Here is a 144179-nt window from a genome sequence, read left to right as displayed (position 1 = left end):
CTCAACAACATTGTCAATTTTCCATAGGTATGTTATCTGACATCACAACAATATTCAATTGCCAACACATACTTTAATTTTATTTTCATCACAAGAATTTTTAGCTTTATGGTATTACGTTCACACAATCACATAATCAAGTTTGGGAAAATTCAATGGTTCCTTATCAGTTTTTTGCTTATACAACTCGTACAACTCTTTCCGTTTCAAGTGAAACTATATGCCAACTTAATTATTTTTTTTAAGGCATTATGCCGATCTTTCTACGAGAAATTTTCCGAGCGAAAATTTTCGTCAGCTTCATTATATTTTCTATGGCATTGTGCTGATCTTTCTACAAAAAAAATTTCGAGCAAAAATTTTCTTCAGTTTCATTATTTTTTCTAAGGCATTGTTCCGATCTTTCTACGAGAAATTTTCTGAACAAAAAATTTCAACAGCTTCATGCCAGTCTTTCCGAGCGAACAATTTTCGACAGTTTCATTATTTTTTTTAAGGCAACGAGATGATCTTTTTGAGTAAATCTTCCGACAGCTTCATCGAGCCAATCTTTCTGAGAAAAATTTCGAGCGAAACTTTCCGAGTGAAACCTTCCGTCAACTTCATTCTTTTTTCTAAGGCATTAAGCCAATCTTTCTGAGCACAACTTTCGGAGTTAAACTTTCCGACAACTTCATTATTTTTTCTAAGGCATTGAGCCGATCTTTCTCAACGAAATTTTTGTCAGCTTCTTTAATTATTCTACGACATTAATTGACATCTGCGCGAAACCTTTTTCCGTCGACTATTTGTGAATATATTTTGCTCGTAATACCGCCGTTTCTTCGTGCGGCGAAAATTCACATTACGTCAACTTTCTGTGCGTAAACTTTCTCTAGCTTCTTTATTTTTTACAAGGCATTGAGATCTTTCCATTCCAAACTTTTTTCGCATACTTTTCGTCAATATCCATCTTCTTGGTCGGCTTCGGCAACTCAAATTCAATTTTGATCGAAACCCAACAATTTGAACTTAATATCCTAGCAGATCCAATTTGAAACTAATCGATCCTGAGCTAGATTATGTCGGTCAATCTTAATTGTCAAACCACCTTATTCCAATCCTCTCGGCTGCTGTAGCTAAAAGAACACTAGTTGATCTTCAAGATATCCTTCAACCCTTTGCCTTTGACAATATTTGCAAGATCGCCTTCGGGTTTGATCCTGGATATCTTTCCAAGTGATTCCCAAAAACAGAGTTTGCCCTTGCTTTCGATAATATATGCTGTGTGGATAAGCGGTGAGCGGTTCACTTATGCTTTTCCAACAATCTAGAAGCTGCAACGGGTACTTGACATTGGATCAGAAAAGAAACTAAAATAAGCAATTTCACAAGTTCAAGAGTTTGCAGAAAACATTGTAAGCGAGAATATTGTTAAATATTGTTTAAGACATTGTTAAACAATATTGTTATAAGCTTCATTGTAGCGACATACTACATCAGTAGCCTTGACATGGTTTTTCTGGTTAATCTCTTTGAATCCCCTTGTGGAAAAAGAGATACTAACAGACATTCTGGCGATGAACCATGATGTATTAATTTATGACGAAGTAGGTTTACACTCATGCATCGCTCTGTGAAAGCATGATCTTCTGAATTCTTTCTCTCCACAAAATCATTATTCTTACTAACAAGTCCTTCAGGAGTAGAACTGACAGACAATTTTGTGGGAGAAGATTGCTCTACTGATTTGTCATCGGTCCGACTCCCATGCCTTCCCTCTCTCCGTTCTCTTTCCTTTCCACCACTTTTTTCCCTATCACCATCACAAACTCTTAATTCATACGCTGGGTCAATCTTACCAAAAGGCTGAAATCGAGGAAAACGCATAAATCAATGTGAGTATTGAAGGCAGTTGCATGTGTGCAACCATGTTTGGTTTTTCGGTTTTAGTTTGCGTTTTGAGTTAAGGCAGGAGACCATAATCCTTTTATTTATGGTTTCACCAACCTACAATTAAGCATGCCCAACCAACAATTCAGTAGGCCCAATGTATTTTGGATGGATTAAACAGAAAAACATTTGTCTAATCCGAATTCTTATCTACTCCACATTCTTATCTAATCCGAATTCTTATCTAATCCGAAGTTGGCATCCATCGCTAATCTCTTCACCTTCGAATCAAATTCGTATTTAACTTCATTTTCTTCCTATTATTACTAAACTGCCCCTACATTTAATTTTAACTGTCTACTCCTAATATAAATTTTTCACTGGCATGAGTAATCAAAATCAATTTTATTACGTAATTATTTCGGTACGGTTTTTGCCATCAGTCTCTTTCGCAATTTTTTATGTGCCACCCATTTCAATTCTCACTTCAGCCATCTTTCATTTGACTAAATTGCATCCCATATAAGTTAGTTTGACATTATTTCGTTCCCAATAATTCACGAATTTTTTCCGACAATCCATTTTCCTATCGTTTACATTCACATGACACTTTGTTATACATTCCACTTACTCTTTTCTTATTCCATTTTTTCCTTGATTTTTCTTCTCTTCTTTGCCATATGAACTTTGTTCGCATGCCAAAGAGGGGGCGGTGTTTCGACCCCCACCTACATGGCAAACGTCTATTAGTAGGGGTCTCCATTTTTATTCATTTAATCGACAGAGCTAAAGCCCAATTTGCAATACCATGGATTGATGTACCCTAGCCACATGGCTTGCCACTTACGTACATTAATTTATGTCCAGATTCATTTATTATTAAAAATATAATTATCAATTAAAAGTCATGTTCAATTACGATTACTTGAGCTATAAGAAATCTTTACTCTACACATATAAATACCAAACTATTTTTCATACAGAACTAAGTTCTTGAGACTTGATCTCATCGATAATTTGGGTACGTAGGCAACCGAAAGGTACAGTCTCATCATTCTCCCGATCACCATCACTTTTCTAACTACTTTTCTACATTCTTCATTTCTTTCGTCACCACTTAGTGTTTTAATCATATTTGGTCGAAACAGTATCTCTAGCCAACTAATTATTAGCATGAGAGAAAGTTGAAACCCATTCTCATGGTAAATGAACTACCCTCTAGCCTAGGTTTATTTTACTTATTGCTAAATAGAAAACCCTAGACTTAAAGCTCTTAAATACAACTATTATATACTAACACATCAAGTCTTCATCGAAGCTTCAATCAAACCCCTATAATGGAAGTTTAGCTATGGCTTATTAGATTATCAAAGAATAAATAATGAAAAGAAGAAGACATAATTAAAGGAATACTTGTATTAAAAATAGCTTGAATAATATTAATGGTGGCTAGGCTAATAAATCATAAACTTTTAAAACTATATTAAACTAAAGAGAAGAGGTAAGAGAGAGTTAGAGTTTTACCTTAGTCCTCTTTATATAGGAAAGGGCTAGGTTTACAATTTTGTGCATAGATTTTGGAGCTATATTTTGGGCCACTAAATCAAGCCCAAAACCTAATTACTAAAGTTCAAAAAGGGTTTCTTTGTTGGAAATTACTACAATAACCCTTTCATCCACTTGTACTATTTTGATTGGATCAAGGCCTAGACCATTAGAAAGCTCTTTCCGAGCCAGTCGTTTTGACATATAATAGGTCCAATTACAAGGTCTGAGGCCAAAGATACGGCCTGCAGAAGTTTTGTTGACTTTTATGCTATATTTCTACCCGTGTTGACTTTGACTTTTTTGACTGGGCTTTAAAAATGATTTTTCTCCTTGGAACTTGGGCTTTAACCATAGAACTTCTTAGCAACCAATTTTTGCTCTTTTCTCTTGCAAAAGTGATATATTTCTTCACATAGTTGACTCCAAGACCTGAAATATACAAAAGTACGTAAACAATACTAACTCTTATTTATTATAAACATAATTGGTCTAAATGTAATAATATTAAGGGATTAAGACTACAGTTTTGGGCTTTTATCACCTGTAATCCAGTGTGCAGGCTACTGGGATATAGTTCGAATAGTTGCTCGTTTGTATGAGATTATGATGGGCTTGATTATGTTTTCCCCTGTTGCTGTTCTAGTGTGGCTTCCATTTGTCTCTGACATACAAACTCGTATGTTATTTAACCAAGCATTTAGTAGAGGTTTATAGATCTCTCGTCTCATAGGGAAGAACTATTAACTTAACAATAAGATGTAATTTCTACTTTCAATTTACAATAAGTAGGCAGTTGATTTAGATAGCATCATTACTATCAAGTTGCTAGTTGATTTAGTTTTGTACTTTAGTTTGTTTCTCTAGTTATTATCTTATAATCCTACTTTCTGCCCAAAATCATAAATGTAAACTCTCTCTCTCTCTCCATAGTTCCTAATAAGAGTTTCATGGGTTGGAATCTATTATAACCTGGTTGGAATCTGTGATAAAGGTATTGGTTATCAAAGTGAAACGGATTCCTAGTTTTTTGGAGAATACAGATCGAGGCCTTGGAAACTTCGGAATTTTGTTTATATAGGAAGGCCTTTGTTGGAACTCTTCAACAACTTATATACACTTCATTTTCTGCTTAAAATCTACATTCTATTTATTTCGAATTTCTATTTCTTCCTTATCTCAAATTTATTACATTCTATTTACATGTTTCATTCTATTTACACTCATCATGTTATAGTGTGCTTTTCAATTGCAATTTGGGAGAAGCGTAAGGTGCAGTGGTAATATTGTGTTGCCATTTTACAGAGTTATAGCAGTGAGTGTTCCATTCTTTGCTAGAGCATTGATGGGTATCAATGAACCCTTTTAATTTTTTCTTCTTTTCAAATTTATTTCGGTTGAAAATGGAGGCATGAGTTTCTCCATTTATCCATTTCCTTTCAATTTGTGGTTTTGTACCTCTTTCCTTAGAATTTGCACATTATTCACTCCAAAGAAGAAAGTGATATCAGTATATCTTACAGAGATCCATCTAGAAAAACTTTCGTCGGAATGGAAGATTTCGCTTATATATTGTAGGCATATTTTGCATCGGGCTTTTTTCCAGGAAGGCAAAGATATTTTGTCAAATGTTGAACTACTATTAAAACTCTGTATTGATTGGATGGTGATAAGTAGGATGAATATGTAGTGCACAAATAGTGTTTGGTAGAGTGTCTATATACTTTTTCAAGAATGGCCAAGATTATAAAAATTCTTGACTATGTACTGACTGGATGTTTACAAGTAGGATGGTTATATACTAATGTAATGGTGTTGAGTTAAAAGTGGGCGGATTGTGACTATAGATCATCTTGAAGAATTGATTCAAGTTGGGATTAATCCATCATTGAAAGGAAGTGAAGGAATTTAGACGTTTCCGTATGTTATCTTCTCTGCTCCACCGCCGCGAAGTGCATGATATCCAGGTGATGTCAGGTATTGTTGAGAACCAATTGTGTAATGGTTAGATATTACTCTTTTCATGCTATTTTTTTGGTTTCATTATTAGCGTTAAGAGAAACCAACAAGTAGTAGCAGTAGTGTGAACCTGGCGACACGCTAGCAATCTAGCATAGGATCTTATTTGATCATCACACTAAGATTTTTGGTCGATAAGAATTGCTAGAGAGGGGTTTACAAATAAGAAAAATAAATTCTAATAGAATTTCTTAAAATGATAGGTTTGCAGCTTATAAAGAAGGTTCAGCAAGTTAAAAAATATCCTTTTGATTTTATTCATTTCCATAATGTTTCAAGAACGATAATATGCATTAGATAGATAATGATTTCAAGAAAGCAAGTTAATAAAAATAGTATAATAATTAGTTTATAATTCCTTACTACTTTGTACTTACTCACTTTTTTTTTGTTTTCGCATGGTACCACAAATTATCTTGAGCCACCCACCCACCCCTAATCACAAGCATGGTAAAAGAAAATTATGCACAAAACACTACACCAAAACAGTATATTACTAACGCCCAGATATTTTAGTTCCTAACGTTTTCCCAGCGTAACTAGGTTCCTAACGGTTTTTGGGCGTTTAAATGGTTCAGAAAGTGTTGCTTTAATTTTATCTTATTTGAGAATTAATTGGTAACGTATTTTGAAAGTTTTGCTTCGACTACAAACCGTAAAGGTTAAAATAATATTAGAAAATAAATAAATTAATTAAAAGTTTTAGTGAGGGGGAATTAAAAACAATTGAAACATCGCGCTCGTCTCTCTTCTCCCTCTTAAACTAATTCTCTTCTTTTATAGTTTTCATCGCCTCTATCTTTGTTCTTCTCCTCTCTCTCTCTCTAGCCACGACCGCCTTTTTACAACACTGCTACCGCCACCACCCTTCATCAACACTGCTGACGCCACCCGTCATCAACACTGCCGCCGCCACCCTTCATCAACACTGCTGACACCGCCCTTTGCCTTCTTTTTCTTGGGTTTGTGTTTAGTTCACAACTAAACTTTGGTGTTAGTTGCTTCAATTGTAACCAAAGGTGCGATTTTTATTTTGATATCTTGTGTTCCTTCAATGAAAAATTCAATTTGATTGCAGTATATGTATGCTTGTTTGCTTAGTAGGTTGAAGAAAGTACTAACCCATTTTTAACTCCGCCTGTGCAAATCAATATAATTGGTTTGCACTGCCGGTCCCGGAGGGTGTAGCCTTGAACTGTTTTTCCATCTTTAACTCGTTGTGGTGTTGCCGGACTGTCTTGCTGACCATATTGGTTCACTTGTTTTTGGTATTGAAAAAGCCTTAAATGTAAGTATCACCTTTTGTTCTGTTTTTAAGTGATTGGCTCGTTTACTGAGTTTTTTTACTCATCCGTGCATTCACCTTTCTTTTCTAGGACAAATCTTCTACCTCAAATCTAAAGATTGAGGCTCTTATTTTTACGAGATTGGTTATGGCTTCATATTCACCTTCGGTTTTCCACCCTTACATAAAGGTACCAATAGAAATTATGTCATACTGCCATCAAACGTTTTTCATTATTTTTGATTGTTTGGAAATGAGCAGCAGTTTTAAATCTTTTAGCTTATAAGAGTTTCCTTTGAATAGTCTCATCCTAGACTCTAAGTGTTATTTGTTGCGGGTAGATCTCTCATTTGTAACATGTATGTAGTTATGTACGACCTCAATTTAGTATTCCAATTCAAAGCGATGGAATGCTTCATAGGTGTATGATGATGTGATACATTATTTGAGTATTTTTCACTGATGTTCTTTTCACTCAGGTCCTATCTAGTCCTATCTAGTCCTATCTAGTCCTATATTGTATGTTGTTAGTGAGCGGTATTACAAAGTTACTGTTGAGGCCTTAAGAGTATGTGGGGAGCTTGTCCGAGTTGTACGCCCAAATTTTCAGGTGATTGTAGTTGCAGTTGATGGTGACAGAAATTTTCAAATGATATATTTCTTGCAATAATAATAATAATAATAATAACGATTGTTATTATAATATATATTTGACAAGTAAAGATATATATGTTTTGCAGGCTTGTGATTTTGACTCTAAACCTTATGTCCATCCAATTTATAATGCCATCTTGAAACGTCTAGCAAACTAAGATCAAGATTAGGTTTGATAAATATCAATAGATGTTCTTTTGTCTATTTTGTTTTTTTAGATTCTTTTCTGGGGGAATGGAAGAAGCATGCATTATTTCTGAATTTTTGTGACATAACTTTTGGGAGCTCTAATTTCAGGAAGTTAAATAGTGTGCTATTTCTTGCGTGGGCCTTGTCATCTCAACCTTTGGTGATAATCTTCAAACAGAATTGCCTACATGCCTCCTTGTACTCGTTGACCGGATGGGTAATGAGATAACTCGTCTTACTGCTGTAAAGGTTAGTTTGAGCATATCTTACCTACCTATTGACGAAAGACATTCACATCTAATTTGTATGTTTAGTTCGACTTTTTTTATGGCAAAAACACATTGGGCCGGGACATGGGACGTAACACTGGAACGTCAACTCCTATGTGGTACACCCTCGGGAGAGTCTATTCAGGTCTTTTATGGGTAGAAATTAATGACAAAGTGAAGTAGAAACTATGATATCACTACTTTCTTATTTTTTTTCTGTTATATTCGTAAGTATCTTGTGCACTTAAAGATCTCCACATACTACACATTAGTTGAAGTGGGAAATGAATGAGATGAAGTCTTCCTTAGCTAATGTCATGGGTGTGTTAAAGGTGAGTTTGCACTTGTGTTTTCTTGCATATGATATTGTAGAGAAAATATAATATCATTCGAGCCAAGGAAGGGCGACCAGCTCATGGCTTTAACCCATGAATAGAAGCGCGCCGCTTCGGAGCTTTTTCTCGGTGGGCTTATTTAAAGAACCGCGAAATTTTGGTTTTTGGTATAAAAACAAAATTAGTCTTTTGGAAAACCTAACTTTTCCAAAAACAAGAAAGAGAGTGATTACAAGAGAACAATTCTTTGTGAGTTGAGTGTTCATTCTTTGTGAGTGAATTGAGAGACTTGTAATCTGTTACTCCGGACTTGTAGTAAAGCTTGGATCTCGCCAGTGTGGATGTAGGCAAATTGCCGAACCACGATATATCCTTGTCTTGTGGTTGGTTCTCTTTTGCATTATTATATTTACTTTATATGCTTGTTAAATTGTTAATGAGAAGCGTTGGGATATTACTTGGAGGGTGTTGAAGTCTTATCTATTGAGAAAGATCAATCTTTGTGTAGGATTGATCCGTTTGGTGTGGGTAACGTTGTTTTCGCAGTTAATTATTCACAACAATTGGTATCGGTTTGAGGTATACGACCTAGGATTTTGAGTTTTGGTAAAGAACCATAGTGCTCGAAATTTATGTAGACAAGGTGTTCGATAAAATTCCTGAGTGAGATAATTTTTTTTGGGTTATTGTGTGTGACTTGAAAAAGGGGCTCCCAAGATGTCAAATGCTAGATTTAAAGTAGAGAAGTTTGATAAAGAAGCAAAAGAAAAGATGGCGAGGGTGATGTCGATGAGATGACTTCCACAAGCAAGTGGAAGGGTAGTTCGAAGAAGCCTTTAAAACATGTATGTGCTACAATTGCAAAGAAAAGGGGCATTATCTATGTGATTGCTCTAGCCAAAAAAGAGTAACAAGATGAGTGGTAAGTTTGAGAATGAGGATGTTAGTGAAGCAAGTCTTGCTTCCGGCCGATGGGGATGATGTAAGTCTTTTGGGGTGTCTACACAAGAGGCGACCACATGACCCGATCACGTGGATTCTTGATTCGGGTGTTCCTACCACATGTGTCCAAATAGGAAGTGGTTTGCTACCTATGAGAACTTGAGTGGAGGTTCCGTTTTGATGGGCAATGACGTTGCTTGTAAAGACGGTTGGGATTGGAACTATAATGGGTCAAGATGCATGATGGTGTAGTGAGGATTTTAACCGATGTGAGGCATGTTCCGGAGTTAAAGAAGAACCTTATTTCTCTTGGTACCTTGGATTCCAAAGGCCACAATTTTGTGGGAAATGGTGGAGTCCTAAAATCCTTAGTGGCTCTCTAGTCATTATGAAAGGGTCAAAGACATGGAAACTTGTATACTTTGTTGGGTAGTACGTTGATAGGTGATGTTGGGTTGTAGTGATGATTCCGAGTGCACAAAACTTGGGCATATAAAAAGCGGATTGTCCGGAGTTGTGCAAGCGAGAATCTTGAAAGACTTGGAGAAACCAAGTATGGAATTTCTCTTGAAGTATTGTGTCTATGGCAAGCAAAGCAGAGTCAAGTTCGGTACAAGCAAGCACAAGGCGAGAGGCATCCCGGATTATGTGCATACGGATGTTTGGGGACCTTCTAGAGTGGCTTCTAAGGGAGGTAACCGGTATTATGTCTCTTTCATCGATGATTATACATATGTGTGGGTATATATCTTGAAGTTCAAAGATGAAATTTTGAGACATTTAAGAGAACTATTCAACAAGAAGTAGAAGTTACAACAACTGAGAGCAAACTTTGGCTAGATCAAAGCCAAAGAGAAGTGTGAAACAAGTTATGAAATACGGGCATTGATAAGCCAGTGAAGCATTATGGTCAACCGGACTCGGTTATGTGAATATTGCGGATGATGAACCAGATAGCATCAAGGAAGCTGTTAGAGATGTTCATTACAGAGATTGGTCGGTGGATATGCAGAAAATGGTGGAGGCTCGTGACAAGTTTTGTACTTGGGAATTTGTTTCATTTTAAGGGCAAAAGGGTTTTGGGTTGTAGAAGGTTCTCTATGGAGTTGAGTTTCAACATTGGTTGGGGGTACTCCACATATGGTGGAGGCTCATGCATTGTTGATTGATGCCTTTCAGAGGCATGGGCGTGATTGCTCTTTGTGAGCATGACTTTGTGAAGATAGCTCTTTGTGAAGCAAGACTCTTTGTGGGTGGAGTGAATGACACTCTTTTGTGGGTGGCTCTTTGTGAGCATGAAAAAGAGCATAAGCATGACACTCTTTTGTGGGTGGCTCTTGGTGAGCATGACACTCTTTGTGGGTGGCTCTTTTGTGAGCATGACACTCTTTGTGGGTAAATGGCTTTTGTGAGCATGACACTCTTTGTGGGTGGCTCTTGGTGAGCATGACACTCTTTGTGGGTGGCTCTTTGTGAGCATGACACTCTTTGTGGGTGGCCCTTTGTGGGCATAAGGCGGTTGGCGAAGTTACGGATGGATGTGCTCTTCTTTGGATGTGTTCGCCCGGTTTTATGTGTTAAAACCTCAAAATTTTTAGCGACCAGCGCTTCAAGGAAGGGGCGACCCGCGCTCATGGCTTTAACCCCATGGCGCTATAAAGCCAGTAGTAGGCGGCGCCAGCGTTCGAGGTAAATTCTGATAACGCGAAATTTTGGTTTTTGGTATAAAAACAAAATTAGTCTTTTGGAAAACCTAACTTTTCCAAAAAGAGTGATTACAAGAGAACAATTCTTTGTGAGTTGAGTGTTCATTCTTTGTGAGTGAATTGAGAGACTTGTAATACTATTCTCGGACTTGTAGTAAAGCTTGGATCTCGCCGGTGTGGATGTAGGCAAATTGCGAACCACGATATATCCTTGTCTTGTGGTTGGTTCTCTTTGCATTATTATATTTACTTTATATGCTTGTTAAATTGTTAATGAGAAGCGTTGGGATATTACTTGGAGGGTGTTGAAGTCTTATCTATTGAGAAAGATCAATCTTTGTGTAGGATTGATCCGTTTGCGTCAATGGAGTAACGTTGTTTTTCGCAGTTAATTATTCACCGGAGATATCAATATAATATCATTTTGGTGTGAATGTATGATCTAAAACTTATATTCTCTTATCATTTTGGTCTTCCGTACTTGGGAGTTGATTCTTTATTGTTACCGTGGTTACTAGGTGTTACGGCATTCTTTGCACAAATTAAATCCGCGGTTTTGTTAACCGCCATAATGAAAATCGAAAGGAGGTCAATCAATAAATTTTTGGATAAGTCTACGAATAAGTTGTAAATTTCAAAATCCGCATACTCATTCATTATGTATGACTTTTTGGTAGTAATAAAAATTAGTATTTGATCAGATGTACTTGTGAGGTTTTATGTTTATTGATAGCTTTTGTGGAATTCATTAAAAATAAAAAGGGAGGCAAGTAAATGTGGTAAATGGGTGGCAGGGCGAAAATAATTTTTTTTTAAATACAAAATTGTTTAGTAACGGCAAGAAACCGTTACTAATCTCTTCATTGAGTAACACTTGCGTGGAAGTAAAAGCGTTAGCAATGGGTGAAAAAACCGTTAGTAAATGCTTCAATTAGTAACACATATTCTACGTTTAACAAACGTTACCAACTTATACAAACCATTACTAATAGCTAAAGGAACTTACATTTTATAACTATTAGAATCTAAAGGAAACCGTTAGTATTGTTAGAAATAAGTAACACGTGCTGGTGAAAAACCGTTAGTAATTAATTTCAGTTACCCTAAATAACCGTTACTATAAATAATTTGTAACGGTGAAAAACCGTAACTAAGTAAATTAACACATTAATAACGCCCAAACAGTTACGCATATAAAAGCGTTCTTGACCCGAAACCGTTAAGGATATCTTGTTTTGGTATAGTGAAATGTCTGTTTGAATATTGCTTTTGAAATGTGTCTCAAGTTCTAAACCTAAAAATGTGTCCAGGTAAATGTGAGGACAACCACTGTAAAGCTTACTCGTGCATGTTGGAAAAGTAAGAGTTTTCCTTCTCTAAGGTGCACTGGTTTCCGTGTGTCTTGTTCGGTAAATAATTTACTTTGCAATTTTTCTTACTTCTTTTTCTTCCTTTGATATTTACAAGGAACTGTTTGTCTAATAAAGCCGCATATGCCTATATTCGGTTGATTGGCATGCCAAACCTAATACCGTGTAGAACATTTGTGAGATTGTTAGGAATAAACTTCATTCATTTCATCTGTACAATTGGACACTGCTCGCTCACAAGCAAACTAGGAAAGATATTCTAGCTTCCTTGCTTGAAAACTACAGGCAAGTAGCAAGTTTTATGTAACTTTGTGTATTTAGTGTATTTAGTGTGTCGTTGAATATGAAAGTACCTACATTATGCTCGAGGTTTTTATTTGTGGTGATAAATTCTATGCAGGTTGGTTGCATCAAACTGGAATGGAGAAGACTATTTTTATCATTTGAACTTCTTTTTAAGTCTTGGGTTATTAAAGTGAACATTGAAAGATTATATGTATTCATTGAAACTTTCTTATAGAACACCCCGGGAGCCAAAAAAATTTAATGAATTGGGTTTGAGCTTAATTAGTTGCTTTATCGGTTGATTATATTTCCTTTTTTCACAACATTTTATATTCTGATGCCTGGAAAGATATGTTAGGTCTGCATGCTGGGAAAGTAGCTGGACAATTAAACATTTTCACCCTGATATTTTAACCTTTTGGTCTGCTTCATCTTCCTATCTACCTAACCTGCGTAAGCTTAAGGCTCAGTACAAACTAAAAAGTGGATATTCTTAACAGAAAGGCACAAGTCTAGTGACTTGATCTTCTACAGTTACCTTTACTACGCTTACCTTTACAAAATCAAAATTGTTCACTATGCAAATGAGTTATTCCACGAAAAAGAAGTGCAAGCAAAAACATTGTATCTTGAGTACCGGCTGGCGCGGGCATCAACTAGTTTACAATAAGTAGGCAACTGATTTAGATAGCATTTTTACTATCAAGTTGTTAGTTGATTTAGTTTTGAACTTTAATTAGTTTGTTTCTCTAGTTGTTATCTTATAATCTAACTTTCTGCCCAATATCGTAAATGTGAACTCTCTCTCTCTCTAGTTCCTAATAGGAGTTTCATGGGTTGGAATCTATTATAACCTAGTTGGAATCCATGATAAAGGTATTGGTTATCAAACTGAAACTGATTCCTAGTTTTTTGGAGAATACAGAGGCCTTGGAAACTTCAGAATTTAGCTTATATTTTAGACTTGGTATATAAAAGTAGGACATAATAAATAGAAGTTTCCCTATTAGAAAGTAACCGCTCCTTATTTATTATTCTCTCTTCGTAAGATTATGGCTACTTGAATTAGAAGGAATCAACTTAATTAGAAGGTTTTTTAATTAGAAAGCCTAAATCAACGCAAGAGTCCTAACAACACTCTTTTATTGAATCTACCTATACATCTGCACAACTCTAGGAACTCTACACTGCATCAACAAAAAGTTTTGATTGCAGACTAGCATTGTTTTGGTGACATAATGGAGATGCATACTAGATGTTCTATGATGAAAGTGTTTAATCAAGACAATATAGTAGAAGAAATCTTATTACATACGTTTGCCTCCGTACTCTGTTCTAGAATCAAAATCCGTTTGCAAGCTTTGGCTAAAAATAATATCCAATCCTTCTTTTCTTCAATGCCATGCCGTCTATTTCCACAAACTAGTAAGTTTTACAAATAACTTGTTTCCCAGTGCACTTTTGCAGTATCGTCGTCACCCCTCTAAAATGAATCGATTATTCCTCATCCGTAATCTTGATGATCTTCCACGTCGTCTTTATGAATTTCTTCCGAGTCAATATTTTTCTTTCATAAAAAACGGGCCAAGTCGTCTAACCTCAATCAAAATTATACATTCTTGTAATGGCCTTTGGCTTATTTCCGATAGAATTAATGATAGCGATATGATTCTATTTTTGTCTTGAATCCCTTAACCGAAGACTACACCAAACTTCCAGATTTAGACAAGGGTGATCTACGTCGACCATGCAGAATCCTTTTAGCAGTCTCTGGAATGATGAACCTAGTTTTTGATCCCTCCAAATCTCTTCACTACAAAGTTGTCAGTATTAACTCGATAACATATGAGAAGCTACCCGGACGCATAACCCAAGTCTATTCACCAACATTCACATATGGGAACGTGTGACCCAAAGTCGGTTATATGATACCCAAGTCTACTCATCCAAGAGTTAGTCATGGGGTGTTGCTCAATTTTACGATTTTGAGCAAACATATCCTGATATCTATCCAAACATTCATAGCGTTTCCGAGGGCATCCTATTCCACGGTGCACTATATTGGCCTCCAGATCCAGATGGGAATTTTTTGCATAGCTGCAATGTGGAATTGGGGGTTTACTCGACAGACAATTGCCTCTAAAGTCTGAAATATCCAGGTTCAATCCATGGTGTTATTTGGGAGGAGGATCCAGCGACCACCTTTACTTGATTTCAAAAGATATTCCTTTTGATGTTCCAAAGTATGGTTATTATTACATAGTGTATGATAAGAGCCCAAAACTGTAGTTTTAACCCCTTAATAATATTACATTTAGACCAATTAGGTGTATAATAAATAAGAGTCAGTACTGTTTTCGTGCTTTTGTGTATTTCAGGTATTGGAGTCAAATATGTGAAGAAATATGTCACTTTTGCAAGAGAAAGGAACAAAGGTTGGTTGTTGAAAAGTTCTACAATTAAAGCCCAATTTTTAAGGAGAAAAAACCTTTTTAAAGCCCAGTTAAAGCTGAAAAGTCAATGTCAACACGGGCAGAAATATAGCATAAAAGTCAACAGAACTTCCATAGGCTGTAAGTTTGGACTCAAACCTCGGAATTTGGCATATTATATGTCAAAACAACCGGCTCGGAAAGAGCTTTCTAATGGTCTAAGCCTTGATCCAATCAAAAGAGTAAAAGTGGATAAAAAGTTTGTTTCAGTAATTTCCAATAGAGAAACCCTTTTTGGACTTAAGTAATTAGGTTTTAGGCTTGATTTAATGGCCCAAAACATAGCTCCAAAGCCCATGCATGAAATTATAAACCTAGCCCTCTCCTATATAAAGAGGACTAAGGCAAAACTCTAAGTCTCTCCTCCCTATTACTTAGAATAAGAACCCCTTAGTTAATTAAGCTTTCTATTATTAGTTTTCTTTAGTTTAAACCCTAGTTATTGTTTTATTAGCCTAGCCATCATTAATTCAATTCAAGTTATCTTTAATAAAGTAGCTCTTCATTATGTCTTATTCTTATTCTTTTAATTATAATAATCTAATGAATCTTAGCTAAACCTCCATTAGAGGGGTTTGATTAAAGCTTTGATGAAGACTTGATGTGTTAGTATAGAATAGTTGTAGTAAGATATTCCACTCTAGAAGGTAGTTAATTCACCATGAGAATGAGTTTAAATTGCCTCACATGTTAATTATTAGTTGGTAGAGATGCCATGAAGAATTAGGGATAAAAATACATAATCTTTATGTGAAAACATAAAGATTAGAAATACTACAAAATCTACACTAGCATATTAAGAATTACTCAAGGTGGAATCAAATCCCCATTAATCTCTTCTTCTTATTTACATCTTCTAATTAAATTGTCATAGTATAAGTTAGAATATCTAAATTAGTTAATTTCACCATATTAGTATAATTAAACCATTGCTCTCATTGAAATTGTAGAATTGTTTAAGTCAGAGAAATTATTACGTCTAAGAAACTAGGATTGGAACTAATTTTGACTCCCGTTATTGCATGACAATTGATAGTAGAACTTTGATAACAACTAGAGTATAATTCATGCGTTTACTTCTTATTTGCCATTCTATAATTTTAGAATAAATAAAGTGTTTTTACAAATATCAGTGTATGAAATAAAACCAAATGATTTCGTCTTTAAACACTCAATTCATATAGATTCTAAGCTTCCAATACTTGCATCGCCTTTCGAGCTTTGAGAGTGTAACGCACGTATTTAAAATACGTATTTATTTATTTTATTAATTAATTTAATTAGTTATTTAAAATTCGCTGGATTGGATTTGGGATACGCGGGCCTGATTTCTGGGCCCGAGTCTGTATTGGGTTTGGGTTTCAAACCCAAGTATATAATCACATTGTTCTAGAGAATAGGGTTTTTAGAGAATAAAATATAATAAAAATGGAAGCAAAGATAGAAGCTGGATTGCTAGAGCGTTGGAACGTGACGATTCGGACTAGAAGGAATTCGTCGAGCTTTTAATACAAGTGAATAGAGTTTATCTCTCACCACTACTAAAACTATAATTTTTGTCTGTTTATAATCTATAAATTTCATAAACTATGGTTCGCCAAATCATTTAGTATTTCTGAATTCTTGTCAGTGTGTTTCCGACCAGTTTTTATAATTATTTATTTCTGTCGATATCCTTTAGTTTTTATTGGAATTGTTGAAACTCGAGAGAGCGTCAATGGCGGCTAAAGCCCAAGGTAATGAATCCTCCTTTGTCCGTATGCGTTACTGTGATACTGAGCCTTTAGACTATCGAACTGGGAACTGTGGATTTGGGGTATTTTGTTGGTTGAAATTGCTTGATGGAGGTCGGGGGTTAAGTACTGGAGGTTGGTTGTCGGTGATGGGATGAGTTGTTCAAGCTCTGTAGAAGGTCGTTAATGGCAGCGCCATCTAGTGTGGAGGAAGGGTTCGATCAAATGTGTATGGTAGTTGTTTTGGGTTGTATGCGAATTGATTGTCGCGAGGGATTGAGTGCTGGAGAGTGGGGAGGTGTTGTTGAAGCTCGAAGGTCCATTAATGGCGGCACGCCCAGACCTCCTCCAGTAAACTAATACGAACTATTTTTGGTTGATTTTGGTTGGTTGATTGATAATGGGTTGAAGGGGGGTGTGTTTGAGTGGGTGAGGGCGGTCAAATAGGGGCTGTTGGAAGCTTCGAGAGGCATTAATGGCGGTGGGAATTTATCTAGATCTAGTTTGGAGGTAAGAGATGGAGTTAATAAATCGAGTTGGGGCTTTAATTAAAGTTTAAAGGGTTTTTATGGGGATTAAAACCAGTGGGTTAAGGGGGGAGGACGAGTGGTGGTCGCAATTCAAGCCGGTGGTGGCTGGTGGGGTGAAGGAGAAGACAACCTGATGGTGTGGTCGGGCTTGGGCTTGGGCCAAAGCCAATGGGTTTTGTTTTGCTGGGCCTTAGTTGGTTTTGTTTGGGCCAAAAATCTATTTTAGTTTTGGGCCGATTTTTATGTTAGTTGTGGGCCAAGCTAATTAGTTGTGTTGGGGCCGGACCTTAGTTTGTTTTTGATGGGGCCAGTTCTAATTTTTGGTATACATGGGCCGGTTTTCTTTTATTTTTGTGGGCTGGGTCATTTTGGTTTTAAGTGGATCTGTTCCCTTTAGACCTTTCTAGTTGGGTCCGAACCATAACCTTAGCCATGAGCCCATGAACCATGCACCTTTGACCTTAGTCATGAACCATAGCTATGACCCTGAACCTGTTGAACATGGAAACGACAGTTTGACTTTGACCGTTGACTTTGACAGTTGACCGTTGACTGGAAAATGTTGACTTTTTCCAGATTTTCACATATTTGATTTTATGGACAATTGTAATAATAAAATATTGTCGAATATTGTATAACCTTGTTTGTCATTATCTAATTAAGATTTGATGTAAGTAGTGCGTAAAGCATATAAATATTAGCACGTAACCAGAGGGGAATTCTGATAACAAGACTTAGATATATATGTTTTTATGAGTATTCAATTATATACGGACTTAGATTCATGGACTTTAGATTTTTGGGATTTGATTGTGGAGTGTGGACTGTTTAATTGTGCTACGTTTTATGTTGTAAATTATATGGACAAATCAAATGCTAAAATGCTGTGGAAGCTTATATAAATTTGGTTGTCATTATCTAGGTAAGATTTGACGTTGATATTGTGTATATTTTGACACGCGTGACGAGATAGAAATTTTAGGAGATATAATATCCCTAAAACGCTATAAAAATGTATGCGATACGTTTAAAGCAATTGTGACATTATATAATATGTTGGGATATATATATTAAAGGCAATAGTTTTGGAGAAATAAATGTATAAACCCTCCATTATTTTATCTGTGAGATGCTAATAGAGTATTTATGGATATTTCCCACGGGAGTGTGGCGTAATGCAATAATACATTGGCACGTGAAAGAATGAAAGTGGTTACGAGATATAATTAAGATATTTCTAAATATTGTGGCTTAGTGCAATAAGGTATTTGACCTGCACGTGATATAGTGGAATTATTATGAGTCATAAATGTATGACACATGAATAAATTACGTAACGAAAATCCTAGAACCTAGCTACCACAACTCATGTGATTTGCCCTGTGTGGGCATGTGCAATTTGATTGGCCCTTATATAGGGTGTATATATAAGATGTTGATTAACCCATGTGTTGGGCAATCGTAGCCGAATGGTGGCTTGATTATTCCGTTCGCAAAATTAGAACGAGACGCGCAATATTTTATGCCGAATAGTGGCAGTACTTACATAATGGCTTTCGTGTGAGGGTTACCTGGTGTGCGACATCCCGCTCAGGGTAGTTACGCACGGAGTTGTTCATTATGTAAGGGGAGGCATGTGGATGTACATGTTCGGTGTTGGGAAGCGATTGTGGTAGCCAGGGAAACTAGGTAAGACATAGATATGACGTGAATTTTAGGGACACCCAAAGAAAGCTTTAATTAATATAATTATGGTAATATGTTGGTTAATGATATATCTTTAGATAGATAATTGTATATAGTTTGGCAAAAGGGTGGGGTCAAACTAATTACTTGTGCAGAGACGACCCACTCTGTAATTGAGCATGAAATGCGGTAAGTATGGAATATGCTTAGCTGGTTATAGTTTAGTTAGAACCTAAGGGGTCTCGTGGAGGAACTAAATGCCTTTTTATTATGCGTATGGTTTGTGGTGTGGTTAGTTGGAAGTTAAGGCGCCTCAGTGGAGGAACTACCTGCCTTAATTATTATACTTAAGGATGTTGTATTAGTCGTTGAAAGTTAAGGTGCCTCGGGAAGGAACTAACTGCCTTATGGATTGTGTATGTATGTGTATAAGTATATGTTGTATTTTAGAGCTACTCACACCAACATTTTTATAATGCTGACCCGATTTGCATGTTTGCTTATCGGGTGTGTTCATTAAATGAACATAGTTGATAAGTCTTGATGGAGGGTTTCATGTTGAAGAAGGTTGGTTCTTTGCTTGTGGTTGCATTAGCATCGCATTCAGGATATGTTTTGTTTTCCCTTAAGGTGTAATAGATTTTTAGTTGAGACAAATATTGTTTTATATTTTTCAGTTGTATTTAAATAAAGAGTTATTGAAAAGAGATTTGTAACCTAATATTATTTGTAAATTTTTGTAATGAAGAGGACTTTGGTTTAAGTTAAAAAATTTATTGGTTTTTAATTATCCACATATTTAAACTGTTTATGAGTTTTTAGAAGTTGAGAGTGCGTCACACCTCGAAAATCGAAGAGTCTGGGACAAATATTGTTTTTCCGAATTCTGTCGAAATTCGGGGTGTGACAGAGAGTTTAAAGCCCTGTGCATCCATAGCAAAGGTGATGAAGATGTGTTGTTCTTCATATTAAACGATATGATCTACTCGGTCTGCATCAGTGGTAATTCCTCCAAGGATAAAAAGATGAAAATTGGTGGCAAAAAAAAAAGTTTGTCCTTTCTCTACATCATCCAGAACGTGGGACGTCATTCCATACACCAACACTTTGTTTCCTCTTACATGATGATTTTTGTTTTTTCACATCGTTTTACCATCATTCATGTAATCATGTATTGATCGTAATGAAATTTTATTTGATGCAAGTATGAAATTGATTATTTGTCCTTCCTATTAAGTGTATATATATTAATCGTACCATTAACAAGATGAAATCAAATGATTACTTCATATTCAAGCAATACCAAACTATCTCCTGATACATAGGTACGTGCTTTTTGGTCATAAACTCTAGTACAATATAAAGAAACTCAAAGAAAAAAAAACATAAAAAAACAAAATATAAAACCATAAAATATAAAATATAAAAGAAAACCAACTACCACCAAAACGGTATTTGTGTGAGAAATTGAACGTATAGTGAATAGTATTAATTTTGAAGATATATTAAAATGAGGAAACCACATGAATGCGAACAACCTACTTGTTCACATTGTATGTTTGGCAATATAGCCACAAATGTTGTTAGATAGTGCCTAGAATTATAATCTTTTTCAACTTCTTTTATATTTGTTAGTTTTTTTTTTTTTTTTTTTTTTTTTTGGAATTTTGTTTATCTATACTTAATGGCGATTTTTTTTGTTTGGCAAGATGTATAGATTGGTGCATTTGGAATTTTCTGTAGATGTAAACAATCAAGACTAAACCTCAAATTTATTGGTTTGTTCGTCAATTTTTCCAATTGACACTATTTTCAACCAAACATTTGTAAGATTTTTGGAGACTATCAGTTTATAAATGATTTGGGTTGTAGTTTGGGGTTAGTTGAGTATGTTGGTTTTGATTCCATTTGGGATTGTTTTCTCTACAATTATGATGGTGTATGTATTTTCATTTTCTTAAAGTGTTTTCAAATTAAGATATCGTTTTGACCCCCACCTATGAGGAAAGCGTATATTGGTAGAGATCTCAATTTTATTCGTTTAATCGATAGAGCTAACGTCCAAATTTACAATATTACATTGATTAATGTACATGCCCATCCCATTAACTCATGTGTCTAGGGCTGAACTCTATCCATATGGTTTGCTACTTAAGTATATTAATTTATGTCAAGATTGATTAATTAGCAAAGAGATAATCATCAATGAGTCATATTCAATTACAGTTATTTGAGCTACAAGAAATCTCTACTGTACACATATATATATGAAATTATTTTTCACAAAGAACTACGTTCTTGGGACTTGATCTCATCGATAATTTGGGTACGTAGGCAACCGAAAGGTACAGTCTCATCATTCTCTCGATCACCATCATTTTTCCCACTACTTTTCTACAGAATTCATCTCTTTCGTCACAACTTAGTGTTTTGATTATATTTGGTCGAAACAGATATCATTTGTCTCCCCAACATAGTTGTATGATTTCAATGTAGGCTAACTCTAGACTAGACTATTTTCAGATCATTAAGGGGAAAAATCATTTTTAGATAACACTAGACTAACACTTTACACAAGCCGACATGACTGTGCCATATTATACTCAATGTGACAAAAGGCATGTCATGCCATTACCTCGTTGCAAATCTTTTAGCATGTTTGCAATCTTGCACTAAAAATTAACTATTGTTTACAATATTCTTGCAGTTAGGCAATTTTTTTGTAGCTACGAGTTGACAACTTTTTGTGTAGCTAAAAGATATATGAAATGTATGTATATATGCACTACAAAAGAAACATTTCTTCAGTTGAATTCACGAAAAACATAATAATATCCCAGCTTTAATTTTAATATTAGAATGGGCGTTATAGTTTTCTCTCACATTGTTTAAATCTTGATATAATTTGGTACCATTTACAATCTTTCCTACCAAAATTATAGTGTTAACAAGTCAACAACCCCTACAAAACCTGTTAAAATGGATGTTTGATTGCTACTAATCACTTGTTACTTTGACATAAATGCTCTATTGAAAAATTGTCTGAATTTTGGTCCTTCAATTGCCATGGCATTAGTTGAAAACCTTTTAGTATGTTTGCAATCCAGATGAATTGCACGCGGATTCTAGCATATATTTTACCTGCAATGGTGGTATTCAATAAACTGGTTAGATGGGTTGAAGTTTTAGCGCACCATTAGAGCATGATTTCAATCATGTTTATATTGGGCGCCACCAGAATTGGATTGGGCAGCCTCCAGCCCAAGCCCAAATTGCGAAGCCCAACAAAAAGCCTAGTACACCTCCCACTTCCATCGCAAAATCGGAAAAACCTTCCCTAGCTAGTCATCTCTCTCGCGCACCCGGCCAAAAAACCCTTCGAACATTAACCAAAAACGAATTAGAATCGCCCAATCCAAAAACCATTCCAATTCTCGCCCAATCCAATTAGAATCGGCTTAACTACAATTGTAATTAAGAATCGCCCAATCAAATTGAGAATCACCCAATCCAATTGAGAATCACCCAATCTAATTGTAAGTTTTCTTTCTTCTTTTACTGTCTTTAACAACCAACTTCATATATTATTTTCTTGATATCTAAATTTTCTTGTTTCTTGAATCCATGGCCAGTGAAGCTACTACAGCTACTACTGTTGTTGTTCCTAATCAAACTACTACTATTGAGGTGAATGATCCCACCCCCATCTTCTTTCTTTTTAATATAATCATGTTTGTTTTTGTGTTTTGTGTGTTTCTTTTTTAGATTAGTATGTTTAAAACTGAAAGTTAATTATCTGTTAGTTCTTGGTATACTAATTAGCTGTTTATTTCTGAGGGTCTAGCTTTTTTACTCGTAACTCGAGCTAAACTATATTATTGGTTCAAAGGGTGTATATCTTTGTTTATGTACTGCGCAGACCAAATTAGAGGGCACTATAATAAATTCAAATTCTACCAAGGCGAGTACAGTCTGTGACTGTAATAGTTACATTGTAGGCATATGGTCTGATACATAGAATCTTACTAATCTTTCAGGCAGTCTTTTGGGCTTTTTGTCTTGGTCATATCCTTCACGCCTTTATCATGTTGCTGGAACTTGCATTCTTGACACTAATTTTTCCAAATGAACCTAATTATTGTTAGCTTTGTCTCCCTCACTTATATCTTTATCATGCCTAAAGTTGCAATGAGAATAAGCACAAGCTTTGATTCAAGTTCCATTGTCACACCCCGAATTTCGACAGAATTCGGAAAAACAAAATTTGTTCCCGACTCTTCGATCTTCGAGGTGTGACACACTCTCAACTCCCAAAAACCCATAAACAGTTTAAATATGCGGATAATTAAAAACCAATAAAAATATTAACTTAAACAAAAGTCCTCTTCATTACAAAAATTTACAAATAAGATTAGGTTACAAATCTCTTTTCAATAACTCTTTATTTAAAATTACAAATGAAAATACAAATGACATTGTCTCAACTGAAAATCTATATCACCTCAAGGGAAAACAAAACCTATCTTGAAATGCAACGCTAACGTAAACCACCAGCAGCAACCAACCTTCTTCAACACTAAACCTGTCAAGACTTATCAACTATGTTCATTTAATGAACATACCCGATAAGCAAACATGCAAATCGGGTCAGCATTATAAAATACTGGTGTGAGTAGCTCTAAAATACAACATATACTTATACATATACATACACAATCCATAAGGCAGTTAGTTCCTCCACCGAAGCGCTTTAACTTCCAACAACTAATACGACATTTTAACTACAATAAGTAAGGCAGGTAGTTCCTCCACTGGGGCGCCTTAACTTTCCACTAACCACACAACAAACTATACGCATAATAAAAAGGCATTTAGTTCCTCCACGAGGCTCCTTAGGTTCTAACTAAACTAATAACCAACCAAGCATATTCTATACTTACCGTATTTTATGCTCAATTACAGAGTGGGTCGTCTCTGCCCAAGTAATTAGTTTGACCCACACTTCTGCAAAACCATATACAATCATCTATCTAAAGATACATCATTAACCCACATATTACCACAATTATATTATTTAAAACTTTCTTTGCGTGTCCCAAAAGTCACATTGTATCTATGTCTGACCTAGTTTCCCTGGCTACCACAATCGCTTCCCAACGCCGAACATGTACATCCATATGCTTCCCCTTACATAATGAACCACTCCGTGCGTAACTACCCTGAGCGGGATGCCGCACACCAGGTAACCCTCACACGAAAGTCATTATGTAAGTACTGCCATTATTCGGAATAAAATATCGCACATCTCGTTCTAATTTTGTGAACGGAATAATCAAGCCACCATTCGGCTATGCCAGAGGGGCCATTCAGATTTACTGAAATGCCAGAAGGGCCAATCAAATTACTTTCGCCCAAAGGGTCATTCAGATTCACTGAAACGCCAGATGGGGCAATCATATCACATACGCCCATCACTAGGGCCAAATCACATGAGTTGTGGTAGCTAGGTTCTAGGATTTTCGTTACGTAATTTATTCAAGTGTCATATATTTATGACTCATAATAATTCCACTATATCACGTGCAGGTCAAATACCTTATTCCACTAAGCCACAATATTTAAAAATATCTCAATTATATCTCATAACCACTTTCATTCTTTCACGTGCCAATATATTATTGCACTACGCCACATTCCCGTGGGAAATATCCACAAATACTCTACTACCTCTTAGTAGCATCTCACAGATAAAATAATGGAGCGTTTATATATTTATTTCTCCAAAACTATTACATTTAATATATATATATATATATATATATATATATATATATATATATATATATAAGATATTATATAATGTCACAATTGTTTCAAACGTATCGCATACATTTTTATAGCGCTTTAGGAATATTATGTCTCCTAAAGTTTCTATCTCGTCACGTGTCAAAATATACATAATATCAACGTCAAATCTTTCCTAGATAATGACAACCAAATTTATACAAGCTTCCACAACATTTTAGCATTTGATTTGTCCATACAATTTACAACATAAAACGTGAAATTAAATTAAAAGCGAGTCCACGATCCACAATCAAATCCCAAAAATCTAAAGTCCATGAATCTAAGTCTGTATGTAGTTTAATTCTCATAAAACGTATATTTCTAAGTCTTATAAAAATTCCCAGATTGTTACGTGCCCACATATACTTTACACACTACTCACGTCAAATCTTAATTAGATAATAACAAACAAAATTATACAATATCGACAATATTTTATTACTACATTTGTACATATTCTTAATTATGTGAAAATCTAGAAAAAGTCAACATTCCACAGTGAATGGTCAACGATCAAAGTCAAAGTCAACACGTCATAGTCAAAGTCAAACTGTCATTTCCATGTTCAACAAGTTCAGGGTCATAGCCATGGTTCATGGCTAAGGTCAAAGGTGCATGGCTCATGGGCTCATGACTAAGGAAACGGTTCGGACCCAACAATAGATTTAGCCCAACTAGAAATTTCTAGAGGGAACAGATCCACTTAAAACAATAATGGCCCAGCCCACAAAAAATAAAAGAGAGTCGGTCCATGTACACAAAAAATTAGAACAGGCCCAACCAAAAATAGAACCGGCCCAACTCAAAAGATTAATATTCGGCCCAAAATAGAAAATAGAAATGAATCTGGCCCAACAACCACCTAAGGCCCAAGCCCCAGCCCATGAACCAAACAGTCCTCTTCCTCATATCCCTCAGCTCCAGCAGCCACCAAAATCGACCACCACTTCTCCACTCGTCCGCCCATTTCAACCCAGCGATTGGACTCCAAATGAAAAACCCAACATCTTTAATACATGAAAAAGTCAAGTTCCTCTCCCTCTCACCAACACGACTTCCAGCCAAATTGTGCCGCCATTGACAGAAATACAAAGCTTTCAATAGCCCCCACCAATCCCCTATCAACCAATCACATACCAGAACCTAAACAACAAAATTTAATTACACATTGGGCGATTTCTGGTCACCGCCATTAACGACCTCTTCGATCTTTGGCAGCCCCTTTCCAGCACCCATTCCATTGACAATAACCAAACTTCAATCCCTTACTACCACCAATCTTCAATCAACAAATTATAACACAATAACAGTTCAAGCATAAATTTTTACTGGCAATTTCTTACTGTTGGACTCGCGACGCTGCCATTGACGCTCTGTAGAGCTTCAACAGTTCAAATAAACATACCAACACAACCCCATAGCAATTCAGAATAACTATATAGGACCGATTTCTAATGGGGCTGGTGCCTACATTCCAACAATTAATTTTTTTTAGAGTTTCCGTGATTACGTAATAACGATACCAACATCCACCCAGTCCAGTAATTCCACATGATGAGAAAAACAACGCAAAATAGACAAACTGAGCGAGAACAAAAAACTTTGACAGTAAAGCTTTTGTGGAAAAGAGTAAAAATATAACTACTCACCTGTATTAAAACTCGACGAATCCCTCATCGTCCGAACCGTCGCGCTCCCACGCTCTAGCAATCCAGCTTTTATCTCTGCCTCCATTTTTATTTTATTTTATTCTCTAAAAAACCCTATTCTCTAGAACAATGTGATTATATACTTGGGTTTGAAACCCAAGCCCAACACAGACTCGGGCCCAGAAACCAGGCCCACATATTCCAAATCCAATCCAGCGAATCTTAAATAAATAAATAAATTAATAAATTAATAACTAAATACGTATTTTAAATTCGGGCGTTACATTCATTTTCCTGCTTACTTTAAGAGATCTCTCGTTGGTAACCCATTAATTGAGTTTGGCCTGGTCCATGAATGTGCCTGAATTGGGCAATCAAAATTCTATTGACATATAAGTTCAGGGAGGAAAGTGATGGAGAGAGTTTGGTGCATTGACTAATTTGTTGCTACCACAACCTTTTATATGTGCATGCGGCTTTTCTTAGGATCATGCCATTTGGTACCCTAGTTTGTCTATTGGTGTTCCTAAGACAAACACAAGAAGTTGAATTTGTTGAAGTAAAATGAAGTGTTAGCAGGAAAACCTTGGAAAGGATGGGAGGCTTGTCCATAAGCAGAGATGTATAATTTGTTACCCTGCTATGTATATTTTGTTGTTCGATCCATTGTCAGTTTAAAGAAGAGATTTTTCTGGCTTCCTTCCCGTTTATTGGCTCATGACTTTGGATTACAGTCTCACTTTCTAGGTCGTCAATTGTTCGTAGTTCATTAACCTAATTTAGTAAATATATTAACAAGGACTTATGTTGGGTGCAACACTGATATAAGTAGCAATGTAGCCAAATCTTAGTTCTGGAAACCCACCGCAGTGTTATGTTTACCTCTACATACTATGTACATTTTTATTTTTATTTTTTATTTCTTTTAATTATTTGTTGTTATTCATATCTTTGCATATATTAATTGGTGTTAAGGATGCAACAGATTGAATGGACTTCGATAATTTGATACACATTACAATCATAATGAAAGTCTAATAGAGGAACTGTTAATTTATGAAGACATTAAGGTCCTGTATTTACGTTAAGTTTTCGTAACAATTCTTTTGCGAATGAAAATATTGGTCTATTTCTTTGTAACGTCTCTTCTTTTTGCATGCCTTTTTGAGTATCTTTTCTTTGTAACTGAAAAACTTGAACTCTCTTGAATCCTACACCTTGACATAATACTGGAATGGCATCTCCAAATTAAACTTAACTATTTATAATACATAAATATGAACCAAAAGTGCCTTTAATAATTCCTTCTTCTTTTTTCCTAATCCCTTTAGCTAGGTTACCAAATGGTGAGCAGCGCGTAATTGTTCCCATAATTGCTTGTATCTTCTATTAGAAAATAGTTATGCATGCTTGGGGCGATCTTTGGCTTTATTTTCAGTTTGAATTATGGGATTTTACATCCCCACATTTCTTGTACTATGTACTCATTTTCCTATCAATAGAAATTATACTTACCAAGCAATGCAAATTAAACAAAAAAAAAAAAAAAAAATACTGGTGCTAAACAAAGGGTTGATTATTTTGAACTAAAAAACATTTTGTTCTTAGTTAGGACTTGGGATGAAAAAAGGTAAAAAATAGCAAGAAACTGGTGCTAAACTGTGAAGGCACAAACCTTGTATTCAGTCCCTACTTGAAACAAATCTATGGATCGAATGCAGAGTAGGTTTTGGGACGTCGCTAGAATAACATAAACATGCAACCATGATCGTCAACCCGATGCAGCCACCACCTAGATATACAAGTATGACGAAGTCCATCCCAATCATTCACTGAGTTTAACATTGTTAAAATCTTGTTATTTCTCTGCCATTGGATATCCAAAATAACTTTTTATGCCTCATTCTATTTATTCATATATACTTGGAGTTATCATAGCAAGCTTATAAGTATATTAGTTTTATGACTGGGAGGATCTCCCTTTTCTAGTGTTTTTATTTGTACATTGTTTCTTTAAATATGGTTTACTAATACTTATTTTATTTTTCTTGGTAGTGATGGGTCCTCGATCATAGAATGTGAAGAATGTAGCGAAAACTACATTCAAGGGTATGAAGAAATTGTTTGGTGGTGGTTCCTCTAGTGGTGACGCAGTTGGAAGAAAGAGACAAAAGGTAGAGGGTTTAACAGCATCAGGGCGTAGAAGGGACCATTTGGAAAAAGAGGTTCCTGAGGTTCCTGAAGTTGATTCATCGAGTGAAGATAGTGTAGATAGTGATAACAATGTAGGTTTAGATGTAAATATGGACAAAAGGGAAGAGTATGGTGGAAGAGGAAAGTGAGGAGAGTGAGGAGGAGGGTGATGATGAGGAGGGTGAAGAGGGGGATGAGGAGGAGGATGAGCAGGATGATGATGTGGAAGAATATATGGTAGAAGACGTACCACCAATGGAAGAAGCACCTCTGGTATTGGATTTAGTAAGAAAATCTAATAATGATTTGGAGTTTAAAAGAGGAGTGTATGGGGTGGCCCGTATGAGTCAGAGTTGTTGTATGACTATGCGGTGCATGTCATTCGCGATGTTTGGGAGAGAAGGGTAATATTTTGTTTTTCTGTAGTACTTTGATTTTCTTTTACAAAATCTTTTGTTTCTGCTCATATATATCTACTGCGTGCTCGGTTGTTTCAGGAGGATCACGGAGCGTTGAAGTATGTTTTGCAGTTAGCGAAGTTATCCCAATGGGATTTCATCTCCGAGATTTGCCCAACAGTTGAGAAGGACTGGATTGTTTGATCTCGTGGAAGGTTATCACGAGCATATGGATCCACCATTAGTCTCTGTGTTTGTGGAGAGATGGCATCCAGAGACCAACACCTTCCATATGCTAGTTGGGGAGATGACTGTGACTTTGGACGATGTTGTCCAAATCTGTGGAGTCACAGTTAGAGGAAGAGCAATGCAAAGGGACAGTGAGCTAAACTTAAACGAATCGATAAATCTCCTACATATTGCTCTGGGTCTCCTTATTGATTTGATTAGGGCAGAGATGGAAGCTAGCAGGTTCACTTCAAAAGTAAGGCTAAAATTCATCTGGAAGCATTTTGCGAACAAGGTTTATGATAGCCCCATATGTAACGCTGCTGGGAAGGTGGTGGAGAAGGCTTCGAGTTTCCAGGAAGTCCAACAGGCTGTCAGAGCTTTTATCCTATTTTTCTTTGGATGTACCGTTTTTACTGAAAAGTCTGAGACTAGAGTGCCTATATGTTATCTGAGGCCGTTATTGAGATTCAGCGAGATAGAAGAGTATGCATGGGGTGCAGCAATTTTGGCGTTTTTGTATATAGGTCTTAGGGCTGCCACATGTGCGAAGGTGAAAGGGGTTACAGGCTATATGACTATTCTACAGGTAAAACTTGAGTATTTTAGAGTTTATTTTTTTTAATGCTAATTTTATTACTCTATCAATATGTTAACTATTTGTGTATATCTAGGCGTGGATCTATGAGTATTTTCCGATACTCAGAGCAGTCCCAAACTTCGACTATAGCTCGTCTCAGCCGCATGCTCATAGACACACAATAGTCACTCCATACTATTACGATACAACGCATACATTACAGTATTATCGAGTGATACTTGATGATTTGAATTATTTTAGTGTAAGTATTTAAGTTTGTTTATATTTTTTTTTAGTAATTGATCATTGGAGTTGTTAATGACACATTTGATTTTGTTTCAGGTTGATTGGCATCCCTACAAAAATATCAGAGATACAAACCCGATCGATGACATTGTATTTTTTAGGGATTGCTATATTTTTTCAACATTGTCAAGCTTTACGCTGTCGCAAGGGTGGTGCGTCAGTTTGGTCATGTGCAGTTTGTACCTGTAGATCCTCCAACACCAAATTGGAGAACAAGAACTGTGGCAGGACGTGGGTATGAGGTGAACTGGAGCAATATTGGGCCACTTTACTGGGAGTCATGGCAGAATCACGTGATCCATGGGAGTCGTCATACATAAAACTTATCCATGGGACTTGTCATCAAAACTACATGACTTGGTATGCGAGGAATTCTCATGTAGTTTTGGTGAACCCTGAGCATCTTCCTATTCATCCCTCCCTGGAGACACTGTTTAACTATTCACCGATTGTAACTATTGTGATTTTTAATTGAGTTTCTTTAATTGTGATTTTTTGCATTCGATTGGTAACTTATTTTGATTTTCCTTTTTTCGATAAAACGACAACATTGATGAAACCAGTCGTTTGCTAGAAAGAGGTCTGCAATTGGCTGGGAATAATATTCCAGAGGAAGCAAGGTCTTCCTTCAAATGGGCATACAACTTGACTAGGTGCAAGTATAGTGGTGGGCATTATAGTTCATGATTTGTTTTAGTTTAGGGTTTGTAACTTTGTTAACTTTGTAATTTGTTTGATGGATGAATTATTTGAAACTTTGTTAACTTTGTTTCAGTTTTAGTTTGATGGATGTAATTTGTTTCAGTTTAGGGTTTGTAACTTTGTTAACTTCGAATGGAAGGATTATTTGATTTTGAACGAATGGATGAATATGATGTTTGAATGATGTTTGATTAAGTATGAATATGATGTTTGATTAAGTGGAATCTTGATTTTGAATGATGTTTGATTAAGTGGAATTTGATGAATATGAAAGTGTTGTAAAAACGAAATGAACTTTCAAATTTTTTTTGTCCAAATGACCCAGCCACATCATTTGGTATAAAGGCCAAACCAAGGCCCAAAATATCGATATCGATCAATATATCGGTGTACCCAAAAACCGATATATATCGGATATATCGGATATTTCGGATATATCCATTTTTTTGGTAACCAGTTCAAACTATTTAAAATATCGGATATATCGGAAATATAATATCGGAAATATCGGATATATATCGGAAATATATTGGAAATATCGGATTTATATTTTAAAATAGTCAAAAAGTCAACCGATATATATCGATTAATGGTCGATTAATCGGCGATATAAAGTTTCATATCCGGATATATATCGGGAAAAAAAGAGTTCTATATTCGGGTGGATATATGTCGAAATATCGATTTGGTGTACCAAAATACCGATATAAAGGCGATAATCGGATATATTGGCGATATTTGGTCCATGGGCCAAACGATCGATCATTTGTCCTTAATACCAAAATGATCGTTCCTTAATGGTCAAACGACTTGACCACATCGTTTGGTATAAAGGCCAAACGATGGCCTTAAATCCCAAATTGACACCATGGCCAAACGACTTGACCATGTCGTTTCGGTCATTCTTAACAACATACGAATATTATTTCCAAATCACTCGATTGTCGTCCGAATCAACTTAGTCGATCACTCGATTTCCAAATCAAATCAAATAAAAGCCCTAACATTAAAATAAAATCAAATTACACTTGTTCCAAATTACATCAAAATATCATATCGACAACATACAAACAACTTAGTCGATCACTCGCTTTCCAAATCAAATCAAATAAAAGCCTTAACATTAAAATAAAATAAAATTACACTTGTTCCAAATTACATCAAAATATCATATCGACAACATACAAACAACTTAGTCGATCACTCGATTTCCAAATCAAATCAAATAAAAGCCCTAACATTAAAATAAAATCAAATTACACTTGTTCCAAATTACATCAAAATATCATATCGACAATATACAAACAACTTAGTCGATCACTCGCTTTCCAAATCAAATCAAATAAAAGCCTTAACATTAAAATAAAATAAAATTACACTTGTTCTAAATTACATCAAAATATCATATCGACAACATACAAACAATTTAGTCAATCATTCGATTTCCAAATCAAATCAAATAAAAGCCCTAACATTAAAATAAAATCAAATTACACTTGTTCCAAATTACATCAAAATATCATATCGATAATATACAAACAACTTAGTCGATAACATGTACGGTTGGGTCTTCAACATGTTCGCTTTCCATATTAGATTAAGAATATTCAATGTCATAAATTGCAATTGTCTTGCTGTCAAGGCCAAATTCTAACTTTCAGCAATATCATATCGAGCTCTAAGCCATTGGCGCATTACTAGAGGAACCAGACAATTTTTAACAAGTTCAATATTGATAAAATGATTTCCACCAATATGTGCGCTACCTAATACTTTTTTCACTCTCTCAGGATTTGCTTGGGTTCTCAGCAGCATGATAAGGAAGCACTGACGAGCTCCTAAATACAGGAGGACAACATTAAATCTTGAAGCAAATAGGTATTCAGCAAAGGGCATGCTCATCCATTTATTTAAGGGAGCATAACCTTCTTCATGTAGGATTTCTTTCATCGTATAAAAAACCTCACTTTGATTGTACAAAGTATAATAAAGGGGGAGGTTGTCAGTAAGCTCTTCGTACAAGTCCCTTCTCATCTGCGGCCATTCTTCTTGACTTCTTCCTAATGCAATGCAGAAAGCTCTATAACCGCAGTTGCCATCGCCAACAGGGTCATGGACTCTAACAATGTATTTATGCATTTCTCCAGGAATATCCAACCCGTAATCCTTAGGACCCCTCATCTTTCCAAAGTCTAACCTATCTCTCACATTTTATGGTGTGACTGTTTTTGGAGAAGGCTTATTTCTTGGTGTGGTTGTTTTTGGTGTTTTTAGAGAAGGTTTATTTCTTGGTGTGGTTGTTTTTGGATAAGGCTTATTTGTTGGTGTGGTGTAGGTGTTTTGGGTTGGTATTTTTGGAGAAGCTTCTTTCTTGGTGTGGTGTGGGTGTTTTGGGTGGGCGTAGTATTTGGTTATGATGAGACCTACTCCTCATGGTCACGTTGAGAATGTTCAAAATGAGATGAATCTCGCTTTGAAGAGTTCTCATCTTCCGTTGGAAGCTTTCTGCTGCAGCTACCTTTCGGCCGACCTTTGGTTTTTGCTTTCTCACGAGACAATACTAGCCATGTACTTTTGGTACAGCAATCTCCATAAGCTTCCTAATCATAACTATTTGCTCTTCTTCAGAAACCATTGCAAACCTATTCATGAACAAGTCCATCGAAGGTGTAACATCGGGACCAACACCCACTGATACATTGGGAGAAGCAGATAATGTTTTCCAAAAGGGGTCGATAGCAGTCAAAGGGATGAACCGCTCTTGTTGTTCAAACTCAATTAATTCATGAGCACATGGTAGTCCATGGCTCGTGCGCAAATAACACCAACACCTGATCTCTCCATCTTTAACACGATTTACGTGGGTATCTATTTCTTCAAATAGCAAGTTTAAACACTTGCATGAGACAAGGCCTCTGAGTTCACAAAATAAAGGAATCCGGTGGTGGTGCTGAGTTACAATCATACTTCTCTCAAAGGTAGCTTTAATCTCAGACATCTGGATCTCTAAAATCGGGTGAATTAAGCTAAACATACACAAAAAATTATGACAGTTTGCATTTCCTAGTACACGCTTCACCTGAGCATGAGACCCTTCAACTGTATTGGTTGTTGTACTCCCAAAGTGAATGTGTTGGTTTCCCAAAGTGAATGTGTTGGTCAGTCCAACAACATCGAATCGATCCCTGTGAGGAAACCAAGTCTCTCGCAAATAACTAACAAAATTGGAGTAATCAATCCTGTAATGTTTTTCCAAAGCATCCCATCTACGCTAGAAAATAACTTCTGTCTTCGATTTGACTACAATGTTCCACGAGAATTGGGCCTTCTCTACAAGTTTTCTAGTTGAAAAAATATCGTAACATTTTGAAAGAACACACGTAGGGATATGCCATCTACATAGATGTTTGTGTGCGTTAGGAAAAACTTTGTAGCGGCACTCATCAGGGCCAAGTCCCTGTTAGACACGATCACGGATGGGCTTATGTCACCAAGCAAGCCACTAAAATGATACAGGGCCCACTCATAGTCGACTGTTGTTTCAGACTGAAGCAGCTGACATATGGTGAAAGACTTCCATGTTGAACTCACCAATACATGGTTGTGAATACCATTTCTAACTTCTATTTTCCAACTATATATCGACAGTGCCGCGTTGGAAAATACCTTTTAACTTAAATAGACATCCCGATTTCTTGATTCCCGACCTTCTCTTATTAGCCCTCCCTTTACCTTTCTTCTTGTGGGACCGATACACACCCAACACTCGCAAGCCAAATTCAATTTTGCTACTCGGTTTCCCTTGGCACACTCCGACTTTTCAATGACCACAACAACATTAACTTGTCTTCCTCTAGCGGTTGCCCAACCGATTGCCTCGCTACGTGTATGAAAGACCTAAACACATAAAAAACAGCAACTATTATTAATACACTAATAAAATTACATTTAGAAAATTTTTTAAAAAAAATGAAATCAATGCCTACTCAATCATACCTCTTCCGTAGTAAAAATTTCAGTTGTATCATTTAAAATCGGTTGACAATCCACATTATTCGAGTTTGCAGAGGATCGGTTCCCGGATAGCGGCAAAGAATTCTACATATAGAAGACTAAAATAAGAGTCTCAAACAATTTGCATTTAGTTTCAAAGTCACAAAAAAAATGAGCTTTTAACTAAATTTAGTCCAAACAACTCAGCCATGTAGTTTTATAGAGGGTCCAAACGACCCAACCATGTAGTTCTATAGTGTCCCCAAACGACCCAGTCATGTCGTTCTATAGTGTTCCCAAACGACCCAGCCATGTCGTTCTATAGTGTCCCCAAACGACCCAGCCATGTCGTTTGGGCTCGGGTTTTGCAGATTCATTCAAGTGTTTTGCATCCATTCATTCATTCAATCAATCAAGTGTTTTGTATTCATTTTAATCAAGTTTTATCTCATTATTTAGGTTTGCACTTTGTCGTCGACGATTTCTCAACATCTCATTTGCTCGACTAGTCGCATCTTCAAATTCTTCACCTTGACCTTCAACATTTTGTTCCACTTCTTCACTTTCAACATATCTTCTATTTTCTCCTTCTCTAATTTGTTGTTGCACCTCAAACATTACCTCAAATACTTCATCTTCATCTTCATGTTCCATTTAGATAAACTTGAGTATTCTAATATGTAGAAAAACTTGAGTATGTAGATAAACTTGAGTATTCTATGTAAGGAGTAAGAATTTTGATGAAAAAATGAGCATGGAGGACTAAAGAGTATTTTATACATATTTAAAATTTTGATATATTTCGAATAATTGAGTGAAATATATTTGTAAATCCTAAACCCCAAACTAGTTTATTATTCACAATTGAATAAAAAAATGAAAAATAATAAGTTTAGATATAAAGCAAATTATTATTTTAAATTTGGATAATTGAGTGAAATATGTTTGAAATTAAAATTTTTTTATGTCGGTACGAAATTTGTAAATACTGAACCCTAAATCCTAAACCCAAACCCTAAACCCCCAAACTAATTTATGATTCAAAATTTGAAAAAGAAAATAATAAATAATAAGTTTAGATATAAAACAAATTATTATTTTGAATAATTAAGTAAAATATGTTGGTACAAAATTTATAAACCCTGAACCGTAAACCCTAATCCCCAAACCCCCAACCTAGTTTATGATTCACAATTTTAAAAATAAAATAAAAAATTACAAGTTTAGATATAAAACAAATAATTATTTCAAATAATTAAGTGAAATATGTTGGTACGAAATTTCTAAACGTTGAACCCTGAACCCCAAACTCCAAATTAGTTTATGATTCACAATTGAAAAAAATAATAATAATAACAAGTTTAGATATAAAACAAATTATTATTTTAGATTTTAGCATGTTTTATTACATGTTTTAACTTAGTTATATAGATACTATGTCATAACAGATGCAAAGTGCATAGTACATGTAATTGTGTTGATGTAACTAATTGTGCTGTTTCTAACCCAATTTTTTAAATCGGATTTCAATTTTTCTAATTCAATTGGGATGTGTTGATAATTGATCATTACTAATTCAATTTTGCACATAATTGTTTAAATAAATTATTATACACTTATGATCGATTAACTATTTGTATTATAAGAAAAGTGTTGGTGTGTGTGTATAAGAAAAGTGTAATTGGTGTTTATGTCGAAACGACTTCACTATATCGCCCCATAGAAGTCCTAAACAACCCAGTCATACTACTTGCATGTATACCAAATGATTAGCCAAATCTAAAATGCAAACACAAACGATATGGCCACGGCGTTTGAGTGTACACTCAAACGACGTGGACATATCGTTTGAGTATATATGGTCATGTTGTTTGAATGTATACAAAAATGGCCTGGAGGGTTCGTTTAGGCGAGACCGGTTGAATTGGTTGCTGAGCCTGGGCTTTGATGGCAAACTTGTAAAATTTCTTTTTTTTTTAGGGTTGCCCAATCCAATTTGATGAGTGCCCAATGGAATCACCTTTATATTTGGTGGGATGGCGTACCATTGAACTTAGCCTGAGTCTTGATATAATTTGGTACAATATGAAGGAGTCAAAATAAAAAATAAAAAATAAAAAGAATGATCCAAATCGGCTATATAAAAATAAAAATCTCCTTTGCTTACTTGTCATTGTCAGCCCTCCAGTCGGTGACAGTGAGGGAGTTTGTATGCACGTATATTTCTAATCCCATACCAAAATTAATAACTCTTATCCAAGTCCCCCACTATTTAAACTCCAAACTACCTGCTCCATGTGGCAACATTAGATACCGTTCATCCTTCTATTCTATGTACTAAAATTCCAAACTATCCTTTGATTTCGTATATGTTACGTATGTACTAAAATTAAGATATTGTTTTGACCCCCACCTACGTGGCAAACGTCTATTGGTAGAGATCTCAACTTTATTCATTTAATCGATAGGGCTAAAGTCCAAATTTACAAGATTACATTGATTAATGTACATGCCCATCCCATTAACTCATGTGCCTAGGGCTGAACCCTATCCATATGGATTGCTACTTATGTATATTAATTTATGTCAAGATTCGTTAATTAGCAAAGAGATAATCATCAATGAGTCATATTCAATTACAGTTATTTGAGCTACAAGAAATCTCTACTGTACACATATAAATACCAAACTATTTTTCGCAAAGAACTACGTTCTTAAGACTTGATCTCATCGATAATTTGGGTACGTAGGCAACCGAAATGTACAGTCTCATCATTCTCTCGATCACCATCACTTTTCCCACTATTTTTCTACAGAATTCATCTCTTTCGTCACAACTTAGTGTTTTGATTATATTTGGTCGAAACAGATATCATTTGTCTCCCCAACATAGTTGTATGATTTCAATGTAGGCTAAGTCTAGACTAGACTATTTTCAGATCATTGAGGGGAAAAATCATTTTTAGATAACACTATACTAACACTTTACACAAGCCGACATGACTGAGCCATATTATACTCAATGTGACAAAAGACATGTCATGCCATTACCTCGTTGCAAATCTTTTAGTATGTTTGCAATCTTGCACTAAAAATTAACTATTGTTTACAATATTCTTGCAGTTAGGCTATTTTTTTGTAGCTACGAGTTGACAACTTTTTGTGTAGCTAAAAGATATATGAAGTGTATGTATATATGCACTACAAAAGAAACATTTCTTCAGTTGAATTCACGAAAAACATAATAATATCCCAGCTTTAATTTTAATATTAGAATGGGCATTATAGTTTTCTCTCACATTGTTTAAATCTTGATATAATTTGGTACCATCTACAATCTTCCCTACCAAAATTATAGTGTTAACAAGTAAACAACCCCTACAAAACCTGTTAAAATGGATGTTTGATTGCTACTAATCACTTGTTACTTTGACATAAATGCTCTATTGAAAAATTGTCTGAATTTTAGTCTTTCAATTGCCATGCCATTAGTTGAAAACCTTTTAGTATGTTTGCAATCTAAATGAATTGCACGCGGATTCTAGCATACTCTTTACCTGCAATGGTGGTATTCACTAAACTAGTTAGATGGGTTGAAGTTTTAGCGCACACCATTAGAGCATGATTTCAGTCATGTTTATATTTGGTGGGATAGCGTATCATTGAACTTAGCGATATAATTTGGTACAATATCAAAGAGTCAAAATAAAAAATAAAAAATAAAAAGAATGATCCAAATAGGCTATATAAAAATAAAAATCTCCTTTGCTTACTTGTTTTCATTGTCAACCCTCCAGTCGGTGACAGTGAGGGAGTTTGTATACACGTATATTTCTAATCCCATACCAAAATTAACTCTTATCCAAGTCCCCGACTGTCTAAACATGTAGCAACATTAGATACCGTCCATCCTTTGATTTCGTATCTGTTACTCCACAGAGTAGGATATCTAAAGTTAGTAGAAAAACATCGTGCCATTCGCGTGTGTGTGTGACTTAAACCGATCTACGGTTTCTCCACACCCCTTTCCGCGTTTCTCTCTCTCTCTCTTCGACGGATCTAGGGTTTCTTTTTCTTCTCCTCCTCGTTTCCATCTCTAAATTTCGATATTCCTATAAGATTTGTGATTGTTTCTTTTGTTTCAAGAACTAGTCTTTTCATGATTTACAAGAATTGATTACGAAAGATGGTTATGTCTGAGGAATCGAGTGCTGGACAAGTGGCGAAACCACAGCGTGGTGTTACCAGTCCGATTTCGGTTGCTGGGCCAAGTGAGGTTGATATCAGGAGAAGCTTCGAATTGGACAGGGTACGTGTCCACCCGTGTCCTTTTTATTATTATTATTATTTTAATTTTCTAATTTGTGATGTTTGTTTGAAGTTTTTGGTTGATGCTGGGCTTTATGAGTGTGTGGATGAAACTTTGAAGAGAGAAGAGGTTCTTTCCCAGATTGATCAGGTAATATTGAGTGGGCGATGTTATTGTATGTGTAAACGCGATTGTAATATTGAGTGAGCGTTATTTTCCTGGTATAGGTTGTAAAAGCATGGGTAAAGCAACTAACTCGACAAAGGGGGTACACAGATCAAATGGTTCAAGATGCGAATGCTGTTATATTTACTTTTGGATCATACCGGTTAGGGGTAAGATCACAAAGTTAACAATTGTTTTATATGTGGAAACTTTGTGCATATTCTATTTTATAGTTATCGTATGTGGAGTTAAGTTTTATTTTTAAAGAAGTTGGATATGAACTTCTGCGTCTGCACATCATATGTATTATAACTGTATTTGTCATGATTAGTACCTCATTATGAGTAGCTGATGTTAGAATGCTAGTATATCAAATTTCTTTACTACCATGTTTGTTTTAATATCAGCTTTGTGGTCAATAAACTATGTCTTAGGCAGATCTTCTGTCACTGAGGCTAGACACAAGTGTTGGGCATCCTAGGTATGCCCAAATATTTCAGCCCTGGCCGTGGGTCGAAATGTTATTATATGCGTAACTGTAAGGGTTTTCAAAGGACATTTTATAACTGAAATGGTGATGATGTAGTAGAAAAGAAGGGCTCTTTACTTACCGAAGACGTGTGTGAATGTGTGAAATTGGCTAAATTATTCTTTTAGGATAATATTTTGAAGTTTTGGCATGCGAGTCCTTTTGCATTTCATTTTGCCCTGACCAGTGGTGGACGATCTTTGATATGAATGCTATGTAGTGGCGGTATATGTTGCACTTGACTAGATGATTTCTATTGGCTCTCCATTAGTTATGAGAACAATTACTAGAACACGCAGACGTCAACTGGTATGAATGTTTTCTTTCGTAGTCTACCACTCATTTTCTAACCATTTTGATCTTTATGGAATGTCTATTCATGAGCCATGAATGTCTTGATCTTCAAATTTTATTACTTACTGTTTCTTCCATTTTAGTTTATCTTAAATTAAAAGACACTGTGTTGAAAGTCAATTTAATCCCCTAAGTTTCTCAAGCCCAAATGTTACTTTCACCTAAGGATGTGTACGGTAACATCTCTTTCCTAAGTTACACAATCTGTCTGATATGAAATTAATTGTTTTTACAGTTTTTCTCCGTGAATTGTTTAGGAAATGTATCTGTTGAGCAACAAGTGTACTAATACCTGTTTTCCTTTTTTTAGTTCTACCAGGTTTTGTCCATGATAGCTGCTTACTTTATCCATGATAAATATTTTGTTCTTTCAAATTAAGTTTTTTTTTCCCTGATTTGTTTGCAATTATAGGTCTTATAGAATGTTTTTGTCCAATGAACAATTCATGCTGTTTGTTTGTAAGACCAAACTATTTCATTGTTGGTCTTAAAGTATATCAAATCTTCTGTTTGCTGCAGGTGCACGGTCCTGGAGCTGACATAGACACGCTGTGTGTTGGACCTTCCTATGTAAATCGAGAGGTAAATTTGAGTTTGCTGTTGTGATTTGTAATAGTTTGTAGTGATCTGATACACTTATCACCCTTGTTTTCTTTTTCAGGAAGATTTCTTCATCATTTTACATGACATTCTGGCTGATATGGGAGATGTAACTGAACTACAACCAGTTCCAGATGCACACGTCCCAGTAATGAAATTTAAGCTGAGAGGAATATCAGTTGATCTTCTTTATGCAAGTATATCAGTTTTGGTTGTTCCTCAAGTAAGTTGTATTTATTTTAGTTGCATTAGTACCCATCTGGAAACCAATTGAAAGTTTCTCCAGGAGAAAGTATATTTCACAGTTCCTTATTGTTATGAGATTTAAAGAAAAAAAGAAATAAAAAAGAAAGAAAGAAAGAAAGTCTTTTACTACATTAGAGTATTTCCTTCTGGAAGTAGAAAGGAAATCAAAAAAAATTTAGATGAATAATATTTTCTTTCTGTGAACTTTTTGGTTGCAACTATTATTTCCTTTTAAAAACTATTTTTGCTCCCTCTCTGTTTGAGCTGTTTTATAATGGATTAAAATAAAATATTCAAAATCCTCCATTGTTTGGACGTCTGTCCTTTAATTCTACTTGTTGGTCTGTTTCTCTCCTCTTGGCAAATTTAGTGTTTTAAGGTATATATAACATTTCCAGACATAACTTCTTGGATTACATACTTAAGTGATATTTACTTGGTTATGCATTACATTGGATGTATATTACTATGCCCCATGTAATGTATATCAGTTGTGCCAATATATAAGTGGATATCAAATTCCAATTTATTCCATTTATATGTATGTTTCACATCAAATACAGGACTTGGATATCTCGCATGGTTCCGTATTGTACAACGTTGATGAGCAAACTGTTAGAAGTCTTAATGGATGCAGGGTTGCAGATCAAATCCTGAGACTTGTTCCAAATGTTGAGGTGAACATAAATGTAATTATGTTTAGGTCTTATGTTATAGAAGAAGGGGTCCACTGATATTTTTTTTTGAATTTTCTTTTATCCTACTTGTAGCATTTCCGAACCACACTACGATGTTTGAAGTTTTGGGCTAAAAGACGTGGTGTTTATTCAAATGTAAGATTTTTTCCCTCAATATCATGCTTCTAGGTTGGCATTTCTTTGTAAGACGCTATTTTATTTTTGTTATTTATATATCAGGTTACTGGATTTCTTGGTGGCGTGAATTGGGCTCTTCTTGTTGCCCGTGTATGTCAGCTTTATCCTAATGCGAATCCCAGCATGTTAGTTTCTCGATTTTTTAGGGTTTACACACAGTGGCGCTGGCCGAATCCTGTGATGCTGTGTTCTATAGAGGAAGATGATCTCGGGTTTCCAGTGTGGGATCCTCGCAAGAACCCACGCGACCGCACTCATCATATGCCGATCATCACCCCTGCTTATCCTTGCATGAACTCCAGTTATAATGTCTCAACTAGTACTCGTCGGGTTATGATGGAGCAATTCCAGAACGGAAATAAGATTTGTGAGGTACAATGTCGGGCAGAGTTTTCTGGTCAATTTTCTCTTTGCTGATTCTCTGAAATCTGTTTTTTTTTCTGTATTTTCCCATCTTCAGGATATTGAGCTTAATAAGGCCCAATGGAGAGCTTTGTTTGAACCGTACCTTTTCTTCGAAACATACAAAAATTATTTGCAGGTTGACATTGTTGCGGCTGATGGTGATGATTTACTTTCTTGGAAGGGCTGGGTCGAATCCCGGTTGAGGCAGCTGACTTTGATGGTAAAGTTTGTGCCTGTTAAAAGAAAAAGAAATTACTTGCTAACTTACAGTTACATGCTGTTTTAAATTAAATTTTTAGATTTTATGCTTGTGTAATTTTACATGTTTCCCTATCTCCTATGCATTTCATTTGATAATTTTCAGATTGAACGAGACACAATTGGGATGTTGCAGTGTCATCCATACCCTAGTGAGTATGTAGACACTTCCAAGCAGTCCCCGCACTGTGCATTTTTCATGGGTTTGCAAAGGGAGCAGGGGATCTCGGTGCAAGAAGGACAGCAATTCGATATACGTGAAACAGTTGATGAGTTTAGGCATTCGGTAAATACGTACATGTTTTGGAAGCCAGGGATGGAGATTTTTGTTTCTCATGTGCGTAGAAGGCAGTTACCTTCCTTTGTGTTTCCAGATGGGTATAAACGACCTCGGCCATCTAGGCTTATAAGTCCAAAGCAGCCTGATAAAATATCTCCTGGAGAAGAGTGTGGGATTAACTCTACCAAGAGACGGTTGAAGAGGAAAAAGAGTACTGAAGAGGTGGCAGATTTGGGGACAAATAGACCTGAGAAAAGAGCCTCTAATAGTATACAGAGATTGGAGCCTATTTCTCCTGAAAGTAGTAGCAGGTGTAGCAGAATATCTGTGGTCAACTCAGCTGAGGGTAGTACGCAGATGTTAGCTGTAAGCAATGGGTCATCTGAGAGAATGTTGGAGAATAAAGATGTCATACAAGTTTTGCGGCGTGAATTTGATAATGTGTCTACTGCCTCAAACAAGGACAACTCCTCTGTGTCTGAACTGAGTAGCACATCTGTCGTTACGTACGACGGAGGTTCTTGTGAGGACGTTCAGACAAATCCAATATGTGACAGAAAAGCTACTGATCTTGGGTCTGTTAGTAGGCGACTTGAGTGGGCTTATAACGCTGTGGAGAGTGCAGAAAAGCATGCTTTAGATGAAAGAAACAGAGTTGGATTAGGAACCGATACAAATAGCCCGAATGTACTATGTAATAGGAGTTCATGTGCAAGTGGTGGTCTACCTTTATCAAATAGTAGGACTTATACTGGGAGTGTTGTAGGGAGTAACAGCCAATGTTCATCACTAGGTGATGCTTTAGACGGAAATTTGGAGTCGCTTGCAGAGAATGGATGCTTAGATCATTGTGGGAGTTTTCAAGATGTCACGGAAGATTTACAGGTTTTGAATTCTTTCCCGTCTTCATCTTTTGAGTCATTTTAGTGAACACCCTAGATGTCTCTGCTCTAGAAGGTTTTCTGTTTTTAGCAACACAACCTGTATTATTTGTTACATATTTTTTGCATTGATGTTTGTTAGTGTCTTCTTTGATTCTATTAATTTTGCACTTGAAGCCAAACATTGCTATTGGGGTTTTTCTTAAAGCTCGGGATGGAGTGAATTCCGACTCTTCACAGAAATCGGTTATAAGGCAGGTCTCTAAAACCTCTTTGTTTTGCTCTTGGGATGTTTCATACTGTTTTATCTTCATACTGTCCTGTTGTTTGTCTGTGTGGCTGTCCCTTTGGCAGGTTGAGTCTGACGTCGACAGCATGAAGATTCAAAGATGCAACTTCCAAGCTTTGGTGGGAGTGTGAAGTCCACTGAGAGTAGAGCTACAGAAAGCCAGCATTCTCGAGGGTAAGTATCATATTAATTGCTGGCTTTCATATTGCTTTTCATGTGTGTGTGCGTGTTCCAGTCTTGCAAAATCTGATGGTAGCCAAGGATCAAGAGCAGTGCTAAGCGTGTTGGATCTGTACATTGGTAGTTGTATGATTGCTTTGCTTCTGCAGACGCCGTCCATATCTAAAGATCTTCGGAGATATACTTGGACGTATCTTGTTCCTTGTAAAACCAATATTAGTTTTTCGTTTGATTTGGGTGGGGTGGGTAGACATAGTTGTAATGGGTAGTATCGAAGTGTTGGTTTGTGGAGGTGGGCTAATGATTTGGGAAGAAAGAGTGTTGAGAGCTTTTTGTTCCTTATCAGTTTCTCCCAGTGTGTACACTAGAGCTTTGAATACAATATATATTACCCATTTTCAAGTATAGTTTTCTTGTTTATTAGAGACGTGAGTCTGTAAAATACATATTGCAATGGCTTTAGAAGTCTAATGTAGGTTGTGCGCATCAGACTACATAATAATCCACACTTGACTTATCACATGTTTAGATTTTCTGGCAGGTAATTGAATGGATGTCTGGGTAGATGTTAAGAGGATTACAGGCTTACAGTTGTGTAGTTAGGTGGTTGTGAGTTGTGACATGTTGTCCAACAGGTTGTTCTGAAAATGGAAAGTTGTTACAAGTTAGAAAGTAGTTTTGAGTTTTGACCAAATAGGTAGCTGTCCACTTGTCCTTGCTCGCAAGCTTATGAAAAATGATATCTTATTTAAGTAAAAACACACATGAAAAGGTGGATTTTGGGATAAAGGGTGAAGAAAAAGGAACATTAACATAGAAATACTTATCAACCGAAGCGTTTGAATAACGGGGAACTGCTTCCTTTCTGTGTCTTGGAATTCTGCCAAAACCGTGAATCGTAATGATACGATCATGCCATTAAAAAGGAATAGGATTTAAATTCTAACCATGTATCTAAAGCTCTAAATTGCATACAGGTCTGCAACGCAAAATCTTAGTCAATCAATGGTTGTAACTTTATAACCCTTTCAGGTATCAATAATCAAGATACTAAAAAAACATACTTGCAGCGAAGTCAATAGCCTGCATTGCATTGCTCATCAGTTCAAGTGACGAGTCGTGTAGAAATTAGTCAAATTACAATTCAACGAGTGAATATCTAAGCAGTTTGTCATTATTCTGAATCATCTATAATCGAATCGTCTGACCCGTGCCAGATAAGGAAAATAAAGAAGACAACCCAGAGTCCCAGAAACAATCCTAGATGTTGCTAAAACAGAATCTGTCAATTTAGATGCTCTTTTGCACCAAACATGCTCTTGGTCTCTTGCACTGAAATAAGCCTAATGTATGAAATAAGCCTCAATCTAACTATTTTTATCCCAAATGAGATTTCACTAAGAAAGTCACACACCACTAGACTTTTATTATCACAACAAACTCAATTTATATCATCACAATTTATAGCAACAATAAATATGGAAGTAAATAATACAAAGAGACACAAAGATTTAAGGTGGTTCGGTAAATGTTACCTACATCCACACAAGAGCCGAGTTTCCTTTATAGTAAAGATTTGAGAGTTTACAAGCGGTAACAAGAATCAAGAACAAGAGGCATCACTCAAATCCTAGCTCAATAGAGCTCCCACAATACCCAAAAAATGAATCTCTCAAAGTTGTCTCAAAACCCTATTCTATTTCCTTTATATAGGTACACATAGAAAAAGGTGAGAAAATGGGCTTCGGGCCAAAATATCGCAACTCTGTCAAAATTTCGGTAGGCATGAGCGCAGGGTGCGCCCTGACCAAGGCATGGTCGAGCGCAGGGTGCACTTCCTTCTTCGCTAACTTCCAGTAAGTTGAGTGCAAGGTGTGCCTTGGGCAAGGCATGCTCGAGCGCAAGGTGCGCCTTGGTCGTGGCCAACCTCCAGTAGCTTCAGCGCGCCTTAGTTTGACTGTAGTAGAGCGCGGGGCGCGCTCTCTTCTCCAAATTCAGAAATGTACTAAAGGCAACATGGGCGGACACCGGAGCAAAGCTCGACGGTTCCACAAACCCAACAATGGACTCTAGCGTAGTAGCATTCGAGATTTCGAGTTGATATCGAACATTCGAACCCCATGTTTTATACTAGCTTCGTAGATTCACAGATGCTAGTTAAGGTAAATGTACGTGATCTGGAATATCACTAAACTCAGTCATATGAAAGGTCAAAATTTTATACATATAAGAAGCTGAAAGTGTTAAACAATGAATACGGACGGATCTTCTATAGGGAATCCTGGATATGGAGGGACTGGTGTGGTCAGTAGAAACAGCACAAACGAAATTGTAGGGGTGCTTGCTCAAGGGCTTGGAATTGTTACTAGCTTCGAAGCAGAGAGTTTGGTCGAAGCAGAGAGTTTGGTCATTTTACTTGCAGTTGAGATTGCAGCATGACACTGATGGATGAAAATATGGATAGAAGCTGACTCTTCCGCAGCTATTTGTTCCTGTAAAGAGGATAAGGTACTTTGGCAACTGAGGTAGAGATGGATCAGGGCAACCAACAAGCTTCAGGAGGTTAGGATTACACACGAGAAGTGAATTTTGCTACAGATGCAGCAGCAAAAGAGGGATCACACTTGCCCAAAGATGTGTCGCTATGGAGTAGTAGTAGGTCTGAGTTGGTAAGAGTTATAGAATGTCCTCATAGAACTTACTTTAGGTTCACCCGAAGGTTCTAATGTTGTACGTACACTCTGTAACATTCTTCTCTTACTTATATAAAATATACCTTAGTTGTCTGGAAAAAAAAGGACCTATTTTAGAAGATGGAACTTTGAGCCCCAAAACAAAATTGCTTTCCACGTTGTTAATGCGGTATTGCGGTTATGCGTGGATTATGATCAGTATAGCATGAGATAGACAGGTCCTTAAGCTACTAGTTCGGTGTAATATCAAGCAAGTGATACGATGTACCACTTCCACTGATATCTTGCTCTAGTGCTTAATTAGCATCACTGTTAGTTAGCGAAAAAACACTAACATCTTTGTTCCAAAATGAACCGTTTATGTTTTGAATAACAATGTATTATGTTTGTTTAATCTTTCCACTAGCAACTTAGATGTTAAATACGAATAACATCCAGAATTTACAAATACCAGATGTTAGTTACGAAGTTAGGGTAAACCGAGGGCAGAACTGGCTTCCATTGCGTCCATTGGAAAAAACTGATTGGATTCACCCTACTCAAGTTGGAAGCCAATTAATTTGGATCTTTACGTGCTTTCTTATGAGAAACAGGGAACTTGCTATTACAGCACGGAGATGAAGGAGTTTATAGCATCAGCAGTCATACAGTCAAGATTGAAGACGAAACCCTCCCCCCCCCCCAAAACTTTGACTCATTTGGGCCACGGCCAAGTGGTCAAACAAATATGTATTGATTATCTTGTTGTTAGGAAGTTGTATTATTGCATTGTATTATCTGCTTGCGAACTTTTAAATATTTAAGATATATATGAGTTCTGAATCTTTTCAGATATACTCTCAGGTTCGTACCATATTTGGTTAGGGTGAACTACATGGTAGACATTTACGTCAAAACGTAAAAGTGGAAAGAAATTAAACAGCTGATCTTGCATCTCAATTCTGGATTGGTTGTATTCTTTTTTTAGCTTCTTGTTGGTGTTTTACCACGACTTGATCCCATGACCAACTAGCCACACTACCAACCATACAATCAATTCTGGATTGGTTGTATTCTGACAGGTGTACAGTACTTCCTAACTAGTTTCCAATTCCACTTTCCAAACGCACCGTTACTAAATTTCACTGTCCCAGGCTTGGCCCTACAGTGTAGGTTGCAACCTCTTCATCAATTGAAAACTAGGAAGCATTTCAGATTTTCAGATGTACGTGTAGGTTTTAGCCCAATCCCCGCCCATCAGCCCATGGATTCAGCAGTACGCCAGTACACATACTGTCTCCGCCATGACCACCACTGGGCCTGGTTCGTTAAATCGTTGGCCCTCCTCCATGTGCGAGGTTCTATTCCTAAAAGAGCTCGGGAGTCGGGACTACTAATGAGGGGTGTCCATCCACTAGCTGCCGAAATGTTAGTTAGTCAATGTTGGACAATTGCAGTCCACACACCAACGAGATGGATTAAGTTACACTGCATATTTGCATGCATGCATCTCCAAATTTTTTTTGTCACCAATAATAAATACTGAAGAAACTCCTAATGTTTTGGAAAATAGCCATGAGCGAAGTCATACTCATGCTCTCCTAAAGTCCTTAAAAATACAAAAGGAAAGGTCCATGTGTACTTGGGCAGTGCTAGGCTGGCGGTATTACAAATGGAACTTGGCCCACTGTCCATGGTTTACGTTAGGTGTGCCGTGTGGGTCTGCTGGAGACTCTGGAGTCTAGACAGAGGCCTTCGATTCGTTAATGAAGTTTGAAGTCTGTTCAGTGTTATATAGAAGAACCTCCCGAATTCCCAATGCATGGTCGTCACTTTTTCCAAATAGCAAACCGTAAAACATAAAACATTCCTCGTGCATTACGACAGCTAACTGGGGTATTGAACATTATTGTTTAATTATTTAACAACCCTAATTTTTAAACAATGTATATAATATTATTGAAACTAATTATTTTAAAGTGCATATTATGAATTTTTTTTTTCTATAGTGGAACATTGATATTTTTATCGTTGTTGATTTTATGAAATATATTATTTGAATGTGTTGTTAAAACTTTTGTGGGTATTTGAAAATCATATTGGGCTTGAAAACATTGTTAAAATGTACCCATTCATATAGGTATGAACCTTGGGTATTTTTAGACTCATTTGAGGCCCATAGGTTAAGTTAATCAAGCTTAAATTTTTTTTGAATTAAACAAACCTGCGAATTTCCTCAGTAAAAATCTTTTTATTCAAAAAACAAAACCTTAGCCTCCATTAAAAATAAAAACATTTTTGATTGAAAGAAACAAAAGAAGAATAAGAAAAAGGATTGGAGAAAATTAAATTAAATTTTGATATTCTTTTACTAGCATTCAATTCAAAGTGAATAGACACTATTTATTTATTTTGTATTGATATTGTGTTAAGAGAATTTATATTATATTATTATTGTTTTATTTGGATTGTAATGTCTAAGGCATAATCAATTAGAACTAAAAATCAAGTTTTGGATTGCTTATTGAAAATTATCAGTAAATCTCTGTCTTTGTTTATTATATGTAAAATGTGGCTATTACGCACTCGGTTATCATTCAAAATGGAAAATTATCAGCGTGTACGGTAGGAAATCATATTTTGAACAACTTCTATGAAACAACTTTTTCTTAGATTCTGCACCGTTTGATTAGGAAATTAGTTTTTATATTGTTGTGTGTAAATTACATTTAATACGAATATTAATAATTAATACGATTTGCTTAATTCATTTGGATTATCTAGCTGAACTTTACCATTGATATTTTCATTGTTTGAGTTACTAAAATAATTAATTGAGTGTAGTAGTAGTACATGTATTAGTTTTTAATATGGCATACTGTGTTACTGACGTCAAAAATATTCTTTTTGCTATCAGTTATTTTGAAGTTTTACGATCTCGAGTGATTGAGTTGATTTTATTATTTGTTTAGCTTTTATATGTATTCACACTTACGAGTATCGAGTATCGTTTGAGTAGTAATTAATATGGGTATATGGACATTAGTTTCTTGTTGTTTATTTTCATGTGAGTTAGCTTAGATTTTGTTTTAAGTAGAAACATTTAGTTGTTGCTGTGGTGATGTCTATATACATGTAGATTGGATGTAGGAAGCCATTAATGAACTTTAGGGTTGTAAGTGAAGAAAATGAATAGTGGACAATAAACACGTACTACTCATAAAACTGTTTTGCACAGTATTTTCTTTCTGCCTAGACGGAGATCCTCCCGTACTCAGATGTCTATCAAATTTAATCCATAGTTTCCTGACACATTGTAGTATGATATATTAGATTTTTAGATTTATCTAACAGTTAATTAGTTTCTGTTGAGGCTTCCATTAGTGGGACTGGTTGTATTAGAAACTACACCAGAAAACTGTAGTGCACAATATTTTGTTTATGATTAGATGGAGGTTGACCCATTATAGGATTGACCTCAAATTTCATCTATAACTGTATTACACTAGGAAGTCTAACATGTTAGAGTTTTAGAGAAATCCAATGGTGGATTGTCAGTCGAGGGACAGATTAACAAGGTTGTTAGTATTAGCTAAAATCTAAAATGGATATGGTTATGTGTTTAATTTGGGTGTTGGCATGATGGCACTATATGGTCAATGTTTATACTTTTGTTATATTCTTACTACTGTGGAAAGATTAGTGTGGAATGAAAAGATATCTATATGTTTCATTTTATCGTAAATGTTAAAATATATGGAGAATTGGTTATGGCTAGTTATTGAATTTTGTTGGTGTATCTTGGAAATTTATTGTATTTGTGATAAATGGTATGTGAAACTTAATTATTTCTTTGTTTGAGACAAATGATAAATGGTATGTGAAACTTGTTGCTCCCAGTTGGGAGTGTATTTTATGAGGCCGACATTCAATTAATGTGTTGCTCGTGATTGAAAATGTATATATATATATAGCCGGATAGGTTGATAGCCGAAAATCTAACAGCAACCTTACAGTCAAAACTCACCGTTGGATCACCCAATCTAAATTAGAAATCAAAGGCCCAAATATTGCATTAACTAAATATAGCAGGGGTATTTCGGTAAATTACTTTCTTTCTCTCCCAATTTTCATTTCTATTTTTGTGATCAAAACCCTTACCTTTTCGCTCTTTCTCTCTCCAAAAACCGAAAATTTTCATTTTAACTATCAAAAATCAAAATTAAACGGAACCCAAAACAAACGTCTCTCCTCCAACAAACTATTCTATTTCACGTACCCAAATTTGAAATCAAAAGATCCCAAAACCCCCTATTTTTCGATTTTCAGCACCCAAATTTGAAGAACCCATTTTCGATTTGTGGACACTAAAGGAGACATTATGGAGGAGGAGGATGAGGATGGTAACAAAGATGAAGATGAGAAGACAATGAAGATGAAGGTATGGATAAAGACTGATGATCATGGTGTGCTTAAATGGTATATCTCAAAGTTTACATTTTCGAGCCCAGGAACTCTACTCTGTAAACCTGACAGTTTCATCAAATTGTGTATTCTAACAATGCAACCGTTCTAGGACATAGCTTAGAAAAGAGAATATTCCCAAGAAGAGGTTCTTCAAACTATGGTATCCGAGGGTTTGATGAAGAAGAAGGTTGTAGGTAATGCGGTAAGATTAGGAGTATGTAATCCAAAGTATCATCATCATGAGATTCCTGAACTGTTGAAGGCATACCAACAAAAGATGTGTACTCAAGGTTTTAGTATTGGGTCCAAAGATTGATGTAAGATTAAGAAATTGTTGTTTGTTTACATTGCAGTTAATGAACATTGAAGCTTCTTAAGTTGTATTCTAGTTGTTTGTGTAAACAAATGCATAACTTCTCTCAAATTAATGATGTTTCAGTTTTTCTGGATCTCTATTTCGTCTGCACATCCACTAACTTCTCAGAGTTCATAGAATTTGTGTTAGGAGATGATTTGGGGGAGCAGATATGGTCTTTTTGTTTTCATATATTATTAGCCTATTAATATGTTGTTCACAGTATTAACTTCCATGGTTGGTATATACATTTTTGCAGTTTTAACTTCTGCGATCAGCCCTTACCCAATGCTTGATGAATCTGATCGAGCTCCTAAGCTTCCTAAAGATAGGGACATAGGGTTTGATGGTGATTGTATGATTGAAAAATAAATGATAGTTCACTTTTAAATTGCATTTCCCTAAATTTGTGGTTCCTTGAAAGGTTCACTTTGTTTGTGCCTTGACACTATATAACAAAGAAAGTTTATATACGACAATGTATAAGTTGTCCAACAAAAGTATGAACATTCATTGTTCATAGTCCAACAAGAGTATGAACACTGAATGTTCATAGTCCAATAAGAGTATGAACATTCATTGTTCATAGTCCAATGGCTTCAAGGTATGAACACTAAAGCCTCACTACACCAAAACAAGATATTTGTAATGCACACTTTTTTTTTGTTTCTAACATTTATTAAGCATAACTACATTACTAACGTTTTATGGGTGTTAAAATTGTCCACAGAGTGTTACATTAATTATCTCTGAATCGAGAATTAATTTGTAACGTATTTTAAAAGTTTTGTTTTGACAGAAAACCGTGAAGGTTAAGATAATAATTAGTAAATTAAAAAATAATGACCAAAATTAGTATTTTGAGAGGCCAAATTATACTTTTGGGCCAGAGGGAAAAAAAAATAAAAGAATCATGCTCTTCTCTCTTTTCCCCTCTCTCGGGCTCTCCTATACTTTTCATCCCTCTCTCTCTCTAAACCTAATCAACACTTCTGCTGTCGCGCCACCGCCATCCATTAGTATTCCCTTCCTTCTCCTTTTCATTCTAGGGCTTGATAATTTTCATAATCTAATTTATACTTTTTCGCTTTTTTCACACTGCTAGGTGTTTAATGCACAACTAACACTAATTTCGGTGCTAGTTGCTTCAATTATAACCAAATGTATGATTTTTATCTTAATATTTTGATATCTTGTACTCTTCTATGGAAAAATCCGAGTGTTCTGTAAGTCTGGTGAGTGTTGGAATTCATGATTTTAGTAATGATATGGTTTTGTATATGTTCTTTTCCTGGTTTGGGGATTATTTTTTAGTCTTCACTCATGCTCTCTCAATTAAATCTAGTGATTTGGTGGTCTTTTATGCAAGTGGGTAGATTTCCAGCTTGTAGTTGTGCACGTTGTTCTTTATTTTTTAATTTTACCTTTTATTTATTTTTACTTTTATTTTCAAATTATGAATTTGTCTGATCCCTATTCCTAAATTTTGTGTGGTCTTGAGTAGTTTAACTAAGTTATAAAACCCATCAGCTGTTTGAGTATATGTCGTTGTGGTTTTTCTCTCTGTATATGTTTATGCATCCCTTCTTGAATGCCTTCTGTTTAATGTCATAATAACTTTAATATGTGGATGGTGTTTATGAAATACTTTATTTATATATTTCATAATTTTGATTGCAGTATATGTGTGCTTGTTTGTTTAGCAGGTTGAAGAACATACTAACCCATTTTTTACTCTGCTCTGCAAATCAATATAATTGGTGCAAATCAATATAATTGGTTTGCCTTGGACTGTTTTGCCATTGAGCGTTGGCCGGCGATAGCTAGTAAGCCCTGGATAAAGGAGGAGGGAGGATGGTGGAAATTTTTGGACTGTTTTGCCATTGAGCGTTGGGAATCTCTCGGGTATTTTGAATAAAAGTGTATAGTCTTATTATAACGTTTTTATATTTATTTTACTACCCCAAACCTTATAATTCGTGAATAGATGGATTCTTATAAATGTCATTATTTCTCTTTAATGGTTTCCTTGTTATTTTTTACAATTTTATTCAGTCCTATTGATTCACGTTTGAGGATTTCAAGAGCTAATATATTATCCCTCCATCAGGATTCCACAAATCATAAAGTGTAGTGGATTTGAACATTCCCAGCCAAAAAGGTTCCGTTGCTTTCTCTATTATACAGCCCATGGGAATCATTGCAATAATGTCGCAGGATGCATGGCATGTTTTCAAAAGGCAATTTTGTACCTGGGTAATTGGATCATGGCGTGCATTTTGGTGGATCGTAATGGCTTAATGCTTAATTCTTTCACATTTTATCAGAGATTCAAACTTTCAATTAAATCCTGTCAGAGATCCTTACTAGTTTCTAAAATTTTCATATACAAGAATGGCCACTTTGCATGATGGTATGTTGAGCATATTACACATGCCAATATTTGAAGAACACTGTGTCATGTGAAGCAACTTGAACCATATATGTGAATTTCAAAATGACAGATCATCCAAATCATAGAAAATTCTTTATGTAAGCATGGACAGTTGATAAAAGATAAAAATGATAGTTTACCTACGAAATGAACGATGAAACTCAAAACGTAAGTAAACTAAAACTTATTACGAGTCTATATTTATCAAGTTTCTACTTTCAATTCTATCGAAATAGAGTGGAGTAACAAATTCGTTCCACTCATAGTTCTCTAGCATGAAATGATTTCATAGTTAACTAACCGGTCTTAAGTCTAATGAGAGGTTTACGAGGGGAATTCTATACTACGAGGTGAATTCAATTAACAAGTTACGAATAACAAAATGATAGAATGCTAAGGGTTTGAATCTAGATAAAGAATTAAAGGGAATTGAATCCACCTTAACTCGACTTAATCCTACTAACAAAGATTCGCCGTGATCCAATTTGAATGCTTAGCATATCCAAATAGTAATTCTAATCCCTAATTATACATGACATTTCTACCAATTCATAACTAGCATATGAGCGATTAAACCCATTCTCATAGTGAATTAATCGTTTCTAGAGTGGAATAATTATCACGACGATTTCTAAGTTTAACAAAGATCAAGCGTCATCAAGGCTTCTTCAACCCCTCTAATGGAGGTTTAGCCTTGATTCATACCACTATCATTTCCCATTGATTTAAAACTAAACATCATACCAAAATTCTAACTTGGCTAATTTAACTAACAATACTTCAATCTAATTTAACAATTCAGAAATGATACACAACAAGAATTAAAATTAGATCTATAAATTGAAATGAAAAAATCGAAATTAACAAACTAGCTATTTTATTTATCAAACTAATTAAGAACAATGATTCTAAAAGTTTAATCTAAAACAAGAATTGAATTTAAACTAAACTTAATTTAATTTAATGAAAACTAGATCTAGAATTATCTATTGTTTTAGGTCTCACTAGCTACCATTAACAAAGATCTAAGCTTTAGTTTTTATATGTTCAGATCCAAAAATCGTGCATGGGCTTGGATCCATGTTTTGGGCCAGAGAATCAGGCCCAAAACCCAATTCTTTCAGTCCAAAAAGGCCTATTCAGTTACAGTTGGCTTCAACAGACCTTTCGTCCACTTCTGCTCCTCTGATTGGGTCAAAGCTTAGACCATTGGAAAACTCTTTCCGAGCCGGTCGTTTTGACATAAGGTAGGCCCAATTCCGAGGTCTGAGTCCAAAGATATGGCCTTCAGAAGTTCTCACGACTTTGAGTGTTTGTTTACGCGGCGTCGACTTTTCAGCTTTTGATCGGGCTTTAGAAAGGCTTTGTCTTCTTGAATCTTGGCCTTTAATCACAGAACTCCTTAGCAACCGACCTTTGCTTCTTTATCTCGCTAAAGTGGCACATTTCTGCACATAATGGACTTTGAAGCCTGAAATACATAAAAACACATAATTAGTATTAACTCTTAATTATTACTCATATAATTGGTCTAAAAGTATGACTATTACAGGGTTAAAACTACAGTTTTGGGCTCTTATCAAACCACCCCCAAATAGCATTTTGCTTGTCCTCAAGCAAAGATGAGAAATTAGAATAAGTGACCAAAAATGGAGTTCTATCTACTCTCGTTTCGCTGAGTGCGATTGCATTGACCATATGCAACAAGGCCTTAAACCACTAGGAATTCCCTAGTGGACGAGTTATAGCCTCGTGAGATTTTTCCAGGGAAGGTACTCACAAACTTCATCTATACTACAACGACTAAGAAATAAAACTATTGTTTCCTTATTCATGTATCAACTATCTATACATCTCACTAGCAAATGAATAAGAATAACCAAGTCAAAAACCTAAGCTAATATATGCATAATAATCAATCATTTATGATACAAATATATATACTATGAGTAATACTATGAAATGCCTAGCTAGTTCGTTTCTGAAAACTCGGAATAGAGTCCTTAAGTAGGTCCTCACATAAATGTCAAGATGAAAACCACTCTGATTTTTCCGCTCAAGTTTTATTTTACTCCATTAATGCAGTGGGCACACTTTACCTTACAATCTCAATGACAACAAGGAAGCCGAGTCGATCAAACACATCCGCCACTTACTATCACACTAACCTATTCCTAATTTAGCTAGAGGTCTTTATTAGGTGTGTTGGGATTAGGAGATGGTTTAAGAAGGAAGGAAATGGATATTCAAAAGGACAAGTCCGAGATAATAGAGTCTTCATATTATGTAACTTAGAGAAAACCTTGTTATTTTCTTTTGCTTCTATACTTTGTTCCCATCCTTAGCCATATTTTTTTTTTTCTTTTCTTTGGATTTTGACTCCCTTTTATTCTATTTTTGGAGTTTTTATTTATTTCTTTTTTTTTTTTTTTCCTTGGATGGACACTTCTTTTCTTTCCAAGCAACTAACTAATTTTTGTTTACACAAGTTTTTTTCTTCTTCTTTCTTCACTCATTCTATTCTCGGACTTATTCTAGATTGGGTAAGTTGAATTTTTATTTTGTTTTGTTTTTGTAACGTGGTAAAGGAATTGTGGTTTATGGAAGGCTAAAGAAAGGCTCAGAGGGGCTTACTAGCGGAAAATAATTCATAGGTTTGAATGTCCGGCTATATCGATCCAAAGAGGCCTAAATTCTCGCTTAGGATATGGCATAGTGATCAAGCAAGTGGACGTGTGATTTCTCTATCCGGATTTTACTTCTCCCTTGTGTCATTTCTCAAATGTTTCGGCTTCATATAAGGCTTTAGGCTATATTCTCACAGGATTTGTAGAATAAGTACTCTAGCCTAGATTTTTAAACTTATCGCTAACAATCATAGATACTCATGTAATATATTTATAGATAGATGCAAGGATTATTACCTACATATTAACCTAAGTTTCTAACAATTATTCGATGCAAAAGCTACGGAGACTTCTAGATTGTTAAGAGCATGAGAAAGAAAACAATACCAATATTCCTAAGTGTATAGCATAAACTTATTTATTTATATTTTGAAAATTTTAACTTGAAAACAAATGCATGTTATACATATCTATATCTTAACAGATGCCTTAATTACACGTGTTTCTATGCCCCCAAAGAAGAAACATACTTTGTCCTCAAAGCATTTAAATAAAGAGGGTAGAAAAATACCATGGAAACGCGTGAAATTCTGGAACATCTACAAAACAAGGTTAGAACATACTAATATAGGAAATAAAATATCGACGAACTCTATAAGAGTTCCACCCATTATGGGGTTAATGCAATTAAATTGCTTGGGACATAAGCGCACAATAATAAAACTAAAAACTTACCTTATCTCCCCGCTTTAAGCATCCTCCTCCTCAAAGAAAGAGATGAGGTTCCTTCAAGATCCCGCCAGGCCATTATAACTTGCCAAGCTTGCCGCCATTTATCATCTACTAATGCTAACCTGTTAAGTGTTATTATGTCCGATGGGATGTACGGGAGGCATCAATTGAGGTCGCACCGCCATCCCGGCCAAGTCATAATTCGCGAATGAGCTTAACCACCCAATTAGTGGGTCTCATGACTTCAACCCTTTTCCAATCTGTGAATTGGGTACATAATACAGGTAAACAACTACGCATGATGCGGTTTACCAAAACAGGCATAAGAAGCGACTAAAACTCGGGGAATGTCATATCGGCGACGTCCCTCAGCTAAAGCGAGGAAAATGTCACCAACAAGATCGTTTTTGCAAAATGAAGCGCCATTCCCCAAAATATTCATCAGGATGAATAACATGGTGGTGCCTACGTTTAAGGACAGGCTACCAAGGGCAATGCTATATCGCCCCTGGTCCATTACTCGAAATACCCCTCCTCCATAATACTCATGTAAATATGTATAATCATAAAGGTATGCATTATCGGTCATATATGCCCATGTGTGAACAGGATCAAGTATTGGTAATCCTGAAACTAAAGCGACCACATTTTTATTGAATTCTAGTGTCGTGTCATCGACTACGACGGAGAATTCTTGTTCTCCATCCCGATTACAATAGAATCTAACGTGGTCGTAGAAATAAGTAATAAGTCGCGGTCTTTGAATATGAATCGTCATCACTTACCAGATAGATGAAGCCATCCTAATCGCAGGATCCCGTAATTCGGCACCAATGTCCATAGGTCTCGGTTCCTAACACGCCTTTGAAAGACTGTTGTTCGTATGACTATAGGAGATGTCATCTCAACTACTTTTGAATAGCTCCAAAATCTGGAGCGACCCTCGGAAAATTGGAAATTTTCGCGGTGTACGGAGGGCGTGGGCTGGTGCGCTTCAGGTGTTTTGGGCTGGTCGTTGGCACAGTGTGTTTTAGAGTTACAGTGTTTGGGCACGAGTCGCGCTCTGAGTAAAATTTCAGGAAGTGTCTAGGGCGCAGTGAAGTCCGTGAGCGTCGGGCAAAAGTTTAAGAGGAAAAAGAAGGAAAAGCTTGGAGTGAAAGGTGAGGGATGATGGTGGGGTATAGTGTGGTTTGTGAGTGTAGAATGAAGGGAGTTTAAATAGGTTATGAGCTTCCAAAACGAATCGGCAAGTTGCCAAATTGTTTTAAGGCAATTTCCGGAAATAGAAAAATTCAAAACCCGAAAACGGAAACAAACCATATTCTTGATTTTCTAACAACCCTGTTATCTTTTATACTGGATTTTGATAGTAACTTCTAAACTCTCCTAGGTTTCATACTACCACCACACATATTCATAGATATGCCGATATCGGCCAAATTCTCAACCTTTACTCCAAGACAACCTTACAGAAGATGATCATATAACGAATTATGCTCGGTATAAATATTACCACCCCCAAACAATTCGGGAAGGTGGGATTAATGATAAAAACACGTACAATTCGAAAATAACCATTTATATTAAAAATTTAAATCCAAACAACATAAAACAAACACATTAATATTTAAATTTAACAACTGAATTAAAATCCAACTAATAAAACAATCAAAACAATGAAATAACAGCGAACACAAACTGATGGTGAACACCTAGCCATGTGATGAAGATGGACCCTGAGATGGAGATTGGTCCTGGGATGAAGAATGGCTTGAGCCATCTGTCCTTCGGCGACGACGCCATGTCTCTCGGACTTCGGCTAAAACAGATCCCTCCACGGGTGGTATGCGTCAGAGCATCTCTATTCGGAACAAGCTACCGTGCTTCCATCTCGGATCCGAAGATCGCGATAATCGGGCTTGGTGATCTTTGGTGGATAGTCTCCAAGTTAGACAAGATATCGCCCCGACCCCTTTCGAGCATTTCAAGTCTCGCCGAAGGTTCGTTTGCTTATTTCGAACTACAACTGTCTATCTCGGATATTTTCACAAATACCATAAACGCTAACGCAAGCCTTAAACCGGTTTTTGCAACACTTGCATGCGTTCTAAATTAGAACTACAACTATCTAATGCATCATCATCCAGACATGTCATATCCTCCCTTTCATCCTCTGACTCAACCACATTTCCTTCGGACAACGGCCAAGTCTCTTGGATGTAATCCGTATAGATACTTGCATTAGAATGCAATTTGATCTTAATAGGAGCAGATTTTGTGACAGCTCTAAATGAGAGCATGATCTTAGTGATCAATACGGGAAGAGGCGCCATGCTCTTTCCCACTCCTCTAATCACATTAAAAATTAAATCGATGATGCAGAAATTATACTTATTCGTTTGCAAAATCCAGAGAACGTGCAGACATTGCAGACCGATATCGCTGACTTTGTCTTTTCCCGGGCGTTCTACCAATCCTACCAATCCACCGAAGCCCGGTTGATTGGTTCTCGTGGTCGATGGCGCTTAACGCGAATGAGAACTCGTATTGTATTCACCCTCCACGACAAAGTATCTTTCATCAAAGTAGGAACTCCAAAGATATATCGATTCCCGAATGGTCGCTTTCTAGGTTGCTTTCAGCGTAATTCCTAACAAATAGCGACCAACAACCGTCTCGTTATTTCCTCCTCGTTCTCGCTACCTTAATGAAAATCCTATCCCTCCAATTCTCGCTTCTTATAAAACCGTTCTACCAAATCGTAGTGATAGAACTCCTCACCGAAAGTACCACAGTCCATTCCAATTTCTCCTAATCATCTCCACGTCAAAATGGCACTTAAACGGTCGGACGCAAACGCGCGTGTTCGACACAATTCTTCGTCGTAGCGCCATTGAAGTTTTTGAAACAACCAATGGTTTTGTAGATGGTGAAGGAGGCGAGTTTGATGTAAAACAACTAAAAACACGGTGGTGGCGATGGTGGGTACGGTGGTAGCTTGAAGCTTGAATTGGTGGCTGTTTTCGGAGTTTTAAAATTGTTGGGGTTGGTGGTAGTAATGGTTTGGAGAAGATTTCAGTTTGGTTTAACTGCTTGCCGTAGGTGTAGTTAGGTTTTCTTTCCTCTTTTTTTTTTTTTTTTTTTTTTTTTTTTCTTTAGGTTGAAAACTTTATTAATGGCAGTGATGGGTTAGAATGCGATACTATTTATGAAAACAAAGGGGGCCGCAGGTGCGCTGCCAGTGCGCGCGAGTTTGGGCCCAAGCCCAATTTGAATTCCGAACTTTTTCGATATTTTGCGCAATTTCAAATTCAATTTGCCGCTTCGTTACTGGTCCGATTTTGGCAAATGAGTTATGGAAATGATCAGTAGAGAATTTCCAATCCAATGATCCATAAAATACTCAATTCCAACCATGGGTGACGTATAAGAAGGTTGAAAAATGCCTCGAAGTGCGTGTGTGACGTAAGTTATGCGAACGAAGGAAATCTAAGTTTTAGATAATATCAACCCAATTGAACTACAACTAATGGGCCTAAGCAACACAAATGGAAAGTTCGAGCAATCCGGATGGAAAGACCGACTGCCCACCCCCAAACAAATTTTTTAGCACAAAATTTGTTTTAATGTGGGTCGTTTAAAGTCAGATTCCCAAGACTTGTTGGATTGCTATTTCTATGATATTAGATTTTATTTTTTATTTTTTTTATTAGTTTATTATAAGAAAAACGAAAGACAATAAATACATAATTCACCCCATAGAGGAACATGACTCAAAAACCGAGAAAACATACAAAAGTGGAAAACGTGAATTATGTGAAACGTGGACTTAGGATCCGGTACTTACAGCCACACACTCCATAGGGAGGGCCCGATTACCTAAATGGTGCACTTACCACTATATGGAAGTGAAAGAAAGTATACCAAATGACAAAGGTCAATCCTCATAGACAGGGTCCTGTAAAAGGACTTCCTCTACATCAGGGGACAGAAGTTCGTGAAAATATTTTAACCGTTAACCATTAACTTGAAAGGTATTGTTGTCCTTGGGATTTACCAAGGTAATTGCCCCGTAAGGGGTGACTTCAGTAACTAGAAAAGGACCAGACCAACGGGTTTTTAGTTTCCCTGGGAAAATATGTAGACGGGAGTTGTAAAGCAAAACCTTTTGACCAACCACAAACTCTTTGCACAAGATTTGCTTATCATGAACACGTTTCATGTTAGCTTTATAATCCTTCGAGAGATCGTAAGAATCGCTACGGGTTTCTTCAAGCTCATTCAATTGCAACTTGCATTTGACACCCGCCTCATCAATATTGAAGTTAAGGCTTTTTATAGCCCACAGAGCACGGTGCTCTAATTCAACGGGCAAATGACATGGTTTCCCAAATACAAGTCTAAAGGGAGACATACCTATAGGAGTTTTGAAAGCCGTCTTATACGCCCATAAGGCATCTGATAGACGTTTCGACCAGTCTTTCCTATCAGGGTTTACAGTTGTTTCTAAAATATTTTTGATTTTCCTATTAGAAACTTCTACTTGTCCGCTAGTTTGTGGATGATAAGGAGTTGCTACTTTGTGTGTAACTCCATACTTTTTTCGCTAGGGATGCAACAACTCATTGCAAAAAATGTGTTCCACCATCACTAATGATGGCTTTAGGAATGCCAAACCGACGAAAAATATACTCCTTAATAAAAAAAAATACAACCGCCTTATGGTCATTGCTTTCACGGGCAAGCCATGGCCTCTATCCATTTAGACACGTAGTCCACGATAACTAGAATATAAATGAAACCGTGGGAAACAGGGAAGGGACCCATGAAATCAATGCCCCAAACGTCAAAAATGTCTACTATCAAGATTGGATTTAATGGCATCATATTACGCTTCGTGATTCGCCCAAGTTGTTGGCAACGAAAACACGTCTTGCAATGCACTTGGGCATCCTTAAAAAGGGTAGGCCAATAAAATCCACATTGAAGAACTTTAGCGGTTGTTTTCATTCTACTAAAATGGCCACCACACTCTTTGTCATGGCAGAACGATAGAACTTCATTATATTCCCACTGGGGAATCCAACGACGAATAATCTGATCCGCACAATACTTAAAAAGGTAGGGCTTATCCCTGTAGTATAGCTTAACTTTGGCCAAGAACTTCTTACGTTCATTTCTTGACCAATTATAAGGCATAACATCAGCAGCTAAATAATTTACAATGTCATCATACCACGGTGCTGAAAAATAGCATACAGATGCTCATCAGGAAAGGAGTCCGGTATGGACTCAGAATCACTATTATCGTCGTTTGTAAGTCTAGATAAGTGGTCGGCAACTACGTTTTCGACCCCTCTTTTGTCCTTTATTTCTAATGTGAACTCTTGCAAGAGAAGGATCCATCGGATTAATCTACTTAGCATCCTTCTTTGCAAGAAGGTACTTATGGTCGCATGATGGTCCGTGGTAAACTAAAGTTTTAGAACCAACCAAATAAGGGTGAAACTTATCTAAAGCATAAATGACAACTAAGAATTCTTTTTCAAGAGTTAAATAATTCCGTTGAGCATCGTTTAAGGTTTTACTAGCATAATAAATAACAAATGGACTTATTATCTAGTTTTCGGTCCCAAGATAGCACCAATCAGATAATCATTAGCATCGCATTACGAGTTCGAAGGTTTTTAGACCAATCGGAGGTCTGTATAATTGGTGCAGAGGTTAGGGCGGCTTTTAAAGTTTCAAAAGCCTGCTTACAGTTAAAATTAAAATCAAAGATTGCATCTTTTAAAAGCAGATTAGTTAAAGGCCTAACTATTTTCGAGAAATCTTTAATAAATCGCCTATAAAAACCTACATGGCCTAGAAAGGCTCTAATATCACGGATAGTTCGTGGTTTAGGTAGAGTCGCTATCTTATCTAGTTTGGCCTTATCTACTTCAATGCCATCGCTAGATACAATGTGACCTAGTACTATGCCCTTTTTCACCATGAAATGACACTTTTCCCAGTTTAAAACGAGGCTCTTTTCTTCACACCGTGTCAAAACCTTAGACAGGTTAGACAAGCAGTCGTGAAGGAGTCTCCATAGATAGAAAAATCATCTATGAAAACTTCCATAAAGCTTCTACCATGTCACTAAATATATAAAGCATACAATCATTTGGAAGGTACGGGAGCATTACAAAGGCCAAAAATCATTCGTTTTATAGGCATACGTTCCAAAGGGACATGTGAAGGTAGTCTTTTCTTGGTCATCAATATCAATAATAATCTGAAAATAGCCCGAGTAGCCATCCGAGAAAATAATAAAAAGCATGACCGCCTAGGCGCTCGAAAGCATCCGATCTATAAAAGGTAAACGGAAAGTGGTCCTTTCGTGTCATAGCATTTAAACGCCCCAGAATCAATCTGATTCTCCATTTCATAGGACCTTGCGGTGACAACATAGTCACCCTTTTCGCTACGCACCATGGTAACTCCCGATTTCTTAGGAACTACATGAATGGGGCTTACCCATTCGCTATCAGAGATTGGGTATATGATACCCGTATCGAGTAATCGTAAGACTTCTTCCCTAACCACCTCTTTCATGGCAGGGTTCAGACGACGCTAAGGTTCGCGAAAAGTCTTCGCGTTATCCTCCAAATGGATGCGATGAGTGCAAACATTAGGGTCAATTCCCTTGATGTCGGCTAGGGACCAACCAATCACAGACCGATGTTCCCTAATCACCCGGATTAAACGTGTCTCTTCACCCTTAGTTAACTGAGAAGATATAATTACCGGATGACTACCATCCGGATCAAGTTGAATATATTTTAACTCCGGGGGAAGAGGTTTAAGCACTGGGGTGGAAGGAAAATCAATAGATGTTTCATTAGGGTCCCCATTTTGCATAATGAATACTTGCTTAGGTAGCAAGTCTTCATACTCGCGATATGGAGCAACCGGGCGGTCTACAATTGGTGTGGACTCAAGGATGGTGTTGACTTCCTCTAAGTAGAGTCATTTACAAAATCTGAAGTTCCAAAAGAAAAGAATTTATACATATTGTTTTCGAAAAGTGTTGTTAAAATAATCTTGAGCTAAGCTCTCAATTATGCTAACCTCCCCATCTATAGACGCGATTCGATAATCTGTTTCATCATTTTAAAACATTTACTTCAACGTAAAGATGGCTAAAAGATAAGGACATCTTACCATCGCTGCAATTTATAAGCGCTTTTGCAGTTTGCCAAGAAGGGGGGTGCCCTAAGATGATCGGTGACAGAGTCGTTAGCGACTTCTGTATCAAGGATAACAAAATCAGCAGGATAGTACAAATCCTGAACCTTAACAAGCACGTTTTCCACTACACCCTTAGGATACTTAATTGACTCCGTCCGTTAATGTTAACGTTATTCTTGTAGGTTGCATTTCCTGTAGACCTATTTGCTTATACAAATAATACGGGAGTAAGTTAACACTCGCCCCCAAGTCTAATAAAGCGGTCGTCGTGTGGGAATCTCCTAAGGTGCATTTTACAGTAAGACGACCAGGGTCCTTGTTGATAAGAGCCCAAAACTGTAGTTTTAACCCCTTAACAATCATACTTTTAGACCAATTATGTGAGTAATAATTAAGAGTTAATATTGATTACGTGTTTTTATACATTTCAGGCTTCAAAATCCATTATGTGCAGAAATGTGTCACTTTAGCGAGATAAAGGAGCAAAGGTCGGTTGCTAAGGAGTTCTGTGATTAAAGGCCAATTTTCAAGAAGACAAAGCCTTTGTAAAGCCGGGTCAAAAGCTGAAAAGTCAAAGTCCACGCAAAGTAAACAAAGGCACAAAGTCAGTGAGAACTTCGAAGACCATATCTTTGGACTCGTGACTGAATTGGGCCTACCTTATGTCAAAACGACCGGTTCGAAAAGAGCTTTCCAATGGTCCAAGCCTTGGCCCAATCAGAGGAGCAAAAGTGGACGAAACATCTGTTGAAGCCAACTGCAGCTGAAGAGCCCATTTTGGACTAAAGAAATTGGGTTTTGTCCGATTTTCCGCCCAAAACATGGCTCCAAGCCCATGCATGATTTTTAGATCTGAAAGTATAAAAACAAAAGCTTGACTCTTTGTTAATTTTGTTAATGGCAGTTAGGTTAGGAAGCTAATGTTAATGGAGTTTAGGGTTAGAAAAAGATAGATCTAGATTAGTTTTAGATCTAGATCTAGTCTTTTTACATTCATTCAATTAGTTAGTTTAGAATCATATTTAGTTTTAGAATAAAGTATTAGTTCTTCATTTCAATTTAGATTATTGTTTAAATTCTTATTTAGATTTAGTTGTCTTAAATTCATAATTAGTTATTCACAATCTTAGTTCTAAATTAGTTTTAATTTAGTTTAATTTAATTATGTCTTATTGTTATTATTGTTCTTGTGTTGGGAATGGTAGTATAGAAATTTCACATCAAATCATTACTCTCACCATTGTTCCTTTTGGGTTTGATTAGTTGAATTGATTTAAGTCTGAGAGTTAAGAGTGATCTAATCCTTACTCATTATATTGCATGATTATGTTTTGAGAGTAAGAAGAATTGATTTAAACGTAAGAACGGTAGGATTACGTATTTGTGTTGTTAACATTAATATTTAGGATTATATTATTTTTACGGTTATCAAATGGCGCCGCTGCCGGGGAATATTTAGGAATATTGATATAAACACGTATTTACGTAAATTGATTATTTGTGTTTACGCATAGATAGTTAGATTACGTAAAATAACTTTTATCAAATGGCACCGCTACCATCTTAATCTCGTTCAAGACAAGAATTCAATTGCTTGAATCCAAGGGGCAATCCCCCATTCTCTACCGACCCACCCTTTTAATTTTTCATTCTTATTTATTTTGAATTTTCGAACCTGTTTCCTTTGTTTCGGCATAGGGCATGGATTCACAGAGAAAAACACTGCGGTAAAGGTATTTCTAAATTTTCGAAAATTCTGAAAATTTTCATAAATAATATTTAATGTGTTGTTGATTTACTGGAATATTTTCAGATTTTTCAAAGTTGGTTTACCTTGTGAAAAAAATACGATCTTTACAGTGCTGCATTTCAGTTTTCACACCCTATGTTCTTGAAAAACAGACGAGTAAGGTTACTTAGGGAGTTCTAAAAATCCTATAATTTTTACAGGAGTATCTATCCTAAGTTAGGAGTTTGCAGTAAAAATTTTACGAGTTTTTTATTTGTTTTGACCACCTAAATAGTAGAGTGTTTCCAGTGTGTTTCTGCAGTGTTGCAAACACTTAATATCTGGAACACCAGCCGATAAGGAGAGGTTGTAGAACTCCAATTGCTCTAAAAGTTTTACAGGAACAAGTAGGATCTGTCAGGAGTCTCCAGTACAAATTTGGCAATTTTTGGCTTTATTTTGATGGGTTAACTATTCGGGTGTTTGTATTGTGTCCGAAAACTATTCTGCAAACTTTGCAGGGCAGTAGAGGGACTTTCATAGCTCCGATTGATCTGAAATTTTACAGGCTACTTGATAGATGTCTTAGTAAATTACTGTAAAAATTTCAAATTTTTGGAGTACGATAAAAGGCCTAAAACTCGAAAACCCTGAAGCGTGACCCGCGCCCAAAACACTGGACATTCGAAAAAACAGAGGGCACCCGCGCCCTCAAAGGAAAATTCAACAAGGAATGTACCCCAATTTTCACGAGTTAGTTCAAATTTCTATTTCTTCAAGTTATTCAGTGTTTCTAACTTGTTAAATACACTGAGATTGCGTGATACAAGACGCTTATTCAAACACGAAGCAAGGAGGCATTCAGTACTTCTTCTTCCACTCTCGCCTCTTCGTACGAGGAGTTTTAATTCTAGTATAATCGGGCTTGTTTTTCGTGAGAAATAAATATAACACACCTATCTATAATTTCACACACCACACTTGCATCAATGGCTAAAGAACAAGAGACTCCTATCTCTCGATTTTTATGAAGCCCTAAACGATGGCCCTAAGTCGCGGCATTCTTCTTGCAGATCTAGTGGGGATTTTCGAATCCCCCTAATATATTTAACTTGTTACCGGTTTTTCATGGTTTAGACCATGAGAAACCTTTACCAAAGACATCGTAGGGATAGACCAAGTTCTCACTACATTCCATCATCCTAGTGTAAGTCCGGATCAAGTTAAACTTAGGGTGTTTCCTTTCACCCTAGCCGACAAGGCGGGTCTTGGTTAATCGCCCAAACGCCAAACTCGTGGACTCATGGGCTCAACTTGTTCAATTGTTCATGGAACAATTTTACCCACCACTAAAGACAGATGAAATGCTTCAAAAGATTCATTTCTTCCGCCAAAATCCTCATGAATCCTTTTCAGAGGCACGGAATCGCTTTCATCGATCTTCTCATTGAATGCCCAAGATCATAATCTTGCAAAAAAGACACGCTTTTGTTCGCCTTCTTCAAGGGGCTTTACATCGTCATAAGGAGATTCTAGATATCATGATGGGGGTAGTTTTCTTAGTAAAGGAGCCTTGGAGGCTTATAAATTCTTAGAAGATCAATCTAAGAAGAACAACAATCGGGGAGGTAACGATTCCTCCCGCCCCTCTCCTTCTTCTCTTGAGGTTAAATATGATCCCGAAGTTTAAAACTCTTATCGATGCCATCACTGTTCAACAACAACAACCACCAGTCATGAACATTAACTCTACTCATTGTAATGTCTCATTTGTAGTCTTGAGCATTCGACTTCTATTATCCTCTTGTCTATGCACAAACACCACCACAACCATCACACTTCAACCAGGTTAACTCAACATCAAGGACAAGGGAACTTAGGTGACCAGAATAGAGGTTTAGTACCCATAACCTTAACTATCAACATCAAGACATGAACGCCAACAAGCTTTAATTCCAATACAACCATCTACAGACAAAGTAGTAGTGACCTTGTTGGAGAAACAAAATCAAATTATGCAACAAAACTCCAACTTAATGAAAGATCAAAGATGATCAAAACTCTAATATGATGAAACAAACGATGCAAATGATGCAGTCTTTGTGCCAAAAGGTTATTGACATGTCTTCTAACCAAAATAATAACCAAACCGGGCGTGTTTCTGTGTCAAGTGGCGATTGCCTAATCCTAAGTCAACAAACACCGCCTTCAAAATAAAAAGTATTCAATTGTAATGGTAATATAAACCAAGGGGACCTATAGATACTACTACTACCCTTCGCTTCGAGCGAGTAGTTGATAACCAAGTGACTATGCCTAAAGATTACCCATGAAACTAAAAATGATACCATACCAAATACTATAATAGAAACTGAAGACCCTACAATTGTAGAAGTACCGGTTAAAACCACAACCAAAAAAGGGCAAACATTACAAGACCCAATAATAGAAAGTGAAGACCTACACCTGTAGAGGTTCCAATATGGATACCTAGATGGAAAACGGATAGAGATAAAGCAAAGACTAATAATACTTTTATCCCTTCATAAAAATAGTGATAAAGCACCATATCCCCAAAGACTAGTTGTGTTTAAAAAGGATGAGAATTTTGATGAGATTTAGGGAAGTGTTTAAATATTTGACTATAAACCTATCTTTTCTAGAAGCTATAAAAAGTCTACTACCGACACGCTTAAGTTTCTAAAAGAGTTGTGGCCCCAAGAAGAGGAAAACCAACATACCCTACTCTAAGCATTCTTAACCGAACAATATCCCTATTTATCCGAACATAATGGAATTGTTAAGTACAAGGACCCCGGTCGCCCTATCAGATAATGCACCTTAGGTGATACCTTCATAACAACCGCTTTTTATTAGACACGGGCGAAGTGTTAACTTACTCCCTTTTTATTTATATAAACAACTAGGTCTAACAAAACTTCAACCAACCAAAATGACTTTGCAAGTTAGCCCGATCGTTCTATTAAGTATCCCAAGGGTGTAGTTGAAAATATTCTCGTTAAAGTTCGGATTTTTTACTATCCAAACCGACTTTGTTATTCTTGACACGAAGTTGCTCATGATTCCATTCCCATCATCTTAGTATGCCCTTTCTTGGCAACCGCCAATGCCCAAATCAATTGTCGGGATGGCTCAATGACTCTTTCTTTTGGAAATCTTTCTGTAGAAGTTAACATGTTTAGACAAAAACAGGGACAACTAGGTTTGCCTGTAGAAGGAGAAGTGAAGTCTATTGAGAGTTTTGTACCTCACATTAGTGCGGCTGACACTTTAGTCCCCACACTAGTAGATAACCCTCTTATGGAAGAAGACAAGGATCACAATTTCTACTCCCTAGACGTAGATAACATCAAGGAGGATTTCCTTCGACTCTTTTGTAATCCTTCTTTGCCGCCTCGCGAGTTCTCTCCTATTGACATCCATTCATCTCTTGACGCCATGACGGAAGAAGAATTTTTTGCCCTCTATCCCAGTGATTCTTCTTACCCACCTATTGAGGAATGTCTTGCATATTTCAAGGCCTCTGATGATATAGACCTAAGAACACTAGTTGAACACCATTCACCCACCTCACATCCTCATGTCACTCATTCACCTTCCATCACTTAATGTTCCTCGCCTCTACCTTTTCAAAGAACCATTGAGTTTGTACTTGACCTTGGCGTTTCTCCTATGCTTCATAACTATCTAAAACCAACTGGTGAAGAAGTAACACCCAAGGACAAGCCACCTGACACTTTTTCATTTTTTCCATTTTTTTCTTCTCAAAATTATCCACATCCTACGTATCTTCCACAACCATCAATTTTCTCACGTTCATTTACTTGGCATCCCTTCGTAGGGAGGACAAAGAAGAAACTGTATGCTCGATTAGGTTTTAGATCTATAAGACTTTGCTCTTATTCCACTAAGCTACGTCATAGGAAATCTTGGTGCTTAATTCTGTTTGATGGTGTATTCTATGTTAATTATTTGTGGAAAGACCCACAACTTTTTAGATTATTGATATATGGGAAACTGCATGTAAATACATATATATCACTTTAAGTCTAGGGAATCTGACTTTAAAAGACCCACGTTTTAAAACAAATTTTTACAAACCTGTTTTCAAAAATTTGTTTGGGGGTGGGGTGTTTGGTTTTTCTATGCTTGATCACTAAACTTCCTATTCTTATCCCCACCTCACTCCCTTTAAGAGTAGCTAGATTTCTCCTTGTTTGTTGTTTTGATGTTGTTTTTTTATTATTTTTAGTAGATAGGATGTTACGTTGTTAAATTCCGTAGTTAACTTTGAATTTGGTAATTAAATGTTGTTTGAATTTCAATTTTAATATAATGTTGTTCTTTTCAAATTGTGCATGGATTTTATTGTTAATCCCACCTTCCCGAATTGTTTGGGGGTGGTATTATTTATTCTATCATGATTTGTAGAAGATCCTCCATTTTAGAGTTTGTTTTGGAGTGAAGGTTGAGAATATTGTCGTAATTGGCATACCTATGATTAGATGTGGTGGTAGGATGAAATCTAAGAGAGTTTAGAAGTTACTATTCTAAATCCAGTATAAAAGATACCAGGGTTATTATAAAATCAAAAATATGGTTTGTTTCCGTTTTCGGGTTTGGAAATTTTCTATTTTCGGAAATTGCCTTAAACAATTTGGAAACTTGTCGATTCGTTTTGGAAGCTCAGAACCTATTTAAACTTCCTTCATTCTACACTCACAACCCACACTACACCCCACCATCATCTCTTACCTTTCACTCCAAGATTTCCCTTCTTTTTCCTCTTAAACTTCGCCTTCAAAGACTTACTACGAAGCGCTTCAAGTAGAGAGCGCGCCCTAGACAATTTTAGAAAGTTTACTCGAGCTAACCCCCTTCCCCAACTTGAGCGACTCGCTTCAAACACTGTAACTCCAAAACCTCGAGCACCCACCGCTACCGCCTTCGCAGGAACACGGAAAATTCCAATTTTTAGCGGGTTGTTCGGGTGATTTGTACTGTTCCAAAGAGTAGTTTTGAGATGACATCTCCTACAATAATACCGGAACAGTCTTTCGAAGATTTGTTTCAAAGCACTACTTATGGTGTTTGGTTTCGCGAGGTGATCACACACGTAGGCTGGGAACCGCTTATGGTTCTTACTAGCATTTGTTCTTGGACTTGCCATGTCCGCTGAAATACAAGACCCTTGATGCTATTGGGTAGATAATATGCATGTCTACACTTATGACTTTTTGCATGAGCCTTATGGGGCAGGCATTTTCCTTATCGAGGACCAAGGCGAATATAACGTCGCCCTTGGTGGCCTGTCCATGAACATAGGATCTATTATGTTTTGGATAATGCTAAACATTTTAGGGGAATGGCGTTTTTTCTTCTGTGAATGATGCCACTTCCAGCCGCCTTCCTTGCTTTTAGCCCGCGGGGACGATGTGTCATGACCTTCCCAGAACCTTGATGTCTAGTTTAGCACGAGCCCATAGCATGAGGCATAAGTATCTTCTTATGCTTGTTTGAGTTTGCCATATTATGCTATGTTTCTTCCCTATTTTTTGTGCCCATTTCACGGATTGAATTGGGGTTGAAATTGTGAGACCCACCAATTGTATTATCCAATCTTTTCGTGCAATGACTTGGCAAGGGTGGAGGATACAACCTCATCAGGTTACACCTTACACCCCATCCGACCAAGTGGCGCTTAACAGGTTAGCATCCGTAGATGATAAATGGCGGCAAGCTTGGCAAATTATAATGGCATGGCAAGATGCGAAGGAACCTCACTTCTTTATAGAAGAGGAGGATGACGAGTAAACGCTGGAGTGGAGGTAAGTTTTTAGTTTCAGTTAGTGTCTGCTTATGTCCCAAGCAATTTAATTCTGTTAACCCCATAATGGGTGGAACTCTTATAGAGTTGCGTCGGTTTTTTTTTATTTCCTATATTAGTATGTTCTAACCTTGTTTTGCAGATGTTCCAGAATTTCACGCGTTTCCATGGTATTTTTCTACCCTCTTTATTTAAATGCTTTGAGGACAAAGCATGCTTCTTGTTTGGGGGGGGCATAGAAACACGTGTAATTAAGGCATCTGTTAGGATATAGATATGTATAATATGCATTTGTTTTCAAGTTAAAAATTTCAAAAATATAAATAAATAAGTTTATGCTATACACTTAGGAATATTGGTATTGTTTTCTTTCTCTATGCTCTTAACAATCTAGAAGTCTCACGTAGCTGTTGCCTCAAAATAATTGTTAGAAACTTAGGTTAATATGTAGGTAATAATCTTTGCATCTATCTATAAATTTATTACATGAGTATCTATGATTGTTAGCAAGTAAGTTTCTGAAATCTAGGCTAGAGTACTTATTCTACAAATCCTGTGGAGAATATAGCCTAAAGCCTTATATGAAGTTTAAATATTTGAGAAATGACACAAGGGAGAAGTAAAATCCGGATAGAGAAATCACACGTCCACTTGCTTGATCACTATGCCATATCCTAAGCGAGAATTTAGGCCCTCTTTGGATCAATATAGCCAGAAATTCAAACCTATGAATTATTTTCCGCTAGTCGCCCCTCGAGCCTTTCTTTAGCCTTCCATAAACCACAATTCCTTTACCCTGTTACAAAACAAAACAAAATAAAAAAATTCAACCTACCCAATTTAGATAAGTCTGAGAATAGAATAAGGAAGAAAGAAGAAGAGAAAACCCTGTGTAAACAAAAGTTAGTTAATTGCTTCAGAAAATAAAGAAAAGAAGTTTCTATCCAAAGAAAAGAAAAATAAAAATAGAAATAAAATAAAAACTCCAAAAAAAATAGAATAAAAAGAGTCAAAAGCCAAAGAAAAAAAAAATATATATATGGCTAAGGATGGAAACAAAGTATAGAAGCAAAAGAAAATAACAAGGTTTTCCCTAAGTTATATAATATGAAGACTCTATTATCTCAGACTTGTCCTTTTGAATATCCATTTCCTTCCTTCTTAAACCATCTCCTAATCCCCGCAACACCTAATAAAGACCTCTAGCTTAATTAGGAATAGGTTAGTGTGATAGTAAGTGGCGATGTGTTTGATCGACTCGACTTCCTTGTTTGTCATTGAGATTGTAAGGTAAAGTGTGCCCACCGCATTAATCGGAGTAAATAAACTTGAGCGGAAAAATCAGAGTGGTTTTTTGTCTTGACATTTATGTGATCGAGGACCTACTTTAAGGACGCTTATTCGAAGTTTTTCAAAACGAACCTATTAGGCATTTCATAGTATTACTCATAGTATATATATTTGTATCATAGATGATTGATTATTATGCATATATTAGTTTAGGTTTTTGACTTGGTTATTCTTATTCAATTGCTAGTGAGATGTATAGATAGTTGAGACATGAATGAGGAAACAATAGTTTTATTTCTTAGTCGTTGTAGTATAGATGAAGTTTGTGAGTACCTTCACTGGAAAACTCTCACGAGGCTATAACTCGTCCACTAGGGAATTCCTAGTGGTTTAAGGCCTTGTTGCATATGGTCAATGCAATCGCACTCAGCGAAACGAGAGTAGATAGAACTCCATTTTTGGTCACTTATTCTAATTTCTCATCTTTGCTTGAGGACAAGCAAAATGCTGTTTGGGGGTGGTTTGATAAGAGCCCAAAACTGTAGTTTTAACCCCTTAACAATCATACTTTTAGACCAATTATGTGAGTAATAATTAAGAGTTAATATTGATTACGTGTTTTTATGCATTTCAGGCTTCAAAGTCCATTATGTGCAGAAATGTGCCACTTTAGCGAGATAAAGGAGCAAAGGTCGGTTGCTAAGGAGTTCTATGATTAAAGGCCAATTTTCAAGAAGACAAAACCTTTGTAAAGCCCGGTCAAAAGCTGAAAAGTCAAAGTCCACGCGGGCGTAAACTTGATGCACAAAGTCAGCAGAACTTCCGAAGACCATATCTTTGGACTCAGACCTCGGAATTGGGCCTACCTTATGTCAAAACGACCGGCTCAAAAAGAGCTTTCCAATGGTCCAACCCTTGGCCCAATCAGAGGAGCAAAAGTGGACGAAACATCTGTTGAAGCCAACTGCAGTTGAAGAGCCCATTTTGGACTAAAGAAATTGGGTTTTGGGCCCGATTTTCCGGCCCAAAACATGGCTCCAAGCCCATGCACGATTTTTGGATCTGAAAGTATAAAAACAAAAGCTTGACTCTTTGTTAATTTTGTTAATGGCAGTTAGGTTAGGAAGCTAATGTTAATGGAGTTTAGGGTTAGAAAAAGATAGATCTAGATTAGTTTTTAGATCTAGATCTAGTCTTTTTACATTCATTCAATTAGTTAGTTTAGAATCATATTTAGTTTTTAGAATAAAGTATTAGTTCTTCATTTCAATTTAGATTATTGTTTAAATTCTTATTTAGATTTAGTTGTCTTAAATTCATAATTAGTTATTCACAATCTTAGTTCTAAATTAGTTTTAATTTCAGTTTAATTTAATTATGTCTTATTGTTATTATTGTTCTTGTGTTAAGAATGGTAGTATAGAAATTTCACATCAAATCATTACTCTCACCATTGTTCCTTTTGGGTTTGATTGGTTGAATTCGATTTAAGTCTAGAGAGTTAAGAGTGGACGAATCCTTACTCATTATATTGCATGATTATGTTTTGAGAGTAAGAAGAATTGATTTAAACGTAAGAACGGTAGGATTACGTATTAGTGTTGTTAACATTAATATTAGGATTTTATTGTTTTTACAGTAATCACTTGTACTTAACAATTCCATTATTTTCGGATAAAGTTGGGAACTGTTCAGTTAGAAAGGCGTCTTTAGGTATGTTGGTCTTACGCCTAGTAGTGCACAACTTTTAAGAAACTTAGCGTGGTTAGATAGCTTTTAATAGCTTCGAAGAAAAGGAAGGTTTATCGTTAGATTCTTGAAAACGCTTTTCTGTTTCTTAGTTTGTTGTTTAATCTCCTCAAGTGGTGATTTGGTATTACCGTTTACCTCGATATCCGGTGTGGTTTGCTATTTTAGGATTTGGTATCGCTCTTTCCCGGAAGTGGTGATGGCCTTTTGGTTGGGCTTTCGATTTAGGCTAACTATTGTATGCCCCGATTTTATGGATTGTCCCGAAAGACTTTTTGGGTTGGTTTGATTGAGTCATTGATTGGAAAAGTTATTGGAAAAGTTATTGGATAAAGGATAAAGGTGTCAATACGATCCGGTTGTGTAGGTGTAGTAGTCACAGGTGGTGCGACTAGAACTATCTCACGTTGATTATTTATGGGTGGGTTATGATAGTTACTATTGTTAACCGGAACGATACCTCTATTGGTATTAAAACTATTATAATTACCCTGACCTTGTGCTAGACCTTGTTGTGGTTGCGCTTGGTTGTTATAATTATTATAATTCCCCTGACCTTGTCCTTGTCTAGGTGGAGCTTGGTTATAATTGTTTGCTTGCCTAACATTTTGGTTATTAAACCCTGGAGGTGTAACTTGTTGATTGTTTCGCCAACTAAAGTTGGGATGTTGTCTCCATGGGGCATTAGGAATAGGATAACTATTAATGGAGCAAACATTATCTTGCTCTAATTGTTGTTGTTCATAGGCAGAGAGGACAATAGAGTCGGGTGCTTTCGGGACTCAAACAGAAATTACATGGGTTTGAGTTTACATTCATGACGGGGATAGACTTTTGTTGAACGAAATAGCCTCTACCTTTTAGTTTGAGATTCGATTAAATTTTTAAGTTCGGATCGGGGTTTCATCTCAAACATACCGCGGCCTTAACTATTGAAGAAGAACTAGCGAGCGGAGGATATCATCACTACCCCAAATTATTATTGCATTTAGTTTGATTTTCTAAAATTTGTAAGCCTCAGAGGCTCCCTTTACTTAGGAAACTACCCCCATTCATTATGTCAAGGACTTCTTTATGGTGGTGTAAAGTCCTTTGAAAAGGCACGAACTAACGTGTCTTTTGCTAGGTTATGGTGTGGACACTCTATAAGCAGATCGGTGAAATGATTCCAAGCCTCAGAAAATGATTCATGAGGATTATGTCGAAAAAAATGAATCTTGGAAAGCATCTCATCCGTCTTTTGGGGTGGGTAAAATGTTCCATAAACAGCCGAACAAGTTTAGCCCACGAGTCCCAGAGAGTTAGGCTTGGGCAGTTAACCAAGACGCTTACCTTATCGGGCTAAGGTGAAGGGAAATACCCACCGGTTTAATTTGTTCCGCACCAACCGTAGGATGATGGAATGTTGTAAGGACTTGTTCAATCCTACGACATGTGTTGATAAGGTTTTCATGGTCTAAACCATGGAAAACGGGTAACAAATTAAATATGTTTGGGGAATTGAAAATCCCCATCGGTCCGCTAGAATGATGCAAGATTTAGGGCTATCGCCAAGGCTTTGTAAAAGTCGGAGAGAGGAGTCTCTCTTTCTTCAGCCATTATGTCAGGTGTGGTGGGTGGGATAATAGCTAGAGGTGTAGTGATTGGTATACTCGATAGACTTGTTTGTTGACGTTGACGGTTAATTACGTCCGGTGTTTTTCTCCGACCAGACCTTAATCTCATGCAAGTCTAAGTCTAAACACGACAACCCTCCAAACAATCTTGATATATTAGTATAAACCTCTAACTGGAGATGCGAGGTATGGAAGAAAGGAATACCTGATTGCATCCTTGCTTCGCTTATGAATAGCATCTTGTTTACGCGTGTTCAGTGTATATAACAAGTTAGAACACTGAAAAACTTAAAAACTCGAAGTTCGAAACAAACCTGTGGAAATCCGACAAAATTCAGCTTAGGGCGTGGGTGCGCTCACTTGGGGCGCGGGTCGCGCTCCGTGTACTTCATGTTACAGTGTTTTAGGGCGGGTCACGCTTGATTTGGGCGCGGGTCGTGCTCAAGGTTCCAGACGTTTGGTAGCGAGTTAAAAAGCTTCGCTTTTGGCAGTCGTCGCTTCAGTGTAGTTTTTCACGGAACTTTTCAATGCTAAAACGGACAACCACAGTATGAATCAAACAAGGGTGGGTGGGTTTAATGGGACTTGAAAATGACTAATTATATTATGAAAACAATACTATGAGGTAACTAAGATGGCAGCGGAGCCATTTGATAAAAGGTAAAAATGATAGTTTACCTACAAAATGAACGATGAAACTCAAAACATAAGTAAACTAAAACTTATTACGAGTCTATATTTATCAAGTTTCTACTCTCAATTCTATCGAAATAGAGTGGAGTAACAAATTCGTTCCACTCCTAGTTCTCTAGCATGAAATGATTTCATAGTTAACTAACCGGTCTTAAGTCTAATGAGAGGTTTACGAGGGGAATTCTATACTACGAGGTGAATTCAATTAACAAGTTACGAATAACAAAATGATAGAATGCTAAGGGTTTGAATCTAGACAAAGAATTAAAGGGAATTGAATCCACCTTAACTCGACTTAATCCTACTAACAAAGATTCGTCGTGATCCAATTTGAATGCTTAGCATATCCAAATAGTAATTCTAATCCCTAATTATACATGGCATTTCTACCAATTCATAACTAGCATGTGAGCGATTAAACCCATTCTCATAGTGAATTAATCGTTTCTAGAGTGGAATAATTATCACGACGATTTCTAAGTTTAACAAAGATCAAGCGTCATCAAGGCTTCTTCAACCCCTCTAATGGAGGTTTAGCCTTGATTCATACCACTATCATTTCCCAATGATTTAAAACTAAACATCATACCAAAATTCTAACTTGGCTAATTTAACTAACAATACTTCAATCTAATTTAACAATTCAGAAATGATACTCAACAAGAATTAAAATTAGATCTATAAATTGAAATGACAAAATCAAAATTAACAAACTAGCTATTTTATTTATCAAACTAATTAAGAACAATGATTCTAAAAGTTTAATCTAAAACAAGAATTGAATTTAAACTAAACTTAATTTAATTTAATGAAAACTAGATCTAGAATTATCTATTGTTTTAGGTCTAACTAGCTACCATTAACAAAGATCTAAGCTTTGGTTTTTATATGTTCAGATCCTAAAAATCGTGCATGGGCTTGGATCCATGTTTTGGGCCAGAGAATCAGGCCCAAAACCCAATTCTTTCAGTCCAAAAAGGTCTCTTCAACTGCAGTTGGCTTCAACAAACCTTTCGTCTACTTCTGCTCCTCTGATTGGGTCAAGGCTTAGACCATTGGAAAACTCTTTCCGAGCCGGTCGTTTTGACATAAGGTAGGCCCAAGTCTGAGGTCTGAGTCCAAAGATACGCCTCGAAGTTCTCAGCGACTTTGAGTCTTTGTTTCGCCCAGCGTCAACTTTTCAGCTTTTGACCGGGCTTTAGAAAGGCTTTGTCTTCTTGAATCTTGGCCTTTAATCACAGAACTCCTTAGTAACCGACCTTTGCTCCTTTATCTCGCTAAAGTGGCACATTTCTGCACATAATGGACTTTGAAGCCTGAAATGCATAAAAACACGTAATCAGTATTAACTCTTAATTATTACTCACATAATTGGTTTAAAAGTATGACTGTTACAGGGTTAAAACTACAGTTTTGGGCTCTTATCAACAGTGCCTCATGGTACTTTGAAATTTGGAGTGCCATTTGTTACTCTTTAATTCTTTCTATCTTATACTATCTTGGTTCTTTCTTTTTGTTCTTCCCATCTTCCAAGTTCTTCCCATCTTCTACTTGATTTAAACTTGTGATCTCATTATACTATCTTGATCATGACTTGGAAGGCTATTACTGATTCAGAGAAGGTCATTTGGATTTCCATTTGTTGAGATTCTAGTATGACAAAATGAGCTTTAAGACTTGAAAATGGTGTACCTGTTCTTTGTTTTCAGGTTCCTTGTGATACAGCTAGTAAATATATATCCATCGAGGACAAGGGCTGATAGTTTTAGGGCATGTATCTTGGTCCTAAACTCTTACTTACATTTTGTTAGAAAATTGACTAAAGTCACATCTCGAGAGCTATGGATCTAAGTCTAGTGTCGTGTGCAGGCTTTTACAGGCTCCATTCCATGTGGCCAACAGAGGATTTGGACTAACTACACACATTGATGATCACTATAAACTGGTCCTTAAATTTCATTGAGGGACAAACAACATTTAGGTTAGCATTTCTTTGTTCCCTAATTTCCCTTCTAGGTATTTCATCTTCAGTTCATCTTTATATTTAGATATATGTACTTGGGTGTATTTGTAATTAGATAAAATTGACATGGGTTTCTTTGTCATTGCAGGATTTCTATGAGGATTTATGGGGAGATTGAGAGTTTGAACATCTGTGATAACTTGGCTGACCACATGGTAAGTTATCTTTGATAGTATAGTGCATCCCAAGTTTGTATGTTTCGTAAATAATGAAAATTTGCCTCTTCTATTGGTAGGTGGGCAATGTGTATGTTCAGTTGAACATGCTGCAATTGCTGTTTAGAGTCTGACTAGAAGGTTTTATGCATGTTAGTTATCATATCTCATTTATCGTTTAACAAACAAGACTTAGCTTGTAGTCAGATAATATAGAATATACGTGTATAGTTAGGCGAATTTATTAGTTTACAACAATGTTCCAGGAGTTTCTTGATAATGTTTTAGAATCGATTAAGGATGTATACAGTATACTTACTTGGTTATGAATCTTATAATTGTTTACTTATTAGTTAAGTTGACTTGGAGACGTGATTAAATCACAGGGTGTCCCATAATCCCATTATCTTCAACTTTTCTCCGGATTTTGGTGAAGCCACGAGTAGGCAATATGAGAAGAATACATGCTTGTATATTTGGTAATATTACAAGAATAGATCTATTATACAATTGTATCTGGTAATATTAACACGAAGAGCAATTGTATCTGGTAATATTATACAATGTTTGTTTTTGTATATTTTTCTTTTATTCACTTTGGTCCAAGAATAGATCTATTTAAGGGCCTCGTTGTATATTTGAAGTGATATATCTCTGTTTGGTGATGTATTTGAATTACATTGCTACAAAACAATCTACTCAAAACTAACACTACTACTATTTTCTTTCTTATTTTTTCATGTCTTAAAGGGATTGCAAGAAGACTATTCATTTGTGGGAGCCTTTGTCAAGTGGAACATGGAAACTAGAATCTACTCCTTTTGTTGGGCATGCCAGAAGTGTTGAGGATCTCCAGGTACACTCTAACTTGATATAACAAAACTTTTTCATTTTTTTGTGTGGGTGATTTAATGCGGTAAGCCCTCAATTTGAAGTCTATTCTGTTCTAAAAGTTGTCTAAATTCCTTCATGCAATGGAGCCCTATCGAAGCTGATATTTTTGTGTCATGTTCTGTGGATGGTGCGTTTACCATATGGGATACCCGTTTGGGAAAAACACCTTCAGTTTCTATTAAGGCACCTAAAGCAGATGTGAAACTAACTCGGTTAAAGGTAAAAGTAAAGTTAACTGTAGTTATTTTATATAATCGCATATATGTTACTTTAGTTATTTTGTTAGGGGAATAAGGAACTAAAATGCCTCCGAATGAGGAACTAGCTTTAGTGTTCCGTGTTGGAACGTGGATGGAGAGCAACAACAGGAGACCTAGCAATTAATGAAAGGTAAGGTTTTTGTGTGGTTTTCTTTCGTTTCATATTTGACAATTGTATGCGGATGTTGGAATATTCATGAGTTTTGTTTTGGAAGATGGGTTCTTACATGTGATTAGTGTGAAGGCATGGTGTATATATATTTGAAGTGTGGTATCTCTGGTTGGAACTAATAGAGGTGTATAACACTGATATAAGTGGAAGTGATGTATATGTTGTTTTCATTTTAATTTTGGCATATAATTTATATTGTCTTTTTGATTCGAGGATTGGTTATTTGACTTAATTGGCATTAGTCGAGATGGTTAAGTAGTTGGTTCTATAAATCAATATATATTTGAGTAGCTGGTTCTACGAATCAATATATTATTTGATTTTTAGGTTTTGACAGGATTTATGTATATGAAATGTTGAAAATACAGAGGAGACTCTGCTGAAATTTTTATGTCTTTCATCAAGGTGTCTGACAAATGACCTTGCCTTTTTTTATGTTTAGGAGATATGGGATGTGGATGATATAGATAGATGATGTAGATGGATGATGGTCGTTGAACAAAATAGAAATGTATCAAAACCTAATTATCCCTCACTAAGTAAAGGATGAGTAGGGTATCGTTCCACTTTTAAGTGTATGTTATGTGAATGACAGGACTGGAAAGGGGGTTTAAGAGATTAAAAACTATGATTGTAGAGATTTTAGATTCTAATGCTAAACTAAACTAAATTAACTAAACTATTGAGAATTTATAAGAGAAGGAATTCAAGAGATTAGAATCTACCAATACTTTTAATCTATGACCTTCTACTTCATGGTTGTTCTTACAAGTAGACTACAATTAGGCAATCGGGTGAGTGTCGATGTTCTCTTTGACGAAACATCGTTAACAATTAACTCTACTAAAGGTTGTTCCTATGTTTATGCTATTAATATCTTCTTTCCTGTTATGTAAGCTCGGGCAGCCATTCAATATATTACCGAGAGCAACATCAAAGAGTACTTCCTAATAGGGTGGCCATTTAATGAATCATCACTTAAGGCAAACACAAAGAATACTTCCCCTAGCCAGCCACTCCCTGAGCTACCCCTTCTAAGGCAACACAAAGAATACTTCCTTAACTCTAAAGAACTATACTACTAGAAGAAAAGTAAAGAATACTAGCATGATATTAATATTGCAAAACATAAACCCTATTCTATACTTCCATCCCCTAGTGTGGGCAATGGAACTAATAACTAAAAACATAAAGAACTAACATGATTGAATAACACCATGAATCAGAAGAATCATTAAACTTTAAGCATCGGCTTCATCTCCTCCCTTGAAGGAGAAGATTAGCCTTCCATAAAGAAAGAAGAACACGAAGAACGAGAAGAAGAAGAGTCGAAGAGCATAAGACTAGAAAAGACTAATTTATTAAGACTAGGCTAGTTAAAACCGAATCTTTTATTATTAATCTCTCTCTACTTCAAGTTCTGGAGACAAGAATATAAATGAATTGGCAAATTACATGAGGCACTTAGGTCCTCTATTTATAGGGGTTACAATGAGTTCTAGAAGCATTCCAAACCGTCATTTGTTTTCTAATACAAATAGACTTCTTTCAGAGTCCAACTTCGTCTCCAAAACTGAGAAAAAATTGGCTACAGTGTCGTTTCATGCGTCTGGACGCACGATCCATGCATCTCAGACGTGAATAATGCGTCTGAACATGCGATCCATGCATCCCAGATGCGAGCAATGCGTCTGGACGCGCGATCCATGCGTCCCAGACGCGGAAGTCTATTTTGTCTCTTCTGCTCTATCCTTCTATCATCTTTTGCGGGCTTTGGTCTAAGCAACGAATCCTTTGGCCTTGGGCTTCCAAATAGGCTTTCAAATAGGTCCAAGTCGCATCTTTAATAGCTTTAATTCCTTGGCCTTCTCCATGATTGTCCACGGGCTTCCCATGTGATCCTTAATGCTCCGAATTGCTTCGTTTTACCCCTTTTTCTCTAATATTCCATAAAACTCTCTCTTACCTGTAGAATCATAAAACATAACTTATAAACACTATTAGCTTACTAATAAGATGGCTAGACAAGAGGCATAATCGAGGGTTAAATTGCACTTTTTGAGCACTTATCACAACTCCCAACTAGCCTTTTGCTAGTCTCTTAGCAAATAAGATAAAAATAGATAAGTGATCAAAATCACATCCTAATAACAAAAATAAAATCCTAACTCATTTTTGCAGGCATCGCGATTGCATTTACCATATGCAACAAGGCTTTAAACCTTTAAGTTCCCCAAAAAGGACGAGTTATAGTCTCGTGAGGGTTTTTAGATGATATACCCACAAAATCAATCAATAGCATGTTCAAGAATGATAGTATTTTTCAGAGAGAGAAATTCCTTACCCACTTAGTGCTTACTCCAACAGACGGTCTCCATTACTGCAAAGACTCATAGATTATGATGAAAGATAGTAAAAAATGACAAAATTCTCAATCAAGGCTTATATGTGTACTCAGTCAATCTCCTATACTCTCCTATCCAAGAAACGGAATCCGTAGTTTACCTTTAGATAGATAACTTCGACTTTCAATCCTCACCGGTTATACTCTCAAAAAAAGAATCTCTCAAAAGATGGTCTACTATTTTACCTCATGTATGTGGGGAAAAGAATAATGAATATGAACATCCCACATACTACCTTGAAAAACAGACTTTCGATGACAGTAGTCTCATGGAAAGAATGTTAATCACATATGAACTGTCGGGTCCTTCACTTTAGCATCCTCTCACATATTCTAGACTTTGTACCATAATGTAGTGATAAGTCATGGGTTGTAACTTGGCTTGGGTATTGGTTTATGAAGGAAAGGTAAAAAGGATTCTAAGGTTGTTTCTGAAAACACTAAGGGTTTTGCTTCTTTCTTTGGAAGATTTCTTCAAATTCTGTATTGTAGAGAAAATTCTTCCTTTGTCTTAGTTTTTCCATCCATTCTGTTCAACTTTTTTTTTTTTTTTAGCTCGGTGATATATCCTTGATTAGTACTGGATATGCTTGTTTTCCACTAGCTTCTTTCACTTAGAACAAAATGATGGTCTTCATTGTATCTCTCGGGTATTTCCTTGTAATCTTCCTTTTGTGATATTTCTTCCTCTTTGTGCCCCTCGTATTCTCAGAAACATATGGGTATGGCTGATAAATATTTTGGCTATACTCCTTGTCTGGAGTTGGATAAAGGGTAAAGGGTTTTATGAAAGAAAATGGCTTATTATGATGGTCCTACTAGGTGGGATAAAGGCTGAATAGGTTCACTACTTAACTTATCAGTATGATACTCTGTTTCGAATAGATTACAAGACCTAATGGCTATCTCCCCAGTTGATGTCACTTCATGATTAACCAAATCAACAAATAATGAGACTATATTACAACGACATAAAGAACTAAAAGATGTTGAGTCATTAAGACTCGAATTTTTCGTAAAAACTCTCCAAAGAATGGGTATAAATCTCAAGTCTCACGGGTTAAGTCTAAAAATTCTACTTCTAGTTTACTAGGGGTTTAAATCTCTCTTCTAACAAAAGTACACAAAACTGACCAAGTATTATGGTGGTGCCTTGATAAAGAATTCTATCAGTAAGAACTATGTCCGAGCATAATAAATAGTCTAAGCGGTAATGAAATCAATAATATCAAGTATCTATCAAACTCAACACTAAGAAGTATAGAATATATATCCCAGACTAGGGGTGGGCAATGGGCCGGGTCGGGCTAGCCCGGCCCTAAACATTTAAAAGCCCTTCAGATATTAAGGTCAGGTCAGCCCGGCCCTAAATTCAGCATAGGGTCGGGTCGGCCCGGGTCACAAGTCTAAATCTCAAGCCCTAACCCTACCCTAAGCCCTCTTTAAAGGTTTTAGGGTCGGGTTTTAGAGTCGGGTTTTAGGGCCTGGCCTATATATTTTCTTCTTTTTACAAATGCCATTTTTCAGACAAAGGTTGTTTTTTTGGTTTCTGTGTTACAAATGTCTACTCTGTATTTCGCTTTAATGGTGTGGACGGAAATCTTTAGTTCTAGACTTGGCTTGGATGTGAATAAAAATATAATTTATAAGAAGTAAATGGGAAAATAAATTGAGAATAATAAGTTCTAGACTTTGATTTGATGATCAAAGGAATAAAGTCTTATTTTTTTATTAGGCTAGTGCTCATTGTTCTTCATGGTTGCTAGATAGGTTGACAAATTTTTGTTATATAAGACAAGTTATTGGAAGTATCCTTGACTGTAAGTGATAAATTATAAAGGACAATGTTATTTTAATTTAAAATATTTAACAAAGAGTTAGACAATTATGGTACGTGTATTTATAGTGAAAATGTGAAACTATAACTAGGGCTTGGTTAGGGCTAAATTAGGGTCGGGCATATGTTTTAGAACCTTAGCCCTAGCCCTACCCTAGAAGGCCTTAGGGTCGGGTCGGCCCTGCCCTAAACTCTATGAGGGCTTTAGTTGTGAAGGCTTTATAGGGCTTAGGATCGGGTCGGTCAGGGCCGAGTTAGGGTCGTTAGGGCCAAATTCCCACCCCTATCCCAAACTCATCATTAAAATTCATTTTCCTCATGCTACTGATATAGAAACAAAAATATTTTTGTTTTTGAAAACTAATTTTCAAAATTCATTTCTCAAGTACACCCTCCCCCTTCTTATGCATGTATTGACCTCAATGTATAAAAAAAGTAAATGAAATGGATGAGAAAAAGGTAGGATATTACCATTGATGCCGAATATCAAGAATTAGTTCAAGAAACAAATTTTTAGGTCTTTTTAAGTCGGATCCCCAAGACGTAATGTGAGTCTTTTAAAGTAAGATTCTCAAGACTTTTGAGTCTTTTATAGTCAGATCCTTAAGACTAGTATTCCCACCTCAAAACTAATCTCTCAACAACATGCTTACTTCATGTAGACATTTTATACTCGGTCTACTAGAGTTATGAGAGTTTGACTCTGGCGCTTGCAACTCCTCTCAGTAAAGGATAAAGTTATGAAAATCTGAGGGCCCGGCTATCGGTGGCACTTATACTAATGAGATCCTAAGGAGTCAAGCTTACGACGCTTGACTTCCTCATGCAAAAAACTTAAACTAGACAGAGTAACAGGTTCAGCAAGACATATAATATAATCTTTAAGGTGTGTAGGTAACTTACCCCAATTTTCTGCTTCAACAGTGGTCTGATAAACCGGATCCTTGAGAAAAACGGCCTCCACGTCTCTAGTAGGTAACTCCAGAAAAGGCTTCAGTCGATGAGCATTGACTTTAAAATGAGTCTTTCTCTTTATGACTTCTACTTCAATAGCTCCAAAAGGTGTGACATGTCTTACTACAAATGGTCCCGTCCATCTAGATCTCAACTTTCCAAGGAAAATTTCTAGACGAGAGTTGTAGACCATAACCTTCTGTCCAGGTTCAAATTCGCTCTTCAGACATCTTCTGTCATGTAATGCTTTAGTCTTATCCTTGTAAATCCTTGACTTATCATAAGCATCACTTCTTAATTCTTCTAATTCACTGATATGAAGCTTCCTCCTTTCTCCTACTTGATATAGGCTGAAATTCATCTTTCATCGCTCAGTAGGCTTTATGTTCTAACTCAACAGGTAGATGACACGCCTTTCCATATACTAAGCAATAGGGCGACATCCCTATGGGTGTTTTGAATGTTGTTCTATATGCCCATAGTGCATCTTGGAGTCTAAGAGACCAGTCTTTTTTAGAATGATTAACTGTCTTCTCGAGAATACTCTTGATTTCCCTATTCGAAACTTCTGCTTGACCATTAGTCTGAAGATGATATGGTAAAGCTATCTTGTGAATTACTCCATACTTTGCCATAAGATTCCCAAATGCACGGTTACAGAAGTGAGAACCGTTATCACTGATGATGGCTCTCAATGTTCCAAATCTTGGTAGAATGTTCTTCTTCAGAAAGTCCACGACGACTTTATGATCGACAGTCTTTGTAGGAACTGCTTCAATCCGCTTTGAAACATAGTCCACAGCCAGTAGAATGTAGGTGTAACCAAAAGAAGGCGGAAATGGTCCCATGAAATCTAAACCCCATACATCAAAGATTTCTGAGATAAGGATCGGTTGTTGAGGCCACTCGAACCTTTTCGAGGTCTTACCCAAAAATTAGCATCTCGAACATGCTTTGCAATAAACATTTGCATCTTTAAAAAGAGTAGGCCAATAGAATCCAGCTTGTACCTTGTCTGCAGTATGTTGCGAGCCAAAGTGTCCTCCGCAAGGCTGATCGTGACAGAATGATAAAATGGATTCCTGTTCTGATTCTGGGATGCATCTTCGAATAATCTGATCCGAACACTTCTTGAATAAGTATGGATCATCCCAAAAATAATATCTGGCCTTTGAGTAGAATAAATCTTTTTCTTGCTTGCTCCAATGCAATGGTACCTTGTCGATCACAAGATAATTTGCGATGTGGCCGTACCATGGTACTTCTGATATACTGAACAATTGTTCGTCAGGGAAAGTCTCATAGATTTGTAAGCTATATTCCGCATTCTCCACTAGCAATCTAGAAAGGTGATCAGCAATGACATTCTTTGTTCCTTTCTTATCACGTATCTCCAAATCAAATTCTTGTAAAAGTAGTATCCATCGGATCAACCTAGGATTGGCATCCTGTTTAGCGAGTAAATGAAGCAAGGCAGCATAGTCAGTATAGACAATCACCTTTGAACCTATCAGATATTGTCGAAATTTATCAAGAGAATAGACAACGGCTAAGAGTTCCTTCTCAGTGGTAGAATAATTAATCTGAGCTCCATTTAGAGTCTTGCTAGCATAATAGATTGCATATGACACTTTCTTGTCTCTTTGTCCTAGAACAGCTCCTATAGCATAATCAGATGCATCACACATAATCTCAAATGGCTAGCTCCAGTCGGGAGCACGAATGATTGGTGCTGAAATGAGTGCTTCCTTTAACTTCATAAAAGTTTCGACACATAAGATATCAAAATCAAAGACAATATCTTTCCCTAACAGATGTGACAGCGGTCTTGCAATTCTGCTGAAGTACTTGATAAATCGATGGTAGAATCTCGCGTGACCTAGGAAGGCACGGATATCTTTTATAGTTCTTGGTTTAGGTAGATCCTTTATAATATCAATCTTCGCTCGATCCACTAGAATTCCTTCCTTTGAAACTTAGTGACCCAGCACTATCCCTTCCTTTACCATGAAGTGACACTTTTCCCAGTTCATAACTAAGTTGGTATCGCAACAACATTTAAGGACTAAGGAGAGATGGTGTAGGCAATCCTCAAAAGATGACCCAAAAACTGAAAAATCATCCATAAAAACTTCCATGTATTTCTCCACCATGTCGTCAAAAATACTCATCATGCATTGTTGAAAAGTGGTCGGTGCATTGCATAGACCAAAAGGCATACGACGGTAGGCGAATGTTCCGAACGGACATGTGAATCTGGTCTTCTCTTGGTCCTCAGGGTGAATATGGAATTGAAAATATCTTGAGTAACCATCAAGAAAGTAGTAGTAAGCTTGTCCAGCTAATCTTTCTAACATCTGATCGATGAATGGCAATGGAAAATGGTATTTCCTCTATGCGCTATTCAGCTTCTTGTAGTCGATGCAAACTCTCCATCCAGTCTGAATCCTGGTTAGAATCAACTCATTGTTCTTGTTCTCGATCACTATGGTTCTGGACTTCTTCGGCACAACTTGAACTGGTCTAACCCATTGACTATCAGATATAGGGTAGATAATGTCGGCGTCAAGGAGTTTGACGACCTCTTCTCGGACTACTTCTTTCATTTTCGGATTAAGCCTCCCCTGTGGTTGCTTAGAAGTCTTGGAATCTTCTTCCAAATGAATCCTATGTTGAACTATCATAGGGCTGACTGGTGTTCCTTTAAAAGTGCTACTAACCTGGATTCCTGCTCCTCAGTCAAATATGATGCAATGACTACTGGGTAGGTTCCCAAATCTCCCAAGAAAACATACTTGAGTATAGATGGCAAAGGTTTTAATTCTAGCTTAGGCGGCTCCTTCTTATGCTCTTTAGATGGTCCATCAGGCATAGGCAATTCAAACTTTTCTCTGAACTTCCTGTCATCCATGACAGGTGATGAATCCAAAATCGCATTGATTGCCTCGACACTAAGTTCCTCACAATCTGAGTCTGCCTGAGCTTTCAACAATTCGTCAACAGGATATGAATGAGTCATATAATCATGTGCTAACGCTTCAATCATGCATACCTCGTTCATAGCACACATCTCCTGTGGTTGTTGTAACGTATGGAAAACATTGGTTTCGGCTCTCATATTACCAAAGGATAATGTCACATTACTGTTTTGATAGTTGATAAGTGCACTTGGAGTGGCCACGAATGGTCTACCTAGAATGGTTGGTATCTGCCTACCAGATGTAGGTTCTGTGTCGAGTACTATGAAATCAACCGGATAATAGAAATCTTCAATCTTGACTATGACGTCTTCAATGATTCCTTTAGGTATCTTTATTGATTTATCTGCAAACTGTAAAGTAACATCAGTCGGTTTTAGATCCTTCAAGCCTAACTTCTCGTAGACGAAATATGGTAGAAGATTCACACTGCCACCCAAATCTAATAAAGCTTGCTCCTCCAAAGAATATCCAATTCTGCATGTAACAGTTGGACTTCCAGGATCTTTCAGTTTCACAACCGATAGATTTTGTAGGTACGATGAACATCTTTGAGCGATAAAAGCTTCTTTCGGAATGTTGGTCTTCTTCTTCACTAGATCTTTTACGAACTTGGCATACGAGGGAACTTGCTTGATGGCGGTCAGAAATGGGATATTAATATGCAAATTCTGAAATACATCGCGAAATCTCCTTGTAATCGGGTCATCCTTTTCGGTATTCACCAGTTTCGAAGGAAACGGTGCTGGCGGATTCTTCAATATCGGTTCTCTTCTTTCGGCTTCGGTTGGCTTGGTAACAGATAGTGGAGTGATAGGTGGAGTCACTTGTGATGGTTTCTTCTTACTTACTTCCACAGTAGTTCCTTCAACTTCTTTTACAACAGCTTCTTCAGCAGGTGGCACAACACTAGATATATCTGGAATGTTAGAACTAGGTGGGATGATGGGGACATAAGTTTCCTTAGGTTTCATAGAATCTTTTCCTGGTTCATAAACAATCTTGTTATCAACTTTCTTGCCTGACCTCAGAGTGGTGACAGCAATAACTTGTTCATGAGTAATCTCCAGGTTATCCACCTGCAGGACACCTCTTCCTTTCGAATTTGGCTCCGGCTGGCTTGGTAATGCTCTTTTCGATCTTTCCATCGAGGCGGCAGCGATTTGCCCTATCTGGCCTTGAATGACACTAAAGTGATTCTCCAACTTCTGGGTTCTTTGATTTGTCTATTTCAGCTCATTGACAATGGTGGTGATAGATTCTTCTAGATGTGGGATAACTGCTTTGCTCGACTAAGGCATAGGGGCAATATATCCACTCATAAGATCTAGTACTAACTCTCTGTTTGTGTTGACTTGGTATTGTTGGTTCTAGTATGACTGTTGATTTCTATATGGTTGCTGGCGGTCTTGGAACTGATACTGGTTATTCTGGAACTGATTTGACTGATTTTGGAATCCTGGAGGAAAATTCCTCTGATTGTATTTTGTGGCTTCCAATAATTCTGTCCCTGATTGAACTGGTTATTTCTTCCTAAAGAGTTGATACTACATACCTCTGAATTAGTATCCAGATAGTACGAACACTCTTCAGTGGTGTGGCCTTCATCAGAACATAGCTCACAAATGGCATAACAAGGCTTGGTTGGCGGAGGTTTAGCTTGGAAATTGTTTGCTTTTGGAGGATTCATGGAGAGCTGATCAAACTTCTTGTTCAGAGTATCAAGTCCTATTGATAGGCTTGCCATAATTGATAGCATTGCTTGATTTGGGTCTTCTTGAACTTGGTTGCCAAATTGCTTCGGCACCCCCTCCACTCTAGCTACGTCCTCGTTGCTAGTACTCCATTGTTGAGTGTCTTTAGCTAAGCTTCCTCTCCATCCAATGATGTAAACTTACCTTGATGCATTGACTATATCATCTGCTTGTTCATAGTAGAAAGTCCTCAAAAGAAAAAATGAGCCAGTGTGCTATTATCATAACCATGATGTGGACATGAGACTAGCAGATTATTGAATTTCTCCCAGCTTTGATGATATTCTTCCCCTTCTCTTTGAAATTGCCGATGGCTGAAACTTTGATGGCATCGATCTTCGGGGTGTATAGAACTTGTTCATAAACTTTGTTCTCAACTTCTCCCAGTTGTTGATTGAATTGATCAGCTGTGCAGTTAACCATTCAGATGTTTTACCTTCGAGTGAGAGTGGAAAAAGAATTAACTTGATACTCTCATCCCTGATATTCTGGTTCTTGAAAGTTCTGAGGACTGATAGAAATTTGTTCATGTGAACATAAGGTCGAACATTGTCTGAACCATTGAACTTTGGAAGCATAGAGATTACTGATGCTCTAAGTTTAAACTGGTTAGCTTCTATATCTGGAAAAACAATACTGCTGGGTGGGTCTCCAATGATTGGTGAATAGAAATAACTCAACTTCTTCCTCTGTTGTGCTTGCATGGGTGGGATAACTTCAGGATTATTTGTGTCCAAAACACCTCCATCATTGCGTGCAACCATTATATCAATCTCGTCTAGTATTCTTGTGAGTCGGTTGTTAAACCTTGTCCACTGTTGTGTTCTTATCGGATGATGATATGGACGACGGGGCATACACTAGAGAATGCTATACGAAAATGACAAAAAACTATCCTACAATGCTTGAATAATATGCAACTATTCTAAATTATACTAAAATATAAAACTACTTTCCTTCAACTAGGTTGGGCTTTGTAGCTAGTATCTCACCCGTTGTCTAAAGCTGTCTCTTTTAAGGTTATGGTGAATCACTTGGATTGCTTAAGTACCACGGCCCACAAACGATAGTCCGTTTGTCAAGATTCAGACAAGAAACACTAGAGTTTGTTGTTTCGCTGTGTTGGCTTACAACTTCAATTGTTGAAAAGGTCCTAAATGCAATTATAGTAGAAAGCAATAAAACTAAACTATGATGCAATTATACTAAGAATGAAATAAAAAGAATGAAGATTCGACTAACATGGATGGTTGATCTTGTCTTCGAGATGTCCTTCAAGCTTCTCTCTATCTCAAAAGGATGGATGATGCGGCTAAAATTACCTCAAGATCCAAACTTCTAATCTTGAAAAAAAAAACGTTAAACATAAACAACTTAAAACGGCAGCGGCGCCATTTGACCTAGCTCCTTGGGCTATAATTAATTATATCCCCGGCAGCGGCGCCATTTGACCTTGCCTCTTTTTGTGTTTAAGAGATATGGGATGTGAATGATATAGATAGATGATGTAGATGGATTATGGTCATTGAACAAAATAGAAGCGTATCAAAACCTAATTATCCCTCAATAAGTAAAGGATGAGTAGGGTATCGTTCCACTTTTAAGTGTATGTTATGTGAAGGACGAGGAATTTGGAAAGGGGTTTAAGGGATTAAAACTATGATTGTAGAGATTTTAGATTCTAATGCTAAACTAAACTAAATTAACTAAACTATTGAGAATTTATAAAGAGGGAATTCAAGAGATTAGAATCCACCAATACTTTTAATCTATGACCTTCGCTTCATGGTTGTTCTTACAAGTAGACTACAATTACAATTATCGGCGAAAGTGTCGATGCCCTCTTGGACAAAACATCGATAACAATTAACTCTACTTAAGGTTGTTCCTATGTTTATACTATTAATATCTTCTTTCCTTTTTATGTAAACTCGGCAGCCATTCAATGTATTATGAGAGCAACATCAAGGAGTACTTCCTAATAAGGCTGCCATTCAATGAATCACCACTTAAGGCAAACATAAAGAATACTTTCCTTAGCCACCACTCGAGCTACCCCTTCTCTAAAACACAAAGAATACTTCCCTAACTCTAAAGAACTATACTACTAGAATAAAAGTCAAGAACACTAGTATGATATTAATATTGCAAAACATAAACCTTATTCTATACTTCCATCCCCTGGTGTGGACAATAGAACTAATAACTAAAAACATAAAACTTTTCCTAGCCAGCCACTCCCTGAGCTACCCCTTCTAAGGCAACACAAAGAATACTTCCCTAACTCTAAAGAACTATACTACTAGAACAAAAGTAAAGAACACTAGTATGATATTAATATTGCAAAACATAAACCTTATTCTATACTTCCATCCCCTGGTGTGGACAATAGAACTAATAACTAAAAACATAAAGAACTAACCTGATTGAAGAACACCATGAATCAAAAGAATCATTAAACCTTAAGCATCTGCTTCATCTCCTCCCTTGAAGGAGAAGATTAGCCTTCCATAAAGAAGGAAGAACACGAAGAACGAGAAGAAGAAGAGTCGAAGAACATAAGACTAGAAAAGACTAATTTATTAAGACTAGGCTAGTTAAAACCGAATCTTTTATTATTAATCTCTCTCTGCCTCAATTTCTGGAGACAAGAATATAAGTAAATTGTCAAATTACATGAGACACTTAGGTCCTCTATTTATAAGGGTTACAATGAGTTCTAGAAGCATTCCAAACCATCATTTGTTTCCTAATACAAATAGACTTCTTTCAGAGTCCAACTTCGTCTCCAAAACTGAGAAGGAATTGGCTATAGTGTCGTTTCATGCGTCTGGACGCACGATCCATGCATCTCAGATGCGAACGATGCGTCTGGACGCACGATCCATGCATCCCAGATGTGAGCAATGCGTCTGGACACGTGATCTATGCGACCTAGACGCGGAAGTTTATTTTGTCTCTTTTGCTCTATCCTTTTATCCTTTTTTGCGGGCTTTGGTCCAAGCAACGAATCTTTTGGCCTTAGGCTTCCAAATAGGCTTTAAAATAGGTCAAGTTGCATCTTTAATAGCTTCAATTCCTTGGCCTTCTCCATGATTGTCCATGGGCTTCCTATGTGATCCTTAATGCTCCGAATTGCTCCGTTTTACCCCTTTTTCTCTAATATTCCACAAAACTCTCTCTTTTACCTGTAGAATCATAAAACATAACTTACAAACACTATTAGTCCACTAAGATAGCTAAACAAGAGGCATAATCGAGGGTTAAATTGCACTTTTTGAGCACTTATCAACAAGGTTATAAGGTTTTGGGGTGTTACATAAACTTTCATGTCTATACTATGCTTCTATTGCTATTAGTCTGCTATCATACTCTCTTTTTTTAATTTCGTAGTTTGAGTATAAGGAGCTACTACTTAAGAATAGGATATAAGTATATATCTATACATATTTGTTTTCTACTGCCTGATAGCTTTTTATTTATTTCTATTGGTGTATAGGATGAAAGGGAGTTTTCTAATGATACCATCCCAAAGTCATCCCCTAATGCTTGCAACTACTGAAGGTGCTAGTTCGATACAAATGACGTGAGAGTTTGAGTTTAAGGACAAGTCCTATTGATTTGGAAAGTAATGTGTATTTCATTCGTGGCAAGTCCTATTTATGAAAGACGTTTTGGTGATGTTATTTTAATAAAAGATTATGTGATTGGATGTACTTGTGAGATTTCTTGTTTATGTTATGGACAATTGTAGAATACCCAATAAGTGGGGGCATCTTTATGCAGGTTCAGTAGTGTCCCAAAAAGAGTGGTTGTAGAGAAAATTATTTTTTTTTACATATGAAATAGTTTTGTAACGGTGGAAAACCGTAACTAAGTTTTGCAATGAGTAACGCTTACAAAGCAACAAAATCGTTACCAAAAGAAAACTAACCGTTACAAATTCTATAAATCAGTAACATAAAAAAAGTGTTACTAACTTTAAAAAACCGTTACTGATGTTAGAAAAGAGTAACACAAAAAAAATGTTACTAATTTTATAAAACCGTTACTGATATTAGAAAAGAGTAACACAAAAAAGTGTTACTAACTTTATAAAACCGTTACTGAAGAGTAATATAATTGAGCAAAGAAAACCGTTAGCAAATATTTTTCAGTTACGGAAAAAACCGTTACAATAAATAATTATGTAATGGTTCTAAACCGTTACGAATATTAATAACGAATTAGAAACGCCAAAACTGTGACGCAAATATTTTTAGTAACGGTTTCTGACCGTTAGGTATGTCCTGTTTTGATATAGTGCCTGTTAATTTCTTATGAAATACTAGGGATTAATGGCTTCAAGGTTTGTTGATTCACACACAAGGAATACCAAACAATGGAAACAAGAGAAGTAACTCTTAATATTATTAACTCAAACCAAAACTTAAAACCCTAATACAGACTACCAACCTTTATATAGGCGAAATACCCTAATTACCACAAAACTCGAAATTTTCCAAAATAGAAAGTTTTGGGATAACCACATATTAAGAAACTATTAATCAAAATAGAACTAACCCAACTGACCAAATCGAAAACGGACTCTCCTACCAAAAAATATTTCAAAAACAAAACTTTCCTAAAACGGCAAAAACTTGATTTTGAAGGCCTAAACGATGGATTTAGGGCCCGAGAGGGTGGTGCCCATGATGCTTATTTTGATGTTTCCAATCAAATATGGCCACGTCCATGTCTTTCCGACTTTGTTACCCGCTTTTCCAATTCATTGACGTATGCCAACTTCATTGACATACACATCATATGCCAACTTCATTAACATACGCATCATATGCCAAGTTCATTGACATATGCGGCATTGGCAAACTGTACTGCATCAACTATGAACACTGAATGTTCATACTCTTGTTGGACTATGAACATTCAGTGTTCATACTACTAGTGGACTATGAAACTGAATGTTCATAGTCCAACAAGAGTATGAACATTCAGTGTTCATGTTCATAGTCCACTAGGAGTATGAACACTAAATGTTCATGGGTCAATTTGAGATACCCCCCTGTTATCTCTTCCACCTCATTACCTTCACATACTACTTCAAACACTTCACCATCCCCAATTGAAAATCTTTTAGATGGCACAACAACAAATTCCACAAATAAATTCAAAAACCCAGTATCATCAACATCAGAATCCTTCACAAACATCATATAATCACTGTCATTCTTTATACTTAGTCTATCCCCATTTAAGCAATATATTGGGTCACCACCAATCTTAAGTACGTAACGAAATGGGTTCAGGACAAGCGTAAGAATTAATGCATTCAATCGAACCAAGCATAAATTTTTTGCATCAATATTAAAAATTCAATAATCAGACCCATTAATATAATCTTTAGCAGTAGTCACTATAGTCAATGAATTTTCCCCCATGGTGCACCCTCATTTGTATCTTGGGCAATGGAGTTTCAACAATTCAATTCAACTCAAAGATCTAGTTTATCATTTCCCATCTCAATCATAATTAAAACAAACATACACATCACAAGTTCAAAAGAAAACAAGATATGTATACTATGAACGAAAACTATTTCTATCTACTCTCTTAATAATCATTATCCTTAACTCTGCTTGCATCAGTATCCTTAACTCTAACAAAACTCAAAACTCTAACAGACTTTAGCTTGCATCAGTATCCTTAATAATAGACCATGAAAACGCAATCAATAACCAAAAATATTTACATTTCATAGATTACATATTCTTTTTCTCTAAACAATTTCTCGAGTCATGGTTAGCAATTTTTCCACAGTTTATACACATTCTTTCTGGATTGTTAAATCTCTCTGCGTTCTTCTTTCTCCCTTTTATTTGAGAAATGTTAGGATTCAAAATCAATATCTGAAATAAAGATTTGAAAGTCAAAATGAAATAAATATTAATATCAAATTAAACATTAAACCTATATCAAATTAAACATTAAAATTAATTAACCTCGTGGAGGTATCAATCAAGGCTCTTCAACCTGAGGCTCTTCATTATCTGCGACTCCTTGAAGTTTCATTCAACTTTGAAACTCCAATAGCCATTTCACCCATCTTTTCTATAAAATATGAATAAGCTCGAACAAAGATTCCCCGCGATCGTAAGCCACTTGAGAAGCAACCTTAATACAATGAGCCACTCTCAAAGGTTCATGGTTTTCATGGTCGACCACTAATCTAGTATCAAACTCCACTCTATACGTGTTTGCCTTTTGCATCCACTGCTTCAAAAGAAAATGCATTGGAATCTCTTCGATCTCGTAACGCTGAAAAAGCTTTAACATGTGACCACAAAGTAACCCCATAAACTGAAAATGCTTACATTCACAGTCTCCCTCTAAGGTTCTTCTATTGAAACTCACTTTCCAAATGGACTTCTTTTGCGGGTCTCTGAATTTCACCATGTAGCTTCCGAATCCATTGTTGACAATCTCGTCACCATCAAATTTGTACTCCGTCTTTGCCTTCTCTAATTGCTCCTTAAATTTATTGAATGGATTAATTGTATAGACCTTCACAGTATGCATAAGGTGAAAAGCATATTTAGACACAATTTGTGAACTATGCTCGGTGCGGTAATCAAAATCTCTTTCATTCCTAGCAATCAAAGCCAAAGACCTCTCATTACCATGTACAAACTCCATCAACCTAGTTGTCGAATTTACGAATTGGTCATAATGAGAATTCATCGATTCACTTCTCCCAGTCATATGCATACCAGCAAAAAATGTGTCACTGAGATAACAAGGCACCCATTTCTCCCGTATATTATACATTTATGCCAACCAAGGATTTTCAGATAACTCATGATTCTCTATTATTGTACACCATCTTCTTTCAAAATTATTAATCTTATACGAGAAAGAAATAGTGTTCTTAAAGTCAGTTACCAGTGTCTCAATTTTAGTAAATGACAGCTTCTCTTGAAATTTTTGCATAATATGCCAAAGACAGTAACGATGACGAGTATCAGGGAACACTTTGGTAATAGCTGCAGTCATCGCTCTATCCTAGTCAGTGATGATTTTTGTTGGTGCACGAACACCCATGGCTGCAAGCTAGACCTTAAATAGTCATATGAATGTATCTTCTGTCTCATCAAGTAACAATGTGCAACCAAACTGAATCAACTGCATATGATGGTTGACTCTAGTAAAAGGGGCAAAAGGCATAGAGTATGCATTGGTACAATATGTGGTATCAAAAGAGACAACATCCCCGAAATACTCATACTGGACTCGAGACCTCCCATCAACCCAGAAAAAGTTTACTGCAGTCCTATTTTGATCTAGATTAATGGCGTAGTAGAACTAGGGATTCTCGGCACTCTTCTGCATAAAATAGTTAAGCACGGCAGTTGCATCACCTTCTTTAGGCATTTTTCTGGTCGAACTATAATGATGGTTCTAGCAATCCCTCTTTGTAAACCCAAGTTCTTCCCCATTAAAAACAGCTGCAACTTTGCCGACTAGTAAACCATTTTCACCAAAAATTTCAGTCAACCTCTTCACCGCTTCAGGCATATTTTTGTTTGATCTCATGCAATTTCTTTTACTGGACTAACCAAACCGTGGCTATAGTCATTTCAGCACAACTTACATAGTATATATCTTCGTGTTTTCTTTTCGTAACACGCATTCTAGAGGGGCAACTATACCTGATAGTGCTAGTATTTCTAGAAACACCCACTTCTCCCACTTCTATCTTGTTATAGAGCCCTTCACGAAAGCAAACCATTAAACAGTCCGCAGCCAAATCCACACAGCTTTTTTTTCGATCCGTCGACTGAACACGAGTCTCAAATCCCTCTTGTTGACCATACTTTTTAGTAAGTCTTTGTGTCATCAACACTACTAAAAACCATACCTACAAATGGAGCAACTAGTTTATGCATTTCTCTGTCCGGGGATTTATTGGAAGAAGACCCAACAACTACGTCTTCTTTCATACTGATAGCTATATTTTCTGCCATTGACTCCATTATACACGTATTTCAGTTTGATTAAATTATTTAATCAAAAGATTCAAATGTAAAATCAATTATTCACAAAGCTCTGTTAAAGTTGATTTTTAGAATTTCAATTTTCGGTTTGATTTTGGGTTTGGGTTTGATTTTTAGGTTTGATTTCAGTAGTGGAGGAGAGAGTGAGAGCGCGTGCGAAGGTAAGAGTTTGTTTGGGGTTCGGTTTAATTTTTATTTTTGATAGTTTAAATGGAAATTTTTGGTTTATGGAGAGAGAGAGCGAGCGAGAAGGTAAGGGTTTTGATCGCAAAATAGAAATGAAAATTGGGAGAATTTTTTTTTACCAAAATACCCCTGTTCTATTTAGTTAAGGCAATATTTGGGCCTTTGATTTCTAATTTAGATTGGGTGATCCAACGGTGAGTTTCGGCTGTAAGGTTGTTGTTAGATTTTTGGCTGTCAACCTAACCTAAATTAGAAATCAAAAATTGATTTGAGGTGAGTTGAATGGCTATTGTGTTTGGAATGTTTCGTAATTATTCTATTGCTTGAGAAGATGATTTCATAATGAAAGAATTACATTAATGTGAACTCTTGGGTGTTAAAATGTGTTTTAAAAAGTCTTGTGAAAATTTATGTGCTTCCCACATCTTTAGATCTCTCCATGCCTCTTTGTTAATACGAGAGATGAATCTACTCCATGATAAGTAGATGAGTGATTTTTAAGTAAAAGATGTGTATCTGGTTTGTGTGATATAAATATTGATATTTGTGATATCTTCAGTCTGATTATGTATACCTATAGTGGTTATAGTGAGAGTGAAATAGATGTATATTTTAAAGGATTACGTTTGGAAAATCTAACTTTGTTTTGCAAGAGAGTAGAACTTATTAACTTTTTATGCAGAGACGTTGTCCTACCCTGACACGACGTGATAGATTAAATGTAAAGTATAATCTGTTTGTTTATTAGTTTGAAATTATGTATAGTGAGCTTGCTTGGAAGAAACTATGTGCCGTTTTGGAAAACAGAACCATCTTGTCTTGCAAGTTAAAATGATTGGCAATGTTATATTTATTTATTAGAAAATTGAATGTAATACTGTATATTTTATTTTAGTCTTACTCATACTAGCAAATTTAATTTGCAGACCCATATTTGCTTCCTTTTGCAACGTGGGTGTGTTTTTGGGAACATAGATGGAGTGCAATGAATGAGGATGCTTGATTTGGATTCGCTCTTGAAGTTTTTTTTGTTTAAGTTTTCTGAAGTGTACAACTTTGTTTGAGATAGATGTATATAATTGGTTATCTTCTTTTAATTTAATAATGTGATTGAAGGATTGTACCCTTTGGTTTTAATTTGATCTCATCTTTTATGTTATGTTTCATAATAGGGTATTAGGTTTTTGTTTCATCCTGGGTTTTTCAGATGATTAAATTGGGTGATGATTGAGATATTTATATCTTGATTAATTCCTTGTTTTAAATGTTTGAAAATTCGGGGTGTAACAAATTAAGGACAAATTTTGTTCTTGTCCTGAGTCCTGATGTGGGTTTGGGCCATCATCATTCTCATCCCCAGGAACCATTTAGTTAGTTCCTAATACTGAGAATGAAAATGTGCTTATGGTTATGAATCACTGTTAAGTACAACATCACAACCATAAGCAGTGGTCCTACTTACCCCCTATTACATCCCCCACACACACATTTAACATATATTAGTGTAATTTTGCCATAGTTTTTGTTGGGTCAAATAATTTTGTTATGTAGTTAGTTTGATATACTTTCAATTTTTGTGAATTCCTGGATTTACTTGGTATATCATGCAAACCTGTGTCATTAGCCCAAAAATTCTTATGGAATCACAATTAATAAATTGTTTTTGTGGTCTTTTGGCCATGCTTATAAAAATCACCCTAAAAATTAATGTTATTATTACTTTCAATTTTGTACACACAGGCCTATTTATTGTTCAAGCTTAGCACGCTCGTCCCTGCCGCCAGTGGCGAAGCCAAGGCGCCCAGGGTACGCCCTGGCTCACCCTCAACTTTCGGCAAAACTAATTTTTTTTTTATTGTTCGGCAAAAATTAAAACCCATAACCGAAAATTTTACCACAAAAAGAAAGCAGACTCAACAGTATAAAGTCCATCATACAGGACATCTTTTAGACTCAACAGGCAACACACAAACCACCGAAACCAAACAAAGAAACCAAAACCAATACGTACTCAGATAAGTGATCAAAATCACATCCTAATAACAAAAATAAAATCCTAACTCACTTTCGCAGGCATTGCAATTGCATTTACCATATGCAACAAGGCTTTAAACCTTTAAGTTCCCCAAAAAGGACGAGTTATAGTCTCGTAAGGGTTTTCAGGTGATATACCCACAAAATCAATCAATAGCATGTTCAAGAATGATAGTATTTTTCAGAGAGAGAAATTCCTTACCCACTTAGTGCTTACTCCAACAGACGGTCTCCATTGCTAACTACATTGCAGGAAAGACTCATAGATTATGATGGGAGATAGTAAAAATTGACAAAATTCTCAATCAAAGCTTATGTGTGTACTTAGTCAATCTCCTATACTCTCCTATCCAACAAACGGAATCCCTAGTTTACCATAGGTAGATAATCTCGACTTTCAATCCTCATCGGTCATACTCTCAGAAGATGGTCTACTATTTTACCTCATGTATGTGGGGAAAAGAATAATGCATCCGAACATCCCACATACTACCTTGAAAAACGGACTTCTGGATGAAATTAGTCTCATGGAAAGAATGTCAATCACATATGAAGTGTCGGGTCCTTCACTTTAGCATCCTCTCACCTATTCTAGGCTGCACTACCATCTTGTAATGATAAGTCATGGGTTGTAACTTGGCTTGGGTATTGGTTTATGAAGGAAAGGTAAAAAGGATTCAAAGGTTTTTTCTGAAAAATAATAAAGGGTTTTCTTTATTTATTTGGAAGATTTCTTCAAATTCTGTATTGCAGAGAAAATTCTTCCTTTGTCTTAGCTTTTCCATCCATTCTGTTCAACTTCTTCTTCTTCTTTTTTTTCTTTTTTTTTTTTTTTTTTTATTTTTTATTTTTCTTTAGCTCAGTGGTATATCCTTGATTAGTACTGGATATGTTTGTTTTCCACTAGCTTCTTTCACTTAGAACAGAATGATGGTCTTCATTGTATCTCTCTGGTATTTCCTTGTAATCTTCTTTTTCTGTTATTTCTTCCTCTTTGTGCCCCTCGTATTCTCAGAAACATATGGCTATGGCTGATAAATATTTTGGCTATACTCCTTGTCTGGAGTTGGGTAAAGGGTAAAGGGTTTAATGAAAGAAAATGGCTTATTGTAAGGCTCAAAAGGGTTTAGCATGATGGTCCTACTAGGTGGGATAAAGGCTGAATGGGTTCACTATTTGACTTATCAATATGATACTCTGTTTCGAATAGACTACAAGACCTAATGGCTATCTCCCCAGTTGATGTCACTTCATGATTAACCAAATCAACGAATAATGAGACTATATTACAACGACATAAAGAACTGAAAGATGTTGAGTCACTAAGACTCAGATTTTTCGTAAGAACTCTCTAAAGAATAGGTATAAAGCTCAAGTCTCACGGGCTAAGTCTAAAAATTCTACTTCCAGTTTACTAGGGGTTTAAATCTCTCTTCTAGCAAAAGTACACAAAACTGACCAAGTATTATGGTGGTGGTGCCTTGATAAAAAATTCTATCAACAAGAACTATGTCCGAGCATAATAAATAGTCTAAGCGGTAATGAAATCAATAATATCAAGTATCTATCAAACTCAACACTAAGCAGTATAGAATCTATATCCCGGACTCATCATTAAAATTCATTTTTCTCATCTTATCGATATAGAAACAAAAATATTTTTGGTTTTGAAAACTAATTTTCGAAATTCATTTCTCAAGTACTTCTCAAGTACACCCTCCCCCAACTTAACATATGCATTGTCCTCAATGTATAGAAATTAAGTAAATTAAATGAATGAGAAAAAGGAAAGATGTTACCATTGATGCCGAATATCAAAATTAATCCCAAAAATAAGAACATTTCCTTTTACAAAGATTTTTTTTTTTTTTGTTAGGTCTTTTTATGTCAGATCCCTAAGTCTATATATCATGCATTATCAATTTTGAGTGAGGAGATCAGATTTTCTTACCCAAATCTGATGAATGTTTGGAGGACGAGGAGGTCTCACCTTGTGGGTTGTCAAAAATACTCCTTGATATGCCAGAAAGATTGCTGGTGAAGTTGCTTCTCTACCTTGAATTATTTTAGGTCTGATGATTGTGTGATAGGCCTTGTGGTTCCTCTGTGTAAAAGATTGACAAAAATCTTTCTTTTTAACAGGACAATAGTATCTGATATGCCCTTTACCACCACAGTAATGATAATGGATGTCTGGCTGACTGCACTCAAGGTGGGCGGTATACTGGTTCACATACTTCTCTCGTTCAGAAAATGATGGTGTAGAAGAGGCTTCAACAGTGCAATGCTTCTTATCAATATCGTCCATTTTCTGCTTTAGAAGACTCATTTCAGTTTCTAGATTCTGTTGTTTTTCCAAAACTTCTTTAAGTTGATTCTCTAGTAACTGATTTTTCTGGGCAGAAGTCTGTTGTTCATCCTGAAATGTAAAGTTCATCTTCTCAAGGTATGATACTTTCTCTGCCAATTTTCCATTCTGCTCACTTAAATCCTGAATTTTCTGTAGAGATTTTAAGAACATGGCTAGCAACGCCTCTGTGGTTGGGTTCTCAGGTTCATCACAGTTTTCTGTAGATTGAGAACTCTCAACTGTATCTTCGAATGGGAAGGATTCTTGTATCATGCTATCAAGGAAGTACACCTCTCCACCTTCGGTGTCATCACAATCTTTATGTAATAGGTGAAAGATATTTATGTCCATGGACATCTTACCAAAGTTGATCTTTATTTCACCGTTGTGACAATTTATCAAAGCTATTGCGGTAGCGAGGAAAGGTCGGCCTAGAATAATTGGTATTTTATCAAAGGCTTCCTGGGTGTCTATCATAATGAAATCCACTGGATAGTAGAAATCGGCTACTTGAACAAGAACATCCTCAACTATGCCTCTGGGAATCTTAGTAGAACGGTCAGCTAACTTCAATTTGACTTTTGTAGGCTTTAGGTTCTCCAGGCCCAACGCTTGGTACACATGATATGGCAAGAGATTAACACTAGCACCAAGGTCTAAAAGAGCATTACCCGTGAATTTTTCTCCTATCTTGCATGATATTATAGGACTTCCGGATCTTTGAGCTTGACTAGAGCTTTGGCGATGGATAATAGATGTTGTTTGTCCGGCTATTAGAAACGCTCTCTCTTTAGAACATGAGTACTTCTCTTTATGTTGCATGCATCCTTCAAGAATTTGGCATATGATGGCAACTGCTTGATCGCTTTGAGAAAGGGGATATTGATGTTATCTTTCTTAAATGCCTCCTTCATCTCTAAAAATTGGTTGTCCTTTTTGCTTTGAGCAAAAACATAGGAAAAGGTTTCTTCAGTACAAACACATCAGCATGTGTCTGCTCTTCTTTCTCTTTGGCATTCTTGCATATCTTGTCTTGGTTATCTTGACAAATGGGAGTTGAAAGGATTTCCCCCACTTCCTTTTGAACTTCATTTGAATCTTAATCGGTTGCTCTGTAGCAATGTCATTATGAGAAGGTAAGTCAACCTTGTTGTCTATCTTCAATCCTGATCTGAGAGTAGTAATTGAGCTGACATGATCATGGAAGTGATCAGTACTAAAAGTTGTCCCAATATGGCATACATCTTCACTCTTCCATATTGGTTCCAATAAGCTAGGTTGAGTGGCTTGTGTCTTTATAGACAAAGCAGTAGTGAGTTGGTCAACCTTGGCCTCGAGAGACTCCATTCTAGAACATTGACTTGCCTGAGATTGCTGGAGATTGAGCTGAGACTGTCCAAGAAGCTCTAGAATACTTTCAAACTTCTGATTTTTCTGTGATAGCAAAGTAATTACATTCTCCAGGTTGGCTGGTGCGGCATAATTTCTCCTAGGATTAGGCACTAACTCTTCACTTGTATTGGAATTCTGCTGAGAGTAAAATTGTTGTTGAGGAACCAACTGTGAAGCTTGACTTGTCTGTGGAATATAACTTTGATCTTGAGAACCTGGGGGTCCAACGTTCTGTCTCCAATAATTACCTTGAAAGTTATTACCAACTTGGTTGGGCCTCTGAAATGAGTTCACATTGTACTTTCCAACTGATGCATGTTGATAGTAACTAGGACATTCTAGAGTTGCATAGGAAGTGTCTGAACAAACTTCACAGTATCGACTAGCTTGCATGACTGGGAGAGATTTAGCTTGAGACTTGTTGATCTTGGAGAGATTCATAAAGAACTGGTTGAATTTCTTACTCAGAGTTTCAATGTTGGTGGCCAGGCTGGCCAATGTAGACTTCAGTTCTTGATCTGATTGTTCATATGCTTGGTAACCAAATTTCTTTGGCTCCCCCTCCATTCTATCTACATCCTTGTTATACATCCTCGTTGCTAGTAGTCCATTGTTGTGTTTCTTCAGCTAAATTCTCGAGAAAGTTCTAAGTTTCCTCTCCATCCATTGATGTAAACTTGCCTTTGTGCATTGACTGTATCATCTGCTTGTTCATCATCGAGACTCCTCGATAGAAAAAATGAGCCAGTGTTCTCTTGTCATATCCATGATGTGGACATGAGACTAGCAGATTATTGAATTTCTCCCAGCTTTGATGATATTCTTCAGTCACTTTTCCTTTGAAATTGTTGATAACTTGCTGCATGGCATCTGTCTTCTGGGGTGGGTAGAACTTGTTCATAAACTTTGTTCTCAACTTCTCCCAGTTGTCTATTGAATTGATCGGCTGTGCAATTAACCATTCAGAGGCTTTACCTTCGAGTGAGAGCGGAAAAAGAATCAACTTGATACTCTTATCTTTGATATTCTGGTTCTTGAAAGTTCTGAGGATTGATAGAAATTTGTTCATGTGAACATATGGATGAACATTGTCTAAACCATTGAACTTTGGAAGCATAGAGATTACTGATGCTCTAAGTTCAAACTGGTTAGCTTCTGTCTCTGGAAAAACAATCTTCTTTGGGTGGGTCTCCAATGATTGGCGAATAGAAATCGCTCAGCTTCTTCCTCTGTTGTGCTTGCATGGGTGGGATAGCTTCAGGTTATTGGTGTCCATAACACCTCCATCAATTGCGTGTGGCCATTGTATCATTCTTGTCTAGTATTCTTGCTATGCGAAGATGATGAAAAACTATCCTACTATGCTTGAATGCAATTAAACTAATATACAACTATTCTAAATTATACAAATATGCAAAACTACTTTCCTTCAACTGGGTTAGGCTTTGCAGCTAGTATCTCGCCTGTTGTCTAAAGTTGTCTCTTCTAGGGTTATGGTGAATCACTTGGATTGCTTAAGTACGACGGCCCACAGACGATAGTCCATTTGTCAAGATTCAGACAAGAAACACTAGAGTTTGATATTTCACTTCAATTGTTGAAAATGTCCTAAATGCAATTATACTAGAAAGCAATAAAACTAAACTACAATGCAACTATACTAAGAAAGCAATAAAACTAAACTACGGTGCAACTATACTAAGAATGAAATAAAAAGAATGAAAATTCGACTAACCTGGATGGTAGATCTTGTCTTCGAGATGTCCTTCAAGCTTCTTTCTTTCTCAAAAGGATGGATGATGCGGCTAAAATTACCTCAAGATCCAAACTTTTAATCTTGAAAGAAAACGTTAAACATAAACAACTTAAAACGGTAGCGACGCCATTTGACAATGCCTCTTTTTGTGTATGTAGATGGTGTATGTGGGATATGGATAGATGATGGTCGTTGAACAAAATAGAAGCGTATCAAAACCCAATTATCCCTCAATAAGTAAAGGATGAGTAAGGTATCCTTCCACTTTTAAGTGTATGTTATATGAAGGACAGGACTGGAAAGGGGGTTTGAGGGATTAAAAACTATTATTATAGATATTGTAGATTCTAATGCTAAACTAAACTAAACTAAACTAACTAAACTAAACTAAACTATTGAGAATTTATAAGAGAGGGAATTCAAGAGATTAGAATCCACCAATACTTTTGATTTGTGACCTTTTGCTTCATGGTTGTTCTCACAAGTAGACTACAAGTAGGCAATCGAGCGAGTGTCGATGCCCTCTTGGACAAAACATCGTTAACAAATAACTCTACTTAAGGTTGTTCCTATGTTCATGTTACTAGTATCTTCTTTCCTTTTATGTGAGCTTGGGTAGCTATTCAATGAATCACCATCTAAGACAAACACAAGGAATACTTCCCTTACTCTAAAACAATACACAACTAGAAGAATAGTAGAGAATAATAGTATAATATTCAATTACAATAAATAAAACCCTATTCTAGCATTGTATTCAATTGCAATAAATAAAAGCATTTTACTAACAAATATTCAATTGCAATAAATACAACCCTAAACTAGCATGATATTCGATTGCAATAAATAAAAACTTTAATCTATACTTCCATCCCCTGGTCTGGGCAATGGAACTAATAACTAAAAACATAAAGAACTAACCTGATTGAAGAACACCATGAACCAGAGGAATCATTAAACCTTAAGCACCGGATTCATCTCCTCCCTTGAAGGAGAAGATTAGCCTTCCATAAAGAAGAAAGAACACGAAGAACGAGAAGAAGAAGAATCGAAGAACATAAGACTAGAAAGACTAATTTATTAAGACTCGGCTAGTTAAAACCGATCTTTTATTATTAATCTCTCTCTGCCTCAAGTTCTGGAGACAAGAGTATAAGTGAATTGACAAATTACATGAGGCACTTAGGTCCTCTATTTATAGAGGTTACAATGAGCTCTAGAAGCATTCTAAACCGTCATTTGTTTCCTAATACAAATAGACTTTTTTCAGAGTCCAACTTCGTCTCCAAAACTGAGAAGAAATTGGCTACAGTGTTGATCCATGCGTCTGGACGCACTATTCATGCATCTCAGATGCAATCAATGCGTCTGGACGCTCGATCCATGAGTCCCAGACGTGTAAGCCTATTTTGTCTTTTCTGCTCTATCATTCTATCCTCTTTTGCAGGCTTTGGTCCAAGCAATGAATCCTTTGGCCTTGGGCTTCCAAATAAGCTTTAAAATAGGTCCAAGTCGCATCTTTAATAGCTCCAATTCCTTGGCCTTCTCCATGATTGTCCACGGGCTTCCCATGTGATCCTTAATGCTCCGAATTGCTCCGTTTTACCTTTTTTTCTATAATATTCTACAAAACTCTCTTTTTCACCTGTAGAATCTTAAAACACAACTTATAAACACTATTAGTCCACTAAGATGGCTAAACAAGAGGCATAATCGAGGGTTAAATTGCACTTTTTGAGCACTTATCATACTCCACTTTGACTTTTTCTCTCCTTATCAAAAAGTTATATAAAATCACGACCTAGGTACTCCACTTTTTATCCCTCTCTCTATTATTCTAGTTAGCTATCTATAATTCCTAAATTCTTCTAAGTAAGCCTAATATTATTAAATTTCTTGTCTTCTTTTTTATCTTTTTATATTGATTCCTAAGCCATATTTTTTAATTTTTTTGTATTCTTTTTGTGAATTCATTAAACCACATATTTTTATTTAATTTTATTTTGTGAATATAATAATATCATTGGTGGTTTATTTTAATTGGTGCAATTTCAATTAAGTTGATTAATGGTTTATTTTAATTATTTAAACAGATATATTAAAGTATTTGATCAAAGGAAAGTCGTTGCCCGCTCAACCTACTCAACCACATAATAACACAAATAATGTTGTCAGTGTTGAAGTAGGATCCTCCTCAAAGCGAAGTCACCAAGAAACTGATGATGGTGGTGTTGAACAACCCACGTCAAAGCAGGTTCAACGTGAAAATCATGAAGAATTTGACTTGTCTAGTCTTCAGGGAGACCCTATACTGAGGAAAAAGATTTCAGATTATCATCCTAATGATCAAGACTCGGAGAGAATAACATATTTGCTTAGGGGTCCTTGCCAGCCTAATCATGATTTTCCTCTAAGAACAAGAGGCAAGAGAATCCGACGCTTTCAGAAAGAGTGGTATGAGGATTTTAGTTGGTTGGAATATAGTATTCACGAGGATGCCACATTTTGTCTATATTGTTATCTCTTTAAACCTAATAAGGGGGCATAAGGAGGTGGGGATGGTTTTTCTCACAGGGGGTTTACTAATTGGGAAAGGAAAGCCAAATTAAAAGAGCACGTTGGAGGACCAAATAGTGCTCATAATATTGTTTACAGGGCAGCACAGGCTTTGTTAAATCAAGAGCAGCATATCGAGACATTTCTTCACAGACAATCTGACCAAGTTCGAAGGGATTATCGAATACACCTAACTGCAATAATTGATTGCATTAGGTTTCTTTTGAGACAAGGTTTAGCTTTCCGTGGCCATGATGAATCAAATAAGTCGATCAATAAAGGTAATTTTCTTGAACTTATACGGTTTCTGAAAGATCATAACGAATTCATTAAGAAAGTTCTTGATAATGCTTCCAAAAATCGGAAATTGACCTCGCCTGATATCCAAAAAGATATTGTGAATTCAGCTACTGTGGAAACTATAAATGCTATTCTAAAAGATCATGGAAATTCATTGTTTGCTATTTTAGTTGATGAAGCACGTGATATATCAATTAAGGAGCAAATGACAATTGTTTTGCATTATGTCGACAAGAAAGGTTGCGTGATTGAGAGATTTTTTGGAGTTGTGCATGTTAAGGAAAGAAGTGCAGTAACACTTAAAAAGGCAATCGATGAGTTGTTCTCCAAGCACAGGTTGAGCATATCTAGACTGCGTGGACAAGGGTATGATGGGGCCAACAATATGCAAAGTGATTTGAATGGCCTAAAAGCACTTGTAATGAAGGAGAATAAGTCTGCATTTTATGTTCATTGTTTTGCCCATCAGCTTTAGTTAGCCTTTGTATCAGTTGCAAAGAACCATGAGTCAATCACTAACCTTTTTAGTATTCTCTCTAATATGGTAAATACTGTTGGAGCATCATGTAAGCGACGGGATATGTTGCGCGATGCAATGAAGGCTAGAGTTGTTGCAGCGTTACAAAGCAGAGAAATTTCAAGTGGCAAAGGGTTGAATCAAGAAACTAGTCTTAAACGATCTGGTCACACTCGATGGGGCTCACACTATTATACACTTCTTGGCATGATAACCACGTATAGTTCAGTAGTTGATGTGCTTAATAATGTAGTGGAAGATGGTTCAAGTTCGGAACAAAGAGGTGAGGCTTACGGATTATTGGATTCAGTGCAATCTTTTGAATTTATCTTCAATTTACATTTGATGAAAGCGATACTAGGAATTAGCAATGATTTGTCAAAGGTTTTGCAGCGTGAAGACCAAGACATTGTCAATTCCATGGCTCTTGTTAAAATAACAAAGGTACGCTTACAGACGATGAGAGATGATGTGTGGGATAGTATCCTAACTTAAGTTTCTTCACTATGTGCCAAACATGATGTGGTTATTCCAAATATGGAAGAGAGGTGTATGGCTCGAGGGAGGTCTCGACAAAGAGCAGAAGGAAACACCAATTTACATTACTATCATGTTGGATTATTCTATCATTGTATTGATTTGCAACTCCAAGAGTTAAATGACCGATTTAATGAAGCAAACACAGAATTACTTCTTTGTATGGCATGACTTGATCCTATTGATTTGTTTGTTGCTTTCAATAAGCAAAAGTTGATCCGACTTTTGCGATGATTTCGACTTCATCCTTGAGAATTATATCATTAATGATTTTTTCAGAGATAGATCGGCCAAAAAAAATGGAATTAATGGATTGTTGATTAAGTTGAGAATTATATCATTAATCATGAATGTAGAATTGGACACGGATGAAGTTTGATTGTTTAATAACAAATGGAATTAGCATTGATACCTCTTAACGCCAAAAAAAATGGTTTAGATTTGATTATTATTAATTTTTTTTATCCTAATACATTAATATATATATTATTAATTAAAGACATTGTGTACCCACTTGTTTATTTGTTGAAAAAAAAATGAAAAAATAACAACTTGAAAACAAATTAAAAAATATGGTGATTAAGTTTGGATTTTGATTTTACTTTTATTAATTTGCTGATACTCTTTGCCATCGTGGAGAGGGGGCATTTTCTGCTATGAATATCATAAAGAATCGCAAAATTGAAAAAAAAAAATCTTGAAAAACAAATTAAAAAAAAAAATATGGTGATGTAGCTTTTAAGATAGAATTGGATAGAGGATGAATGGTTGAATGATTGTTTAATAACATATATTGAAAAATGAACTATTTTGATAGCATTGACAACCAAGTTGATCTTTATCAAAACGGATCTATGACAAACCCGTTTCTTCAAAGATGAAGAAGGATGAAACAAAAAAAGGCAAACAAGAAACAACTATGAACTAGTACTTGTTTAGATTTGATTATTATTATTTTTTTTTATCCTAATACATTAATATATATATTATTATTATTTTGTATGCTCTCGATATTTTTCTTTGGATTCTGGCTCACCTCGGGTTCATATTTACATTCCTATTCAATGGGCTTTCCGCCACTGCCTGCCATAGATGCGCAAAGTTGGTTTCAATTTGCGTTGAGTATTAATTATACGTACTCTAGTACTGTGTCTCAGTAAAGAAGAAGCAAACTAGAGATTTAACTCGACCGATTTACTAAGGCACTTTTACTCAACCCTGTTTCTCTTATATATTTTGATTTTTTGTTTTTTTTTTAGCCTGATACATGACACATTATAAAGTTACTATAAAAAAAAAAAGATACATTATTATAAAGTTCTTTGGATGTAAATAAAGCGTCTTCCCTAGCTTATCTTTGCAACTTATCCATCTTCAAACAAGCTGTAATCCTTCTGTCATTCACTGCACGCAAGCTAAGCACAGTACATGTAAACATGATGGACATCCTATTCTGCTATACATACCTCAAATTCTCCTATGTATACATCTTGCTTGGACCCAGGTGTCGAATTAGAGGGAGTAAGGGTATGATAAGTGAGTACATGAACTCTTATAGAATTATATAATGCCATGCAGGAGCCATGTGTTAAGGTGATAGGCTCCAACTCTAGGAGACATATCAACACAATTTGATAAAAAAATTAAACTTAACTAGAAAAATCATGCAAGTAGCACCTACATATTGCCTCTTCAAATTCTCACATGGAAAGTTGCAATGGAGAATATTCAAGTCTTCTGGACTTTCTCCTGTTGCTTGTAAGCTAGACAAGTTCATGACTATCTCCAACTTCCTACATATAGTGTTAGAAGTGTGTGCTAGTCTTCAAAAGAGTGTGGACAGTGAGATGATAAGTGTTATATAGTATTTGGCCATGGGCAGGTACTACTACTATACTATTTGTTGCAAAATTATTAATTTTCTAGTATAGACATGCATGATGGGGAGGTTGGGTGATGATGATGGTGTTGGTAGGTTTTGACAAAGGGAGAGTGGGAAGAAGTGTTTGAAAAGAAATATAAAATAGATGTTTAGATAAGGGGAGTAGGGGAGTCACATTGATTGAAGGAATGGGAAGAGGGTTCAAGTTTAAGGACCATAATCAAGGGCTTAAAAGGTTCACCATGTGAGAAGCATAATGGTAAGGTATGATGTTGTCTTGTTTCTTTCTTTTTCTTGATCATTTTTTTCCTCTAATAAGTCTTCAACACTAAGGAATGGCGCAGTCATGCTGCTCCCTAAGGAGCCCGAAAGGCTACTCGGGACCTCTATGCGTAGATCCAAGCTAGGTTTTGTTTGAACTGAATATTATACTGTTTTCGACGGCTAGCTTTCAAGCATGCTGAATTATCAAATATCTGATACAAATGCACAACCAACAGGCACAATAATGTAAACCTATACTAATCTATGTTGAGATACTTATATATTTATAATATCCTCAGTGACCAATTGAAGTCAAGCTTTCAGCTCTCTTTATACTACTGTTCGTTATTCAAGGGTAAATTTTGTTTTTTTCTTTGTTTTTTGTTCAAGAGAGTAGCCCTGAATGCCTGATACCCTGATCTAAATCTTAACTTTACCAAAAATTATATTATGGCAAAGTGCAGCATATCAAATGGGTTCGAGCTGGGACGTCCACTGAGATGGATGCCTAAGGAACTATAGATTGAGTTATCTTTTATGTGAACGTATACTCGTCAGACAAACATGGAATTACAAGAGGAATGTGATAAAAAAGAAAGCCAATTAGTTTTACCCCTCTTCTAGTTATTTCATCTAGAGGTTTACCTCCTCTTAAGATCACACCACATCCAAATCAACTGTTATCTTTTTGGTCAATGTATGTAAAAAGATTTCATTTTCCTTTGCACTTTTAATAGTTTTCTAGTTTTACCCCCCTCCGAGAACTTAGGCCAATTAGCTTTATCCCCCCCAGAACTTAGGCCAATTAGTTTTACCCCCCTAGTTCTTTCATCTAGAGGGTTTACCCCCCCAAGACCACAACACATCCAAGTCAACTGAGTTTGACCGTAATGTTTTTGGTCAAGACAAATGAAAAGACTCTAATGCCCTTTTCTAGGTATAATTACATAAATACCCTGTGACTTTGGCAAATACAAAATTGGAATTCAAATCATCTAGGACACATGTCATGATCTTGTGAACTCTATCCGACGGCCATACATCATCACTACCATCACTGTAGCATTATCTTCTCCAAGTCATACACCACTACCACATAAAAAGACTCCATTGCCCTTTCATGGTTGGTTTTCTCCTAGCATGCATGTAGCTTTTAACAATCGTGAGGTTAATTATGTAATTTCATAATGTTAAGGGTGTGGATGTCATTTGATAAGAATTGGTGGTAGCCGTCGGATAGAGTTCACAAGATCATGACATGTGTCCTAGATGATTTGAATTCCAATTTTGTCTTCGCCAAAGTCATAGGGTATTTATGTAATTATACCTAGAAAAGGGCATTGGAGTCTTTTCATTTGTCTTAACCAAAAACATTGCGGTCAAATTCAGTTGACTTGGATGTGTTGTAGTCTTAGGGGGGGGGGGTAAACCTTTAGATGAAAGAACTGGAGGGATAAAGGTAATTGGCCTAAGTTCTGGGGGGATAAATCTCTAGATGAAAGAACTGGGGGAATAAAGCTAATTGACCTAAATTCTGGGGGTAAACCTCTAGATGAAATAACTGGGGAGGATAAAACTAATTGGCCTAAGTTCTTTGAGGTAAAGCTAGAAAACTATTAAAAGGGCAAAGGGCAATGAAGTCTTTTTACATGCATTGACCAAAAAGATAACAGTTGACTTGAATGTGATATGATCTTGGGGAGGTAAACCTCCAGATGAAAGAACTGGGGGGGTAAAACTAATTGGCCAACAAACGGTACGGGCTACAAAGTATATCGGTCAAAGTTTTATGATTACCTTATCCCATGCGAATCGTTTACCTGTATCTATTCAATATCCTTATGAAAAATTGATCACATCATAACGTTTACGCGGCCGAATCCACTTTGAATTTGATAAATGCATTGCTTGTGAAGTATGTGTTCAGGTATGCCCTATAGATCTACCCGTTGTTGATTGGAAATTGGAAACCCATATTCTAAAGAAACTATTGCTTAATTACAGTATTGATTTTGGAATCCGTATATTTTGTGGTAACTGCGTTGAGTATTGTCCAACAAATTGTTTATCAATGACTGAAGAGTATGAACTTTCTACTTATGATCGCCACAAGTTGAATTATAATCAAATTGCTTTGGGTCGATTACCAATATCAGTAATTGGAGATTACACAATTTGAACAATTATGAATTCGACTCAAATAAAAAAAGCCACGGGTAACCCACTTGATTCAAGAACAATTACCAATTACTAAGATTAAGTTTTGATCTAAAATAGTGAAGCTTCTTTCATTTTGCTTGGTCAATAACTAAAAATCCTAACTATGGAGTGATGAGAATAATGGTTTGTTTGCTTTAGATTTAAAGCCTCTTCATATATATCTTTGATGGTTTCAAAATATTATATTTATATAAAATAATATAATTATATTTTGAATAAATATATTAAAAAATAGAAAATATAAAATGAACCTTTCAGATAGAGAAACGGTATTCAATTAATTAAGTATATCTAGATTAACCGGAACCCCATTAGATTTAATTCGACTAGGAACATATAAAAAAAAAGGGTAACTTCTTTTTTCCCGGTTTGGTCAATCAATAGGGTTATGAAGCATTTCGACTTAATTTATCGCTTTTTTACATAGAATGGATTTACCTAGACCAATACACGACTTCCTTTTAGAATTTTTTGGATTGGATCTTATAGCGGGAGGTCTAGGAGTGGTATTACTTACCAATCCAATTTTTTCTGCCTTTTCATTAGGATTGGTTCTTGTGTGCACATCCTTATTCCATATTCCATCGAACTCCCATTTTGTAGCTGCCGCACAACTCCTTATTTATGTGGGAGCAATAAATGTATTAATTGTATTTGTTGTGATGTTCATGAATGGTTCATAATATTACAAAAATTTCCATCTTTGGGCCGTTGGAGATGGAGCCACTTCACTGGTTTGTGGAAGTATTTTTTTTTTCACTAATTACTACTATCCCAGATATATCATGGTACGGGATTATTTGGACTACAAGATCAAACCAGATTATATAACAGGACTTGATAAATAATGGTCAACAAATTGGGATTCATTTATCAACAGATTTTTTTCTTCCATTTGAATTTATTTCGATAATTCTTTTAGGAGCAATTGCTATGGCTCGTCGCCTCGTCAGTACTAAATACTTAGAAATAATAAGAAAATAATAAATACTTGTCTTGCTATGTCTTATACTATAAATTCTATTTAATTTATTGTTCATGTATAAAAGAAAAATGCTCTTAGTTCAGTCTATTATGTATTATCAATACCTTTCTTTATTACGTACTTTTTATATTCTTAATCTTAATATAATATTATAATTATATTTTTTTTGGTCAATCGAATAAGTTGAATTGTTGTTCATATTGAAATGAATCGAGATTGGTGAGGAGTTGGTCAATGATGCTCGAATATGTACTTGTTTTGAGTGCCTATTTATCATCAATCGGTATCTATGGATTGATTACAAGTTGAAATATGGTTCGAGCGAAAGTTCTCGAGGGTAAAACTAAAAAAATGAAAAAAAAAAAATCCTTGGTTAGTGCGTATTTGGGCCGGAGGCCTCCATCCCCATCTTGGGTCCAGAAAGCCCAAACTCGACTCATTTTTTTTTCGTCAGACTCAAATGGATGTCCTAGACACTCTATAGTTTAAGAGTCAGTGTGGCCTTCTACAATCTCCCTACAGTCTATAGAGTTATAGATGACCTTTATTATGAAAATTCACTGTTTAAGTACACGTTAACATGTGCTTATGTCCGTGGTTTATTAACAGTGACGCCATAACTTTTTTTTTTTTTTGGTAAAGCCATAACTTCAAATGTCATGACTTCCATGCCAAATACATGCCAATTTTGGTGTTGTAAGGAGTTTGATGGTGACAATTTGCTCAATGATTTTACTGTCGATTTTAAATTAAAAGACCATTAAATTGCCAACATCTCATGTAACTTAACTATAATGAATTTGGAGGTAGAATTACCTCACAAAAAATCAATTCATTCGGAAATGTACAACTTTATCAAAAATCATTTAGAATGTTACAAAATTATCCAACAGTCCAATTTTTTTTAATTTCATAACAATTTTTGACAAAATTAAATATATTTAATTGAACTGATTTTTTATGGAGTGTTCTCCATCATGTGATGTATATCTCAAAAAAAAAATAGCCATCAATTCTTTTTGTAAGTCCACTTTTAAGGAGTGGAATAATTTTAGAATCACTATAAGGTGGAATTCATATAACCATCCCCATCTTATATTTCACAACAGTTTGACACACTAACTAAGCCTTTGAATTGATCAAATAACACAGGTTCTCTAAGTGTTCGTTATTTGCCTTTGAATTGATAAAATAACACAGGTTCTCTAAGTGTTCGTTATTTGGAGTCATACCACAAAAAAATGCCGTTTTTGGCAAAGATATTGTGTATCCTGAATCCAAAATAATTGAAAGGCCAACACTTGGAGCGAGTAAAATAATAGCCTCCCACAAAATTCCCTGAATCAAATACTGATTTTCAAATCGGAGAGATCGCAAAATATAACTAAGTTTCACAGCATTGTGTTCTGTTTGGAGGAAGGCCAGTGGTCCAATTATGCCATGATTGTGGAAAGTAATTGCCTATCCCTCAAAGCACATGGCATTCACGTGTGCAGATATCTGCAAGAGTGATTCCGTTGCAACTGATCCACCTCTACCCAACCAATGGTACAACTGCCATTGGCCAACCGTGACTAAATATGGCCATACAATAGTACCGAACTTTTATTCAGGTAGGAATTAAATTTTAATGATACTGTATGTTGCCATTGCCGCAATGATCTCAATTATGGCCTACTCTGGCCGTGGATATATATATCTCAACTAAAAGATACTCCTGGTCCCAATTAAGATCTACAAGAATTGTTATATTTTTCTAGTTTTATCCAAATGGAGAAGTGATAACATTTGGTATGCTAAAGTTACATGTAAAGAGCAACAACGTCTCGATCACTAAAAGGGGAGACTATTTATTCTTCGAGCACTAAAATTTCAGTCTTTGCCTCTTTGCCAATGGAGCTGAAGTAAGTGAAGGCGTGAAGCAGTATATGCAGATTGATTCTTTCAGGGATGCATATTTGCACAACTCATCGTACTTTAACTAAGCTAGTTACATATTTTAATTAGTTCTGTTAAGGATACACACATGACATAAACCTATTATTTTATGTAATATTTTCTCTTGGTGATATATAATATTTCTACATAAAGAATCTTGATATACAAACTAAACTACCTATAAAGAAAAAAAAATCACAAAAAATATACTGTATATATTACATAAACGGATACACATGACCTAAGTCATGTGTGCATCCTTAACAAGTTCATCTGCTCAAAACCTTGGAACTAGACAAGTTGACAAAGATCAACGATTCAACAACTGTGTTTAGAACGATGTAAATTCTAGATTTTTCGGTTATCAAAATTGGTTATCCGTAGTCAGTATTTATTCCAAATCAAACTATTTGTACCATTTTAATTTCGATTGAACTAAAACATTGGCCTAAGAGCATTCCCAATGCAAGTGAGAAACAAGGGAAATTGAGAGTTTTCATTGTTTTGGAGCAAAAAACTCTTGCCAATGCAAGGGTGACAATAGCGGTGACTAACAAGAGTAGCAGTTGCGCTACGAGAATAAAACATAGATGGGACAGATGATCTAGAAATGAAATGATCCGGTTTCTGGTGACATGTGATCCGATTTTTTCAACTTGTTTTTACTGTAGTTTGTTTTATTTTTGATTTCCTTCGACCTTGCCTTAAATTAAGGTATGCAATTGTGTTGGGCACTATACATGGTCCATTAAACGGCATTGGTCCGAAAACTTTTCTTTTCAAAACATGGGGCATTAAGGCATTAAACAGATTTTCTTTTCAAATGGCACTCAAAACCATGGGCGATGGGGTGAGTTAAACACATACCCCACACAAAAACAACCTTAGAAGATGAGCATGGGCTCAATTTTAAAAGTAGGCATCCAAAAATGCCAAAAGGAGGTTTTCTGTTTGGTTTATGTAGTTGGCCAACAAAATGCCCAACACAAAAACATGTTTTTTTTTTAGGCAATAATCCAACACGGTTTCGCAGATGCGCTTCGATTTCGTGCTAACGCCGTCAACGGCAACGAAGCGTTGAGTTGACAGCGTAATTGGAGGTCTCACGGGTCTCCGTAGGCGTGAGGCGGGCATACCCTAGTACCAAACAACCTAGAGAGGTCGTTTTAAAAGTCCAAATATGTAGGAGGTTCTTGATGTAGTTGGAAAAATGCCCAACACAAAACATGTTTTTTTAGGCAATGACAAATTTATTAAAAAAAAAAAAAAAAAATGTCTGCCCAACACAAAATAGGAGGTGCCCGTAGCAGATAGGATTATATATACTCACAGAGTAACAGAGTCACAGGTAGGTAATGGAGCTTGTTTGGATCCTAACTTGTAATAATATCAGAAGTCTCCAAGTCTCCAACCTCGAGTCAATTTTGCTGGGTTGTCAAAACTTGTCATGGCATGGGGTTTGGCTTTAGGTCTGTTTCATAAAATTGAACCCACAAGTACATAACAATTTAACCTGTCCAATGTTGCACATCAAAAAACCAGCTTGCTTGTTTGGGCCAATCAGGCATGGCATGTAGGGTTTTTATGCTGTCACCCTCTCATCCATCTATGACGCATCCAAAGTAAAAGAGCACCTACCGTAAAATTACCAATTAACGCAAACACTTCATTTAAAATGACAAAGATTACTATTACTGTTAAACAAGAAGAAAAACAGGCCACAACTCCCACAAGTAATTCACCTGGATGCTCTTTAAAGGCTATAATTGTAACTGGAACTGATAACATAGCACATGATACAGATCAAACAAAACCGAAATTTCTTTTCTTTATCATATCTCAACAAAAAAAAAATCAGTAATTCACAACCCAACATAAAGTTGAGAAAATTAAAAATTAAAAATTAAAAAATAAAAAAAATGGCCCTAGAGAATGATTTTGATTTTTTTTTTTTTTCAAAGCAGTTATTATGCTGATATCACCTTAATGGTGACCAAAGGTTCACCACTTTCATGTTCACTACCAGCTTTGGGTTGGAGACCAGTGCTCCCAGTGCACGTTAGGACCTGTGCTCGTTCAGCTTCAGCATTCCAATTTGTGGTACCCACCACATACATCATAAGCCCAGCACAACATACTTGGGCTGCCAACAACCCAATCCAAAGCCCACAGAATCCAACACCAAGCCAAAACCCAAGCCCAATAGCAACTGGCATACCCACAAGATAAAATGCACCAAGGTTAACATTGGCTGCCGTACTTGGCCGTGCACTTCCTCTCAACACCCCGCATCCCACCGTTTGAGGACAATTCCCCAGTTCACACAACCCTAGGATAGGTAAGGCAGCCGATGTCAACCGCAGGATTTCGACATCATTTGTGAACATTTGGGCCCATTTATCTTTCAGTCCAGCAGCAAATACCATAGCCGATAAGCCCATCATAGCGGCTAGAAAGACCGAAACAGCAGCTGATATCCTTGCTTGATGCGGTCGATTAGCACCTAATTCGTTCCCGACACGTGTCGAAACGGCAAAACTCAATGAAGATGGAAATATGTAAATCAATGCAGTTGTTTGTATCAAAACACCCATTGAGGCAATCGTAGCTTTTGGGTTCACTAAAAGTCCACATAAAACAATCATGATCTCATACCACCACCACTCCAAACAAACCGAAACACAACTTGGTGCCGCCAACTTAAGCAAAGGCTTCCAGCCAGTTATACATTCTCTACTTGGAGCTGACCATGTGGGCTCATGTAAACCAGAAGCCCAAACATAAGATAACAGAAACATCAAAATAAACAAATTGGAAACGGCTGAAGCCGCTGCTACACCGGCTACACCAAGCCGAAAATGAGAAACAAGAAGAAAATTAATGGGAACATGAACAAAAGCACCTGCTGCTGATGCTAATGTGAGTGGATAAGTGATACCTTGCGCACGTAAGTAAATGCGCACTGGATGAAAAAATGAGTAAGTCAAAAGATCAGGAAGACAGAAGACTAGATAAGTGTGGGCCAAACTTGTGATATGTTGATCTTGATGTAAGTAACCAAGAACTTTAGCCATGTTTAACCAGAGAATTGAAATGGGTATTGAACAGAAGAGCAAAAAAATCACAGACCGATGAAGTGTTATAGAAAGGAGTTTAGGTCTTTGAGCACCAAAAGCTTGTGCACAAAGTGGTTCCATGCCTAAAGCAAGACCAGAAAGAACAGAATAACCAGTGATGTTAGCAAAAGCAATAGCAAGTGAACCAGCAGCAAGTTCAATGTCACCAAGTTTACCAAGAAAAAGCATAGAAAGAATTGAACGAGAGTAAAGAAGTAAAGCAGTTAAAGCTATTGGAAAAGCAAGACTAAATAAGGATTTTGTTTCTTTGATGATTTCAGAGATTGTTGATGAATATGTGATTTGGCCTTGGGGGGGTTGTTTTTCTTGGTGTTTTAAGACTTGGGGTAGTGCTATAACTGATAAATATACATGGCTTTTTTGTTGTTCTGCTCCTTGTTTCTCTGTTACACCTTTGGTGATGGTGGTGGTGTTGGTGTTTGGATTACACATGGTTGTCTCTGATCTCAACAATTCTCATCAACTGCTTTCTTCTTTTTTTTCTCTTTCTTCTTTTCTATGTCACTCTCAATATATATCTCTCCTTTGTATCTGAAATGAGGTTTGTTGTCTTAATATAGAGAAAGGAAGAGAGATTTTTCGACTGAATTCTTTTTGTTATTTTTTGTTTTTTAAAAATTTGTTGTATATGGCAGGTTCTGAGAATTGCAATTTCCAACAAGTAAAATTGGGTTTACGAGAAAACTTGTGTTGGTGATTTAGCAAAATAGCACCACAGTTATGTAGTTATGCTACTTTTCAGTTTTCACAGTGTATACGTAAAATTTCAATAAGTTGGTGCAGTAGATATAAGTCATATAACAGACAGATTTTTTGTAAGTACTATATATATGAGCTCAAACAATTCAAATGCAAGATTAATTAGGAAACCTTTAATTACTATTTTGCATGCTTACCTTAGGCATTTTTCCCCATACGATAGCCTGTCCTATGTAGTTGGGTTGTATCTAGGAGTGCAAATGGATAGGTGACCGATATAATGAATAGTAACCGAATCGGATTTTGGATATCCGATCCGAAAATTAATAAATTTATATATAATTTGTTATTTTAATATATTTTTTTTATTATTATAATTTTATGTCATTAGTGATTAGTGTATGGTTATATAATATTTTACTAGCTTTTCCAACCCGTCCTACGAACGGGTGCCGTTATATTAAATTATTGTAAAAAATATTAGCAACTATGCATAGTTATGAGATATGAAAATTATATTAATCGGTCATTCAAATTTCTTGCACCACTCTCTATAAAAAGGAAGCATCAAACCTTGATAAAATTCATCGACTTCTTTTTGTTGTTAGATTTAATAATAGAAGTTTGATTGAAGTTTTGTGAGAATTCTCAATGTGACGAAGATAATATTGAAGCTACTTGAATAGTATGACATTCTTAATCATAATAACAAAATTATGATAAACACTACTTAAAATGTAAAACTATATTTGTCGAGACATTTATTCCCCCTACATATAATACAAACATGTTTTAGGGTTATTAGTTCAATGCATTTGCATCAAGTTTATGATTTTCCATTAATTATTCTTTGAGGTTAGTTCAATGTAGTATATTGCATTCAATTTCCAATTTCTCATTAATTATTCTTTGAGGTTAGTTCAATGCAGTTGCATCAAGTTTCCGATTTCTCGTTAATTCTTATTTGAGGTTAGTTCGGTGCAATTGCATCCACTTTATAATTTTCCGTTAGTTATTCATTAAGGTTAATTCAGTACAGTTGCATCCAGTTTTTAATGTTTCGTTAATTAGTCTTTGAGATTAGTTCAATGCATTTGAATCCAGGTTCCAATCTCCCATTAATTACTCTTTGAGATTAGTTCAATACATAAAATCATGTGATCCAGGTTTGATTTTCCGTTATTTATATTTTGAGGTTAGTTGAATGCAGTTGTATCCAATTTCCAATTCCCATTATTTAATTTTTTAGGTTAGTTTAATGTAGTTGCATCCAGCTTCCGATTTCTTGTTAATTATTATTTGTGGTTAGTTCAATACATTTGCATCCAATTTTCAATTTCATATTAATTGTTCTTTGAGATAAGTTTAATGCATTTGCATCCAGTTTTTGATTTCCGATTAATTATTCTGTGAGATTAGTTAATGCATTTGCATCCAATTTCTGATTTCTCGTTTATTATTTGATAAGATTGCATTTGTATCTAGTTCCCGATTTCCAGTTAATTATTGTTTGAGATTAGTTCAATGAATTTCCATCCAGTTTTCGATTTTCCGTTAATTATTTCTTGAGGTTAGTTCAATGCATTTACATCCAATTTATTATTTATGTTTTGAGGTTAGTTTGATGCAATTACATCCGATTTCTGATTTCCCGTTAACTATTCTTTGAGGTTATTTTAATGCATATTTGCATTTAGTTTCTGATTTCCCACCAATTATTCTATGAGATTAGTTCAATGCAGTTACATTCGGTTTTTGATTTTCTGTTAATTATTTTTTGAGTTTAATTCAATGCATTTGCATCCAGTTTTTGGTTTGTTTAATTTGAGGTTTGTTTAATATATTTGCATACCGTTTAAGATTTCCCATTAAATATTTTTCAAAAATTTGTATCCAATTTCTAATTTTCCGTTAGTTATTCTCTGTCGTTAGTTTAATACAATTGCATCTAGTTTTCGATTTCTAGTTAATTACTTTTTGAGTTTAGTTTATTGCATTTGCATAAAATTTTCGATTTCCCGTTAATTACTCTTTTAGCTTAGTTATGTATTTGAATCTAGTTTTCGATTTCCTTTTAATTATCCAATGTGGTGTGTAATATAAACTTCTATTAATCCATCTATAGTATCCTTGCAAACATGACATAAAAAATAAATTATGTTTGATTTACTATATTGGATCATCAAAGATTATCCAGTTCCCAATTTTTCGTTAATTATTCTTTAACTTATGCATGACTTACTATGTGAAATTTGCAAAGATTATCTACGAACGGGTGTTGTTATATTAATTATTCTAAAAAATATTTGCAAATATGCATAACTATTATATATTAATATTATATTGATCTTTCATCCAAATTTCTTATAATGTGAAAACCTCACTCTCTATTAAAGAAAAACTCGCATTTGATAAAACCCTTCAACTTCATTTGGTTGTTTAATAATATAAGTTTGATTGAAGTTTTGTGAGATTGTCTAATAAGGCGAAGTTCGTATATATTGAAGCTACTTGAATAGCAAGGACTTACCAATCATACATAAAGAGATAAGATAAACACAATTTTAAATGCAAAACACAACATATAATCTAACTATGTTTTGAGGTTAGTTCAATGCATTTGCATCCAGTTTCTGATTTTCCGTTATTTATATTTTGAGGTTAGTTCAATGCAGTTGAATTCAATTTCCGATTCCCGTTATTTTTTTTTTAGGTTAGTACGTTCAATGCAGTTGCATATAGTTTCTGATTTCTCGTTAATTATTATTTGTGGTTAGTTCAATACATTTGCATCCAATTTTCAATTTCATGTTAATTGTTCTTTGAGATAAGTTCAATGCATTTGCATCCAGTTTCTGATTTCCGATTAATTATTCTATGAGATTAGTTTAATGCATTTGCATACAGTTTCCAATTTCTTGTTTATTATTTGATAAGGTTGCATTTGCATATAGTTTCCGATTTCCTGTTAATTATTGTTTGAGGTTAATTCAATGAATTTGCATCTAGCTTCCAATTTCCCATTAAGTATTTCTTGAGGTTAGTTCAATGCATTTGCATCTAGTTTATTTTTTAAGATTAGTTCAGTGCAATTGCATCCGGTTTCTGATTTCCCGTTAATTATTCTTTAAGATTAGTTTCATGCATTTGTATCATGTTTCCAATTTATAATTAATTTTTCTTTGAGGTTAGTTCAATGCAGTTGCATCCAGTTTTCGATTTTCCGTTAATTTAATCTTTGAGGGTTAGTTCAATGCATTTGCATCCAGTTTCTGATTTCCCGACAATTATTTTTTGATATTAGTTTGATGTATTTGCTTCCAAGTTTTGATTTCCCGTTAATTATTCTTTGAGGTTAGTTTAATGCAGTTGTATCCATATTCCGATTTTCTATTAATTATTTTTTAGGATTAGTTTAATGCTTACATTTACATCCAGTTTCCGATTTCTCGTTAAATATTATCTGAGGTTAGTTCGATGCATTTGCATCCAGTTTTCGGTTCCCCATTAATTGTTTTTTGACGTTAGTTTCATTCAGTATTATATATGTTTTAAAATATTTGTCATTATTGCTTTGCCGTTATTTTTTTTTTCATTTTCAATTATATATTTTGTGATGTTATTTTTTGTATAATTTAATTTTCCACATGTAATTTGTTTTGGTTTGGTATATAATTTATTTAAGCCTAACGTTCACTTTAACTGAATCTCGTTATTCCGTCGAATTATCTTTCTAAATGAACTGAAATTTTGGGAAGATAATCATTATAGTGAGTGCTTCATAACCACAAAAAATTAGGTTTGAATTCATTTTGTAGGTGAAGTTTTACGTACATACTTATTTTAAGTTAACTTAAGTAGTTACTTTTTAGAGAATTACTTATATATATATATATATATATATATATATATATATATATATATATATATATATATATATATATATATAAAGTGTTGAAAATTTATAAATTTAATTGGAATATGTCATAATTATTGTGATTTTTGGAACTATGAATAAATGTTTAAACCTCATTGTGGATGGTATGATCAAATCGAAAAGGGTTTTAGGAAAATGGATTTTTGGATTGGAAACTATTGTTTTTCAGCAATTTAGTTTTTTGTCTCATATTTTTTTTTTAATTAATTAGCTATATTGTTTAGGAAAAGTTGGAGACTCTGTGAAACTCTAGATGAGATTATTTTTTTGTAATTAGTTATAGTGTTTAGGAAAAGTTAGAGACTCTCTGAAACTTTAGATGAGATTGTTTTCTTATTTATATTCTATTTTTTTATAAGTAGCAATAGAGTTTAGAAAAAACTGGAGTCCCTGCGAGTGTTCTAAAAAATAGATTTGTGAGGGTATAACTATAATATATATCTAAGGAATTGGAATATGTCGTAATTATTGTGGTTGTAATTGTGATTTTTTGAATCCTTAACTGAATAAATGTCTAAATCACACAGTGGATGACGCATCAAATCGAAAGGGTTTTAGGAAAATTGTTTTCGGTGGAAATTATTGTTTTTAGCAATTTAATTTTTTGTCTCCTATTTTTTTCGTAATTAACTATATTGTTTAGGAAAAGTTGGAGATTCTGTGAAACTCTAGATGAGATTGTTTTTTCGTAATTAGCTATAATATTTAGGAAAAGTAGGAGAGCAAGTCTATGAAACTCGAGATGGGATTGTTTCCTTATTTATATATACTTTTTTATATTTAGTAATAGAGTTTAGGAAAAACTGGAGTCTCTATGAGGGTATAACTATAATATATATCTAAGGATAAAGATAAATATTTGTTTCCTATTTTATCTCCTACTTTTTCTTAATTAGCCATGATACGTGAACACTCTAAAAACGCTTATTCAATTGAAGAGGGTAGAACTATAATATATATATAAAGATACTACAAGGAATGAATAAATTAGCAATTTACAATAAACATTAGCATTTTAGATCGGATCGGATATTATCAAACGCAGATATGGCAGTATCCAAAATTCAAAAAAATATTCGAATCCAAATCTGATATTCGAAATTTTCAAATAATATCCAATTTTTCGGATATGAATTCGAATTGGATTTGAATATTTGGATATCCACTTGCACCCCTAGTTGTATCCTACTCATATTGTATCTTTAATGCTGAAAAACAAATTCTCTCTATTAAACAATAGGCTCTTTCATTATTTCTTTTGTTATTCACTTGAACTCGCAGGACAATACTTGATTGTTTTGTGATTCTAGTCTTTTATAGAAGTCTAATGAAAAACCTTGGGTCCTATTTGATTGCATAGAAACTTCGAAAATATAGCTATTTACCCCATAGTACAAAATATCAGGATATGAGTATTTATCGATACTCAATTTCTCGATATGTATCATGGATATATCTTTCTATTTGGAGATATTTGACATTGTTTCGCATGCAAATATCGTGGATATATCCAAAATATCGACAAATATTGTAGATATTGTAGATATTTATTGATATATCATGATACATTATTTATATTTATTTGAAATATTAAATAAAATTATTATATACACAAAATATCCCCCAAATTTCTCAAAATATCACAAATATTGTCGAAATATCACTGATATTTACAGTCGTATATATCTTTGAACATATCGTGATATTTATATATCTTTATTTAAAATCTCGATAGATCTCCCCAAATATCACGATATATTATGATATTTTGTACTATGATTTACCCTATTGTTTATTGTTGATGCTGGCTAACGAGATTTCATCTTTAAAAAGATTATTACTTCGATTCACATGAATTTTTGGTTCATTCCAACTGCCTAATTTTAATAGATCAAACATATTTCTTACAAAAAATCATTTAAATAGTGCTAGCTAGTAGACATGATTGAGCTTTTAAGTACATTCATTAAAGGCATCTCTAATGGAGAGTGTATATATACCTCCACATAAGTGCCACATAGGTGCCACTAGGATTTTATGACCCCTCTTACACATTAATAGTTTCCATATCCAAAATGGTATGCAACAAAGTTTAAGAGTTTGTAAAATTAAAAAACTGATAAAAAATGACGGTCACAGTCCATCGCAAGTGGTTTAACCAAAAAATAAAATAAAATGCACGTCACTTTGAGTAACGTCCGTAGTTTATTAAAACTGGCCCAACCAATAAATGACGGTCTTTACCCGTCGCAAACGTTACAATTCTAAAAAAATAAAAACAAACGTGAGTTTAAGTGACGTCCGAATTTCTGGGACGTTACTTCAAGTGATGCCCGAGATGTTTATTAACTAATAGTCAGATGGGGGCCCGATAGGGAATTGCTCACACCCTCTATTAACTATTAGCTTATCATCTGGGTTTACACCCCCATTGGAAACATATTTTTGTCATTTAGAGTATAAATTTTACACTTTAAACAATTTACACCCTCCATTGGAGATGCCCTAAGGAATATAAGTAACTTCTTGTGAGCAAACCAATTATTAATCACTTGCTGGCATGTCAATATTTCTTTTTCTTCTCCTCTGTAACATCGTGTTTGAAGTTAAGGAAGTGAGATGACGATACAGACGGAGAGTGTTGAACCTTTTAGATGTTTGGAAAGAAAGATTGTACATGAAAATGTTATCCAACAAGTTTTATCAACAATTATTTGTGTAGTAGCAATATAAAATTAGATTGAATAATATGGACGAAAATTAGAATGAATTTAAGTTTCTTTTTAACTTTTGATTTAGTTAGGACATTTAATTTAGTTTAGTAAGCTTACAGGGGGGGTTGAGAAATTAGGTTTCTTAGAGCTCAAGTTTCTATAGGTTTGTAAATAGTTGTAATCACCCACCCTAATAGAGGGATTAAATATAGTTTTTGGTGATTAGAAATGAAAGACCATGAATATTGAGTAGTTGAGAATGCCCCCAGGAAGCCACATCAGCCCATCTTTTTTCTCATAGGTGGACACCTCAGCTTTTCCAATAATTTGGTAGGAAAAAAGGAAATCTACGCCCTCTTTTCCCAATTTCAATTGTTCGTCCATTCTCTCCCTATTAAAACCAATCAAAAAACAAAAACAGAAAACAAAATAAAAGTCCCGATTTCCCCCCCAAAACTTCCTCATCTTTGTTCAATGTTACTTCTTGACATTCTACAAAACTAATTTACTTATTTGTTGATCAACATATTTCAAATCTCTCTCTCTCAAAATCTCTCTGAAGAAGAAGAATATAATGATCTTAAAATGCCAAAAATGCCATAAAAAGAAAAAAGGTATGATTTTGTTTCTATTGACAGAGATTTGGGTACCATTGTTGTTGCTCAATTTCTGTGATGATTGATTAATTTGAGTACTATTGTTCCCCAATGCAGTGTCGGGAATCCCAAATTGGTCTTGGTAGGATTAGCCCTCAATTATCTTACCTTCAGCACATACCTTCACTCCACCTTCTTGACATTTGAATATCTTAAAATGCTTTGTCTTTGGTTGACTACAGCTGAATCTCCTTTTTCCGCCGTCTTAGCATATACAATCTATATAGGTGTACTCTATATAGGTGTACTATTTGGAGTATTTAAGTATGCATATCCATAAAATATATGACATATCCGTCATCTTCTTCTGTGTGCATTCAGTCGACTCTCTTGCATCCATGACCCTGCTGCACCATCAGTTCCTGTTTACTTCTATTTAAATTTTAAACCTGGATATTACATGTTTGTTCATTTGATGCTTTTGCTTCTTTACATTTCTTAGTTTCAATATGTTACAAGATTTCATGGCTTTATATAATGATAGATGATGCAAAAGGATTAGATATCATGTTGGAAGCAGTACTAGAAGCAGAGGTAGCACAAAATGCGAAATAGTTTTTTGCGAGTCTTCTTAATTAGTTCTTATTTTCCTGCATATCTTTAAGCCTCTTTGTTGTTGAACTGGTCGTAGTCTCATTGAAAATGTGGATCGATCCACCGTGAATCGCGGTATAAGGATTTGTTCCTGATCAGTAAACATTGGATTTGTATTATAATTTCTAGATTTTCCAGAACGCTGATCGCCATAACTGGGTAAACATTCAAAAGGTAGAATCATGGACTGTAAGGAAACCAGTTCAACTATTTATGTTTGTCCACTTTAAACTATATTATTTTCAACTGCTTGGCCTGGACATAGACATGGCCGACTCATATTGTTTGCAAGATAAGGAACAAATTATGAGAATATAGCCATGGTCTGTAGTTGGTGCGATAGGCTGTAATGATTAATTTGAGTACCATTGTTGTTGCTCAAAATTCCATCGCTTTCTTTCTTCTTAGCATAGCCATATGGTACTATATTTATGTACCCAAATTTTTTTGGTAGATATGGCCGACCGGAGAAGCCAATGTATCCTTGGTCAATACAAACATTGAAATAAAAGGGGAAATTGGTGGACATGTTTTGGAAATATGAAATATCGGTATTGGGCTACCAGAGTTCGACGATGTCGCTTATATTTAGGATATTTTCTACCTGCCTGATATCTGAAACCCTATTGGGATCTGCTATGATTGTCTTATGGTTATAATTATTTCTTTTTCAACCTTTTTTTGTTTCATATATATTGTGTAGTTCCTTTTAGTGGTAAAACATGCATTTCTTTACTTCAGAAAAGATGTAATTCTCAGTGAGCAAGTTGCTTAGTTCCGAGGTTGCAACCTTCCCACTAACAGAAGAATTTATACTTTGGATTACACGACAAGGCTATCCCAAATACAGTTTTGATACCTTAACCTTAGGTTCATCAAAGCTGTTGCTCCCTTAGAGAGGGTGTTTTACAAGATTTTGTGTAGCGCTCTAACAAGAAAATTGAAAGTAAGGATGGTATATGTCACAGATTGCTCTAAGGCATTTGTTATCTCGCTTCATATTACATGTACGACATCATTTTTTGCCTTTGATTTTAGGTGGGCTGCTGCTTTGTATTTTTGGCCCCCGCATACTTATGTCGCAGTGACTATGCTGCTGGAGGGTATGGATTCTTTTCAAATTAAACTAACTGCATGAAGTAGACAGATTTGGGATTTGATTCCCTTTTTAGTTAGGAAATGCTTTTGCGCACAAGCTGGTGTGCATGTTTATTTGTTTGTGGGTCGTGGGTGGTTGCAGTTAATTTGTCTACCCTTTAAAAAAATTATATAGTTCCATATTTTAGTGATCAGTAACATATGTCTCTATTGGTTTTGGTCGAATCAGATATAAACATGTTGCCCATACACATTCAATTATTGGCGGGTTATCATGTACTGGTATTTATAATGTTATTCAGGTTTAGAATGTTCTCTCTTACAGATGCTTCTTAATCGGAGAACTGCTTTTGTGGCTTTGAGGAACTCCCTATATCTGCTCCCATTGGGGTACGTGGCCTATGATTGTGAGTTCTCATCCAAGTATAAACTCTTGACCATCTAAAAAACCTCTTTACTTTTTACATTCAAGTACTGCATGAAGGCAACTGCAAAAGCCATTTTAATAGCATGAATTTAGATAGTTTGCCCCTTTTCTCTGTTTCTTTTTGGATGTATATATGTCCTCTGGATGTTTTACAATCATGTTATAGTAAATTGAAATACACTTGATATAAAACAACTAATGGAGATAAGAAAAAGTTAGTAGGGGTCATAATTTGAATTCCGAGCCTTTTAGATGTCTTTAATGATTGAAGATGGAGTCCCTACTCCTCAATCATGGCACTTCTCTAATTGTCAAATGTGAAATAATTGTTATAATCGTTTACTTTATTAGGAAATAGATGTTTTGTTTTAAAAAAACTAAAAATTACACATTAGTGCCATTAGAAAGTCTCTGCTGTTATGGAACTTATTATGTTCATAGCTATTCTTAGTATGTATAAGGCTCAAGCAAAGTTTAAGTTTTGGAAGTTTAGTATTTTAGTTTAAGTTTACTTACCAAGAGTTGGTGATTCAACCTATTTGGACTGGTTGGATGTGCGAGGCAAGTAGTGTAGCATCACGCTCGCGCATCTCAACCCAACTTGGGGGTTGCATTTGCTTGAACTTGCTTGAATAATCTTTGAATTTTGGTTATTAGTGTCATTCTGAATTTCTGATACATTTAGGTTAACTTGGTGTTGGATTCACTAGCCTTTAAATTCCATACTCTAGGAAGTTAAGTGATGAACCAGGCATTAATTAGAATTGGAGTTTTAATTGTTAAATTAATTATTTTAGTATCGTAGAATGTATACAAACCATTAAGCTGTACCGAATACAGTTGTATTGATATTAATTTTGTTATATCGTTGTTGCCTTTGATCGTGTACATGTACATATGAAAAGATGTTCGTATACTTTACAGAGAATAGTGAGCCTGTGCAAATTATGAATTATGTTCATGAAGATACTAGAGAGCGTCTTGATTACTATGGCGATAAAGCTAGACTGGGATTTGATGAGTCATTAATGGCAACAATAGTGCTGTATCTATCAAATGTCTCTCATGGTGGTGAGACTCTCTTCCGTAAATTAGAGGTATGTGATTGGAAGGATATTCGTCAACACTATTTCTATTTACTTATTGGCTATTATTCCAATTCTAATTTCTGAATGGCACAATCTGTACATTCTGCTATCAGTCTAAAAACAGCCAACCGAAGGAAGATACATGGTCTGAGTGTGCAAGGACAGGTTATGCAGTCAAACCACTTAAAGGGAATGCTCTTCTCTTCTTTAATGTGCAACCCAACACAGCACCGGATGAAAATATCTCAAATGCTAGATGCCCTGTTCTTCAGGGTGAGAAGTGGTGTGCCACTAAATACTTCTACTTAAGGGCTATTGACAGAACGAGATCTCATTGAAATCAAACAGCGACGAATGCACTGATGACGAAGATAGTTGTCTAGAGTGGGCTGCCCAAGGAGAATGCAATAGGAATCCCATGGGTTCTCAAGCCGATAGCGGTCACAGCAGCAACACAACTCTCAATTCCTTCCTTTGTCTCTCCAAACTTCCTTTTACAGTCTCACCCTCAATGAGGTTCAAAACCAGTTATTGGGGAAACCCTTGGGAGTATGAACTGTGTGCACTGCTGAAGACAACAATAATGCCACCTCCGCTCTCCACAATCAGCCCAACCTCCACAAAAAAACCGTCGATGAGGTCTGGAGATATATTCAGCAAGGTGAAGACAACAACAATACTAGCAGTAATCAAGAGGATAACGCTTAGGAGAGGCAACCCACTCTCGGTGAGATGACTCTCGAAGATTTCCTGGTCAAAGCGGGGATTGCCTCTCAGAGGTCTTCCGGCGATAAAGCCACAGCACCTGATCTTATGATCTCACCTTCCGGACTCAAGAGTCTACAACGTAGCTCCTCAACTCATTCAAACTACTCTCACTTCCAATGTTCTCCACTTTGTCGTCACTGGTGTTTCTGAGGTACCCACTCTTTCCTTTTTTTTACATTTTCTTTAACACTTTTGTTATTATTAACCAAATGATGTTAATAATATGTATGAGGCTCATACTGAATTTGCAAGCCATACAGTCCAACACACTGAACATTTGCACGACTTTAATGTACCTCCACATTTAGATAGTGAATAGTTGCACGACAGAAGTATACCGCCACATTCTGATCCTATTGTTGATTCAAAGCAAGTCTTTAATATCATCTAGACTCACGTACAATCAGAAGTTAACAGGTTGAGTAACCGCCCTTTGTCTACGACATTGTTCCTAGATCAAATGAATCTAGATTTTGTCATTGGTACATTGTTTAATTGTTATTATTATTATTTTTTTAACTATTATTTTTTTTTTATTCTTTTTACTCAATCTTTACATTGCTATCAGATAACCCGAGTACCATTTTAAGTGCACCAATCAGAGACGACATTGATGGCTATCGTAATGACATTGATGTAGATAATATCAACTTCATAAATGATAGTCAAGGTTTGATTTTTTATTATGAATGTTTTTTCCGATATTACCATATGTATTGGTTTGTAACATATATTTTATAACGTTCAATAACTACGTATACTATTGCTAGGGCAAGAGGATGAGATTAAAGGCAATGGGTTCAGCACTCTTCACTCTATAAAAGTTCCCTCATTACAGAGATCTTATCACAACTGTGCAAGAGGCTTCGTTGACACTCTAGAATTTCAGCGACATGAAATAAGCAACATGCGTGTCTGCACTCACTGTCATGCGAGTTATTTCCATCTGAATCCCATCAATTTTGTTGTCTTGGAGGTAAAATTAAACTGCCCCTTTTAGATCCTCCTCTAGAATTGATGTATTTATACATAGCACATTCAGAACAAGGTGCGCATTTCAGGACAAATATCCGTGCTTACAACCATGTCTTTGCTTTCACCTCAATAGGAGTGCACTTCGATGAAACACTAGCTAGCGGTAAATATGGAGTATACACTTATCGAACTCTGGGATCCATCTACCATAAAATTGGTAGTCTTATACCTTCACATGGCCAACAACCGCGATTTCTACAAATGTATGTCTATGACAATGATCATGAAATGATGAACAGACTATCTAAAAATAAGTTGCTGGATCCTCAAGTTCTATCAATTTTGCAGAAAGTTCTTGACCGTAATAACCTTTTCGTGCTTGCTCTTCACCGCGTTGCTAGATTTGAAAATTTAATGGATGTTCGATTACATATCAAGGAAGTGCCAGCTGACAAACATCACTATACTCTGCCAACATCTTCCAAAGTAGCTGCCGTTTTAGTTGGGGGTGAGAATCCTGCTGAACGTAAAGAAAGGGATATAATCATAGAAACTATGACTGGTGATTTATTAAATGTGCCGACAACGCTGGCGGCTTCTATGACCCCCCTTCAATATCCACTACTTCACCCTTATGGAAACTTTGGATGGGAGTTGCATATATTCAGTGATGATGCTCAAAAAACCAGTTGTCGTGAGTTTTATTGTTACCTGCTCCAGGTAAATTATACATTCCGATGTTAATTAATTGTTTATTTGTATTACATGCAGTTAATTAATTTATCTTTCTGTTTGACAAAAATACATATTACTTTTCACTAGATCTGGGATAACCACGACTCAATATTGCTTCGTGGCGGTCAGCTTCTACAACAATATGTAGTCGATATGTATGTCAAGATTTCGACTCAACAATTGAGATTTATCCGTGACAACCAAGATACTTTAAGAGCCGAGTTATACCAAGGGTTGCATGACTCCATACAGATGGGTGAAACAAATGTAGGTAAGACATATAAGACGTTTACACACGTCTGATTTGCATTATACATTGTTTAGACGCCCGTGACTTTTTTATTTATATTTATTGTTTTATTTATATTTTGATTTTTTTTAATTATAATTATTCTTTTTCTTTTGAAAAGGAGATTATAAAAAAAATAGTATTGTCCATTATTTATTGATTTTCTATTGGAAATTGAGACCAATATTATGGAAGTGACCTAAAAGTAAAGCTGGACAGTATCCAGCCTTTATGGAACTACCATGTTTTATGCATTTAGAGTTTTCTTTACATAGTTAAGATTTTAATACTATTTTACTGTGATTTGTTCAGTTCATTTTCTTATCGAGGATAATATTCCTGTCCTCATTTGATGAAACATTTGCTTTTGGGTACGTTTTCAATCTATGTATCTATGATAATTATTTGAGAACTTTGGACTTTTAAGTTTCTCTTTATTGAGATTTATCTCCTCTATTATTCATGAACACAAACACAACATGTTATTAAAGCTAGAAGACATTCCAACTTTTGCTATGATTTTAGGTCACCAACATTTGTTGTGAAATAACATGATACAAAAATGTGATGTAATATCAATTGGTACAACAGTAGACATTTTTTTTCTTAAGAAAATAAAAGAAAATTTATTCGCTTATTCATTGATTAAATAATTCAATATCTCATGTTGTATGTATGTGTACATCTAATGTCGGGAGACGAACTATCTTGCCGCCATCCTATATAGGAAGCTCACGAGATATGCATGAAAGATATCACGACATAATGGCTTTGGTCCAAAAATTTGGAAAACCGGATATATTCCTCACCATGACATGCAATCCAAATTGGTAAGAAATTACAAAAAGGTTAAAGGAAGGTCAAACCTCACAAGATAGGCCTGATCTTACTACAAGAGTCTTTCATGAAAAATGTGAGGAGTTAAAGAAAGATTTGTTTAATAAGGGTATCCTCGGAAAAGTTATCGCCCACGTACATGTGATTGAGTTCCAAAAACGTGGTTTGCCACACGTTCATATGCTCTTAATCTTGGATGAAAATGACAAGCTTAGCAACCCGGATGATTATGACAAAGTTGTTAGAGCTGAAATTCCTATTCCATACAAGGATGAGCTCGATTTGTACAACATTGTCATGAGACATATGATTTGATAAAAGGACCTCTCACAATGTATAGAGGAACTAATTAACAGTCATGATGTAAATTATACAATGTTTTTAGTACATTTTAGACGCGGGGTAGAAAAACTAATACATTCTTAGGGAAGGAACTAAATTGTCTCGAGGCGTAAGGGTTATTTAACTGTTCTGGCATTCATCCAGACGGTTAAGTAACTGGATTAAACAATGAGATATCTATATTGTTATGATTTTCAGGTTATGATAGGATTTAAGTTTATGAAATGTTGAAAATACAAATGAGATTCTGCCAAAAATTTTGTAAGATTATTCTGTCTTTGTTTAGTTTGGATTTTGCTTAGTTGGTCTGATCACGTCCCGAGTTTCATAATGACTGTAGATGCCATGTGTCTTTGGTAATCAACCATTATAAAATTTGGGGCGTGACATAGTTGATGACTGATGACATGCACCTTGGTATTGTCTTAATATGGTAAAATATATAAGTAGGAAGCTAGCAGTTACATGATTCATCATGGGTTAGGGGGTAATGAATCAAGCAGTAGCTAGGCTTGCTAGCAATGTTTTTGAGTGTGGTTGATGATGCTATTTTGAACTTTGCCACTCCACTGAATGTATAGTGGAAAAAACTCTCTGGGGTATTTATGATACAAGTCATTGAATGCAGCTGACAATGTGTTCCTCTCTACCTATATTTTGACACATTTAATGTCCAAAGTTCCTATATGTTTTGGTGATGAGGGTATGTTAGCTAAACTTTTTGAGTGATTATATTGCAAATTGGTTCACGGGGGATTCTATAAACTGCTTATTCCATTTCTACTTTTTTTTTATTGTTAAACTTCTATTTACTCACTCTACCAAGTGACTTTATATATATAATGAAGAACTTTTGTGGATTGACACCTTTTCTGCGAAGGTCTATCTGAATACGTTTATTTGTTTCAATGGTCCTGTGTCTTCAGGTCTATCTGAATATGTTTATTTGTTTTGATGGTCCTGTGTCCTAAGGTCTACTCAAAATAGCTCAATGCATGTTCTTTTTTCCCTAATAACGCAAGTGACACCATACAATGGAAAAGAACATGCATGGTTCTCACCAAAATATATCTCATGGGAAGTGCTTCAGCGGTCACACAAGATTGTGCTTTTGTTTTAACCATCACAACTCCATTATGCAAAAGAAGGTCATCACATTAAGAATTTTAGATACTATCTTGAAAAACAACGCATTAAAATTAAACAAGAGGATGAATAACCAAATGCCAAGAAATAATGTCTAGGATTTCAGATAATTTACTCATTCAATAATAGTCATAAATAAAATATTGAAATAATAAATAACTGACGCTTAAAATTATTCTTATTGCAGGACAGATTGCGATTGACTCATTAATGGACTCCTGACATATACAACGAAGTGCGCCAAAAAATTTATGTTGCAGACATACAAAAAAATGCTCAAGTTATATGTTGAAAGTTACTTTTATTAGATATTTTTGGTATTCCAAGGGATAATATACCTACATTAAACTCACTCTTCGGTCATTGTCTTTCATTTAAACTATTTGTGATGAAGTTTACTGTAACAAACATACTTTGTCAATTGTCTTTCCAATATGCAACATATGTTGGTATTCAATTTCACTGGAGTCTTTTAGTCGGCTGTTCAACGAACATATCATATTCTATGTTGGCTATATTTCCATGGTGGTTATATAAACATTCTTACAGTGGTGTTGTTTTACCCATAGTATAAAATATCAGAATATGGGTATTTATCGATATTCAATTTCTGGATATGTATCGTGGATATATCCCCCTCTTTGAGGATATTTGACATTGTTTCACATGCAAATATCAACAATGTCAAATATCGTGGATATATCTAAAATATCGACAAATATCATAGATATTGTGGATATTTCTTGATATATCATGATACATTATTTATATTTATTTGAAATATAACAGTAAATATTAAATAAAATTGTTATATACACAAAATATCTTCAAATATCGCCAAATATCTCCAAATATCTCCAAATATCACTAATATCGTTTAAATATCGTCGATATTTGCAGTCGTATATATCTCTGAACATATCGTGATATTTATATATCTTTTTTTGAAATTTGGATAGATATTTCCAAATATCGCGATATATCGGGATATTTTGTACTATGGTTTTACCTATATTCTTTGAATTGATTATGTTCAGCTCATTGTCTCATATTATGCTGCTCTGGGCTTTCTTTTCAAGATGATTCTTGATTACTAAGTAGCTTGCTTTACTTGGTTGTTGAAGCTCAACCTTTTATCTAATGTTGCACATTGTTTGATGGTCATATGATTTTGAGCTTAATGTTTTAAAACTTGGTGAATCTGTGGACTTGGTAAATGTATCTATCATTGAATCCTCTGGAATAGGCTCTGGCCAGAATATCATGTTGCTAGAACCAGCAATATTTGAACAATATATATTTGATGGGATCAGTGCAACTCCCAATCTTTAGGTCTAGAGAAAACCCGCTAAGCATTATTCGAGGAAAGGTGCTACTAGGTCCCATACTCTTTCATCTAAGAACCCGACAACTTATTGCAACATGAACAATAACAACCCAAAACTAGAAATAAAAATTAAAAAAAAAATAGAAAAATATAAACCCTTCAAACAAAGTATATATATATATATATATATATATATATATATATTATTTATTAAAGTAGAATTTAGGTTTTTGAGTCATTAGCTATCTATATAGTAAGTCTGGCCATAAGCCGGGCCAAATGGCTAGTAGTTTTATAGAGTTGGGAGCTCTATATTATGTGTTTTGTTTGTGAGCTATTATCAGATTTTTCACACCACGCAATACTGCATGAAGCGTTACGAATCCTTTACTCAATTAGCAAAGTCTTCACATGCTAGTCACACAGAATATATAGCCGGGCCTTGCCACCAAATTATGTCGCGCTACATGGTCTATAGTTGTACAAATTCTCACATTATTGATATCTGGTTCTCCCTTAAATGAACCACAATCGTACACTTAAAGTTAAGAGACATTATAATTACATACTTCTAATATTTTCAAGTTTGCATGATACCGTTGTTAAATTAGGAATTGTTAGGTTATATTGAATTTTTGTGTATGGACTGGTAGGCACTTTACACCTGTGGGGTTAGATTATTCAAAACTGTCCTTTCAAATAGAGTCGAGAGATTACAAAAACAAGTGAAATTGATAATAGTAAATCATACGGATTTCCTTTTTATTTGTTTTTAAACAATTTTATTATTTATTATATATTTATTTAATTTTTTGTAATAAAAACAACTTTTGCTTGATAAAAGGCAAAGCACTGATGAATCAGGATTCAATGCCTAGAGACGCAAGAATATATGCAACTACGTAATTGAGCCAGGACTGTAAAAGAAATTTGGAGTGGGGGTGGGGGAAATCTTTATACTCTAGCTATTTTTCTAACAAATTACTAACGCATGTGATTTTTACAAATCTGTGGAGATGCGACCCTTCCTCCGTACACACCTCTCTTAAAAATAGTGATGATGATTTAAAAATAGGAAAGGTGTCCCTCTCTTAGGATAATTCATCACGCAGCTGCTTTTGCAGAAATGGAGATGAGACGGAGATGGAGATGGATCAGGAAATGACAGGAAGATGCCTTTGACACGTGGCAGGCAATGGGTGTATCATTCGAATGCAAGAGATCCTTTGCCATTGTGGCCATCTATTTAAGAGCTTGCAGGAAGATGTGGCAGTTTCTTAATCTGATTGGGCAACTGGAATTTCAGACGTAGACGGTCCCACCACACGGGCAGTGCCTACACGTCAGCAAACGTAACTTTTAACTTAAAGAGGATCTTGCTTCCAAAAATGCTGTCGCCTTGGTTTTCCGAAGTGAAGTTTTCTTGCACGTCATAAATAATTGAAGGGAAATTTTTTCCGGAAATGGAAGAAAGGAAAATGACATCTCTGAATATTGTGGGTCCAATTTTGCTCGGACAGCTCCAAAACCGTTGGATTAATTATACATCTTAAAATTTGGCTCAATGAATTTGTAACTTGCATCCGAACAAAAGAGGACAGGAAAAAAATATGTACAAATTTGTAACTTATTCTAAAGTTTGATTGGGTTTTATATTGGCTTTTGGTTCTTCTCATCAAAAAACTTTACGAAAACAAGAATTACTTGTCTAAGTGTCATATTGGAAAATTGATGATAATCCTTCCAATATATGCAAAAATGGGGCCATACTCCATTCCTTCCTCGGTGACAGAAGCAAGGGAATTTTTTCACTATAATTTTTCTGTTCTCCCAAATTTTGCAACGCCTGATTGTACCATCGTTTTCATTTATCATATGAGTTTTCATTCAATTATTCTTAGTTTGTAAGCACATCAATCTGTCCGAAATATGAAAAGAATGTGGACATCATATATTTGTTTACCGGTATAGCGAGGACTAAAACTTGGGTTGTCACGATTCTGCGCGCACTTCATATGGATGCCACTTTAGCATTTTGGATCTTTATATGCCTTCAATTACTTCAATATAGAAACCTATGGTGCATAATTTTGACCATGTGAGCAACACATTCAACATTATTGAACGAGAAGAAATTAAATGAGCCAAGTATTCTGTGTAATTCTTCTTAATAATATGAACTTCGAGTTTCAGAATTCAGTGTAGTTCCTGGATTTGATAACACTAACGAATATATAGGAAATGATTTACGTTGTGTAATTGTGTATTTGAAAACCATGCACATGATTTTGCGCAGTCAGCTACCAAAGGCTTTAATGGTTATTCTCAGGGTACCCTTATTCTTATTCAACTCTTAAAACATGTTGACTATGAAAATATTCTTTGCCATGGACGGCATCTAGTCCAGGGACATCTAATATGATGGCCTTTGATGGTAGTATAGCCGACAGATGGAAGCAAGGAAACATAACACTAATCTTTCTCTCCCTATCTTCGTCTCTCTCAAATAATGAGTGATGCTGCTGGGATATTGAAAGCATCAATTAAATCAGGGCAACTGCAGTTAACTGTTGGGTGCAGAAGGCAGGTTACACAGGCACCACTTTGTAGTGAATCTGACCCCCACTCCACAGACTGTCTTAACATGTCAGGGGTGCAATGCACCACTCCTTTTAATTTCTTTACTTGTGCTGAACCAAACCAATATGTGCAGAATTTTGTGTCCATTCAACACTGAAACAGTAATCAGATACAGGTTTGGTAGAGTGATTCCACTTTTTAAAGCAAAGTTTTGTTCTCGTGTATATTATCATATTATGGATTTTTATGGCTTAGGATAACGGGGACAGTGCCATTTCCACCTTATATATACCTCCTCCTGCCACCAGGTCCAACATATGGCTGTATATACTGGCAATATCTAACATTTTCTGGACCACCTCATGTTAGATTTCGATCAAATTATCCTCATTTTTATATGTAAAAGAAAAACGAGCGCTCTTTTACTCGTTCAAATACCTCATGACTTATTTATTAATGGGTTAACTAGGAATACCCCCAGTATTAGTTGCAATTAGTGTTACTCTCCATTTTCAAAAATATTACTGATATCCCTCGTCCCTCCAAGTTGTAAGATCCAACGGCTACGAGATTTTTTTTTTTTTTTTTTTTTTTTATATGAAGAAACATTACCGTTGGATCTTACAATAATTTTTTTGAGGAGAGGGGGAGAGGGAGGTATCCCTAATATTTTTGAAAAAGGGCTAACTAACCCTCCCACTTTCAATGAAACCTTCATAGCTTTGATTCCTAAGATCACCAATCCTTACCACATCTCTAAGTTTAGACCAATAAACTTATGCAACTTTTGTTACAAAATTATTTCAAAAATCCTAACTAATAGACTTAAATCTATCTAATAAAAAAGGCTTGGTGTGGGGCCCGTAGGGCCCCATCCAATGATTGTCATTGTTTGAAGGGTGGTGCATCTAGTTTGCTATCACAGTTCAACATCCAATTTACTTTCTTGATCGGACAACACTACACTATTTTAAAAATACATCTAATATGAATGGGCTATTTCTTGATGGCTATATGAATGGGTCTAATGAGAAAATAAGGCCGTAAAATAGAATAGATGCTTAGTGTTCTTCTGCATTTAAAGTAGTGCCTACAATCTTTGCCACAAAGGAGAGGTGTTGGGTTATTAGTGTTGCGATTTATTACGGGCACACCCTATGTCATATAAATAAGATGATTTCACCTTTTCAGGGGCCTTTTATCAAGGGTAGAAGTATAGGGAACAACACAGGGCTAGTTTGTGGCTTTTTCACAACATGAAAACCAAAAAAAAGGGATGGGTAGCCCTTAAGAAGGTAAGATGGATATGGCTAAGACTTATGATAGGGTAGAATGGTCTTTTCTTAATAGTATTTATGATAGATTAGGTTTTAATAATAAGTTGAGAAATATGATTTCACAATGTCTCGCCATCTTGTTTCTTTCCAAGTCTTATTGAATGTCTCTTTTAAATAAGACCAAGCCTGAGAGAGGTTTGAGACAATGGGACCCTCGACCCCCTTACTTGTTAATTTTGGTCTCTAAGGCTCTCTCTAGAATGATTGCTAGAGATGAGCAGGATGGTAAGATTCATGAGATAATGATTAAAAGAAGCTCCTCCCATTGCTCACTTGGTTTATGCAGATGATCTCATTATGTTTACCAATGCTAACTTGAAAAACATTTTAAATGATTACTGTTAGGCTTCTAGAAAAAAGATTAATTTTAAGAAGTCTAGTTTGTTCTTTAGAATAAATGTAGGCTTCAGAAAATAAGATCAAGCTTAAACAGTTCTCGAAGATGAGATTATTTGACCTAAAGGAAAAACATGTTTGGGATTCCTATTATGCTATCTCAAAGGAAAACAGAAGATTTTGAGGTCTTAGTGGACAATGTTCACAAAAAAAATAAAGGGTTGGAAATTAAAGCCAATGTTTTGTCACAGGCTAGAAGAGCTACTTTAATCCAGTCTCTGTGGCACAAACAACTCCTCTCTGTGCCATGTCCACCAACATGCTCCCAATCTTTACTTGTAAGAAGATTGGCAAAGTATGTATGAATTTCTTTTGGAATGACACAAAAATATCAAAAAGTGTCCACACCATTGGGTGGGAACACATATGCAAACCCAAAAAAGATGACGGTTGGGTTTTAGAAAGGCAAGGGACATGAATCTTGTAATGTTGGCAAAACTTTCTTGGAAAGCAACAACTGATGTACATTCCATTTGGACAAAAACTGGATAGGGGATGTTGAAAAACCCACCTAGTTATTTTTTTTTTTTTTTCTGGAAATGCATACATAGAGTTTTTAATAGAATCGGTGGGGTCTGATTTGGAATATTCACAATAGTTAGTTCTACTTTTTTTAGATGATCCTTGGTTGAAATAACCAAGAACACATAGGGGGATATAAAATCCAAACTTGTTGAATATGCATGTTTCTGGTTTGTTTAAGGAAGATGGGAATGGGTGGGATCCTCATAAACTAGTTGTACACTTTATCCTTTTATAAGTCAGAAAATACAAGAAGTTGTTGTTAGACCAGTGGGGCCAGGTAAAGACAAGATGGTCTAGTGTGACGATAAGTCTGGGACTTTAAAAGTGAAATTTGCTTACTCTTTCCTAACCAAAAAGGAAAGGGAATTGAAGGACAAACTTTTAGTTTTAATTCTCTGACTATATCCCACATTTGGAAATCTGAGTTACCTGCTAACACCCAGATGTTCATGTGGAAATTATATATGAATGTATTGCTTAATGGGTAATAGATTGGCAAAGAAGAAAAAGATCTTTGGGGATTTCTCCCCGCCACTTTTGCTTCAAAAC

At 35.8% G+C, this 144179-nt stretch overlaps 4 protein-coding genes and 2 pseudogenes across 4 annotated transcripts; 5 read left to right on the top strand and 1 right to left on the bottom strand.

The window, feature by feature from the left end:
- Positions 1-38781: 38781 nt before the first annotated feature.
- Positions 38782-44584, top strand: LOC147511762 (nuclear poly(A) polymerase 4-like). The gene is made up of 12 exons (XM_086603423.1): positions 38782-39117; positions 39190-39267; positions 39345-39452; positions 40685-40747; positions 40827-40988; positions 41575-41688; positions 41782-41844; positions 41929-42258; positions 42347-42511; positions 42656-43714; positions 43888-43964; positions 44065-44584. The coding sequence occupies exons 1-12, from the start codon at positions 38995-38997 to the stop codon at positions 44087-44089; spliced, it is 2367 nt and encodes a 788-aa protein (XP_086459549.1). The 5' UTR covers positions 38782-38994; the 3' UTR covers positions 44090-44584.
- Positions 44585-51232: 6648 nt separating this feature from the next.
- On the top strand, positions 51233-110155 carry LOC147511761 (uncharacterized). The gene is made up of 4 exons (XM_086598555.1): positions 51233-51374; positions 51933-52028; positions 108918-109278; positions 109399-110155. The coding sequence occupies exons 1-4, from the start codon at positions 51233-51235 to the stop codon at positions 110153-110155; spliced, it is 1356 nt and encodes a 451-aa protein (XP_086454681.1).
- A 66-nt stretch (positions 110156-110221) lies between these two features.
- On the top strand, positions 110222-110692 carry LOC147511760 (uncharacterized). The gene has a single exon (XM_086598554.1). It carries the CDS (start codon positions 110222-110224, stop codon positions 110690-110692), a length of 471 nt encoding a protein of 156 aa, XP_086454680.1.
- An 8996-nt stretch (positions 110693-119688) lies between these two features.
- On the bottom strand, positions 119689-121745 carry LOC147511759 (protein DETOXIFICATION 51-like). Its single transcript, XM_086603422.1, has one exon. The coding sequence runs from the start codon at positions 121590-121592 to the stop codon at positions 119991-119993; it is 1602 nt and encodes a 533-aa protein (XP_086459548.1). The 5' UTR covers positions 121593-121745; the 3' UTR covers positions 119689-119990.
- Positions 121746-132190: 10445 nt separating this feature from the next.
- On the top strand, positions 132191-134141 carry LOC147511758 (uncharacterized; annotated as a pseudogene).
- Positions 134142-134158: 17 nt separating this feature from the next.
- LOC147511757 (uncharacterized) lies at positions 134159-136292 on the top strand (annotated as a pseudogene).
- The last annotated feature ends 7887 nt before the right edge of the window (positions 136293-144179 follow it).

This window comes from Coptis chinensis, chromosome 3 (genome assembly GCF_015680905.1).
Source record: "Coptis chinensis isolate HL-2020 chromosome 3, ASM1568090v1, whole genome shotgun sequence".
Classification (NCBI taxonomy): Eukaryota; Viridiplantae; Streptophyta; class Magnoliopsida; order Ranunculales; family Ranunculaceae; genus Coptis; species Coptis chinensis.
This window is presented reverse-complemented; position numbering and strand designations above follow the sequence as displayed.

Bases quoted from the DNA above. Each gene is read 5' to 3' on its own strand.
- LOC147511761 (XM_086598555.1), top strand. From the start codon at position 51,233: ATGGAGGAGGAGGATGAGGATGGTAACAAAGATGAAGATGAGAAGACA. The intron at 51,375-51,932 runs GTAAACCTGACA...ACATTTTTGCAG, and splicing joins GAGCCCAGGAACTCTACTCT to TTTTAACTTCTGCGATCAGC. The intron at 109,279-109,398 runs GTATGAGGATTT...TTTTTCTCACAG, and splicing joins CGACGCTTTCAGAAAGAGTG to GGGGTTTACTAATTGGGAAA.
- LOC147511762 (XM_086603423.1), top strand. From the start codon at position 38,995: ATGGTTATGTCTGAGGAATCGAGTGCTGGACAAGTGGCGAAACCACAG. The intron at 39,268-39,344 runs GTAATATTGAGT...TTCCTGGTATAG, and splicing joins TTCTTTCCCAGATTGATCAG to GTTGTAAAAGCATGGGTAAA. The intron at 42,259-42,346 runs GTACAATGTCGG...TCCCATCTTCAG, and splicing joins ACGGAAATAAGATTTGTGAG to GATATTGAGCTTAATAAGGC.
- LOC147511760 (XM_086598554.1), top strand. From the start codon at position 110,222: ATGGTAAATACTGTTGGAGCATCATGTAAGCGACGGGATATGTTGCGC.
- LOC147511759 (XM_086603422.1), bottom strand. From the start codon at position 121,592: ATGTGTAATCCAAACACCAACACCACCACCATCACCAAAGGTGTAACA.